General features: G+C 46.0%; 1 protein-coding gene and 1 long non-coding RNA gene across 2 annotated transcripts; one reads left to right on the top strand and one right to left on the bottom strand.

Moving 5' to 3' along the window:
• The first annotated feature begins 64,492 nt into the window (after positions 1-64,492).
• Positions 64,493-66,212, top strand: LOC138638827 (uncharacterized). The gene is made up of 3 exons (XR_011312556.1): positions 64,493-64,981; positions 65,087-65,237; positions 65,318-66,212. It is a non-coding gene; the product is annotated as an uncharacterized lncRNA (long non-coding RNA).
• Positions 66,213-66,321: 109 nt separating this feature from the next.
• Positions 66,322-113,857, bottom strand: LOC138637953 (uncharacterized). Its single transcript, XM_069726873.1, has 7 exons — positions 113,785-113,857; positions 113,309-113,387; positions 112,178-112,426; positions 104,515-104,629; positions 68,124-68,227; positions 67,884-68,030; positions 66,322-67,413 (listed from the first exon to the last, which is right to left on the bottom strand). Exons 1-7 carry the CDS (start codon positions 113,855-113,857, stop codon positions 66,492-66,494), a joined length of 1,689 nt encoding a protein of 562 aa, XP_069582974.1. The 3' UTR covers positions 66,322-66,491.
• Between the last annotated feature and the right edge of the window lie 30,322 nt (positions 113,858-144,179).

Raw genomic sequence — 144,179 nt, 5'->3', positions numbered from 1 at the left:
TGATTTATTTCTTTAGATGTCAGGCAGGCAGTTCTGTCCTATGTGGAAAGTACCCAAGATATGAGGCAGGACACCATCTTTTTCATTCAGTACAGAAGTAGAAATAGTTGGAAAAAAACATTAAAAGCCATAGCGAGATGGATAAGGTTAATGATATGTCTGGCCTGCTCAGCAGAGGGGACATCTCCTCTAGATGGCATTAAAGCGCATTAAAGCGCAGTTTCTACCTCATGGGCAGAAAGAGCGGAAGCTCTGGTAGATCAAATTTGGTGGGCAGCGACATGGTCCTAGCCTGAACACTTTCTGGAGGCACTGTAAAGTAGATGAGTTTTCGGGTCAGCAAGACTGCTTTGATAGGAAGCTTCTACAGTCAGTGATCCCACCCTGATACCTGGCTCTGATATACTCTAAGCTGCTGTCAGGAGGGACATCCTGGAAAAGAGCAATTAGTCCTACCGGTAATTAATTATCCATTAGTGCATCTTGATAGCATGGTTAGTTTCCTTCCATTAGAATCTCTTAATACTCATGTGATTGAATATTTTATATAGAAATATTCAATAAAATATTGTTGCATCCACAAAGGTGTGGTGCTTTGAAAAAACACTAAGCAATGAGGGTGAGATGGGACTTTTGAACATCTGTGTGTTTCCTGTCCCTATTAGGATAAGAAAGACAACCTCCATGGTGCTGTCAGGATGGACTCTTGGAAACATAATTACCGATAGGACTAATTGCCGTCTTCTGTTGAGGAAAATATTGAAATTCACGAAGAAGGATGTCAAGAGTTTCTGATAATTGCGTGGCACAATTTAGTCATTTTGGTTTATCATATTAGTCAATAATATTTATTTTTAGATATTTATTAAATATTTAGATATTAAGAAGATTTTTTTTGACTGAATTAGCTTTTTGATAAAGTAGCACCTGTGATGTCACATATATAGAACATGAACACTGCAGTCAATCACTAGGCTTTCTATCTTTTGTTATCCATATTGGCATAGCTACTGAGCCCAGTGATTGGCAGCAGTGTGCATATGATGTAAAGAGGATGTTAACACTGCATCCATGTCAACAAATACTAGACGGGAGAAGCAAGGAGGGGCTGATGGAAGAGCAGCCGCTAAGCAATGCCGAATTTACAAGCTAATTCAAGCCAATCATCTTTCCCCCATCTCACGCATCCCCCTACCTGACCTATCTATTATGGTAAATGGCATCACGCTCTCTCCCACACCTGAAATCTGCTGTCTCATAGTAACTCTTGACTCTGTCCAGTCCTTCAAACCGCACGTCCAAACTCCTGCCACCTCCTGTCGCCTCCATCTCGAAAATATTGCCAGAATCCGTTCCTTCCTCAGCCCACAATCTACTAAAACTCTTAAGCATGCCCTCATCATCTTCCGCCTCGATTACTGCAACACCCTCCTCTGTGGCCTACCCGTTAACTCTCTTGCACCACTCCAGTCTGTCCTCAACTCTGCTGCCCGGCTAATCCACCTCTCTTCTCGCAACTCCCCTATTTCTCCCCTCTGCAAATCCCTCCACTGGCTCCCAATTCCCCAACGAATCCAGTTCAAACTACTAACACTGATCTACAAAGCCATCCACAACCTGACCCCTCCCTATATCTCTGAAATAATCTCCCAATATCTTCCCTCACGTAATCTTCAATCCTCCCAAGACCTCCTACTCTCCTCCACACTTATTCGTTCCTCACACAACCACCTCCAAGATTTCTCCCGAATAGCCCTCGTCCTCTGGAATTCCATGCCTCAACACGTCCGATTATCCACCACCCTCAGATCATTCAGACGGAACCTGAAAATGCATCTCTTCAGGAAAGCCTGCAGCCTGCAATAACCATCCTGCTGCCTCACCACCACCCGAGCTGCCTCCTCACCACCACCCTAGCAGCCGCCTCAACACCACCCGAGCTGCTGCCTCACCACCACCAGAGCTGCCGCACCCCCGACCTTTTGTCTCTTCCCCATTACACCGTAGAATGTAAGTCCGCAAAGGCAAGGTCCTCTCCCCTCTGTACAAGTCTGTCATTGTAAATTTCTTTACTGTAAACGATATCTATAACTCTGTACATAACCCCTTTTTCATGTACAGCCCAATGGAATTAATGGTGCTACATAAATAAAAAATAATAATAATATTTTACAGGAGAGAGAGAACGACTCTGCTATACAAATTGTGCACATCTGAGAACTGCTGATCTGTTATTGCCCAAGTATTGACGACTAGGGTTGAGCGAAACGGATCGGTCATTTTCATAAGTCGGCGACTTTTGGCAAAGTCGGGTTTCATGAAACCCGACCAGATCCCTGTGTGGGGTCGGCCACGCGGTACGCGACTTTCGCGCCAAAGTCACGTTTCAATGACGTGAAAAGCACCATTTCTCAGCCAATGAAGGTAGACGCAGAGTGTGGGCAGCGTGATGACATAGGTCTCAGTCCCCACCATCTTAGAGAAGGGCATTACAGTGATTGGCTTGCTTTCTGCAGCGTCACAGGGGCTATAAAGGGGCGTTCCCGCCGACAGCCATCTTACTGCTGCTGAACTGAGCATAGGGAGAGGTTGCTGCCGCTTCGTCAGAAGCAGGGATAGCGTTAGGCAGGGTACATTAACCCCCAAACCGCTTGTGCTGTAGCGATTTCCACTGTCCAACACCACCTTTTGTTTGCAGGGACAGTGGAGGGTACATTTTTTCCCTCAGCACTGTAGCTCATTGGGCTGCCCTAGAAGGCTCCCTGATAGCTGCATTGCTGTTTGTACGCCGCTGTGCAAACCAACTGTTTTTTTCAAAGCACAAATCCTGTTGCTCCTTCCTTTCTGCACAGCTATCTTGTTTGTTTGTCCACACTTTTGACTTTTTTGTGCAGCAGTCCACTCCTTGTTATTGCTGCCTGCCATACTTTGCTGAGATTACTGCAGGGAGATAGTAATTGTAGGACAGTCCCTTTTTTTTTTTTTCGTTATATCTCTGCCACTTTCTGCCACAGAAAATATACTCTAATACAGTGGCCCAGATTTATTCACTAGCCTCCCTGAAAAAAAAAAAAAAAAGGGTGCAGATTAAAATTGGCAAATCTGCATCAGTTGCAGTCCTGTGTGTGGCATCTGTGTCTCATTTTCTGGCACAGAAAACATACAGTCTAACAGTGGGCCTGATTTCTTGCCAATTCTCCCATAAATAAAAAAAACAGTGTTTAATGTGTGTGTGTGGCATCTCTCTTTAATTTTGTGCCACAGAAAACCTAGTGTGTAATACTGGGCCAGATTTTTTTTAAATTCTCCCAGAAAAAAAAAATAGTGGGAGATTAAGATTGGAGATTAAGATTGGCAATTCTGCCTCAGTGCCAGTCGTGTGTGTGGCATCTGTCTTTAATTTTGTGCCACAGAACAACTAGTGTGTAATACTGGGCCAGATTTTTTAAAAATTCTCCCAGAAAAAAAAAATAGTGGGAGATTAAGATTGGCAATTCTGCCTCAGTGTCAGTCGTGTGTGTGGCATCTGTCTTTAATTTTGTGCCACAGAAAACCTAGTGTGTAATACTGGGCCAGATTTTTTTTAAATTCTCCCAGAAAAAAAAAATAGTGGGAGATTAAGATTGGAGATTAAGATTGGCAATTCTGCCTCAGTACCAGTCGTGTGTGTGGCATCTGTCTTTAATTTTGTGCCACAGAAAAACTAGTGTGTAATACTGGGCCAGATTTTTTAAAAATTCTCACAGAAAAAAAAATAGTGGGAGATTAAGATTGGCAATTCTGCCTCAGTGTCAGTCGTGTGTGTGGCATCTGTCTTTAATTTTGTGCCACAAAAAACCTAGTGTGTAATACTGGGCCAGATTTTTTTTTAATTCTCCAAGAAAAAAAAAATAGTGGGAGATTAAGATTGGCAATTCTGCCTCAGTGCCAGTCGTGTGTGTGGCATCTGTCTTTAATTTTGTGCCACAGAAAACCTAGTGTGTAATACTGGGCCAGATTTTTTAAAAATTCTCCCAGAAAAAAAAAATTGTGGGAGATTAAGATTGGCAATTCTGCCTCAGTGTCAGTCGTGTGTGTGGCATCTGTCTTTAATTTTGTGCCACAGAAAACCTAGTGTATAATACTGGGCCAGATTTTTTTTTAAATTCTCCCAGAAAAAAAAAATAGTGGGAGATTAAGATTGGCAATTCTGTTTCAGTGCCAGTCGTGTGTGTGGCATCTGTCTTTAATTTTGTGCCACAGAAAACCTAATGTGTAACACTGGGCCTGATTTCTTGACAATTCTCCCACAATAAAGTTACAAAAAAAGTGGGAGATTAAGATTGGCATTTTTGCCTCAGTGCCAGTCGTGTGTGTGGCATCTGTCTTGTAATTTTGTGCCACAGAAAACCTAGTGTGTAATACTGGGCCAGATGTTTTAAAAATTCTCCCAGAAAAAAAAATAGTGGGAGATTAAGATTGGCAATTCTGCCTCAGTGCCAGTCCTGTGTGTGGCATCTGTCTTTAATTTTGTGCCACAGAAAACCTAGTGTTTAAGACTGGGCCTGATTTCTTGACAATTCTCCCACAATAAAGTTACAAAAGAAGTGGGAGATAAAGATTGGCATTTCAGCCTCAGTGCCAATCGTGTGTGTGGCATCTGTCTTTAATTTTATGCCACAGAAAACCTAGTGTGTAATACTGGGCCAGATTTTTTTAAAATTCTCCCAGAAAAAAAAATAGTGGGAGATTAAGATTGGCAATTCTGCCTCAGTGCCAGTCATGTGTGTGGCATCTGTCTTTAATTTTGTGCCACCCAAACCGAGTGTGCAATACTGGGCCAGATTTTTTTTAAATTCTCCCAAAAAAAAAATAGTGGGAGATTAAGATTGCCAATTCTGCTTCAATGCCAGTCGTGTGTGTGGCATCTCTCTTTAATTTTGTGCCACAGAAAACCTAGTGTGTAACACTGTGCCTGATTTCTTGAAAATTCTCCCACAATAAAGTTACAAAAAAGTGGGAGATTAAGATTGGCATTTCTGCCTTAGTGTCAGACGTGTGTGTGGCATCTGTCTTTAATTTTTTGCCACAGAAAACTTAGTGTATAATACTGGGCCAGATTTTTTAAAAATTCTCCCAGAAAAAAAAAATAGTGGGAGATTAAGATTGGCAATTCTGCCTCAGTACCAGTCGTGTGTGTGGCATCTGTCTTTAATTTTGTGCCACAGAAAACCTAGTTTGTAATACTGGGCCAGATTTTTTTAAAATTCTCCCTGAAAAAAAAAATAGTGGGAGATTAAGATTGGCAATTCTGCCTCAGTGTCAGTTGTGTGTGTGGCATCTGTCTTCAATTTTGTGCCACAGAAAACCTAGTGTGTAATAGTGGGCCAGATTTTTTTTAAATTCTCCCAGAAAAAAAAAATAGTAGGAGATTAAGATTGGCAATTCTGCCTCAGTGCCAGTCCTGTGTGTGGCATCTGTCTTTAATTATGTGCCACAGAAAACCTAGTGTGTAACACTGAGCCTGATTTCTTGACAATTCTCCCACAAATAAAGTTACAAAAAAATGGGAGATTAAGATTGGCATTTCTGCCTCAGTGCCAGTCGTGTGTGTGCCATCTGTCTTTAATTTTGTGCCACAGAAAACATACAGTCTAACAGTGGGCCTGATTTTTTGCCAATTCTCCCATAAATAAAAAAAAAATAGTGGGAGATTAAGATTGGAAATTCTGCCTCAGTGCCAGTCCTTCGTGTGGCATCTGTCTTTAATTTTGTGCCACAGAAAACCTAGTGTGTAATACTGGGCCATATTTTTTTTTAAATTCTGCCATAAAAAAAAATAGTGTGAGATTAAGATTGGCAATTCTGCCTCAGTGCCAGTCGTGTATGTGGCATCTGTCTTTAATTTTGTGCCACAGAAAACCTAGCGTGTAACACTGGGCTTGATTTCTTGACAATTCTCCCACAATAAAGTTACAAAAAAAGTGGGAGATTAAGATTGGCATTTCTGCCTCAGTGCCAGTCGTGTGTGTGGCATCTGTCTTTAACTTTGTGCCACAGAAAACCTAGTGTGTAATACTGGGCCAGATTTTTTTTAAATTATCCCAGGAAAAAAAAATAGTGGGAGATTAAGATTGGCCATTCTGCCTCAGTGCCAGTCGTGTGTGTGGCATCTGTCTTTAATTTTGTGCCACAGAAAACCTAGTGTGTAATACTGGGCCAGATTTTCTTAAAATTCTCCCAGAAAAAAAATGGTGGAAGATTAAGATTGGCAATTCTGCCTCAGTGCCAGTTGTGTGTGTGGCATCTGTCTTTTATTTTGTGCCACAGAAAACCTAGTGTGTAACACTGGGCCTGATTTCTTGACAATTCTCCCACAATAAAGTTACAAAAAAAGTGGGAGATTAAGATTGGCATTTCTGCCTCAGTGCCAGTCCTGTGTGTGGCATCTGTCTTTAATTTTGTGCAACAGAAAACCTAGTGTGTAATACTGGGCCAGATTTTTTTTAAATTCTCCCAGAAAAAAAAATAGTGTGAGATTAAGATTGGCAATTCTGCCTCAGTGCCAGTCGTGTATGTGGCATCTGTCTTTAATTTTGTGCCACAGAAAACCTAGTGTGTAACACTGGGCTTGATTTCTTGACAATTCTCCCACAATAAAGTTGCAAAAAAAGTGGGAGATTAAGATTGGCATTTCTGCCTCAGTGCCAGTCGTGTGTGTGGCATCTGTCTTTAACTTTGTGCCACAGAAAACCTAGTGTGTAATACTGGGCCAGATTTTTTTTAAATTATCCCAGGAAAAAAAAATAGTGGGAGATTAAGATTGGCCATTCTGCCTCAGTGCCAGTCGTGTGTGTGGCATCTGTCTTTAATTTTGTGCCACAGAAAACCTAGTGTGTAATACTGGGCCAGATTTTTTTTAAATTCTCCCAGAAAAAAAAAATAGTGGGAGATTAAGATTGGCATTTCTGCCTCAGTGCCAGTCCTGTGTGTGCCATCTGTCTCTAATTTTGTGCCACATTAAACCTTGTGTGTAACACTGGGCCAGATTTTTTGACAATTCTCCCAGAAAAAAAAAGTGGGAGATTAAGATTAGCAATTCTGCCTCAGTGCCAGTCCTGTGTGTGGCATCTGTCTCTCATTTTGTGCCACAGAAAACATAGAGTCTAACAGTGGGCCTGATTTCTTGCCAATTCTCCCATAAATAAAAAAAAATAGTGGGAGATTAAGATTGGCAATTCTGCCTCAGTGGCAGTGCTGTGTGTGACATCTGTCTCTAATTTTGTGCCACAGAAAACCTAGTGTGTAATACTGGGCCAGTTTTTTTTTTAAATTCTCCCAGGAAAAAAAAAATAGTGGGAGATTAAGATTGGCATTTCTGCCTCAGTGCCAGTCCTGTGTGTGGCATCTGTCTCTCATTTTGTGCCACAGAAAACATAGAGTCTAACAGTGGGCCTGATTTCTTGCCAATTCTCCAATAAATAAATAAAAAATAGTGGGAGATTAAGATTGGCAATTCTGCCTCAGTGCCAGTCGTGTGTGTGGCATCTGTCTTTCATTTTATGCCACAGAACATATACTGTATAAGAGTGGGCCACATTTCTTCAATATTCTCCCAGAAAAAATAAAAAGGGGGAGATTTTTATTGGTAGTGTCTGCATCTGCGTCAGTCCTGTTAGTGGCATATCTGTCTGCCACTGAAGCTGTGTACTGTTATACATTGGGCCTGATTTTCCCTGCAGTCTCACCCACCTATAAAGGGATATATAAATACAACAGAAGTTTGAGTCCACCTTGTAACTGGTTTTACAGTAACAAATACCGTTAGTTTGGTTACGTTTTTCAAACAATGAGGAAGTCTGGTGGAAGAGGTCGTGGCCGTGGGCGGTCATTGCCAGCTGGTAATGATGGTATTGGTGGTGGAGCATCAGGTGGTCGTGGGAAAAGCAATATAGCACCTAAGTCTCGAGTTGTTGAGCCAGGTTCGTCGTCTGGCTACACAAGGCCTCGAACGCTCCCTTTTCTGGGAGTAGGAAAACCGCTTTTAAAGCCGGAGCAGCAAGAACAAGTTTTGGCTTTCCTTGCTGACTCAGCCTCTAGCTCTTTCGCCTCCTCTTCTGAAACTGCTAAATGTAAAAGCAGCGCGTCGTTAGTGGATGTTCACGGTCAGGGACAAGTCGCTTCCTTGTCTTCTTCACCAAGAACAACAGAGAAGGATGCGTCAGGCGACACAATGGGTTACTCCATGGAGCTATTTACACATACCGTTCCTGGGTTAGAAAGTGAAATAGTTAACAGGCCATGCCCATTACAAGTTGAATCGGACATGGAGTGCACAGATGCACAGCCACAGCCAGATTACTATGCTGTTCCTTTGACTCAGACCAGAACATTGCCCTCGCAGTGTACTGATCCAGAATCAGACACTGATGAGACTATGGTGCCCCGTCACGAACGCTAAACCACCGGCTTACACGGTGACACAGACGAAGTTGCACACGAGATAGAAGAGGAGGTCATAGACGACCCAATTGTTGACCCCGATTGGCAGCCATTGGGGGAACAGGGTGCAGGCGGCAGTAGCTCTGAAGCGGAGGAGGAGCCGCAGCAGGCATCAACATCGCAACAGGTTCCATCTGCCGGGCCCGTATCTGGCTAAAACGCGTGGCAAAACCAGTTGTAGGACAGCGTGGCCATCCGGTTAAGGAAGCTCAGTCTGCAATGCCTGAAAAGGTATCCGATAGTAGAAAGTGCAGTCTGGCATTTTTTTAAACAACATCCAAATGATCAGCGCAAAGTCATCTGTCAAAAATGTTCAACTACCTTAAGCAGAGGTCAGAATCTTAAAAGTCTAATTACAAGTTGCATGCGTAGACATTTAACCACCATGCATTTGCAAGCCTGCACTAACTACTAGGGTTGAGCGACTTTTCTTTTTATAGGATCGGGTCAGGTTTCATGAAACCCGACTTTTTCAAAAGTCGGGTCGAGTGAAATCGGCCGATCCTATAGAAAAGTCGGGGTCGGGGTCGGCCGAAACACGAAACCCAATGCAGTGCATTGGGTTTCTAATGGTTCCCAGGGTCTGAAGGAGAGGAATCTCTCCTTCAGGCCCTGGGATCCATATTTAAGTGTAAAATAAAGAATCAAAATAAAAAATATTGATATACTTACCCTCGGACGCGCCCTGGTTCTCACCGGCAGCCTTCCTTCCTAAGAATGAGCATCTGAAGGACCTTCGATGACGTCGCGGCTTGTGATTGGTCGCGTGAGCGGTCACATGGGCGTCATGCGACCAATCACAAGCCGCGACGTCATCTAAGGTCCTTCAGGTGCTGATTCTTAGGAAGGAAGGCTGCGGGTTAGAACCAGGGCGCGTCCGAGGGTGAGTATATACCTATTAGGAATATTCTCTCCCTCGGACGCGCCCTCGGACGCTTCCTTCTTAAGAATTAGGGCCTGAAGGACCTTAAATGACGTCGCGGCTTGTGATTGGTCGTGTGACGCCCATGTGACCGCTCACGCGACCAATCACAAGCCGCGACGTCATCGAAGGCCCTTCAGGCGCTCATTCTTAGGAAGGAAGGCTGCCGGTGAAAACCAGGGCGCGTCCGAGGGTAAGGATATCAATATTTTTTTATTTTTATTCTTTATTTTACACTTAAATATGAATTCCGATACCGATTCCCGATATCTTAAACATATCGGAACTCGGTATCGGAATTCCGATTCCAGATTCAGAAGATGGCCGACCTCATGGCCGACCCCACACAGGGGTTGGGTCCTGTTTCATGAAACCCGACTTTGCCAAAAGTCGGTGACTTCTGAATCTGGCCGACCCGTTTCACTCAACCCTACTAACTACCAAACGTCCCTTAACCCCTTTCTGACCTCGGACGGGATAGTACGTCCGAGGTCAGAAGCCCCGCTTTGATGCGGGCTCCGGCGGTGAGCCCACACCAAAGCCGGGACATGTCAGCTGTTTTGAACAGCTGACATGTGCCCATAATAGGCGCAAGCAGAATCGCGATCTGCCCGTGCCTATTAACTAGTTAAATGCCGCTGTCAAACGCAGACAGCGGCATTTAACTACCGCATCCGGCCGGGCGGCCGGAAATGACGTAATCGCCGACCCCCGTCACATGATCGGAGGTCAGCGATGCTTCTCCATTGTAACCATAGAGGTCATTGAGACCTCTATGGTTACTGATTGCCGGTAGCTGTGAGCACCACCCTGTGGTCGGCGCTCACAGCACACCTGCAATTCTGCTACATAGCAGCGAACAGCAGATCGCTGCTATGTAGCAGAGGCGATCGTGCTGTGCCTGCTTCTAGCCTCCCATGGAGGCTATTGAAGCATGCCAAAGGTAAAAAAAAAGAAGAAGTTAAAAAAATGTGAAAAAAATAAAAAAATATAAAAGTTTAACCCCTTTACCCCCAAGGGTGGTTTGCACGTCAATGACCAGGCCAATTTTTACAATTCTGACCACTGTCCCTTTATGAGGTTATAACTCCAAAACGCTTCAACGGATCCTGGTGATTCTGACATTTTTTTCTCGTGACATATTGTACTTCATGATAGTGGTAAAATTTCTTTGATAGTACCTGCGTTTATTTGTGAAAAAAACGGAAATTTGGCGAAAATTTTGAAAATTTCGCAATTTTCAAACTTTGAATTTTTATGCAATTAAATCACAGAGATATGTCACACAAAATACTTAATAAGTAACATTTCCCACATGTCTCCTTTACATCAGCATAATTTTGGAACCAATTTTTTTTTTTGTTAGGGAGTTATAAGGGTTAAAAGTTGACCAGCAATTTCTCATTTTTACAACACCATTTTTTTTTAGGGACCACGTCTCATTTGAAGTCATTTTGAGGGGTCTATATGATAGAAAATGCCCAAGTGTGACACCATTCTAAAAACTACACCCCGCAAGGTGCTCAAAACCACATTCAAGAAGTTTATTAACCCTTCAGGTGTTTAATAGGAATTTTTGGAATGTTTAAATAAAAATGAACATTTAACTTTTTTACACAAAAAATTTACTTCAGCTCCAATTTGTTTTATTTTACCAAGGGTAACAGGAGAAAATGGACACCAAAAGTTGTTGTCCAATTTGTCCTGAGTACGCCAATACCCCACATGTGGCAGTAAACCACTGTTTGGGCGCATGGGAGAGCTCGGAAGGGAAGGAGCGCCGTTTGACTTTTCAATGCAAAATTGACAGGAATTGAGATGGGACGCCATGTTGCGTTTGGAGAGCCACTGATGTGCCTAAACATTGAAACCCCCCACAAGTGACACCATTTTGGAAAGTAGACCCCCTAAGGAACTTATCTGGATGTGTGGTGAGCACTTTGACCCACCAAGTGCTTCACAGAAGTTTATAATGCAGAACCGTAAAAATAAAAAATAATATTTTTTCACAAAAATTATATTTTTGCCCCCAATTTTTTAATTTTTCCAAGGGTAAGAGAAGAAATTGGACCTCAAAAGTTGTTGTCCAATTTGTCCTGAGTACGCTGATACCCCATATGTGGCAGTAAACCACTGTTTGGGCGCATGGGAGAGCTCGGAAGGGAAGGAGCGCCGTTTGATTTTTCAATGCAAAATTGACAGAAATTGAGATGGGACGCCATGTTGCGTTTGGAGAGCCACTGATGTGCCTAAACATTGAAACCCCACACAAGTGACACCATTTTGGAAAGTAGACCCCCTAAGGAACTTATCTGGATGTGTGGTGAGCACTTTGACCCACCAAGGGCTTCACAGAAGTTTATAATGCAGAGCCATAAAAATAAAACAAAATTTTTTTCCCACAAAAATTATTTTTTAGCCCCCAGTTTTGTATTTTCCCTAGGGTAACAGGAGAAATTGGACCCCAAAGGTTGTTGTCCAATTTGTCCTGAGTACGCTGATACCCCATATGTGGGGGGGAACCACCGTTTGGGCGCATGGGAGGGCTCGGAAGAGAAGGAGCACCATTTGGAATGCAGACTTAGATGGAATGGTCTGCAGGCGTCACATTGCGTTTGCAGAGCCCCTAATGTACCTAAACAGTAGAAACCCCCCACAAGTGACACCATTTTGGAAAGAAGACCCCCTAAGGAACTCATCTTGATGTGTTGTGAGAGCTTTGAACCCCCAAGTATTTCACTACAGTTTATAACGCAGAGCCGTGCAAATAAAAAATATTTTTTTTCCACAAAAATTATATTTTAGCCCCCAGTTTTGTATTTTTCCAAGGTTAGCAGGACAAATTGGACCCTAAATGTTGTTGTCCAATTTGTCCTGAGTACGCTGATACCCGATATGTGGGGGGGAACCACCGTTTGGGCGCATGGGAGGGCTCGGAAGGGAAGGAGCATCATTTGGAATGCAGACTTAGATGGATTGGTCTGCAGGCGTCACATTGCGTTTGCAGAGCCCCTAATGTACCTAAACAGTAGAAACCCCCCACAAGTGACCCCATATTGGAAACTAGACCCCTCAATGAACTTATCTAGATGTGTTGTGAGAACTTTGAACCCCCAAGTGTTTCACTACAGTTTATAATGCAGAGCCATAAAAATAAAACAAAATTTTTTTCCCACAAAAATTATTTTTTAGCCCCCAGTTTTGTATTTTCCCAAGGGTAACAGGAGAAATTGGTCCACAAAAGTTGTTGTCCAATTTGTCCTGAGTACGCTGATACCCCATATGTGAGGGTAAACCCCTGTTTGGGCACACAGGAGAGCTCGGAAGGGAAGGAGCACTGTTTTACTTTTTCAACGCAGAATTGGCTGGAATTGAGATTGGACGCCATGTCGTGTTTGGAGAGCCCCTGATGTGCCGAAACAGTGGAAACCCCCCAATTATAACTGAAACCCTAATCTAAACACACCCCTAACCCTAATTCCAACGGTAACCCTAACCACACCTCTAACCCTGACACACCCCTAACCCTAATCCCAACCCTATTCCCAACTGTAAATGTAATCTAAACCCTAACCCTAACTTTAGCCCCAACCCTAACTGTAGCCCCAACCCTAACCCTAGCCCTAACCCTAACCCTAGCTCTAACCCTAGCCCTAACACTAGCCCTAACCCTAGCCCTAACCCTAGCCCTAACCCTAGCCCTAACCCTAGCCCTAACCCTAACCCTAGCCCTAACCCTAACCCTAGCCCTAACCCTAGCCCTAACCCTAGCCCTAGCCCTAACCCTAGCCCTAACCCTAGCCCTAGCCCTAACCCTAGCCCTAACCCTAGCCCTAACCCTAGCCCTAATGGGAAAATGGAAATAAATACATTTTTTTTTATTTTTCCCTAACTAAGGGGGTGATGAAGGGGGGTTTGATTTACTTTTATAGCGAGTTTTTTAGCGGATTTTTATGATTGGCAACCGTCACACACTGAAAGACCCTTTTTATTGCAAAAAATATTTCTTGCAATTCCACATTTTGAGAGCTATAATTTTTCCATATTTTGGTCCACAGAGTCATGTGAGGTCTTGTTTTTTGCGGGACGAGTTGATGTTTTTATTGAAAACATTTTCGGGCACGTGACATTTTTTGATCGCTTTTTATTCCGATTTTTGTGAGGAAGAATGACCAAAAACCAGCTATTCATGAATTTCTATTGGGGGAGGCGTTTATACCGTTCCGCGTTTGGTAAAATTGATAAATCAGTTTTATTCTTCGGGTCAGTACGATTACAGCGACACCTCATTTATATCATTTTTTTATGTTTTGGCGCTTTTATACGATAAAAACTATTTTACAGAAAAAATAATTATTTTTGCATCGCTTTATTCTCAGGACTATAACTTTTTTATTTTTTTGCTGATGATGCTGTGTGGCAGCTCGTTTTTTGCGGGACAATATGACGTTTTCAGCGGTACCATGGTTATTTATATGTGTCCTTTTGATCGCGTGTTATTCCACTTTTTGTTCGGTGGTATGATAATAAAGCGTTGTTTTTTGCCTCGTTTTTTTTTTTTTTTTTCTTACGGTGTTTACTGAAGGGGTTAACTAGTGGGACAGTTTTATAGGTCGGGTCGTTACGGACGCGGCTATACTAAATATGTGTACTTTTATTGGGTTTTTCTTTTTATTTAGATGAAGAAATGTATTTATGGGAATAATATTTTTTTTTTTTTTCATTATTTTGGAATATTTTTTTTTTATTTTTTTTACACATTTGGAAATTTTTTTTTTTACTTTTTTACTTTGTCCCAGGGGGGGACATCACAGATCAGTGATCTGACAGTGTGCACAGCAGTCTGTCAGATCACTGATCTGACATGCAGCGCTGCAGCCTTCACAGTGCCTGCTCTAAGCAGGCTCTGTGAAGCCACCTCCCTCCCTGCAGGACCCGGATCCGTGGCCATCTTGGATCCGGGGCTGGAGGGAGCAGGGAGGGAGGTGAGACCCTCGCAGCAACACGATCACATCGCGTTGCTGCGGGGGGCTCAGGGAAGCCCGCAGGGAGCCCCCTCCCTGCGCGGTGCTTCCCTGCACCGCCGGCACATCGCGATCATCTTTGATCGCGGTGTGCCAGGGGTTAATGTGCCGGGGGCGGTCCGTGACCGCTCCTGGCACATAGTGCCGGATGTCAGCTGCGATAAGCAGCTGACACCCGGCCGCGATCGGCCGCGCTCCCCCCGAGAGCGCGGCCGATCGGCTATGACGTACTATCCCGTCCAGGGTCAGATAAGCCCAGGGCACCTCGACGGGATAGTACGTCTAAGGTCACAGAGGGGTTAAATCACCCCCTTTCGCCCCAATCAAAATAAATCAATAAAAAAAATTCAAATCTACACATATTTGATGTCGCCGCGCTCAGAATTGCCCGATCTATCAAATAAAAAAAGCATTAACCTGATCGCTAAACAGCGTAGCGAGAAAAAAATTCAAAACGCCAGAATTACGTTTTTTTGGTCGCCGCGATATTGAATTAAAATGCAATAACGGGCGATCAAAAGAACGTATCTGAACTAAAATGCTATCATTAAAAACGTCATCTTGGCACGCAAAAGATAAGCCCTCAACGGTCCTCAGATCATGAAAAATAGTGACGCTACGAGTATCGGAAAATGCCGCAATTTTTTTTTTTTTTTTTAGCAAAGTTTGGAATTTTTTTTCACCACTTAGGTAAAAAATAACCTAGTCATGTTAGGTGTCTATGAACTCGTAATGACCTAGAGAAACAAAAAACAAGTGTGGGATTGCACTTTTTTTGCAATTTCACCGCACTTGGAATTTTTTTCCTGTTTTCTAGTACACAACATGCTAAAACCAATGATGTCGTTCAAAAGTACAGCTCATCCCGCAAAAAATAAGCCCTCACGTGGCCAAATTGATGGAAAAATAAAAAAGTTATGGCTCTGGGAAGGAGGGGAGTGAAAATCGAACACGGAAAAACGAAAAATCCCAAGGTCATGAAGGGGTTAAGGTTGTAGCACCCTCGGCCAATGAAGCTAGTCAACAACGCTACATCCCTTCCCTCACTGTAAGCCCACCATTTCCCGCACCACCTGCTGTAAATGTGCAGATTTCGTCGCCAGGCCAAAGCAGTCAGGGAACCACCAGGTTCGTGGTAGGAAAAACTGCATGTAGGGCACCAACAAGAATACCATCTCCGACCCTTTCTCAGTCTGCCATGTCCACCGGCACCCCCGCTAGTTCCACGATCTCCAGCTCTCCAGTCCAGCTCACCCTACATGAGACTCTCGTTAGTAAAAGGAAGTACTCATCCTCGCATCCGCGTACACAGGGTTTGAACGCCCACATTGCTAGACTAATCTCGTTAGAGATGATGCCCTACCGGTTAGTTGAAAGCGAAGCTTTCAAAGCCCTGATGGACTATGTTGTACCACGCTACGAGCTACCCAGTCGACACTTCTTTTCGAGAAAAGCCATCCCAGCCCTCCACCAGCATGTAAAAGACCGCATCGTCCATGCACTCAGGCAATCTGTGAGTACAAACGTGCACCTGACAACAGATGCATGGACCAGTAGGCATGGCGAGGGACGTTACGTGTCCATCACGGCACACTGGGTTAATGTGGTGGATGCAGGGTCCACAGGGGACAGCAATATTGGGACAGTTCTGCCTAGCCCACGGTCTAGGAAACAGTTGTCTGTAGGCGTTCGCCCCCTCTCCTCCTCCTCCTCGTCCTCCTGCAGAAGCAAGAGCTCGTCCACAGACCGCAGTCGCACGACCACTCCATCCGCAGCTGCCACTGTTGCACACGAGGTGTCCCATTATGAGACAGCTAGTGGCAAGCGTCAGCAGGCTGTATTGGCAATGAAGTGTTTGGGTGACAACATACATACCGCGGTAGTTCTGTCCGAGTTCTTGCAGCAAGAAACTCAGTCATGGCTGGGCACTGTACATCTTGAGGCAGGCAAGGTAGTGAGTGATAACGGAAGGAATTTTATGGCTGCCATAGCCCTTTCACAACTGAAACACATTCCATGCCTGGCTCACACCTTAAACCTGTTGGTGCAGTGCTTCCTGAAAAGTTATCCGGGGTTATCCGACCTGCTCCTCAAAGTGCGTGGACTTTGCTCGCATATCCGCCGTTCGCCCGTACACTCCAGCCGTATGCAGAACCATCAGCGGTCTTTGAACCTTCCCCAGCATCGCCTAATCATCGACATTGCAACAAGGTGGAACTCCACACTGCACATGCTTCAGAGACTGTGCGAACAGAGGCGTGCTGTTATGTATTTGTGGGAGGATACACATACACGGGCAGGCAGTAGGATGGCAGACATGGAGTTGTCAGGTGTGCAGTGGTCGAAGATTCAAGACCTGTGTCAAGTCCTTCAGTGTTTTGAGGAATGCACACGGCTGGTTAGTGCAGACAACGCCATAATAAGCATGAGCATCCCCCTAATGCGTCTGCTGATGCAAAGTTTGACGCACATAAAGGATCAGGCGTCTGCAGCCGAGGAAGAGGGAAGCCTTGATGACAGTCAGCCATATTCTGGTCAGGGCAGTCTACAGGATGAGGTAGCGGGCGAAGAGGAGGAGGACGAGGAGGATGAGGAGGATGATGAGGATGAGTATTTTTTGAATGAGGAAGCTTCTCCGAGGCCAATAGAAACTGGTGGCGTTGCAAGGCCGGTTTCAGGTTTTTTGAGGGAGACAAGTGACGTAGATTTGCCTGAAACTGCCCCTCAACCCAGCACAACCGCAGATTTGACAACTGGAACTTTGGCCCACATGGTGGATTATGCCTTACGTATCCTCAAAAGGGACCCACGCATTATTAAAATGATGACCGATGACGATTACTGGTTGGCCTGCCTCCTTGATCCTCGCTATAAAGCAAATTGCAAAATATCATGCCACATGAGAACCTCGAACAAATATTAGCAACCAAACAAGCAAATCTTGTAGACCGTTTGATTCAGGCATTCCCAGCACACAGCGCCGGTGATGGTTCTCACATGAGCTGCAGGGGGCAACATGGCAGAGGTGTTAGAGGTGCACAAATCAGAAGTGGCGTTGGACAGAGGGGTTTTCTGACCAGGTTGTGGAGTGATTTTGCTATGACCGCAGACAGGACAGGTACTGCAGCATCAATTCAAAGTGACAGGAGGCAACATTTTTCCAGTATGGTTACTAACTATTTTTCATCCCTTATCGATGTTCTCCCTCAACCGTCATTCCCATTTGATTACTGGGCATCCAAAATAGACACCTGGCCTGAATTGGCAGAATATGCATTGCAGGAGCTTGCTTGCCCAGCAGCTAGTGTCCTATCAGAAAGAGTATTCAGTGCTGCAGGTTCAATATTAACTGAAAAAAGGACTCATCTGGCTACCCAAAATGTTGATGATCTAACCTTCATTAAAATGAACCACTCATGGATTTCGAATTATTTTGCCCCACCTTTCCCGGCTGACACCTAGCTTTCCTATAAAAAGGTCTTGCTTGTGGACTGGTCTTACTGACTGTTCCAATCTCTTAATTTGCAGCAGCTGTTTGTCCAGCATACGACATGTTTACACCTCCCTAAATGGGCTAACTCCCCCCACGGGGCCGTGGTCTCGCCACTTGGCGCAAGCACCCGTGAGAGTGCCGTTTGTCTGAAGAGGTGGGTGTGCCCGCTTTTGGTTGACGGCACTGCCACTGGGTCCCTCATAGTACAATAAAGTGTCTCTGGCGGTGGTGGCGCGCACCCAACGTCAGACACACCATTGTAACATGAGGGGCCCTGGGCCTGTACTGCCGGCCACAAGAGAGTTCCCCCCTAGCTCAAACAGTGCTCTACCACTTGCAAAATTATCTCTCACAGCTCCACCAATGTTTAGTCTATGGGCTGACATCCTTCAATGCCTGGCACTGACAATACCAATTTGTTGACATGTATGATGCTAGTTAAAATAGTCAGGGTCAGTGTCCTATATTGACACCAGTAAATACTTAGTGCTAAATTACTATGTCTGAAACTCAGCAGAGGAGCCCACCCCAGTACCTAAGTATGCCACCCTTTTTTTTGGGTTTTGTTGTTTTGTGAGACATTAACATCTATTTCTTTTTTTTGGATTACTAACTGTGTCAGACACTCCTTCCAATCGTCCTCCGCTGACCACACCAATGCTGCCTGTGTACCCCTGCAAGATAATTCAAACAGCTTTTAGCCTATTTTTTTAAAATTTTAGGCCTACTAAGTCTGTCTGCGGTCTCTCCTTCCATTTGTCCTCCGCTGAGCACACCAATGCCGACCGTGTAACTTTTTTTCAACCTGCAGTGAGCCTACTTTGTGGTGTAAGGCCTACTAGCAGTGTCTGTCTGTGCCACTTAATACAGCTGTCCTCCTCTAAAAAAAAAAAAAAAAAAAAGAAAGGCTGTTTTTCAGTCTGTCAGAATTATAAAACTGCATTGGGGCCAAAAGTTTCGTGTGGTCTTCAAACTAAGTCTTCCGCTCCAAGGTGTTCTCTCTGTTGCCTCTCCCTCGCTTCTATCTTGAAGCTCTTGTTAAGTAGTTGTTGAAACTACACTGCATTAGGCCTACAAGTTGGGTCTGGGTTCTACAAATGGTGTCTTCCGCTCCAAGGTGTTCTCCAGGTTGCCACATAATCGAAGCTGCATAGAGCCTATTTTGTTATTTTAGGCCTACTAAGTCTGTCTGTAGTCCCTCCTTCCAATAGTCCTCCACTGACCACACCAATGCTGCCTTTGTATCCCTGGAACCTATTTAAAAGTGCATAGAGCCTACTTTTTTTATTTTAGGCCTACTAAGTGTTTCTGCGGTCCCTCCTTCCAATTGTCCTCCACTGAGCACACCAATGCAGACCGTGTACCCATGTAACCTTTTTTAAACCTGCGTCGAGCCAACTTTGTGGTGTAAGGCCTACTAACAGTGTCTGGCAGCGCCACTCAATACAGCTGTCCTCTTTAAAATAATTACCTGTAATTATCAGGTTTTCAGCCTATCAGAAATTAACAACTGCAGTGGGGCTACTAGTTTGGTTGGGGCCTACTAACAGTGTCTGCCGCTCCAAGGTGTTCTCCTGGTTGCCTTTCCTGAGCTTCTATCTTCAGGCTCTTGTTAAATAGTTGTTAAATGGAACAACTGCATTTGGCCTAGTAGTTGGGTTGGGGCCTACTAACGGTGTCTGCCGCTTCTTGCTGTTCTCCTGGTTTCCTGTCCTGATCTTCCATTTTCAGGCTCTCGTTAAGTAGTTGTTAATATTACACTGCATTTGGCCTACTAGTGTGGTTGGGGCCTACTAACGGTGTATGCTGCTCCGTGCTGTTCTCCTGGTTTCTTGTCCTGAAATTCCATTTTCAGGCTCTCGTTAAGTAGTTGTTGAAACAACACTGCATTAGGCCTACAAGTTGGGTCTGGGTTGTAGAGACGGTGTCTGCCGCTCCAAGGTTTTCTCCAGGTTGCCTCTCCCTAGCTTCTATCTTGAAGCTCTTGTTAAGTAGTTGTTGAAACAACACTGCATTAGGCCTACAAGTTGGGTCTGGGTTCTACAAATGGTGTCTTCCACTCCAATGTGTTCTCCACGTTGCCACATCATCAAAGCTGCATAGAGCCTATTTTGTTATTTTAGGCCTACTAAGTCTGTCTGTTTTCCCTCCTTCCAATAGTCCTCCACTGACCACACCAATGCTGCCTGTGTACCCCTGGAACCTATTTAAAAGTGCATAGAGCCTACTTTTTTATTTTAGGCCTACTAAGTGTTTCTGCGGTCCCTCCTTCCAATTGTCCTCCACTGAGCACACCAATGCAGACCGTGTACCCATGTAACCTTTTTTAAACCTGCGTCGAGCCAACTTTGTGGTGTAAGGCCTACTAACAGTGTCTGGCAGTGCCACTCAATACAGCTGTCCTCTTCAAAAAAATTACCTGCAATTATCAGGTTTTCAGCCTATCGGAATTTAACAACTGCAGTGGGGCTACTAGTTTGGTTGGGGCCTACTAACAGTGTCTGTCGCTCCAAAGTGTTCTCCTGGTTGCCTTTCCTGAGCTTCTATCTTCAGGCTCTTGTTAAATAGTTGTTAAATGGAACAACTGCATTTGTCCTAATATTTGGGTTGGGGCCTACTAACGGTGTATGCCGCTCCGTGCTGTTCTCCTGGTTTCCTGTCCTGAAATTACATTTTGAGGCTCTCGTTAAGTAGTTGTTGAAACAACACTGCATTAGGCCTACAAGTTGGGTGTTGGTTGTAGAGACGATGTCTGCCACTCCAAGGTGTTCTCCAGGTTGCCTCTCCCTAGCTTCTATCTTCAAGCTCTGATTAAGTAGTTGTTGAAACAACACTGCATTAGGCCTACAAGTTGGGTCTGGGTTGTAGAGACGGTGTCTGCCACTCCAAGGTGTTCTCCAGGTTGCCTCTCCCTAGCTTCTATCTTCAAGCTCTCGTTAAGTAGTTGTTGAAACAACACTGCATTAGGCCTACAAGTTGGGTCTGGGTTGTAGAGACGGTGTCTGTCGCTTAAAGGTGTTCTATAGGTTGCCTCTCCCTAGCTTCTATCTTCAAGCTCTCGTTAAGTAGTTGTTGAAACAACACTGCATTAGGTCTACAAGTTGGGTCTGGGTTGTAGAGACGGTGTCTGTCGCTCCAGGGTGTTCTCCAGGTTGCCTCTCCCTAGCTTCTATCTTCAAGCTCTCATTAAGGAGTTGTTAAAACAACACTGCATTAGGCCTACAAGTTGGGTCTGGATTGTAGAGACGGTGTCTGTCGCTTAAAGGTGTTCTCCAGGTTGCCTCTCCCTAGCTTCTATCTTCAAGCTCTCATTAAGTAGTTGTTGAAACAACACTGCATTAGGCCTACAAGTTGGGTCTGGGTTCTACAAACGGTGTCTTCTGCTCCAAGGTGTTCTCCAGGTTGCCTTTCCCTAGCTTCTATCTTCAGGCTCTCGTTAAATTGTTTTTAATATAAAACTGCATTTGGCCTACTTGTTTTGTTGGCCCTACTAACGGTGTCTGCCGCTCCTTGATGTTCTCCTACACTGAACAAACCAGTGCCGCCTGTTTATTCTGTTACCAATTTTGAACTGCATTTAGCCTACTTACTGATTTGGGCCTACTCACTGTGTCAGCCTCTCAATACAGTTGTACTCCACTGAACAAAGCAATGCCCCTGGTTAGTCCTGTTACCAATTTTGAACTGCATTTAACCCACTTTATTCTTTGGGCCTATATCTGTGTTTCCTCCTCATCCTGCCCATTGCCCAGCCAGTGATAGATGAATCTGCTGGTACATTGACCCAGAACGCTACATTCCCCGTGCACGCTAAACAGCAAGAATGTGACCCTGCTGAAAGTCAGGTTCCCCTTCCCGCATACCATACCACCTTACACGGGGACAAAGAGGAAGGTGCAGATGAAAGTGCAGGTTCCTTCATCATGTGGGGGGGGGGAAACTCGTTGGCGACGTCACTGGCACAGGGCCCCTCATAGTACGCAAAAATGTCGCTGCCGGCGGGAGGTGCCCCCGCCGTGCAAACACACCGCCGTACTTTGAGGAGCCCTGTGCCAGTGCCAATGCCAATGAGTGGGCCCCCCCTGCTTGCTCAGGATCACAGCACTTGCAAAGTTTAAATACTTACCTCTCCCTGCTCCACTGCCGTGACGTGGTCCAGATTTCCTGGGCCCACTAAATACTTGAACCAGCCTTACCCCCTACAACTAGCCAAATGACCCCCAATTTCCAATGCCTTACTATTATTATAAGGTAAATTAAGATTGACAAGCTTCAGTAAAAAGAATGGATGTTTTTGCCATTAAAAAGGGCACTGTAGGTGTTTTCCTGGCCTCCACTCACTGCCGACTATGCTTCCCCATTGACTTGGATTGGGTTTCGTGTTTCGGTCGATCCCCAACTTTTCGCGATAATCGGCCGATTTCACTCGACTCGACTTTTGAGATAGTCGGGTTTCGCGAAACCCGACTCGACCCTAAAAAACTAAAAGTCGCTCAACCCTATTGACGACCACTAGGGTTGAGCGAAACGGGTCGAACATTTTCAAAAGTCGCCGACTTTTGGCTAAGTCGGGGTTTCATGAAACCCGATCCGACCCCTGTGCGGGGTCGGCCATGCGGTACGCGACTTTCGTGCCAAAGTCGCGTTTCAATGACGCGAAAAGCGCCATTTCTCAGCCAATGAAGGTAAACGCAGAGTGTGGGCAGCGTGATGACATAGGTCCTGGTCCCCACCATCTTAGAGAAGGGCATTGCAGTGATTGGCTTGCTGTCTGCGACGTCACAGGGGCTATAAAGAGGCGTTCCCGCCGACCGCCATCTTACTGCTGCTGATCTGAGCTTAGGGAGAGGTTGCTGCCGCTTCGTCAGAAGCAGGGATAGCGTTAGGCAGGGTCCATTAACCACAAAACCGCTTGTGCTGCAGCGATTTGCACTGTCCAACACCACCTTCGGTGTGCAGGGACAGTGGAAGTTAATTTTTTTTTTTTTTTCCTCAGCGCTGTAGCTCATTGGGCTGCCCTAGAAGGCTCCCTGATAGCTGCATTGGTGTGTGTACGCCGCTGTGCAAACCAACTGCTTTTTTCAAAGCACAAATCCTCTTGTTCCTTCCTTTCTGCACAGCTATCTTTTTTGTTTGTCCACACTTTTTATTTCATTTGTGCATCAGTCCACTCCTTATTGCTGCCTGCCATACCTGGCTGAGATTACTGCAGGCAGGGAGATAGTAGCTGCCTGCCATACCTGGCTGAGATTACTGCAGGCAGGGAGATAGTAATTGTAGGACAGTCCCTGTTTTTTTTTTTTTTTTTTTTTGGTGGGAGATTAAGATTGGCAATTTGGCATTTCTGCTAGAGTGCCATCCCTGTGTGTGCCATCTCTCTCACATAGTGGGCCATAGAAAGCCTTTTCATTTTTCTGTATTTTTTTTTTGTGGGGTGTATAAATTCTCCCTGATAAAAATACAGTGGGAGATCAATATTGGCCTCTGGGCTTGTGTGCCAGTTGTGAGCGTGCCATCTGTGCCAGTCCTGAGCGTGCCATCTCTCTCACAAATAGTGGGCCATAGAAAGCCTATTTAATTTTTTTTTGGGTTTTCTAAATTCTCCCTGAAAAAAAGGGAGATTGATATTGGCCTCTGGGCTTGTGTGCCAGTCCTGAGCGTGCCATCTGTGCCAGCCCTGAGCGTGCCATCTCTCTCACAAATAGTGGGCCATAGAAAGCCAATTTTTTTTTTTTTTTGGTTTTAGAAATTCTCCCTGAAAAAAAGGGAGATTAATATTGGCCTCTGGGCTTGTGTGCCAGTTGTGAGCGTGCCATCTGTGCCAGTCCTGAGCGTGCCATCTGTGCCAGCCCTGAGCGTGCCATCTCTCTCACAAATAGTGGGCCATAGAAAGCCAATTTTTTTTTTTTTGGTTTTAGAAATTCTCCCTGAAAAAAAGGGAGATTAATATTGGCCTCTGGGCTTGTGTGCCAGTTGTGAGCGTGCCATCTGTGCCAGTCCTGAGCGTGCCATCTCTCTCACAAATAGTGGGCCATAGAAAGCCTATTTAATTTTTTTTTGGGTTTTATAAATTCTCCCAGAAAAAAAGGGAAATTTATATTGGCCTCTGGGCTTCTGTGCCAGTCCTGAGCGTGCCATCTGTGCCAGTCCTGAGCGTGCCATCTCTCTCTCTCAGTCAGTGGGCCATAGAAAGCCTATTTTTGGTTTTATTTGTTTTCTAAATTCTCCCTGAAAAAATCATTTTATTTTATTTGGTTTCTAAATTCTTCCTGATAAAATCATATTTTTTTTATTATTTTTTTTTTCTAAAGTCTCCCTGAAAAAAAAAAAAAAAAAAAAAAAAAAAACAGTGGGAGATTAATATTGGCCTTTCTGCTTGTGTGCCAGTCTTGACTCCTGGGTGTGCCATCTCTCTCTCTCTCTCTCCAATTGTGGTCCATAGAAAGCCTATATTTTTTTTCCCTTGATTTGGGTTCCAAAATCTACCAGAGAAAATAACTACATCAATCATTGGTAGAAAAATATTGGCCTCTGGGCTTGTGTGCCACTCCTGACTCCTGTGTGCGTCATCTCTCACTCAGTGGGCCATAGAAAGCCTATTTTTGGTTTTATTTGTTTTCTAAATTCTCCCTGAAAAAATCTTTTTATTTTATTTGGTTTCTAAATTCTTCCTGATAAAATCATATTTTTTTTATTATTTTTTTTTCTAAAGTCTCCCTGAAAAAAAAAAAAAAAAAAAAAACAAAACAGTGGGAGATTAATATTGGCCTTTCTGCTTGTGTGCCAGTCTTGACTCCTGGGTGTGCCATCTCTCTCTCTCTCTCCAATTGTGGTCCATAGAAAGCCTATATTTTTTTTCCCTTCATTTGGGTTCCAAAATCTACCAGAGAAAATAACTACATCAATCATTGGTAGAAAAATATTGGCCTCTGGGCTTGTGTGCCACTCCTGACCCCTGTGTGCGTCATCTCTCACTCAGTGGGCCATAGAAAGCCTATTTTTGGTTTTATTTGTTTTCTAAATTCTCCCTGAAAAAATCATTTTATTTTATTTGGTTTCTAAATTCTTCCTGATAAAATCATATTTTTTTTAAATTTTTTTTTTTCTAAAGTCTCCCTGAAAAAAAAAAAAACAAACAAACAAAAAAAAAACCGTGGGAGATTAATATTGGCCTTTATGCTTGTGTGCCAGTCTTGACTCCTGGGTGTGCCATCTCTCTCTCTCTCTCTCTCTCTCTCTCTCTCTCTCTCTGTCTCTCTCTCCAATTGTGGTCCATAGAAAGCCTATTTTTTTTTTTCTTGATTTGTGTTCCAAAATCTACCAGAGAAAATAACTACATCAATCATTGGTAGAAAAATATTGGCCTCTGGGCTTCTGTGCCACTCCTGATTCCTGTGTGCGTCATCTCTCACTCAGTGGGCCATAGAAAGCCTATAGTTTGTTACATTTGTTTTCTAAATTCTCCCTGCAAAAATCTTTTTTTTTTTTTTTTGGTTTCTAAAGTCTTCCTGAAAAAAAAATAAATAAAAAAAATAAATAGTGGGACATTAATATTAACATTTGTGCTTCAGTGACAGTCCTGCGTGTGTGGCATCTCTCTCATTTGCAGCCACCAAAAACAGAGTGTGTAACATTGGGCCTGATTTTCGCTGTGGTCTCACCAACCTGTAAAGGGGTAGCTAAATCATACTGAAGTTATAGCTCACCGTGTAAGTTGTGTGACTGCAACAAATACCGTTAGTTTGGTTACGTTTTTAAAACAATGAGGAAGTCTAGTGGAAGAGGTCGTGGCCGGGGGCGTTCATTGTCAGCTGGTAATGAGGGTAGTGGTAGTGGTGGAGCATCAGGTGGTCGTGGGAAAAAAAATATTGCACCTAAGTCTGGAGCTGTGGAGCCAGGTTCGTCGTCTGGCTACACAAGGCCTCGAACGCTCCCTTTTCTGGGATTAGGAAAACCGCTTTTAAAGCCGGAGCAGCAAGAGCAAGTTTTGGCTTATCTTGCTGACTCAGCCTCTAGCTCTTTTGCATCCTCTCGTGAAACTGGTAAATGTAAAAGCAGCGCGTCGTTAGTGGATATTCACGGTCAGGGACAAGTCGCTTCCTTGTCCTCTTCAGCAAAAAGAACTACAGAGAAAAATGCAGCAGGCGACACAACGGGTTACTCCATGGAGCTCTTTACACATACCGTCCCTGGCTTAGAAAGTGAAACAGTTAACAGGCCATGCCCATTACAAGTAGATTCTGACATGGAGTGCACTGATGCACAGCCACAGCCAGACTACTATGCTTGTCCTTTGACTAAGACCACAACCTTGCCCTCGCAGGGTAATGATCAAGAATCAGACCCTGATGAGACTGTGTTGCCCCATCACGAACGCTATACCACCGAACGACACGGTGACACAGACGAAGTTGCGCAGGAGCTACAAGAAGAGTTATTAGATGACCCAGTTCTTGACCCAGATTGGCAGCCATTGGGGGAACAGGGTGCAGGCGGCAGCAGTTCTGAAGCAGAGGAGGAGGAGGGGCCGCAGCAGGCATCAACATCGCCACTGGTTCCATCTGCCGGGCCCGTATCTTGCCCAAAACGCGTGGCAAAGCCAAAACCTGTTGGAGGACAGCGTGGCCATCCGGTTAAAGCTCAGTCTGCAATGCCTGAAAAGGTATCCGATGCTAGAAAGAGTGCAGTCTGGCATTTTTTTAAACAACATCCAATTGATCAGCGCAAAGTCATCTGTCAAAAATGTTCTACTTCCTTAAGCAGAGGTCAGAATCTGAAAAGTCTCAATACAAGTTGCATGCATAGACATTTAACCACCATGCATTTGCAAGCTTGGACTAACTACCAAACGTCCCTTAAGGTTGTTGCACCCTCGGCCAATGAAGCTAGTCATCAACGCAACATCCCTTCCGGCAGTGTAGGGCCACCATTTAGCGCACCACCTGCTGTATCTGTGCAGGTTTCTTTGCCAGGCCAAAGCAGTCAGGGTCAGGGAATCACCAGTTTCGTAGTAGGAAGAACTGCATGTAGGGCACCGGCGGCAACAATACCATCTCCCACCGTCTCTCAGTCTGCCATGTCCACCGGCACCCCCGCTAGTTCCACGATCTCCAGCTCTCCAGTCCAGCTCACCCTACATGAGACTATGGTTAGAAAAAGGAAGTACTTAGCCTCGCATCCGCGTACACAGGGTTTGAACGCCCACATAGCTAGACTAATCTCGTTAGAGATGATGCCCTACCGGTTAGTTGAAAGCGAAGCTTTCAAAGACCTGATGGACTACGCTGTACCACGCTACGAGCTACCCAGTCGACACTTTTTTTCCAGAAAAGCCATCCCAGCCCTCCACCAGCATGTTAAAGAGCGCATCGTCCATGCACTCAGGCAATCTGTGAGCACAAACGTGCACCTGACAACAGATGCATGGACCAGTAGGCATGGCCAGGGACGTTACGTGTCCATCACGGCACACTGGGTAAATGTTGTGGATTCAGGGTCCACAGGGGACAGCAAGTTTGGGACAGTTCTGCCTAGCCCACGGTCTAGGAAACAGTTGGCTGTAGCCGTTCGCACCCCCTCCTCCTCCTCCTCCTCCTCGTCCTCCTGCAGAAGCAAGAGCTCGTCCACAGACCGCAGTCGCACAACCACTCCATCCGCACCTGCCACTGTTGCACACCAGGTCTCCCATTATGGGGCAGCTACTGGCAAACGTCAGCAGGCTGTATTGGCTATGAAGTGTTTGGGCGACAACAGACACACCGCGGAAGTTCTGTCCGAGTTCTTGCAGCAAGAAACGCAGTCGTGGCTGGGCACTGTAGATCTTGAGGCAGGCAAGGTAGTGAGTGATAACGGAAGGAATTTCATGGCTGCCATCTCCCTTTCCCAACTGAAACACATTCCTTGCCTGGCTCACACCTTAAACCTGGTGGTGCAGTGCTTCCTGAGAAGTTATCCGGGGTTATCCGACCTGCTCCTCAAAGTGCGTGGACTTTGCGCACATATCCGCCGTTCGCCTGTACACTCCAGCCGTATGCAGACCTATCAGCGTTCTTTGAACCTTCCCCAGCATCGCCTAATCATAGACGTTGCAACAAGGTGGAACTCAACACTGCACATGCTTCAGAGACTGTGCGAACAGAGGCGGGCTGTTATGTTTTTGTGGGAGGATACACATACACGGGCAGGCAGTAGGATGGCAGACATGGAGTTGTCAGGTGTGCAGTGGTCGAAGATTCAAGACATGTGTCAAGTCCTTCAGTGTTTTGAGGAATGCACACGGCTGGTTAGTGCAGACAACGCCATAATAAGCATGAGCATCCCCCTAATGCGTCTGCTGATGCAAAGTTTGACGCACATAAAGGATCAGGCGTCTGCACCAGAGGAAGAGGAAAGCCTTGATGACAGTCAGCGATTGTCTGGTCAGGGCAGTGTACATGACGAGGTACCGGGCGAAGAGGAGGTGGAGGATGAGGAGGATGATGGGGATGAGTATATTTTTAATGAGGAAGCTTTCACGGGGGCACTGGAAATTGGTGGCGTGGCAAGGCCGGGTTCTGGTTTTTTGAGGGACACAAGTGACGTAGATTTGCCTGCAACTGCCCCTCAACCAAGCACAACCGCAGATTTGACAACTGGAACTTTGGCCCACATGGCGGATTATGCCTTGCGTATCCTCAAAAGGGACACACGCATTACAAAAATGATGAACGATGACGATTACTGGTTGGCCTGCCTCCTTGATCCTCGCTATAAAGGCAAATTGCAAAATATTATGCCACATGAGAACTTGGAACTAATATTAGCAACAAAACAATCAACTCTTGTTGACCGTTTGCTTCTGGCATTCCCTGCACACAGCGCCCATGATCGTTCTCACACGAGCTCCAGGGGCCAGCAGACCAGAGGTGTTAGAGGGGCAGAAATCAGAAGTGGCGTTGGCCAGAGGGGTTTTCTGACCAGGTTGTGGAGTGATTTTGCTATGACCGCAGACAGGACAGGTACTGCAGCATCAATTCAAAGTGACAGGAGACAACATTTGTCCAGTATGGTTACAAACTATTTTTCATCCCTTATCAACGTTCTCCCTCAACCGTCATTCCCATTTGATTACTGGGCATCCAAATTAGACACCTGGCCAGAATTGGCAGAATATGCATTGCAGGAGCTTGCTTGCCCGGCAGCTAGTGTCCTATCAGAAAGAGTATTCAGTGCTGCAGGTTCAATACTAACAGAAAAAAGGACTCGTCTGGCTACCCAAAATGTAGATGATCTAACCTTCATTAAAATGAACCACAACTGGATTTCAAAATCTTTTGCCCCACCCTGCCCGGCTGACACCTAGCTTTCCTATGAAAAGGTCTTGCCTGTGGACTTTTCTGAATGACTTTTCCAATCTCGTAATTTTCTGCACCTGATTGTCCAGCATACGACATGTTTCCACCTCACTAAATGGCCAAACTCCCCACACGGGGCCGTGGTATCGCCACTTTGCGCTTGGACCCTTGAGAGTGCTGTTTGTCTGAAGAGGTGGGTGTGGCCGCTTTTGGTCGACGGCACTGCCACTGGGTCCCTCATAGTACAATAAAGTGTCTCTGGCGGTGGTGGTGCGCACCCAACGTCAGACACACCGTTGTAATATGAGGGGCCCTGTGCCTGTACCGCCGGCCACAAGACAGTTCCCCCCCAGCTCAAATAGTGCTCTACCACTAGCAAAATTATCTCTCACAGCTTCACCAATGTGTAGTCTATGCGCTGACATCCTTCAATGCCTGGCACTGACAATACCATTGTTTAGACATTTTTCTTATGTTAGGCCTTCGAAGCCTGTCTGCGGTCCGCTCTTTCTACAACTACTACACTGACCAGGCCACTGCTGGCCGTGTTACCCTGGAACCAATTTAAAAGTGCCTACAGCCAGCCCAATTTTGTTATGTTAGGCCTTCGAAGCCTGTCTGCCGTCACTCCTTTCAACTACTACTACACTGACCAGACCACTGCTGCCCATGTACCCCTGGAACCAATTGAAAAGTGCCTACAGCCTGCCCAATTTTGTAATGTTAGGCCTTCGAAGCCTGTCTGCCGTCACTCCTTCCACTAGACTTCCACTGACCAGACCACTGCTGCCCGTGTAACCCTGGAACCAATTGAAAAGTGCCTACAGCCAGCCCAAATTTGTTATGTTAGGCCTTCGAAGCCTGTCTGCGGTCACTCCTTTCAACTACTACTACACTGACCAGACCACTGCTGCCCGTGTACCCCTGGAACCAATTGAAAAGTGCCTACAGCCAGCCCAATTTTGTTATGTTAGGCCTTCGAAGCCTGTCTGCCGTCACTCCTTCCACTAGACTTCCACTGACCAGACCACTGCTGCCCGTGTTCCCCTGGAACCAATTTTAACTTGCCTACAGCAAGCCCAATGTTATTATGTTAGGCCTTCGAAGCCTGTCTGCCGTCACTCCTTCCACTAGACTTCCACTGACCATACACTGCTGCCCATGTACCCCTGGAACCAATTGAAAAGTGCCTACAGCCAGCCCAATTTTGTTATGTTAGGCCTTCGAAGCCTGTCTGCCGTCACTCCTTCCACTAGACTTCCACTGACCAGACCACTGCTGCCCGTGTACCCCTGGAACCAATTGAAAAGTGCCTACAGCCAGCCCAATTTTGTTATGTTAGGCCTTCGAAGCCTGTCTGCCGTCACTCCTTCCACTAGACTTCCACTGACCAGACCACTGCTGCCCGTGTACCCCTGGAACGAATTGAAAAGTGCCTACAGCCAGCCCAATTTTGTTATGTTAGGCCTTCGAAGCCTGTCTGCCGTCACTCCTTCCACTAGACTTCCACTGACCATACACTGCTGCCCATGTACCCCTGGAACCAATTGAAAAGTGCCTACAGCCAGCCCAATTTTGTTATGTTAGGCCTTCGAAGCCTGTCTGCCGTCACTCCTTCCACTAGACTTCCACTGACCAGACCACTGCTGCCCGTGTACCCCTGGAACCAATTGAAAAGTGCCTACAGCCAGCCCAATTTTGTTATGTTAGGCCTTCGAAGCCTGTCTGCCGTCACTCCTTCCACTAGACTTCCACTGACCAGACCACTGCTGCCCGTGTTCCCCTGGAACCAATTTTAACTTGCCTACAGCAAGCCCAATGTTATTATGTTAGGCCTTCGAAGCCTGTCTGCCGTCACTCCTTCCACTAGACTTCCACTGACCATACACTGCTGCCCATGTACCCCTGGAACCAATTGAAAAGTGCCTACAGCCAGCCCAATTTTGTTATGTTAGGCCTTCGAAGCCTGTCTGCCGTCACTCCTTCCACTAGACTTCCACTGACCAGACCATTGCTGCCCGTGTAACCCTGGAACCAATTGAAAAGTGCCTACAGCCAGCCCAATTTTGTTATGTTAGGCCTTCGAAGCCTGTCTGCGGTCACTCCTTTCAACTACTACTACACTGACCAGACCACTGCTGCCCGTGTACCCCTGGAACCAATTGAAAAGTGCCTACAGCCAGCCCAATTTTGTTATGTTAGGCCTTCGAAGCCTGTCTGCGGTCACTCCTTTCAACTACTACTACACTGACCAGACCACTGCTGCCCGTGTACCCCTGGAACCAATTGAAAAGTGCCTACAGCCAGCCCAATTTTGTTATGTTAGGCCTTCGAAGCCTGTCTGCGGTCACTCCTTTCAACTACTACTACACTGACCAGACCACTGCTGCCCGTGTACCCCTGGAACCAATTGAAAAGTGCCTACAGCCGGCCCAATTTTGTTATGTTAGGCCTTCGAAGCCTGTCTGCCGTCACTCCTTCCACTAGACTTCCACTGACCAGACCACTGCTGCCCGTGTAACCCTGGAACCAATTGAAAAGTGCCTACAGCCAGCCCAATTTTGTTATGTTAGGCCTTCGAAGCCTGTCTGCCGTCACTCCTTTCAACTACTACTACACTGACCAGACCACTGCTGCCCGTGTACCCCTGGAACCAATTGAAAAGTGCCTACAGCCAGCCCAATTTTGTTATGTTAGGCCTTCGAAGCCTGTCTGCCGTCACTCCTTCCACTAGACTTCCACTGACCAGACCACTGCTGCCCGTGTAACCCTGGAACCAATTGAAAAGTGCCTACAGCCAGCCCAATTTTGTTATGTTAGGCCTTCGAAGCCTGTCTGCGGTCACTCCTTTCAACTACTACTACACTGACCAGACCACTGCTGCCCGTGTACCCCTGGAACCAATTGAAAAGTGCCTACAGCCAGCCCAATTTTGTTATGTTAGGCCTTCGAAGCCTGTCTGCCGTCACTCCTTCCACTAGACTTCCACTGACCAGACCACTGCTGCCCGTGTTCCCCTGGAACCAATTTTAACTTGCCTACAGCAAGCCCAATGTTATTATGTTAGGCCTTCGAAGCCTGTCTGCCGTCACTCCTTCCACTAGACTTCCACTGACCATACACTGCTGCCCATGTACCCCTGGAACGAATTTTTACTTGCCTACAGCCAGCCCAATGTTATTATGGTAGGCCTTCGAAGCCTGTCTGCGTCCCGTTCTTTCAACTACAACTACACTGACCAGGCCACTGATGGCCGTGTTCCCCTGGAACCAATTTTAACTTGCCTACAGCCAGCCCAATGTTAGGCCTTTGATGCCTGTCTGCCGTCACTCATTCCACTAGGCCTCCACTGACCTGTCTACTGCTGCCCGTGTACCCCTTGAACCAACATCTTAAAATAAAAAAATAATTATTTTGATTATAAAAAAGAAGATACTGGTGAGATCTCAAATGCAGACATTTTAACATTAAAAACACACACACAACAAAAATCTGGAACTGTACTAAAAAGGTCCACCAGCTACAATTACTTTCTCCTGCAAGAAGTTAACTGAAAGGTTTTTTTAATTGAAAACACAGATATGGCATCCACCGACTGTTGTCCTGTCGCGTCTTCTTTATATTATTGCCAAGAAGATGTTAAACAATGAAATTAATAAAATCATTAATTACCAAAATAATCGAGTAAGTCAAAAGCACATTGCAAATAAACATTCATTACAAATAAAGAAGCAGGGCGCGTCCGAGGGTGAGTATATACCTACTAAGAATATAATCACCCTCGGACGCGCAATGCTTATTTCCAACAGCCTTCCTTCCTAAGAATCAGCCCTTCCGTGGTGTAGAGAGAGGTTGTGTTACACTCCAAGGTGTTCCCCAGGTTGCCTTTCCTGAGCTTCGATCTTCCGGCTCTCGTTTAGTAGTTGTTGGAAACTACGCTGCATTAGGCCTACAAATTTGGTATGGGGTGTAGAGAGAGGTTGTGTTACACTCCAAGGTGTTCACCAGGTTGCCTTTCCTGAGCTTCGATCTTCCGGCTCTCGTTTAGTAGTTGTTGGAAACTACACTGCATTATGCCTACAAATTGGGTATGGGGTGGAGAGAGATGGTGTGTTACACTCCAAGGTGTTCCCCAGGTTTCCTTGCCATTGCTTCGGTCTTCCGACTCTCGTTTAGTAGTTGTAGAAAAGTACACTGCATTAGGCCTAAAAAATGGGTATGGGGTGGAGAGAGATGGTGTGTTACACTCCAAGGTTTTCCCCAGGTTGCCTTTCCTGAGCTTCGATCTTCATGCTCTCGTTTAGTAGGTGTCGGAAAGTAGGCTGCATTAGGCCTACAAATTGGGTATGGGGTGGAGAGAGATGGTGTGTTACACTCCAAGGTGTTCCCCAGGTTTCCTTGCCATTGCTTCGGTCTTCCGACTCTCCTTTAGTAGTTGTAGAAAAGTACACTGCATTAGGCCTACAAAATGGGTATGGGGTGGAGAGAGATGGTGTGTTACACTCCAAGGTGTTCCCCAGGTTGCCTTTCCTGAGCTTCTATCTTCAGGCTCTCATTAAATTGTGGTTAAATGGAACAACTGCATTTGGCGTACTAGTTGGTTTGGGGCCTACTATCGGTGTCTGCCACTCCTTGCTGTTCTCCTGGTTTCCTGTCCTGAAATTCCATTTTCAGGCTCTCGTTAAGTAGTTGTTAATGTTAGACTGCATTTGGCCTACTAGTTGGGTTGGGGCCTACTATCGGTGTCTGCCACTCCTTGCTGTTCTCCTCCACTGAACAAAGCTGTGCCGCCTGTTTACTACGGTTGCCAATTTTGAACTGCATTTCGACTACTTACTGATTTGGCCCTACTCTCTGTGTCAGCCTCTCATTCCAGTTGTCCTCCACTGCAATGCCCCCTGGTTATTCCTGTGTTACCAATTTTGAACTGCATTTAGCCCACTTTCTTCTTTGGGCCTATATCTGTGTTTCCACTTCATCGTGCCCATTGCCCAGCCAGTGATAGATGAGTCTGCTGGTACATTGACCCATAACGCAACATTCCCCGTGCACGCTACACAACAACATTGTGACCCTGCTGAAAGTCAGGTTGCTCTTCCCGCATACCATACCACCTTACACGGGGACAAAGAGGAAGGTGCAGATGAAAGTGCAGGTTCCTTCATCAGGTGGGGGGAGGAATACTAGTTGGCGACGTCACTGGCACAGGGCCTCTCATAGTACGCAAAAGTGTTGCTGCCGGTGGGAGGCGCCCCCGCCGTGCAAACACACCGCTGTACTTTGAGGGGCCCTGTGCCAGTGCCAATGCCAACGAGTGGGCCCCCCCTGCTTGCTCAGGTTCACAGCACTTGCAAAGTTGAAATACTTACCTCTCCCTGCTCCACTGCCGTGACGTGGTCCAGATTTCCTGGGCCCACTAATTACTTGAACCAGCCCTACCCCCCACAACTTTAGCCAAATGACCCCCAATTTCAAATGCCTTCCAATTATTATAAGGTTAATTACGCTTGACAAGCTTCATTAAGAAGAATGGATGGTTTTGACATTAAAATGGGCACTCTAGGTGTTTTCCTGGCCCCCACTCACTGCCGACTATGCTGCCCCATTGACTTGCATTGGGTTTCGTGTTTCGGTCGATCCCGACTTTACGTCATAATCGGCCGATTTCACTCGACCCGACTTTGGAGATAGTCGGGTTTCGCAAAACCCGGCTCGACTCTAAAAAGGTCAAGGTCGCTCAACTCTAACAACCACTGTACAAGGAATGATAATCTGCTAGATGTCATACCTGCAGGGCATAATAGGGAGGCCGCATCGCAACATAAAATCATGTTTGCCCGCTATGCAATGCTTCATTATTGTGGCAAACTTTTTTTGTGAACCATTAATCGATTATCGAAGTGTTTGAATTTGCATGAAGCTACAAATTTCAACAAATATGATTGAAATTTGATCATCCTCAAATTCTACTATTAAACGTTGTTCAATCATACCAGGAGTACAACTCTGGCCTGAAAAATGTTTGACCCAACACAATAGAAGGTGAAGAAACACTGGAGTTACAATTCATCGCAGCACAATGGTAAATGCATTCAGAGCAAAAAGTGCCAACAATATGGGCATCAACCAGGAAAAGGCAATCACTATCTTTTTAATTCTTCATGTTGAGTGGTGGCAGCTGTAAAATGATATCTATATGTTACGTGATCTTCTTTGCCTTTGTGCACCTGCTCCAGCTTGTATTCCATGTGATATACTTTGCATTCACTTAGTTATATTGCAACATTTGAATATATCGAAAAAGATCGTCCTTAAACCGTTTATAAAGACTGGCGGTGTTATCAGAGTTCTCACAGTAAAGGTGAGATGTCTGAGTCCATGGAGGGTGATACTTACGTCTTGAACCTGATTCTCATGACCACAGCAGCAATTGCTCCAATACCTGGACTGGTGACACATTTATTCATCTTAGGCGTCCATGTTAAGGACTGGTTGAAGAAAAGACCTCTGGCTTCAGTTGACCATATTGTATCTTCTCTTGGTGTTTCAAGAATATGTGTCCATTGTGCTATTACATCATATGTGTTTGTGGATATATTTTTATCGAGCAGCCTGCACTATGATGTAACTCTGCTTATTATTGATGGGGCTTATATTTTCTTTACTTTTGCCAATCTTTGGTTAACATCTCTGCTCTCCATCTTCTTCTGTCTGAAGACCTCCATCCTCCACACCAGACTGTTCCTGTATCTGAGGAGGGTGATATTACCCAGGACTGGTCGTTTCATTGTAGCCTCAGGACTTCTCGCTGCTTTGAATGGTTTGATTCACATATCGACAACTCAAACTACGGTGACCAATGGTGGAAAGTACAATACAACCATGGATTGCCTTTACCAAAATGCGGCGTTTGGTTTTTATATCGGAGCCCTCATCCCTCTTCTTGTTTTCTTCACCTCCTCCGTCATCCTCTTAATGTCATTGTATCATCACACAGTAAAGATGAAGATGAGCAGTAATTTATCCATCAATTTAGAGACTTATTACTCAGCGATGAAATTCGTATCGTTCACCTTCATGTTTAACACTACATATCTTTTCGGTCATTTTGCTTGTATTTTTTATTACTTTTTAAACTGTGTGAGCCTTCAATGGCTTTATATTGTTTTGGACTTTCTACTGGTTCACCATTCATTCTTATTGATTTATAGCACAACCAAACTCCGGGTTCATATTACCAATGTTTTTCAGAATGTAATAGATTTTTTTATCAATAGGAAAGATACAGGTATCTGAGAGAATATAGAAAAATAAATATTTCTCAAATTAACCCTGTAGAGATTAGGCCAAATTTTTCAAACTGGATGTGTCACTTGATGTAGTAATAATTCTGGAATGTTTCAACATATCCCAGTGATTTTGAGACTGTGACACATTGTACTTTATGTTAATGGTAAAATTATGTTGATAAGTTTTGTGTCTATTTATGAAATAACAAAAAAAGTTCCAACATTGGCAAAACAATGTGCAGTTTTTAAACTTTGAATGATTATCCATTTAATTCAGGTTGTCATAGCACACAAAACAATTAATAAATAACCTTTGCCTCATTTCTGCTGTACATCAGAATCATTTGTAAAATTTTCATTTTTTTCCATATATTTGAAGGTTTAAAAATGTAGCAGCAATTATTCATTTTTCAAAACTTCTTGATTTTCCTATGAAGTGACTTTGGACCTATGTATATACTGGTGTTAGGTGTCGAGTTCCCGCCGCTGCACAGAGGGAATCTCAAACCACCTCCGCTGCGGTCTCCCATTCTTCTCCAGCCGCAGTGGAGTCTGCTCAGCGGAGACGTCGGTCCCAGCATCTGGCTAAAGCAGATACACTGCGCTTGGTTGCTGCTGCTCTTCCAGGCTCAGCCATTGTAGCCTGTACTGGTCAGCGGCGAGCAGACGCCTCTGGGATTAAGTCCTGCTTTTCCCCTTCTGAGCATGCCCAAAGGAAGACTTCTCATTGAAGGTTGGGGGGTCACATGCTCAGGTCCTGTAGCAATTCCCATTGGTCCTCTAGGAAGGTCCTGAAGTTGCTGCAACTATAAAAGGTTTGCATGGCCACACGGCCATGCGCTAGTATAATTTGTGTATGTCCTTGTCGCCAGTTGATACACTACCAATCTCTCTACATGTGGTGTGTGTTCGTCTAGCTTTGGGAATACTCTCAGGCAGGCAGTTAGCGTCAGTGGGGGAAATTAGCTGCTTGGCTTAGCATCAGGTTCCTTCCTGTGTGCGGTTAGCACGGAAGAGTTCCCGAGCAAGCACAACCCTAGTTAGGGTATTATTCCCACATGGAATCTTACAACTCTGTGTAGCAAAACGGGTTAGTTCATATTCAGACCGAGTGATAGAACTTGTGTCTATACCGCCATATAGTGCCGTCATCTATTATCAGCAGCTCTCAGTCCTGCACGGTGGACCCTGGGCTGCAAACGCACCTATGCTACTCTACTAATTATTCAGTGAGTTCCGCCAGCCCTAACAACTGGAAACATTGTGATTTTATTTTAGAGACAGCACACCTCAACATATTAAAAACTGCTGTCAGGTAGTTAATTAACCTTTCAGGTACTTTTCAGGAATTAATGCAAAGTATCATTACAGGAATGAATAATTTTATTTTTACTAGACTTGAGTGAACGTGTTCGGAAAATATTTGCCAATCTCCAATTCGGCACAAACGTAGCAGATTCGGATTCGTGTTCAGCAAAAGTCGATCACAGTTCAGTAAATCATTGCATTTCCACTAATGCTTTTGTTATTACTTTGTCTATGTTAGTGGTGCTGTATCATAAGCGGGAGGGCGAGGGGATGAATTTGATGATGGGAGGGCTTGTGTCTAGGCCAGATGAGAAAATGGAGAGGTTACAGCAGAGGTGCACACTTTTTTTTTCTTCCCTCAATTTTATGTCTGTTGATTAGTGTTGAGCGATACCTTCCGATATTTGAAAGTATTGGTATCGGATGGTATCGGCCAATATCCGAAAAATATCGGATCTCGCCGATACCGAGTTCCGATACCAATACAAGTCAATGGGACACAAATATCGGAAGGTATTCCTCGGAAACTTCAGGCCCTGGTATCCATATTAATGTAAAAAATAAAGAATAAAAATAAAAAATATGAATATACTCACCCCTCCGAAGGACCCTGGCTGTCACCGCTGCGAGCAACCGCCTCCGTTCATGAGAATTGCAGAGAGTGAAGGACCTTCGATGACGTCACGGTCACCTGACCGCTCACGTGACCGCTCACGTGACCGCGACGTCATCAAAGGTCCTTCACTCACTACAGTCTCAGGAACGGAGGCGGACGCTTGCAGCGGTGACAGCCAGGGTTCTTCAGAGGGGTGAGTATAGCCATATTTTTTATTTTTATTCTTTATTTTTTACATTAATATGGATCACAGGGCCTGAAGGAGAGTTTCCTCTCCTCGAGACCCTTGGAACCATACGCACCGCACACTCCGATACCGATTTCCGATATCACAAAAATATCGGATCTCGGTATCGGAATTCCGATACAGCAAATATCGGCCGATACCCGATACTTGCAGTATCGGAATGCTCAACACTACTGTTGATTCTGACAGCCAATCAAGGCTCAGAGACCATCCACAACGTCAAGACACAAGGTCTTCTGTGGTTGGCAAAGTCAAATATCTCTGGCCATATAAAAAGTGGACATCTTCTTTTGCTGGTGCCATTTGCTCACTGTTACAGTGCAGAGAGGTCGCTCCTGCGCTAGAGCTCATGCTGAAAGTGAACTTGTCCTGTTTGAAATCGATCTTCCAGCATCATAGATTGTGCAAAAACTATATGGCAGTCTCCGGAAGCCCCATAAGCTACTCCAAGTCAATTTCCACATAACATTCATTAGGCCTACTGTTGTGAATTCTGTTGTCGAACTCCCTCCTGTGGTCATGAATGGTACTTCGGCGAGTTCTGTCCATGGACTCCCTCTGATGGCTGTGAGTGGAGCTGCTGCTTCTGAGGTTCCTTACACAGGTGACGTGGTTTATCCTTTGGTTGGCTGCTCTATTTAACTCCACTCAGATCGTTACCCCATGCCAGCTGTCAATGTTCCTGCATTTGTTCAGTTCGCTCTTGGATCTTTCTGGTGACCTGTCTACTCCAGCAGAAGCTAAGTTCCTGCTAGTTATTATTTGTTCATTGTTTCCTTGTCCAGCTGGTTATCATGATTTTGCCTTGCTAGCTGGAAGCTCTGGGATGCAGAGTGGCATCTCTGCACCGTTAGTCGGTGCGGAGGTCTTTTTTCACACTCTGCGTGGTCTTTTGTAGTTTTTTGTGCTGACCGCAAAGATACCTTTCCTATCCTCTGTCTGTTTAGTAAGTCTGGCCTCCCTTTGCTGAAACTTGTTTCATTTCTGCGTTTGTGACTTTCATCTTTACTCACAGTCAATATATGTGGGGGGCTGCCTTTTCCTTTGGGGAATTTCTCTGAGGCAAGGTAGGCTTTATTTTCTATCTCTAGGGCTAGCTAACTCTTAGGCTGTGAAGAGGCGTCTAGGGAGAGTCAGGTACGCTCCACGGCTATTTTTAGTTGTGGTGATAGGATTAGGGATTGCGGTCAGCAGAGCTCCCACATCCCAGAGCTTGTCCTGTGTGAGTTTAACTATCAGGTCTTGCCGGGTGCTCCTAACCACCAGGTCCATAACAGCCTACTACACTGGTTCAGCCGCGAGGCCCAATTAGCTACTCCTAATCATTTGTGCTACAATTTTGTTTCAGTGGAAAATCTGAAGGTGACAGGTGTCTGACAGCTCTGGCACTAAGGTTGGAAAACAGCAGGGTACAAGAGGGGAAAGCTACTTACAGCATGAGAGTGAAAAAGCAAGGTCGTGATGGAAAGGTGAATAGGTTTGGTGTTCTACGTATACGTGGGTTAGGTTTTAATGTGAATGAAAGCTCAACTGCACAAACACCTATCCAAAGACCACTGACAACATCTGTTACTGGCCAGCCTACTTGACTCCCTTTCTTTGGCAGATGCACAGTGATGTACGGTAGATGAGGCACAGAGAGATTATGTGCTCCAGTAGTTGGCAAGCACTGCATCAACTGGCTTCTCCTTCTTTTTCTTCACCTTAACATCATACACAGTACAATCTTCAGATTTGGCACCTCCATCAATCACCCTTGCCTCCCACAGCGTCAAAAATTGTCAAAACGTCCATCTGACTGGTGAGGAAATTCAGATGGGGACATTCTGTAGAGGGGGCATGGTTCACAGCATAGTGATTGGGAGTGAGGATCAGTCTGAGGAGATCTGCTCTGGAGGCATCAGGGGGCAGGAAGGCAGAGGAAGGGGGGGGGGGGAAGCGGGGGGGAAAGCATCTGCACCGATGCCCAAACTGTTTTCATGTTGGATCCAGGGCCAGTCAAAGTAGGGTCAAAGCAGAATCTAGACCCTCATCACCAGACGTTAACCACCATGGGTGGAGGTCATACTGATGAGACTCAGATACCAGAGGTGCACACGGACTGTACTGTGGTGTTAGGGCAGGAAGAAGAGAAGGGAGACTCTCAGGGTAAGGAGTGTGAGAACAAAGAGGATGATGATGAAGTTGTAGATCACATTTGGAGTGAGCAGAAGAGGTGTAGGAGGAAGATGAGAAGGTTATGTTGTGACTTCCCACACAGACACAAAGTGACACAAGCATGACAAGCACGGCATCCTCAGCCACAAATCTGCCTTTTGCCAGCACCAGTCGCAAGTGTGCAGTTTGCAAGGTTGGCAAGGGTTGTCTAGCCTGGGCATTTTTTGAGACCGCAAATGATGACCAAACATATGTTTTCTGTAGTGATAGGACAGCACTAAAATGCTCGGGTCAAGCAAATTGGAATGCTTGGGTGCTCGACCAGAGCAAAGAGCCCAATGTAACTCTATGGGAAACTCGAGCATTTTTCCGGTGGTCTGCAGAGGGACTAGAAATCAATGGGAGCTCAAATGACATCGGAATAGCATGGGGAAGACCCCTGGAAGCATTTCTTACTCCCAGATCTTTGCTGTGAACAATGTTGTCAGAGTCTTACGCCACTTTTAAAGACTCACAATAAAACATACAAAAACGAAACCAAAATGCATTTTCCTGGGAAATATGTTAAGGAGTATCCTTTCTAGGGTATTGACTTGTATATAAGGCTAAATAAATAACCAAAAACAAAAATGCTCCTTCACACCTTGGGCTATGTTCACATATAGCTGTTTTGATGCGTTTTGGAGCTTTAGCATTGCTTTCAATCAAGACAAATGCATTCACTGGGATTGTCATATTAGTCAATAATATTTAATTTTAGATATTTATTAAATATATAGTTATTAAGAAGATTTTTCTTTTAACTAAATTAGATTTTTGATAATGTAGCACCTATGATGTCAAATATACGTAACGCAAACACTGCAGTCAGTCACTAGGCTTTTCAGTCTTTTGTTATCCATGCTGGCATATCTACTGAGCCTAGTGATTGGCTGCAGTTTTCATATGATGTAAACACTTGTTAGGTTTATAACATAATCATAATACAGCCGCATATAATTTGATTGAATAGTCAGTGGTATTTACCTAGAAAAATTGTGCAGAGTGCGCAGCTCCTGGTACTGATTCAGAGGGGTGTGTGTGCCCGCCCCAGCATACGTTTTGGTTCTGCCTTAGTTAGGAGGCAGACAAAACCCATCTCTTGGTGCCATTTTTATACTAAAGGCAGCAAATGCCGCCAGTCCGAAAGCAACATCATGTGACTGGAATTGACATTCCGGGCCGAGAGTGACGGGCACATCACTACGCCAACTGCGACGCCACCCAGGGTTGGCATTACACGATGGGAGGCGCCGACTGCCACACACAGCACCAAGATGTCTAGAGCTAGGAGAGTCCTAGACGCAGAGAAGACATGCATGTACCGGCAGGGGGCGCACCGCTGGCACATGATAACAACTAATGTGTAATGGATAGCCAAAACCCGAGAAATAATCACTCCATCCTTATAAGACAATCAATCACAGTATCAGCATGCCTAGGGAGAAAATAGACAACCCGTGTGTTGTGAATTATGCTCTTGGGCTCCCTCCGGTGGTTGTAAGTGGCATTTTTGTGAGTTCTGCTCTTGGGCTCCCTCCTATGGTTTTGAGTGGTATGGCTGCTTCTTTGATTTAGCTTCTGCAGCTGTTTTCACTGATCGTCTTTCGGGCTCGGCTATATTATTCTGGCCTTAGCCCTCATTCAATGCCAGTTGTCAATTGTTCCAGCCTGGAGTCATTGCTCTTTGGATTTCCCTGACACTCTGACCAGTTCAGCAAAGCTAAGTCCTTGCTTGTTCTTTTGCAGTTCACTTTTTGTGGACTTTGTTGTTCAGTACTGTCTTTGTTTTTGCTCATTTGTCCAGCTTATCAGTATGGATCTATTCAGCTAAGCTGGAAGCTCTGGGCAGCAGAGTTTGCCCTCCACACCTTTAGTTAGGTGTGGAGATTTTTACATTTCTCTGAGGTGAACTTTTTCTAGTTTTTATTACTGACCGCACAGTGCTCTTTCCTGTACTATTCCTATCTAGCTAGAAGTGGCCTCCTGTGCTAAATCTTATTTCATACTACGTATGTCATTTCCTTCTCCTCTCACAGTCATTACATGTGGGGGGCTATCTATCCTTTGGGGATTTTCTCTGAGGCAAGATAGTTTTCCTGCTTCTGTCTTTAGGGGTAGTTAGCTCTTAGGCTGTGACGAGGTGCCTAAGCAGAGTTAGGAGCATTCCACGGCTACTTCTAGTGTTGTGTTGAGCTTAGGGACTGCGGTCAGTATAGTTACCTCCTGCTCAGAGCTAGTCACATGTCGCTCCTTAATCACCAGACCATAACAGTACAACTGGCCAAAAATGAGCTGAATGCATCTCAAAAGAAGGAAAAGAAAAGGAGTTCTGAGCCATTTTTTTTTCTTTGGTTTGTTTTGTCTTTTTTTCTTCCTCTTGATCTCTGGGTGATTCAGGATTTGGATGCAGTCATGGATGTACAGGGGTTATTTTCTCGTGTGGATCAGCTGGCTGCAAGAGTACAGAGCATTCAAGATTATGTTGTTCAGACGCCAGCCTTAGAGCCTAGAATTCCTACTCCGGATTTGTTTTACGGGGATAGATCTAAGTTTTTGAACTTTAACCCCTTAGTGACAGAGTCAATTTGGTACTTAATGACCGAGCCAATGTTTGCAATTCTGATCACTGTCACTTTATGAGGTTATAACTCTGGAACGCTTCAATGGATCCCGCTGCTTCTGAGATTGTTTTTTCGTGACATATTGTACTTCATGTTAGTGGTAACATTTCTTCGATATTACTTGCGACTATTTATGAAAAAAACGGAAATATGGCGAAATTTTTTAAAATTTTGCAATTTTCAAACTTTGTATTTTTATGCCCTTAAATCAGAGAGATATGTCACAAAAAATAGTTAATAAATAACATTTCCCACATGTCTACTTTACATCAGCACAATTTTGGAAACAAATTTTTTTTTTGTTAGGGAGTTATAAGGGTTAAAAGTTGACCAGCAATTTCTCATTTTTAAAACACCATTTTTTTTTAGGGACCACATCACATTTGAAGTCATTTTGAGGGGTCTATATGATAGAAAATAACAAAGTGTGACACCATTCTAAAAACTGCTCAAGGTTCTCAAAACCACATTCAAGAAGTTTATTAACCCTTTACGTGCTTCACAGGAACTGAAACAATGTGGAAAGAAAAAATGAACATTTAACTTTTTTTTGCAAACATCTTAATTCAGAACCATTTTTTTTATTTTCACATGTGTAAAAACAGAAATGTAACCATAAATTTTGTTATGCAATTTCTCCTAAATACGCCAATACCCCATATGTGGGGGTAAACCACTTTTTGGACGCACCGCAGAACTTAGAAGTGAAGGAGCGCCGTTTGACTTTTTCAATGCAGAATTGGCTGGAATTGAGATTAGACGCCATGTCGCGTTTGGAGAGCCCCTAATGTGCCTAAACAGTGGAAACTCCCCACAAGTGACACCATTTTGGAAACTAGACCCCTTAAGGAACTTATCTAGATGTGTGGTGAGCACTTTGAACCCCCAAGTGCTTCAAAGAAGTTTATAACGTAGAGCTGTGAAAATAAAAAATCGCTTTTGTTTACACAAAAATGATCTTTTCGCCCACAAATTCTTATTTTCACAAGGATAACAGGAGAAATTAGACCACAAAAGTTGTTGTGCGATTTCTCCTGAATACGTCGATACCCCATATGTGAGGGTAAACCACTGTTTGGGCGCACCGCAGAGCTTGGAAGGGACGGAGCGCCGTTTTACTTTTTCAATGTAGAATTGGCTGGAAATGAGATTGGACGCCATGTCGCGTTTGGAGAGCCCCTGATGTGCCTAAACAGTGGAAACCCCCCACAAGTGACACCATTTTGGAAACTAGACCCCATAAGGAACCTATCTAGATGTGTGGTGAGCACCTTGAACCCCCATGTGCTTCACAGAAGTTTATAACGTAGAGCCGTGAAAAAAAAAATCGCATTTTTTCTACAAAAATTATATTTTTGCCCACAAATTTTTATTTTCACAAGGGTAACAGGAGAAATTAGACCACAAAAGTTGTTGTGCAATTTCTCCTGAGTACGTCGATACCCAATATGTGGGGGTAAACCACTGTTTGGGCGCACCGCAGAGCTTGGAAGAGAAAGAGTGCCGTTTTACTTTTTCAATGTAGAATTGGCTGGAATTGAGATCGGACGCCATGTCGCGTTTGGAGAGTAGAGTTGAGCGACCTTGACCTTTTTAGAGTCGTGCCGGGTTTTGCGAAACCCGACTATCTCAAAAGTCGGGTCGAGTGAAATCGGCCGATTATGACGTAAAGTCGGGATCGACCGAAACACGAAACCCAATGCAAGTCAATGGGGCAGCATAGTCGGCAGTGAGTGGGGGCCAGGAAAACACCTAGAGTGCCCATTTTAATGTCAAAACCATCCATTCTTCTTAATGAAGCTTGTCAAGCGTAATTAACCTTATAATAATTGGAAGGCATTTGAAATTGGGGGTCATTTGGCTAAAGTTGTGGTGGGTAGGGCTGGTTCTAGTAATTAGTGGGCCCAGGAAATCTGGACCACGTCACGCCAGTGGAGCAGGGAGAGGTAAGTATTTCAACTTTGCAAGTGCTGTGAACCTGAGCAAGCAGGGGGAGCCCACTCGTTGGCATTGGCACTGGCACAGGGCCCCTCAAAGTACAGCGGTGTGTTTGCACGGCGGGGGCGCCTCCCACCGGCAGCAACACTTTTGCGTACTATGAGAGGCCCTGTGCCAGTGACGTCGCCAACTAGTATTCCTCCCCCCACCTGATGAAGGAACCTGCACTTTCATCTGCACCTTCCTCTTTGTCCCCGTGTAAGGTGGTATGGTATGCGGGAAGAGGAACCTGACTTTCAGCAGGGTCACAATCTTGCTGTGTAGCGTGCACGGGGAATTTTGCGTTATGGGTCAATGTACCAGCAGACTCATCTATCACTGGCTGGGCAATGGGCAGGATGAGGAGGAAACACAGATATAGGCCCAAAGAATAAAGTTGGCTAAATGCAGTTCAAAATTGGTAACACAGGACTAACCAGGGGGCATTGCAGTGGAGGACAACTGGAATGAGAGACTGACACAGAGAGTAGGCCCAAATCAGTAAGTAGTCGAAATGCAGTTCAAAATTGGCAACCGTAGTAAACAGGCGGCACAGCTTTGTTCAGTGGAGGAGAACAGCAAGGAGTGGCAGACACCGATAGTAGGCCCCAACCCAACTAGTAGGCCAAATGCAGTCTAACATTAACAACTACTTAACGAGCGCCTGAAAACGGAATTTCAGGACAGGAAACCAGGAGAACAGCAAGGAGCGGCAGACACTGTTAGTAGGCCCCAAACCAACTAGTACGCCAAATGCAGTTGTTCCATTTAACCACAATTTAACGAGAGCCTGAAGATAGAAGCTCAGGAAAGGCAACCTGGGGAACACCTTGGAGTGTAACACACCATCTGTCTCCACCCCATACCCATTTTGTAGGCCTAATGCAGTGTAGTTTTCTACAACTACTAAACGAGAGTCGGAATATCGAAGCAATGGCGAGGAAACCTGGGGAACACCTTGGAGTGTAACACACCATCTCTCTCCACCCCATACCCAATTTGTAGGCCTAATGCAGTGTAGTTTTCTACAACTACTAAACGAGAGTCTGAAGACCGAAGCAATGGCAAGGAAACCTGGGGGAACACCTTGGAGTGTAACACCCCATCTCTCTCCACCCCATACCCAATTTGTAGGCCTAATGCAGTGTAGTTTTCTACAACTACTAAACGAGAGTCGGAATATCGAAGCAATGGCGAGGAAACCTGGGGAACACCTTGGAGTGTAACACACCATCTCTCTCCACCCCATACCCAATTTGTAGGCCTAATGCACTGTAGTTTTCTACAACTACTAAACGAGAGTCGGAAGATCGAAGCAATGGCGAGGAAACCTGGGGAACACCTTGGAGTGTAACACACCATCTCTCTCCACCCCATACCCAAGTTGTAGGCCTAATGCAGCGTAGTTTCCAACAACTACTAAACGATAGCCGGAAGATCGAAGCTCAGGAAAGGCAACCTGGAGAACACCTTGGAGTGTAACACACCCTCTCTCTACACCCCATACCCAATTTGTAGGCCTAATGCAGCCTACTTTCCGACAACTACTAAACGAGAGCCGGAAGATCGAAGCTCAGGAAAGGCAACCTGGAGAACACCTTGGAGTGTAACACACCCTCTCTCTACACCCCATACCCAATTTGTAGGCCTAATGCAGCCTACTTTCCGACAACTACTAAACGAGAGCATGAAGATCGAAGCTCAGGAAAGGCAACCTGGGGAACACCTTGGAGTGTAACACACCCTCTCTCTACACCACGGAAGGGCTGATTCTTAGGAAGGAAGGCTGTCGGAAAGAAGCAGGGCGCGTCCGAGGGTGATTATATTCTTATTAGGTATATACTCACCCTCGGACGCGCCCTGCTTCTTTATTTGTAATGAATGTTTATTTGCAATGTGCTTTTGACTTACTCTATTTTTTTGGTAAATAATGATTTTATTATTTTCATTGTTTTGCATCTTCTTGGCAATAATATAAAGAAGACGCGACAGGACAACACTCGGTGGATGCCATATCTGTGTTTTAAATTTAAAAAAACTTTCAGTTAACTACTTGCAGGAGAAAGTTATTGTAGCTGGTGGCCATTTTTAGTACTGTACCAGATTTTTGTTGTATGTGTTTGTTTTTAATTTTAAAATGTCTGCAATTGATATCTCTCCACTATTTTCTTTTTTATAAGCAAAAAACTTATTTTTTTATTTTCTGATGTTGGTTCAAGGGGTACACGGGCAGCAGTAGACAGGTCAGTGGAGGCCTAGTGGAAGGAGGGACCGCAGACAGGCTTCGAAGGCCTAACATAATAAATTGGGCTGGCTGTAGGCAATTAAAAATTGGATCCAGGGGAACACGGGCAGCAGTGGCCTGGTCAGTGTAGTATTAGTGGAAAGAATGGGCCGCAGACAGGCTTCAAAGGCCTAACATAAAAAAAATTGGGATGTTGGCAATTTACAATTGGTTCCAGGGGAACACGGACAGCAGTAGACAGGTCAGTGGAGGCCTAGTGGAAGGAGGGACCGCAGATGCGCCAATGTTTCCCCCATACCCAATTTGTAGGCCTAATGCAGCGTAGTTTCCAACAACTACTAAACGAGAGCCGGAAGATCGAAGCTCAGGAAAGGCAACCTGGAGAACACCTTGGAGTGTAACACACCCTCTCTCTACACCCCATACCCAATTTGTAGGCCTAATGCAGCGTAGTTTCCAACAACTACTAAACGAGAGCCGGAAGATCGAAGCAATGGAGAGGAAACCTGGGGAACACCTTGGAGTGTAACACACCATCTCTCTACACCCCATACCCAATTTGTAGGCCTAATGCAGCGTAGTTTCCAACAACTACTAAACGAGAGCCGGAAGATCGAAGCTCAGGAAAGGCAACCTGGAGAACACCTTGGATTGTAACACAACCTCTCTCTACACCACGGAAGGGCTGATTCTTAGGAAGGAAGGCTGTCGGAAAGAAGCAGGGCGCGTCTGAGGGTGATTATATTTTTATTAGGTATATACTCACCCTCGGACGCGCCCTGCTTCTTTATTTGTAATGAATGTTTATTTGCAATGTGCTTTTGACTTACTCTATTTTTTTGGTAAATAATGATTTTATTATTTTCATTGTTTTGCATCTTCTTGGCAATAATATAAAGAAGACGCGACAGGACAACACTCGGTGGATGCCATATCTGTGTTTTAAATTTAAAAAAACTTTCAGTTAACTACTTGCAGGAGAAAGTTATTGTAGCTGGTGGCCATTTTTAGTACTGTACCAGATTTTTGTTGTATGTGTTTGTTTTTAATGTTAAAATGTCTGCATTTGATATCTCTCCAGTAGGGTTGAGCGAAACGGGTCGAACATTTTCAAAAGTCGCCGACTTTTGGCTAAGTCGGGGTTTCATGAAACCCGATCCGACCCCTGTGCGGGGTCGGCCATGCGGTACGCGACTTTCGCGCCAAAGTCGCGTTTCAATGACGCGAAAAGCGCCATTTCTCAGCCAATGAAGGTAAACGCAGAGTGTGGGCAGCGTGATGACATAGGTCCTGGTCCCCACCATCTTAGAGAAGGGCATTGCAGTGATTGGCTTGCTGTCTGCGACGTCACAGGGGCTATAAAGGGGCGTTCCCGCCGACCGCCATCTTACTGCTGCTGATCTGAGCTTAGGGAGAGGTTGCTGCCGCTTCGTCAGAAGCAGGGATAGCGTTAGGCAGGGTCCATTAACTACAAAACCGCTTGTGCTGCAGCGATTTGCACTGTCCAACACCACCTTCGGTGTGCAGGGACAGTGGAAGTTAATTTTTTTTTTTTTTCCTCAGCGCTGTAGCTCATTGGGCTGCCCTAGAAGGCTCCCTGATAGCTGCATTGGTGTGTGTACGCCGCTGTGCAAACCAACTGCTTTTTTCAAAGCACAAATCCTCTTGTTCCTTCCTTTCTGCACAGCTATCTTTTTTGTTTGTCCACACTTTTTATTTCATTTGTGCATCAGTCCACTCCTTATTGCTGCCTGCCATACCTGGCTGAGATTACTGCAGGCAGGGAGATAGTAGCTGCCTGCCATACCTGGCTGAGATTACTGCAGGCAGGGAGATAGTAATTGTAGGACAGTCCCTGTTTTTTTTTTTTTTGGTGGGAGATTAAGATTGGCAATTTGGCATTTCTGCTAGAGTGCCATCCCTGTGTGTGCCATCTCTCTCACATAGTGGGCCATAGAAAGCCTTTTCATTTTTCTGTATTTTTTTTTTGTGGGGTGTATAAATTCTCCCTGATAAAAATACAGTGGGAGATTAATATTGGCCTTTGGGCTTGTGTGCCAGTCCTGAGTGTGCCATCTCTCTCTCAAAAAGTGGGCCATAGAAAGCCTATTTTATTTTTTTTGTTGTTTTATAAATTCTCCCTGAAAAAAAAGGGAGATTAATATTGGCCTCTGGGCTTGTGTGCCAGTTGTGAGCGTGCCATCTGTGGCAGTCCTGAGCGTGCCATCTCTCTCACAAATAGTGGGCCATAGAAAGCCTATTTATTTTTTTTTGGGGTTTTCTAAATTCTCCCTGAAAAAAAGGGAGATTGATATTGGCCTCTGGGCTTGTGTGCCAGTCCTGAGCGTGCCATCTGTGCCAGCCCTGAGCGTGCCATCTCTCTCACAAATAGTGGGCCATAGAAAGCCAATTTTTTTTTTTTTTTGGTTTTAGAAATTCTCCCTGAAAAAAAGGGAGATTAATATTGGCCTCTGGGCTTGTGTGCCAGTTGTGAGCGTGCCATCTGTGCCAGTCCTGAGCGTGCCATCTCTCTCACAAATAGTGGGCCATAGAAAGCCTATTTAATTTTTTTTGGGGTTTTATAAATTCTCCCAGAAAAAAAGGGAGATTAATATTGGCCTCTGGGCTTCTGTGCCAGTCCTGAGCGTGCCATCTGTGCCAGTCCTGAGCGTGCCATCTCTCTCTCTCAGTCAGTGGGCCATAGAAAGCCTATTTTTGGTTTTATTTGTTTTCTAAATTCTCCCTGAAAAAATCATTTTATTTTATTTGGTTTCTAAATTCTTCCTGATAAAATCATATTTTTTTTATTATTTTTTTTTCTAAAGTCTCCCTGAAAAAAAAAAAAAAAAAAAAAAAACAGTGGGAGATTAATATTGGCCTTTCTGCTTGTGTGCCAGTCTTGACTCCTGGGTGTGCCATCTCTCTCTCTCTCTCTGTCTCTCTCTCCAATTGTGGTCCATAGAAAGCCTATTTTTTTTTTTCTTGATTAGTGTTCCAAAATCTACCAGAGAAAATAACTACATCAATCATTGGTAGAAAAATATTGGCCTCTGGGCTTCTGTGCCACTCCTGATTCCTGTGTGCGTCATCTCTCACTCAGTGGGCCATAGAAAGCCTATAGTTTGTTACATTTGTTTTCTAAATTCTCCCTGCAAAAATCTTTTTTTTTTTTTTTTGGTTTCTAAAGTCTTCCTGAAAAAAAAATAAATAAAAAAAATAAATAGTGGGACATTAATATTAACATTTGTGCTTCAGTGACAGTCCTGCGTTTGTGGCATCTCTCTCATTTGCAGCCACCAAAAACAGAGTGTGTAACATTGGGCCTGATTTTCGCTGTGGTCTCACCAACCTGTAAAGGGGTAGCTAAATCATACTGAAGTTATAGCTCACCGTGTAAGTTGTGTGACTGCAACAAATACCGTTAGTTTGGTTACGTTTTTAAAACAATGAGGAAGTCTAGTGGAAGAGGTCATGGCCGGGGGCGTTCATTGTCAGCTGGTAATGAGGGTAGTGGTGGAGCATCAGGTGGTCGTGGGAAAAAAAATATTGCACCTAAGTCTGGAGCTGTGGAGCCAGGTTCGTCTGGCTACACAAGGCCTCGAACGCTCCCTTTTCTGGGATTAGGAAAACCGCTTTTAAAGCCGGAGCAGCAAGAGCAAGTTTTGGCTTATCTTGCTGACTCAGCCTCTAGCTCTTTTGCATCCTCTCGTGAAACTGGTAAATGTAAAAGCAGCGCGTCGTTAGTGGATGTTCACGGTCAGGGACAAGTCGCTTCCTTGTCCTCTTCAGCAAAAACAACTACAGAGAAAAATGCAGCAGGCGACACAACGGGTTACTCCATGGAGCTCTTTACACATACCGTCCCTGGCTTAGAAAGTGAAACAGTTAACAGGCCATGCCCATTACAAGTAGATTCTGACATGGAGTACACTGATGCACAGCCACAGCCAGACTACTATGCTTGTCCTTTGACTAAGACCACAACCTTGCCCTCGCAGGGTAATGATCAAGAATCAGACCCTGATGAGACTATGTTGCCCCATCACGAACGCTATACCACCGAACGACACGGTGACACAGACGAAGTTGCGCAGGAGCTACAAGAAGAGTTATTAGATGACCCAGTTCTTGACCCAGATTGGCAGCCATTGGGGGAACAGGGTGCAGGCGGCAGCAGTTCTGAAGCTGAGGAGGAGGAGGGGCCGCAGCAGGCATCAACATCGCCACTGGTTCCATCTGCCGGGCCCGTATCTTGCCCAAAACGCGTGGCAAAGCCAAAACCTGTTGGAGGACAGCGTGGCCATCCGGTTAAAGCTCAGTCTGCAATGCCTGAAAAGGTATCCGATGCTAGAAAGAGTGCAGTCTGGCATTTTTTTAAACAACATCCAATTGATCAGCGCAAAGTCATCTGTCAAAAATGTTCTACTTCCTTAAGCAGAGGTCAGAATCTGAAAAGTCTCAATACAAGTTGCATGCATAGACATTTAACCACCATGCATTTGCAAGCTTGGACTAACTACCAAACGTCCCTTAAGGTTGTTGCACCCTCGGCCAATGAAGCTAGTCATCAACGCAACATCCCTTCCGGCAGTGTAGGGCCACCATTTAGCGCACCACCTGCTGTATCTGTGCAGGTTTCTTTGCCAGGCCAAAGCAGTCAGGGTCAGGGAATCACCAGTTTCGTAGTAGGAAACACTGCATGTAGGGCACCGGCGGCAACAATACCATCTCCCACCGTCTCTCAGTCTGCCATGTCCACCGGCACCCCCGCTAGTTCCACGATCTCCAGCTCTCCAGTCCAGCTCACCCTACATGAGACTATGGTTAGAAAAAGGAAGTACTTAGCCTCGCATCCGCGTACACAGGGTTTGAACGCCCACATAGCTAGACTAATCTCGTTAGAGATGATGCCCTACCGGTTAGTTGAAAGCGAAGCTTTCAAAGACCTGATGGACTACGCTGTACCACGCTACGAGCTACCCAGTCGACACTTTTTTTCCAGAAAAGCCATCCCAGCCCTCCACCAGCATGTTAAAGAGCGCATCGTCCATGCACTCAGGCAATCTGTGAGCACAAACGTGCACCTGACAACAGATGCATGGACCAGTAGGCATGGCCAGGGACGTTACGTGTCCATCACGGCACACTGGGTAAATGTTGTGGATTCAGGGTCCACAGGGGACAGCAAGTTTGGGACAGTTCTGCCTAGCCCACGGTCTAGGAAACAGTTGGCTGTAGCCGTTCGCACCCCCTCCTCCTCCTCCTCCTCCTCGTCCTCCTGCAGAAGCAAGAGCTCGTCCACAGACCGCAGTCGCACAACCACTCCATCCGCACCTGCCACTGTTGCACACCAGGTCTCCCATTATGGGGCAGCTACTGGCAAACGTCAGCAGGCTGTATTGGCTATGAAGTGTTTGGGCGACAACAGACACACCGCGGAAGTTCTGTCCGAGTTCTTGCAGCAAGAAACGCAGTCGTGGCTGGGCACTGTAGATCTTGAGGCAGGCAAGGTAGTGAGTGATAACGGAAGGAATTTCATGGCTGCCATCTCCCTTTCCCAACTGAAACACATTCCTTGCCTGGCTCACACCTTAAACCTGGTGGTGCAGTGCTTCCTGAGAAGTTATCCGGGGTTATCCGACCTGCTCCTCAAAGTGCGTGGACTTTGCGCACATATCCGCCGTTCGCCTGTACACTCCAGCCGTATGCAGACCTATCAGCGTTCTTTGAACCTTCCCCAGCATCGCCTAATCATAGACGTTGCAACAAGGTGGAACTCAACACTGCACATGCTTCAGAGACTGTGCGAACAGAGGCGGGCTGTTATGTTTTTGTGGGAGGATACACATACACGGGCAGGCAGTAGGATGGCAGACATGGAGTTGTCAGGTGTGCAGTGGTCGAAGATTCAAGACATGTGTCAAGTCCTTCAGTGTTTTGAGGAATGCACACGGCTGGTTAGTGCAGACAACGCCATAATAAGCATGAGCATCCCCCTAATGCGTCTGCTGATGCAAAGTTTGACGCACATAAAGGATCAGGCGTCTGCACCAGAGGAAGAGGAAAGCCTTGATGACAGTCAGCGATTGTCTGGTCAGGGCAGTGTACATGACGAGGTACCGGGCGAAGAGGAGGTGGAGGATGAGGAGGATGATGGGGATGAGTATATTTTTAATGAGGAAGCTTTCACGGGGGCACTGGAAATTGGTGGCGTGGCAAGGCCGGGTTCTGGTTTTTTGAGGGACACAAGTGACGTAGATTTGCCTGCAACTGCCCCTCAACCAAGCACAACCGCAGATTTGACAACTGGAACTTTGGCCCACATGGCGGATTATGCCTTGCGTATCCTCAAAAGGGACACACGCATTACAAAAATGATGAACGATGACGATTACTGGTTGGCCTGCCTCCTTGATCCTCGCTATAAAGGCAAATTGCAAAATATTATGCCACATGAGAACTTGGAACTAATATTAGCAACAAAACAATCAACTCTTGTTGACCGTTTGCTTCTGGCATTCCCTGCACACAGCGCCCGTGATCGTTCTCACACGAGCTCCAGGGGCCAGCAGACCAGAGGTGTTAGAGGGGCAGAAATCAGAAGTGGCGTTGGCCAGAGGGGTTTTCTGACCAGGTTGTGGAGTGATTTTGCTATGACCGCAGACAGGACAGGTACTGCAGCATCAATTCAAAGTGACAGGAGACAACATTTGTCCAGTATGGTTACAAACTATTTTTCATCCCTTATCGACGTTCTCCCTCAACCGTCATTCCCATTTGATTACTGGGCATCCAAATTAGACACCTGGCCAGAATTGGCAGAATATGCATTGCAGGAGCTTGCTTGCCCGGCAGCTAGTGTCCTATCAGAAAGAGTATTCAGTGCTGCAGGTTCAATACTAACAGAAAAAAGGACTCGTCTGGCTACCCAAAATGTAGATGATCTAACCTTCATTAAAATGAACCACAACTGGATTTCAAAATCTTTTGCCCCACCCTGCCCGGCTGACACCTAGCTTTCCTATGAAAAGGTCTTGCCTGTGGACTTTTCTGAATGACTTTTCCAATCTCGTAATTTTCTGCACCTGATTGTCCAGCATACGACATGTTTCCACCTCACTAAATGGCCAAACTCCCCACACGGGGCCGTGGTATCGCCACTTTGCGCTTGGACCCTTGAGAGTGCTGTTTGTCTGAAGAGGTGGGTGTGGCCGCTTTTGGTCGACGGCACTGCCACTGGGTCCCTCATAGTACAATAAAGTGTCTCTGGCGGTGGTGGTGCGCACCCAACGTCAGACACACCTTTGTAATATTAGGGGCCCTGTGCCTGTACCGCCGGCCACAAGACAGTTCCCCCCCCAGCTCAAATAGTGCTCTACCACTAGCAAAATTATCTCTCACAGCTTCACCAATGTGTAGTCTATGCGCTGACATCCTTCAATGCCTGGCACTGACAATACCATTGTTTAGACATTTTTCTTATGTTAGGCCTTCGAAGCCTGTCTGCGGTCCGCTCTTTCTACAACTACTACACTCACCAGGCCACTGCTGGCCGTGTTACCCTGGAACCAATTTAAAAGTGCCTACAGCCAGCCCAATTTTGTTATGTTAGGCCTTCGAAGCCTGTCTGCCGTCACTCCTTTCAACTACTACTACACTGACCAGACCACTGCTGCCCGTGTACCCCTGGAACCAATTGAAAAGTGCCTACAGCCAGCCCAATTTTGTTATGTTAGGCCTTCGAAGCCTGTCTGCCGTCACTCCTTCCACTAGACTTCCACTGCCCAGACCACTGCTGCCCGTGTTCCCCTGGAACCAATTTTAACTTGCCTACAGCAAGCCCAATGTTATTATGTTAGGCCTTCGAAGCCTGTCTGCCGTCACTCCTTCCACTAGACTTCCACTGACCAGACCACTGCTGCCCGTGTTCCCCTGGAACCAATTTTAACTTGCCTACAGCCAGCCCAATGTTATTATGGTAGGCCTTCGAAGCCTGTCTGCGTCCCGTTCTTTCAACTACAACTACACTGACCAGGCCACTGATGGCCAAGTTCCCCTGGAACCAATTTTAACTTGCCTACAGCAAGCCCAATGTTATTATGTTAGGCCTTCGAAGCCTGTCTGCCGTCACTCCTTCCACTAGACTTCCACTGACCATACACTGCTGCCCATGTACCCCTGGAACGAATTTTTACTTGCCTACAGCCAGCCCAATGTTATTATGGTAGGCCTTCGAAGCCTGTCTGCCGTCACTCCTTCCACTAGACTTCCACTGACCAGACCACTGCTGCCCGTGTAACCCTGGAACCAATTGAAAAGTGCCTACAGCCAGCCCAATTTTGTTATGTTAGACCTTCGAAGCCTGTCTGCCGTCACTCCTTCCACTAGACTTCCACTGACCAGACCACTGCTGCCCGTGTACCCCTGGAACCAATTGAAAAGTGCCTACAGCCAGCCCAATTTTGTTATGTTAGGCCTTCGAAGCCTGTCTGCCGTCACTCCTTCCACTAGACTTCCACTGACCAGACCACTGCTGCCCGTGTAACCCTGGAACCAATTGAAAAGTGCCTACAGCCAGCCCAATTTTGTTATGTTAGGCCTTCGAAGCCTGTCTGCCGTCACTCCTTCCACTAGACTTCCACTGACCAGACCACTGCTGCCCGTGTACCCCTGGAACCAATTGAAAAGTGCCTACAGCCAGCCCAATTTTGTTATGTTAGGCCTTCGAAGCCTGTCTGCCGTCACTCCTTCCACTAGACTTCCACTGACCAGACCACTGCTGCCCGTGTTCCCCTGGAACCAATTTTAACTTGCCTACAGCAAGCCCAATGTTATTATGTTAGGCCTTCGAAGCCTGTCTGCCGTCACTCCTTTCAACTACTACTACACTGACCAGACCACTGCTGCCCGTGTTCCCCTGGAACCAATTGAAAAGTGCCTACAGCCAGCCCAATTTTGTTATGTTAGGCCTTCGAAGCCTGTCTGCCGTCACTCCTTCCACTAGACTTCCACTGACCATACACTGCTGCCCATGTACCCCTGGAACGAATTTTTACTTGCCTACAGCCATCCCAATGTTATTATGGTAGGCCTTCGAAGCCTGTCTGCGGTCACTCCTTTCAACTACTACTACACTGACCAGACCACTGCTGCCCGTGTACCCCTGGAACAAATTGAAAAGTGCCTACAGCCAGCCCAATTTTGTTATGTTAGGCCTTCGAAGCCTGTCTGCCGTCACTCCTTCCACTAGACTTCCACTGACCAGACCACTGCTGCCCGTGTAACCCTGGAACCAATTGAAAAGTGCCTACAGCCAGCCCAATTTTGTTATGTTAGGCCTTCGAAGCCTGTCTGCCGTCACTCCTTCCACTAGACTTCCACTGACCAGACCACTGCTGCCCGTGTACCCCTGGAACCAATTGAAAAGTGCCTACAGCCAGCCCAATTTTGTTATGTTAGGCCTTCGAAGCCTGTCTGCCGTCACTCCTTCCACTAGACTTCCACAGACCAGACCACTGCTGCCCGTGTAACCCTGGAACCAATTTAAAAGTGCCTACAGCCAGCCCAATTTTGTTATGTTAGGCCTTCGAAGCCTGTCTGCCGTCACTTCTTCCACTAGACTTCCACAGACCAGACCACTGCTGCCCGTGTAACCCTGGAACCAATTTAAAAGTGCCTACAGCCAGCCCAATTTTGTTATGTTAGGCCTTCGAAGCCTGTCTGCGGTCACTCCTTTCAACTACTACTACACTGACCAGACCACTGCTGCCCGTGTACTCCTGGAACCAATTGAAAAGTGCCTACAGCCAGCCCAATTTTGTTATGTTAGGCCTTCGAAGCCTGTCTGCCGTCACTCCTTCCACTAGACTTCCACTGACCAGACCACTGCTGCCCGTGTAACCCTGGAACCAATTGAAAAGTGCCTACAGCCAGCCCAATTTTGTTATGTTAGGCCTTCGAAGCCTGTCTGCCGTCACTCCTTCCACTAGACTTCCGCAGACCAGACCACTGCTGCCCGTGTAACCCTGGAACCAATTTAAAAGTGCCTACAGCCAGCCCAATTTTGTTATGTTAGGCCTTCGAAGCCTGTCTGCGGTCACTCCTTCCACTAGACTTCCACTGACCAGACCACTGCTGCCCGTGTAACCCTGGAACCAATTGAAAAGTGCCTACAGCCAGCCCAATTTTGTTATGTTAGGCCTTCGAAGCCTGTCTGCCGTCACTCCTTCCACTAGACTTCCACAGACCAGACCACTGCTGCCCGTGTAACCCTGGAACCAATTTAAAAGTGCCTACAGCCAGCCCAATTTTGTTATGTTAGGCCTTCGAAGCCTGTCTGCGGTCACTCCTTTCAACTACTACTATAACACTGACCATACACTGCTGCCCATGTACCCCTGGAACGAATTTTTACTTGCCTACAGCCAGCCCAATGTTATTATGGTAGGCCTTCGAAGCCTGTCTGCGGTCACTCCTTTCAACTACTACTACACTGACCAGACCACTGCTGCCCGTGTACCCCTGGAACCAATTGAAAAGTGCCTACAGCCAGCCCAATTTTGTTATGTTAGGCCTTCGAAGCCTGTCTGCCGTCACTCCTTCCACTAGACTTCCACAGACCAGACCACTGCTGCCCGTGTAACCCTGGAACCAATTTAAAAGTGCCTACAGCCAGCCCAATTTTGTTATGTTAGGCCTTCGAAGCCTGTCTGCCGTCACTCCTTCCACTAGACTTCCACAGACCAGACCACTGCTGCCCGTGTAACCCTGGAAACAATTTAAAATTGCCTACAGCCAGCCCAATTTTGTTATGTTAGGCCTTCGAAGCCTGTCTGCGGTCACTCCTTTCAACTACTACTACACTGACCAGACCACTGCTGCCCGTGTACCCCTGGAACCAATTGAAAAGTGCCTACAGCCAGCCCAATTTTGTTATGTTAGGCCTTCGAAGCCTGTCTGCCGTCACTCCTTCCACTAGACTTCCACTGACCAGACCACTGCTGCCCTTGTACCCCTGGAACCAATTGAAAAGTGCCTACAGCCAGCCCAATTTTGTTATGTTAGGCCTTCGAAGCCTGTCTGCCGTCACTCCTTCCACTAGACTTCCACAGACCAGACCACTGCTGCCCGTGTAACCCTGGAACCAATTTAAAAGTGCCTACAGCCAGCCCAATTTTGTTATGTTAGGCCTTCGAAGCCTGTCTGCGGTCACTCCTTCCACTAGACTTCCACTGACCAGACCACTGCTGCCCGTGTAACCCTGGAACCAATTGAAAAGTGCCTACAGCCAGCCCAATTTTGTTATGTTAGGCCTTCGAAGCCTGTCTGCCGTCACTCCTTCCACTAGACTTCCACAGACCAGACCACTGCTGCCCGTGTAACCCTGGAACCAATTTAAAAGTGCCTACAGCCAGCCCAATTTTGTTATGTTAGGCCTTCGAAGCCTGTCTGCGGTCACTCCTTCCACTAGACTTCCACTGACCAGACCACTGCTGCCCGTGTAACCCTGGAACCAATTTAAAAGTGCCTACAGCCAGCCCAATTTTGTTATGTTAGGCCTTCGAAGCCTGTCTGCGGTCACTCCTTTCAACTACTACTACACTGACCATACACTGCTGCCCATGTACCCCTGGAACGAATTTTTACTTGCCTACAGCCAGCCCAATGTTATTATGGTAGGCCTTCGAAGCCTGTCTGCGGTCACTCCTTTCAACTACTACTACACTGACCAGACCACTGCTGCCCGTGTACCCCTGGAACCAATTGAAAAGTGCCTACAGCCAGCCCAATTTTGTTATGTTAGGCCTTCGAAGCCTGTCTGCCGTCACTCCTTCCACTAGACTTCCACAGACCAGACCACTGCTGCCCGTGTAACCCTGGAACCAATTTAAAAGTGCCTACAGCCAGCCCAATTTTGTTATGTTAGGCCTTCGAAGCCTGTCTGCCGTCACTCCTTCCACTAGACTTCCACAGACCAGACCACTGCTGCCCGTGTAACCCTGGAACCAATTTAAAAGTGCCTACAGCCAGCCCAATTTTGTTATGTTAGGCCTTCGAAGCCTGTCTGCGGTCACTCCTTTCAACTACTACTACACTGACCAGACCACTGCTGCCCGTGTACCCCTGGAACCAATTGAAAAGTGCCTACAGCCAGCCCAATTTTGTTATGTTAGGCCTTCGAAGCCTGTCTGCCGTCACTCCTTCCACTAGACTTCCACTGACCAGACCACTGCTGCCCGTGTAACCCTGGAACCAATTGAAAAGTGCCTACAGCCAGCCCAATTTTGTTATGTTAGGCCTTCGAAGCCTGTCTGCCGTCACTCCTTCCACTAGACTTCCACTGACCAGACCACTGCTGCCCGTGTACCCCTGGAACCAATTGAAAAGTGCCTACAGCCAGCCCAATTTTGTTATGTTAGGCCTTCGAAGCCTGTCTGCCGTCACTCCTTCCACTAGACTTCCACTGACCAGACCACTGCTGCCCGTGTTCCCCTGGAACCAATTTTAACTTGCCTACAGCAAGCCCAATGTTATTATGTTAGGCCTTCGAAGCCTGTCTGCGGTCACTCCTTTCAACTACTACTACACTGACCAGACCACTGCTGCCCGTGTACCCCTGGAACCAATTGAAAAGTGCCTACAGCCAGCCCAATTTTGTTATGTTAGGCCTTCGAAGCCTGTCTGCCGTCACTCCTTCCACTAGACTTCCACTGACCATACACTGCTGCCCATGTACCCCTGGAACGATTTTTTACTTGCCTACAGCCAGCCCAATGTTATTATGGTAGGTCTTCGAAGCCTGTCTGCGGTCACTCCTTTCAACTACTACTACACTGACCAGACCACTGCTGCCCGTGTACCCCTGGAGCCAATTGAAAAGTGCCTACAGCCAGCCCAATTTTGTTATGTTAGGCCTTCGAAGCCTGTCTGCCGTCACTCCTTCCACTAGACTTCCACAGACCAGACCACTGCTGCCCGTGTAACCCTGGAACCAATTTAAAAGTGCCTACAGCCAGCCCAATTTTGTTATGTTAGGCCTTCGAAGCCTGTCTGCGGTCACTCCTTTCAACTACTACTACACTGACCAGACCACTGCTGCCCGTGTACCCCTGGAACCAATTGAAAAGTGCCTACAGCCAGCCCAATTTTGTTATGTTAGGCCTTCGAAGCCTGTCTGCCGTCACTCCTTCCACTAGACTTCCACTGACCAGACCACTGCTGCCCGTGTACCCCTGGAACCAATTGAAAAGTGCCTACAGCCAGCCCAATTTTGTTATGTTAGGCCTTCGAAGCCTGTCTGCCGTCACTCCTTCCACTAGACTTCCACTGACCATACACTGCTGCCCATGTACCCCTGGAACGAATTTTTACTTGCCCACAGCCAGCCCAATGTTATTATGGTAGGCCTTCGAAGCCTGTCTGCGTCCCGTTCTTTCAACTACAACTACACTGACCAGGCCACTGATGGCCGTGTTCCCCTGGAACCAATTTTAACTTGCCTACAGCCAGCCCAATGTTAGGCCTTTGATGCCTGTCTGCCGTCACTCATTCCACTAGGCCTCCACTGACCTGTCTACTGCTGCCCGTGTACCCCTTGAACCAACATCTTAAAATAAAAAAATAATTATTTTGATTATAAAAAAGAAGATACTGGTGAGATCTCAAATGCAGACATTTTAACATTAAAAACAAACACACAACAAAAATCTGGAACTGTACTAAAAGGCCATGTTCACACAGTGCGTTTTTTACCGCGGAACCGCGGCGGTTTTGCCGCTGCGGTTCCGCAGCTGTTTTCCATGCAGGGTACAGTACACTGTACCCTATGGAAAACAGGACACACTGTGCACATGGTCCGGAAATTGTAAAAAAAAAGCCGCGCTGAATAGCTCCCGGAAAAAAGAAGGAGCATGTCAATTCTTCTTCCTGAACCGCAGCGGTTCTGCACCCATAGACCTCCATTGTGAGGTCAAAATCGCAGTAAAACACGCAGATCAAAAATATATCTGCGTGTTTTACTGCGGTTTGATGTGCAGAACCGCTGCTGCAGGAAGTTCGGGGAAGCGGGCGGAAGTGCGTGGGCGGAAGTCCGTGGGCGGCGTGTGTGGTCCCGACTGTATCACGAAGAGACTGTCACTATGGAGGCATACCGTCGCATGGGGATCGATGTCGGGCGTCTGATTGATTTGGTAAGTCTGTGTGTCCGTCCCCATGCGACGATATGCCTCTATTGTGCTAAGTCGCCGTATCGGACTACTACTCCCATCCGGTATTTAGGATGGGAGAGTTGTCCCTGTGTCCGGCGACTTAGCACAATACTAAAGTTCACACCAAACACAAACACACAATACACAAACATGACACACAGTACAGTACATACAACACATAACATAGAGTATATACTCACCATACACCACACTTGTAGGCGAAGCCCTCGATCCTCAATGAAAAAATCCCAAAATAATAAAGCAAATCCATACTCCCTGTCCGCAGAATCCATAACCGAGTGTCCCACGCTGATCTCCTGCTCTCCGGTGATACACTGCCAGGAGCGAAGCTCCTAGCAGTGTATCGCGTACTGTCCCGGAGCTCAATGGCGCCGGCGTCTCGGTTAACGGCAGTACAGCTGCGTTGAACTTTCCCACGCAGCACTGCCGTTAAGCGAGAGTACCGGGGTCAATGACCGCCGGTAAACTCGCTCGCGCATGCGCAGTGACACACCGACAGGAACTATGGCTCCTGTCAGTGTGTTGCTGCAGCCGTGGAGAGCAGACACATCTCTGGATGTGTCTGTTCTCCATGGAAGATCTTCGTGGGACCCTCGATGGATTTCTGCGGACAGGGCCAGGGAGTATGAATTTGTTTTTTTGTTTTGCCTTTTTTTCAGGTCGAGGGTCTTCAGGATGGATTGAGCGTGCAATAAAAGAATTGTCAAAAAGTGTGTGTCTTTATTTCATTAAAATATTTTTTCTAGTGTTTGTGTTTTTTTTTTTAACCCTTTCATTGGCTTAATAATGGATAGGCGTCTCATTGACGCCTCTCCATTATTAACCGGGCTTAATGCCACCTTACAATAGCAAGGTGGCATTAACCCCTCATTACCCCATATCCCACCACTACACGGGAGTGGGAAGAGAGGGGCTAAGTGCCGGAATTGGCGCATCTTTTTGATGCGCCTTTTCCGGGGTGGCTGCGGGCTTATATTTGTAGCCAGGGGGGGGGCAAATATCCATGGCCCCTTTCCTAGGCTATGAATATAAGCCCACGGCTGTCTGCGTAGCCTTTCTGGCCTAAAAATATAGGGGGACCCCAACACGTTTTTTTTTCAGGGCCCCCTATATTTTAGTGCCAGAAAGGCTACGCAGACAGCCGTGGGCTTATATTCATAGCCTGGGAACAGCCATGAGTATTTTAACCCCTTCCCGGGCGTCAAATATTGGCCCACAGCTGTCTGCTTAGCCTTTCTGGCCTAAAAATATAGGGGGACCCCAACACGTTTTTTTTTTCGGGTCACCCTATATTTTAGTGCCAGAAAGGCTACGCAGACAGCTGTGGGTTAATATTCATAGCCTGGGAACAGCCATGGGTATTTTAACCCCTTCCCGGGCGTCAAATATTGGCCCACAGCTGTCTGCTTAGCCTTTCTGGCCTAAAAATATAGGGGGACCCCAACACATTTTTTTTTTTTAGGGGGGTCCACATATATTATAGTAAACCTTATTAGGATTAATAATTGATCGGCGTCTTATTGACGCCTCGCCATTACTAACCGTGCTTAATGCCACCTTACAATAGCTTTAGGGGTAGGGTTAGGATCCCTGTAGGGTTAGGGTTAGGATCCCTGTAGGGTTAGGGTTAGGATCCCTGTAGGGTTAGGGTTAGGATCCCTTTAGGGTTAGGGTTAAGGTTAGGATCCCTGTAGGGTTAGGGTTAGGATCCCTTTAGGGTTAGGGTTAGGGTTAGGATCCCTTTAGGGTTAGGGTTAGGGTTAGGATCCCTTTAGGGTTAGGGTTAGGGTTAGGATCCCTGTAGGGTTAGGGTTAGGGTTAGGATCCCTGTAGGGTTAGGGTTAGGGTTAGTATCCCTGTAGGGTTAGGGTTAGGGTTAGGATCCCTGTAGGGTTAGGGTTAGGGTTAGTATCCCTGTAGGGTTAGGGTTAGGGTTAGGATCCCTTTAGGGTTAGGGTTAGGGTTAGGATCCCTGTAGGGTTAGGGTTAGGGTTAGGATCCCTTTAGGGTTAGGGTTAGGATCCCTGCAGGGTTAGGGTTAGGATCCCTTTAGGGTTAGGGTTAGGGTTAGGATCCCTGTAGGGTTAGGGTTAGGATCCCTGTAGGGTTAGGGTTAGGATCCCTGTAGGGTTAGGGTTAGGATCCCTGTAGGGTTAGGGTTAGGGTTAGGATCCCTGTAGGGTTAGGGTTAGGGTTAGTATCCCTGTAGGGTTAGGGTTAGGATCCCTTTAGGGTTAGGGTTAGGGTTAGGATCCCTGTAGGGTTAGGGTTAGGGTTAGGATCCCTTTAGGGTTAGGGTTAGGGTTAGGATCCCTGTAGGGTTAGGGTTAGGGTTAGGATCCCTTTAGGGTTAGGGTTAGGGTTAGGATCCCTGTAGGGTTAGGGTTAGGATCCCTGTAGGGTTAGGGTTAGGGTTAGGATCCCTTTAGGGTTAGGGTTAGGATCCCTGTAGGGTTAGGGTTAGGATCCCTTTAGGGTTAGGGTTAGGGTTAGGATCCCTGTAGGGTTAGGGTTAGGATCCCTGTAGGGTTAGGATCCCTTTTGTGGTTGTGTTATGTTTAGGATCCCTTTTGGGGTAGAGTGCTTAGGGTTATGAGCCCTAACCCTACCCTAACTATTTCACTTTATAGTGTGTTTTTTAATGAATGTTGTTGATTGTCGCACGAACCACTCAGGATTGACGGCGACAGAGCTAGTGGTAAAACAACTGCACACAAGCGTTTTTATTGGTGTTTGTGTTTTCAGTTTGTGCTTGTGTTCAGTTATTAGGGGTTACTGTGAAATATTTCCAGCAATTGTGTAACATTACTTGGTCGCGCTATAGATTATGAGATGACACTATTGTATTTATTGTAGGTTCGGGATTATCCGGCCTTGTGGGACCCAGCCGATGAATCCTACAAGGATAAATATTTCCGGGAACTAGCCTGGACCAAAATTGTACGAGACCTTATCCCAGATTGGGACAAGTATCCAGGGAGTACACAGCAGCAAATTGGTAATTTTAATTAAATTTATTTAGTAAACCTTGAGTATATTAAAAATATAATTTGTTTAGATCTCACAAAAAATGTTGTTGTATTTTGTAACCTTTTTTTGGTAGATAACGATGTGAGGAAACGGTGGCGCTCAATCAGAGACCGTTTCACGAAGTTCCTGAACGAATGTTCTAAGAGTGGCTCTTCGCCGAGCAAAAGTAAATTTCCATTTAGCGAAGAGCTGCAGTTTCTTGTGTCCAGTAGGACATTGAGAAAGTAAGTTAAAATCCACTCCACATGATTATTTAAATATAATATGTTGTGCGAAAAATTGATGTTTTTTTTTTCTCCAACAGGACGGAAGGAAACATGTCGGTAGCTGATTTGGAGGACAGCGACAAAGAGGATGGAGCAGGCAGTTCCTCTGGAGTGGGAGGGACCATCTCTACCTCCACTCCCACAGCTTCTGCTGAATCAGCATCCACTTCAGCAGCTGCTGCATCAACATCTAGTTCAGCAGCTGCTGAAGCATCTGATTCCGCAGAAGCTGTGAGAGTGGAGAAGAGAGCTGTCTATCCGGTGGCAGCAGAGAAAAAAAAAAAAAAAAACAAAGAAAAACCAAGATGACCAAACTGTCCAAATCGCTTGCGACACGTTAGATCTATTAAAAAAATCTAGTTCTGATGACCACTGCGACTCCTTCGCACTAACTGTGGCAAGAAAAACACGCTCCCTGCCACCGGATAGACAATCTCTTTTCATGTCCATGGTCCAGATGTCCCTCACTGCTCTGGAGGACCCTGCTCCGATATCTCCATACAATGAAGTTCTGATGGGGGTGTTGGGACTTTTCAGGCCCCGACACCGAACACCGGAAACACAAGCTACCAGACCCCAGTATTTGGCCCACAGCCAAGTTACTTCTGGAGATAGAGGAAGTTCGCAGCATATGGGGGGAGCACCATATCAATCAGAGGGATCAAATTTCCTCTATTCTCCAGAATATACTTTTCTGAATTGAACATGGGCAAAAATTTTCAGTGGCACCGATTTTTTTTTGGTTTGTTTTTTAGCTCCAGTTGCCGGTTGGCTTTGAAAGGGGCTTTTTTTTTGTTTTTTCTAATTGAAAAATCTTTTGTAAATATTGCAAAGAATTTGTGTTCTTTTAAATATATTATATTTCAAACATACTATTCTCTTCTTTATTACAATGCGGTCAAGGCCGCTATCCTGGGTTTATGGGCTATCAATTAGTGGTTTATATGTTGATGTGTTAACAATTGTATACGTCATACTGCTATTATTTTCATAAAACACCAAAATTTTTGTAGCCAAAAAAAACAAAAAAAAAATAATTACACCCAAATAGATTTTTTATTGATATTACAATCAATTATTTAACACAGTTTTTTTGGTAACATGAAACAAAAAAATTTTTTTTCAAACTTTTGTGTTGGTTGCTGGCGTTTCTCATTCTTCGGGATGTTGTCAAAACTGTTATCAGCGATGTCGGCAACATTTCTGGGGGGGTCAGTGTAGATGCATCCTTCTCTGCTGGTCAGGCTGCTCAACACCAGCACAGGAGTATTGCCAGTGCACAGCACCTTCAGGACTCATAAAGTAGTCAGTGAAGGATTCTCTCACACGCACACCAGAGTTGGACGGCCTACCCAGACCCCCGTTGTCAACTGGATTAAATACTGGCTGCTGGTACTCCACATCAACGTCAGTGTTGTATTCACGAGCATAGTTGTGGAGTACACAGCAAGCCTTTATCACAGCATCAACGGTGTCTGTGTCCAACTGAATGGCAGTGTGAAAGATCCTCCACTGACTAGTCATGATCCCAAAGGTGCATTCCACATATCTGCGTGCACGACTCAGCCGATAATTAAAAATCCTCCGTCGGGCATCCAGTCCCCTTCGTGGGTATGGGCGCAGCAGGGTTGTCGTTAAGGGAAACGCCTCATCCGATACCATCACGAACGGCACTGGATGTGTGGAACCCGGCAAAGGTCGTGGGGCTGGGAGCGTGCCGCCATCTCGAAGAATTTGCATCCCAATCTGTGACGTTCGCAACACCCGAGAATCCCCAGTACTACCATAGGCACCAACGTCAATGGCAACAAATTTGTAATGGGCATCAGCCACCGCCATCAGGACCACTGAAAAATACTTCTTATAATTAAAGAAGCGTGATCCTGATCGTGGTGGCTGCTGAACCCGAACATGTTTACCATCGACTGCACCTATGCAGTTTGGGAAATTGGCCACAGACTGAAAGCCTGCTGCAACCTGCAGCCAAGTCTCCTCGGTTGGGGAAGGCATCACCATGGGCTGCAACTTCTGCCAGATGACGGTACATGTACACCTCACAATGTTAGAGATGGTAGATTTACCAACTCTAAATTGGAGGTGCAGGGATGTATAGCTCTCTCCTGTGGCCAAAAATCTGAAAAGAAACAAAAAAGAAAATTAGAAATGTCACACAAAAAGGTAATTACAACATGTCACAAGTTAAGGCCGCTATTATATGCGTCCAGCACCATTCAATAATGCTGGCATTAACACCCAGCACAACACAAAGGGTGTAAAAAACATTAATAAAAGGCCTGATGGGACTTGTGCACACACGCATGCGAGATATGACCAAATGTTGCATGGTAATCCCCGGACCTGCTGCATGCACTCCGTTGTGGAGCGTGCGGCTCCATGTATTGGTATGTGGGTGCAGACTCCGCTCCAGAGTGCAGGCGGCAGAGCCGGGGTTTACCATGCAACACTCGCCCGTATCTCACGTGTGTGTGTGTATGTGTGCCCCCTGTCCAAAAAGAGGACTGGGTGGGTTTAATCACACATACTGGACACACACACAAGTAAAATAGAGACCTAACAACATTCCCCCAAAAAATTGTTACTTACCGCAAGGTGATGAGCAGCCTTTCTTCAGCAGAGATGGACTTCCTCATCACTGTGTCTTGCAGTGTTAAATGGGGTGCCAGGATGGTGAGCAGTCTGTCAAAGGCAATAATTGGTAACCGACAAAACGATATAAATTTTTCAGGATATCTGAAAATTGCAAAAGAACAACAAAAAAGGGTTACTTCACAAGTATTGCTAGCCAAAAAAGGTAAATTAGTCATTCTATATATTTCTACTTACCTCCTCAAATCATTGTACAGCACATGAAAGTGCCCCTTCTCAGTTCGGTCTTCTACAAGCGGGTGCACCCACAATCGTTTCTGCACACGTCTTCTATGCCGCCGCTAAATAGAAAAATAAAAAAATATTTCGTAAACACAACAATTAGAAAAATATATCAAACATGCAAGGAAAACAATGTCGATTATGTAAGGATACGTGTCCACATTCAGGAAGGCCCACCCCATTCTAGTACGCAATGATGCCAGATGTGTTCATTGTACAAATCCAGCATCATCACACCCGACGTATAGGGTCCTCTTTTATTCATTGCGGAGCCGCAGTTTCACAACAAGGAACACAGACATGCTGTGATCATAAAAGACGCGCAGCATGTCCGGAGTCGCAGGGCTGACGGATGACACACAGTGGACACGTGATTTCATGACATCACCTCCAGTATGCTGACATGTGGACGCTGCATGTTTGGCGCTGCGGCCACACGCAGCGCCAAACATACAACGTTTCCAGAATGTGGACAAGTACCCATAACCCAATATATAAAACAAACAGACATCTGCTTACCTGACATGCATGTCGATTCAAAATTAGAAGCATCAACCCCAGGATCGCAATCCGGTGTGGCGTGCGGAGCTGGATCCGTGGGCTGTCATCTGGACGACGCTCTGCACGTCCACTCATTTTGATGTGTAAGTTCCAAAATGGAGGATGGAAGAAGAAAAGGGTTGGACAAGGAAATGACATCATTTTTTTTTTTTCTTCCCCCCACTGCAGTAAACTTTATTTCTGTCAAACACAGACAATCTGCAGACAAAACTGCATCAAAAAACGCACTAAAAAACGCACTAAAAAACGCACCAAAAAACGCACCAAAAACGCACCAAAAACGCACCAAAAAACGCACCTGCGTTTTCTGCAGAGACCTGCGGTTTCAGTCAGGAAAAAAAAAGGATGGAAATCCTGAACGTGTGAACATACCCAAAAGGTCCACCAGCTACAATTACTTTCTCCTGCAAGAAGTTAACTGAAAGGTTTTTTTAATTGAAAACACAGATATGGCATCCACCGACTGTTGTCCTGTCGCGTCTTCTTTATATTATTGCCAAGAAGATGTTAAACAATGAAATTAATAAAATCATTAATTACAAAAATAATCGAGTAAGTCAAAAGCACATTGCAAATAAACATTCATTACAAATAAAGAAGCAGGGCGCGTCCGAGGGTGAGTATATACCTACTAAGAATATAATCACCCTCGGACGCGCAATGCTTATTTCCAACAGCCTTCCTTCCTAAGAATCAGCCCTTCCGTGGTGTAGAGAGAGGTTGTGTTACACTCCAAGGTGTTCCCCAGGTTGCCTTTCCTGAGCTTCGATCTTCCGGCTCTCGTTTAGTAGTTGGAAACTACGCTGCATTAGGCCTACAAATTTGGTATGGGGTGTAGAGAGAGGTTGTGTTACACTCCAAGGTGTTCACCAGGTTGCCTTTCCTGAGCTTCGATCTTCCGGCTCTCGTTTAGTAGTTGTTGGAAACTACACTGCATTAGGCCTACAAATTGGGTATGGGGTGGAGAGAGATGGTGTGTTACACTCCAAGGTGTTCCCCAGGTTTCCTTGCCATTGCTTCGGTCTTCCGACTCTCGTTTAGTAGTTGTAGAAAAGTACACTGCATTAGGCCTAAAAAATGGGTATGGGGTGGAGAGAGATGGTGTGTTACACTCCAAGGTGTTCCCCAGGTTGCCTTTCCTGAGCTTCGATCTTCATGCTCTCGTTTAGTAGGTGTCGGAAAGTAGGCTGCATTAGGCCTACAAATTGGGTATGGGGTGGAGAGAGATGGTGTGTTACACTCCAAGGTGTTCCCCAGGTTTCCTTGCCATTGCTTCGGTCTTCCGACTCTCCTTTAGTAGTTGTAGAAAAGTACACTGCATTAGGCCTACAAAATGGGTATGGGGTGGAGAGAGATGGTGTGTTACACTCCAAGGTGTTCCCCAGGTTGCCTTTCCTGAGCTTCTATCTTCAGGCTCTCATTAAATTGTGGTTAAATGGAACAACTGCATTTGGCGTACTAGTTGGTTTGGGGCCTACTATCGGTGTCTGCCACTCCTAGCTGTTCTCCTGGTTTCCTGTCCTGAAATTCCATTTTCAGGCTCTCGTTAAGTAGTTGTTAATGTTAGACTGCATTTGGCCTACTAGTTGGGTTGGGGCCTACTATCGGTGTCTGCCACTCCTTGCTGTTCTCCTCCACTGAACAAAGCTGTGCCGCCTGTTTACTACGGTTGCCAATTTTGAACTGCATTTCGACTACTTACTGATTTGGCCCTACTCTCTGTGTCAGCCTCTCATTCCAGTTGTCCTCCACTGCAATGCCCCCTGGTTATTCCTGTGTTACCAATTTTGAACTGCATTTAGTCCACTTTCTTCTTTGGCCCTATATCTGTGTTTCCACTTCATCGTGCCCATTGCCCAGCCAGTGATAGATGAGTCTGCTGGTACATTGACCCATAATGCAACATTCCCCGTGCACGCTACACAACAACATTGTGACCCTGCTGAAAGTCAGGTTGCTCTTCCTGCATACCATACCACCTTACACGGGGACAAAGAGGAAGGTGCAGATGAAAGTGCAGGTTCCTTCATCAGGTGGGGGGAGGAATACTAGTTGGCGACGTCACTGGCACAGGGCCTCTCATAGTACGCAAAAGTGTTGCTGCCGGTGGGAGGCGCCCCCGCCGTGCAAACACACCGCTGTACTTTGAGGGGCCCTGTGCCAGTGCCAATGCCAACGAGTGGGCCCCCCCTGCTTGCTCAGGTTCACAGCACTTGCAAAGTTGAAATACTTACCTCTCCCTGCTCCACTGCTGTGATGTGGTCCAGATTTCCTGGGCCCACTAATTACTTGAACCAGCCCTACCCACCACAACTTTAGCCAAATGACCCCCAATTTCAAATGCCTTCCAATTATTATAAGGTAAATTACGCTTGACAAGCTTCATTAAGAAGAATGGATGGTTTTGACATTAAAATGGGCACTCTAGGTGTTTTCCTGGCCCCCACTCACTGCCGACTATGCTGCCCCATTGACTTGCATTGGGTTTCGTGTTTCGGTCGATCCCGACATTACGTCATAATCGGCCGATTTCACTCGACCCGACTTTGGAGATAGTCGGGTTTCGCAAAACCCGGCTCGACTCTAAAAAGGTCAAGGTCGCTCAACTCTACTCTCCAGTATTTTCTTTTTTATAAGCAAAATACTTATTTTTATATTTTCAGATGTTGGTTCAAGGGGTACACGGGCAGCAGTAGACAGGTCAGTGGAGGCCTAGTGGAAGGAGGGACCGCAGACAGGCTTCGAAGGCCTAACATAATAAATTGGGCTGGCTATAGGCAATTTAAAATTGGTTCCAGGGGAACACGGGCAGCAGTGGCCTGGTCAGTGTAGTAGTAGTGGAAAGAACGGGCCGCAGACAGGCTTCGAAGGCCTAACATAACAAAAATTAGGATGTTGGCAATTTACAATTGGTTCCAGGGGAACACGGACAGCAGTAGACAGGTCAGTGGAGGCCTAGTGGAAGGAGGGACCGCAGACAGGCTTCGAAGCCCTAACATAATAAATTGGGCTGGCTGCAGGCAATGTAAAATTGTTTCCAGGGGAACACGGACAGCAGTGGTCTGGTCAGTGGAGGCCTAGTGGAAGGAGTGACCGCAGACAGGCATCAAAGGCCTAACATAATAACATTGGGCTGGCTGTAGGCACTTTTAAATAGGTTCCAGGGGTACACGGGCAGCAGTTGCCTGGTCAGTGGAAGTCTAGTGGAAGGAGTGACGGCAGACAGGCATCAAAGGCCTAACATAATAACATTGGGCTGGCTGTAGGCAAGTTAAAATTGGTTCCAGGGGAACACGGCCATCAGTGGCCTGGTCAGTGTAGTAGTTGTAGAAAGAACGGACCGCAGACAGGCTTCGAAGGCCTAACATAACAAAATTGGGCTGGCTGTAGGCACTTTTAAATAGGTTCCAGGGGTACACGGGCAGCAGTGGCCTGGTCAGTGGAAGTCTAGTGGAAGGAGTGACGGCAGACAGGCATCAAAGGCCTAACATAATAACATTGGGCTGGCTGTAGGCAAGTTAAAATTGGTTCCAGGGGAACACGGCCATCAGTGGCCTGGTCAGTGTAGTAGTTGTAGAAAGAACGGACCGCAGACAGGCTTTGAAGGCCTAACATAACAAAATTGGGCTGGCTGTAGGCACTTTTAAATAGGTTCCAGGGGTACACGGGCAGCAGTGGCCTGGTCAGTGGAAGTCTAGTGGAAGGAGTGACGGCAGACAGGCATCAAAGGCCTAACATAATAACATTGGGCTGGCTGTAGGCAAGTTAAAATTGGTTCCAGGGGAACACGGCCATCAGTGGCCTGGTCAGTGTAGTAGTTGTAGAAAGAACGGACCGCAGACAGGCTTCGAAGGCCTAACATAACAAAATTGGGCTGGCTGTAGGCACTTTTAAATAGGTTCCAGGGGTACACGGGCAGCAGTGGCCTGGTCAGTGGAAGTCTAGTGGAAGGAGTGACGGCAGACAGGCATCAAAGGCCTAGCATAATAACATTGGGCTGGCTGTAGGCAAGTTAAAATTGGTTCCAGGGGAACACGGCCATCAGTGGCCTGGTCAGTGTAGTAGTTGTAGAAAGAACGGACCGCAGACAGGCTTCGAAGGCCTAACATAACAAAATTGGGCTGGCTGTAGGCACTTTTAAATAGGTTCCAAGGGTACACGGGCAGCAGTGGCCTGGTCAGTGGAAGTCTAGTGGAAGGAGTGACGGCAGACAGGCATCAAAGGCCTAACATAATAACATTGGGCTGGCTGTAGGCAAGTTAAAATTGGTTCCAGGGGAACACGGCCATCAGTGGCCTGGTCAGTGTAGTAGTTGTAGAAAGAACGGACCGCAGACAGGCTTCGAAGGCCTAACATAACAAAATTGGGCTGGCTGTAGGCACTTTTAAATAGGTTCCAGGGGTACACGGGCAGCAGTGGCCTGGTCAGTGGAAGTCTAGTGGAAGGAGTGACGGCAGACAGGCATCAAAGGCCTAACATAATAACATTGGGCTGGCTGTAGGCAAGTTAAAATTGGTTCCAGGGGAACACGGCCATCAGTGGCCTGGTCAGTGTAGTAGTTGTAGAAAGAACGGACCGCAGACAGGCTTCGAAGGCCTAACATAACAAAATTGGGCTGGCTGTAGGCACTTTTAAATAGGTTCCAGGGGTACACGGGCAGCAGTGGCCTGGTCAGTGGAAGTCTAGTGGAAGGAGTGACGGCAGACAGGCATCAAAGGCCTAACATAATAACATTGGGCTGGCTGTAGGCAAGTTAAAATTGGTTCCAGGGGAACACGGCCATCAGTGGCCTGGTCAGTGTAGTAGTTGTAGAAAGAACGGACCGCAGACAGGCTTCGAAGGCCTAACATAACAAAATTGGGCTGGCTGTAGGCACTTTTAAATAGGTTCCAGGGGTACACGGGCAGCAGTGGCCTGGTCAGTGGAAGTCTAGTGGAAGGAGTGACGGCAGACAGGCATCAAAGGCCTAGCATAATAACATTGGGCTGGCTGTAGGCAAGTTAAAATTGGTTCCAGGGGAACACGGCCATCAGTGGCCTGGTCAGTGTAGTAGTTGTAGAAAGAACGGACCGCAGACAGGCTTCGAAGGCCTAACATAACAAAATTGGGCTGGCTGTAGGCACTTTTAAATAGGTTCCAGGGGTACACGGGCAGCAGTGGCCTGGTCAGTGGAAGTCTAGTGGAAGGATTGACGGCAGACAGGCATCAAAGTCCTAACATAATAACATTGGGCTGGCTGTAGGCAAGTTAAAATTGGTTCCAGGGGAACACGGCCATCAGTGGCCTGGTCAGTGTAGTAGTTGTAGAAAGAACGGACCGCAGACAGGCTTCGAAGGCCTAACATAACAAAATTGGGCTGGCTGTAGGCACTTTTAAATAGGTTCCAGGGGTACACGGGCAGCAGTGGCCTGGTCAGTGGAAGTCTAGTGGAAGGAGTGACGGCAGACAGGCATCAAAGGCCTAACATAATAACATTGGGCTGGCTGTAGGCAAGTTAAAATTGGTTCCAGGGGAACACGGCCATCAGTGGCCTGGTCAGTGTAGTAGTTGTAGAAAGAACGGACCGCAGACAGGCTTCAAAGGCCTAACATAACAAAAATGTCAATACAATGGTATTGTCAGTGCCAGACATTGAAGGATGTCAGCGCATAGACTAAACATTGGTGAAGCTGTGAGAGATAATTTTGCTAGTGGTAGAGCACTGTTTGAGCTGGGGGGGGGGGACTGTCTTGTGGCCGGCGGTACAGGCCCCGGGCCCCTCATATTACAACGGTGTGTCTGACGTTGGGTGCGCACCACCACCGCCAGAGACACTTTATTGTACTATGAGGGACCCAGTGGCAGTGCCGTCGACCAAAAGCGGGCACACCCACCTCTTCAGACAAACAGCACTCTCACGGGTCCTGGCGCAAAGTGGCGATACCACGGCCCCGTGTGGGGAGTTTGGCCATTTAGTGAGTTGTAAACATGTCGTATGCTGGACAATCAGGTGCAGAAAATTACGAGATTGGAAAAGTCATTCAGAATAGTCCACAGGCAAGACCTTTTCATAGGAAAGCTAGGTGTCAGCCGGGCAAGGTGGGGCAAAAGATTTTGAAATCCAGTTGTGGTTCATTTTAATGAAGGTTAGATCATCTACATTTTGGGTAGCCAGACGAGTCCTTTTTTCTGTTAGTATTGAACCTGCAGCACTGAATACTCTTTCTGATAGGACACTAGCTGCCGGGCAAGCAAGCTCCTGCAATGCATATTCTGCCAATTCTGGCCAGGTGTCTAATTTGGATGCCCAGTAATCAAATGGTTGAGGGAGAACGTCGATAAGGGATGAAAAATAGTTTGTAACCATACTGGACAAATGTTGTCTCCTGTCACTTTGAATTGATGCTGCAGTACCTGTCCTGTCTGCGGTCATAGCAAAATCACTCCACAACCTGGTCAGAAAACCCCTCTGGCCAACGCCACTTCTGATTTCTGCCCCTCTAACACCTCTGGTCTGCTGGCCCCTGGAGCTCGTGTGAGAACGATCACGGGCGCTGTGTGCAGGGAATGCCAGAAGCAAACGGTCAACAAGAGTTGATTGTTTTGTTGCTAATATTAGTTCCAAGTTCTCATGTGGCATAATATTTTGCAATTTGCCTTTATAGCGAGGATCAAGGAGGCAGGCCAACCAGTAATCGTCATCGTTCATCATTTTTGTAATGCGTGTGTCCCTTTTGAGGATACGCAAGGCATAATCCGCCATGTGGGCCAAAGTTCCAGTTGTCAAATCTGCGGTTGTGCTTGGTTGAGGGGCAGTTGCAGGCAAATCTACGTCACTTGTGTCCCTCAAAAAACCAGAACCCGGCCTTGCCACGCCACCAATTTCCAGTGCCCCCGGGAAAGCTTCCTCATTAAAAATATACTCATCCCCATCATCCTCCTCATCCTCCACCTCCTCTTCGCCCGCTACCTCGTCATGTACACTGCCCTGACCAGACAATGGCTGACTGTCATCAAGGCTTTCCTCTTCCTCTGGTGCAGACGCCTGATCTTTTATGTGCGTCAAACTTTGCATCAGCAGACACATTAGGGGGATGCTCATGCTTATTATGGCGTTGTCTGCACTAACCAGCCGTGTGCATTCCTCAAAACACTGAAGGACTTGACACATGTCTTGAATCTTCGACCACTGCACACCTGACAACTCCATGTCTGCCATCCTACTGCCTGCCCGTGTATGTGTATCCTCCCACAAAAACATAACAGCCCGCCTCTGTTTGCACAGTCTCTGAAGCATGTGAAGTGTTGAGTTCCACCTTGTTACAACGTCTATGATTAGGCGATGCTGGGGAAGGTTCAAAGAATGCTGATAGGTCTGCATACGGCTGGAGTGTACAGGCGAACGGCGGATATGTGCGCAAAGTCCACGCACTTTGAGGAGCAGGTCGGATAACCCCGGATAACTTTTCAGGAAGCACTGCACCACCAGGTTTAAGGTGTGAGCCAGGCAAGGAATGTGTTTCAGTTGGGAAAGGGAGATGGCAGCCATGAAATTCCTTCCGTTATCACTCACTACCTTGCCTGCCTCAAGATCTACAGTGCCCAGCCACGACTGCGTTTCTTGCTGCAAGAACTCGGACAGAACTTCCGCGGTGTGTCTGTTGTCGCCCAAACACTTCATAGCCAATACAGCCTGCTGACGTTTGCCAGTAGCTGCCCCATAATGGGAGACCTGGTGTGCAACAGTGGCAGGTGCGGATGGAGTGGTTGTGCGACTGCGGTCTGTGGACGAGCTCTCGCTTCTGCAGGAGGACGAGGAGGAGGAGGAGGAGGGGGTGCGAACGGCTACAGCCAACTGTTTACTAGACCGTGGGCTAAGCAGAACTGTCCCAAACTTGCTGTCCCCTGTGGACCCTGAATCCACAACATTTACCCAGTGTGCCGTGATGGACACGTAACGTCCCTGGCCATGCCTACTGGTCCATGCATCTGTTGTCAGGTGCACCTTTGTGCTCACAGATTGCCTGAGTGCATGGACGATGCGCTCTTTAACATGCTGGTGGAGGGCTGAGATGGCTTTTCTGGAAAAAAAGTGTCGACTGGGTAGCTCGTAGCGTGGTACAGCGTAGTCCATCAGGTCTTTGAAAGCTTCGCTTTCAACTAACCGGTAGGGCACTATCTCTAACGAGATTAGTCTAGCTATGTGGGCGTTCAAACCCTGTGTACGCGGATGCGAGGCTAAGTACTTCCTTTTTCTAACCATAGTCTCATGTAGGGTGAGCTGGACTGGAGAGCTGGAGATCGTGGAACTAGCGGGGGTGCCGGTGGACATGGCAGACTGAGAGACGGTGGGAGATGGTATTGTTGCCGCCGGTGCCCTAGATGCAGTGTTTCCTACTACGAAACTGGTGATTCCCTGACCCTGACTGCTTTGGCCTGGCAAAGAAACCTGCACAGATACTGCAGGTGGTGCGCAAACTGGTGGCCCTACACTGCCGGAAGGGATGTTGCGTTGATGACTAGCTTCATTGGCCGAGGGTGCTACATCCTTAAGGGACGTTTGGTAGTTAGTCCAAGCTTGCAAATGCATGGTGGTTAAATGTCTATGTATGCAACTTGTATTGAGACTTTTCAGATTCTGACCTCTGCTTAAGGAAGTTGAACATTTTTGACAGATGACTTTCCGCTGATCAATTGGATGTTGTTTAAAAAAATGCCAGACTGCACTCTTTCTAGCATCGGATACCTTTTCAGGCATTGCAGACTGAGCTTTAACCGGATGGCCACGCTGTCCTCCAACAGGTTTTGGCTTTGCCACGCGTTTTGTGCAAGATACGGGCCCGGCAGATGGAACCTGTTGCGATGTTGATGCCTGCTGCGGCCCCTCCTCCTCCTCTGCTGCAGAACTGCTGCCGCCTGCACCCTGTTCCCCCAATGGCTGCCAATCGGGGTCAAGAACTGGGTCATCTAATAACTCTTCTTGTAGCTCGTGCGCAACCTTGTCTGTGTCACCGTGTTGTTCGGTGGTATAGCGTTCGTGATGGGGCAACATAGTCTCATCAGGGTCTGATTCTTGATCATTACCCTGCGAGGGCAAGGTTGTGGTCTTAGTCAAAGGACAAGCATAGTATTCTGGCTGTGGCTGTGCATCAGTGCACTCCATGTCAGAATCTACTTGTAATGGGCATGGCCTGTTAACTGTTTCACTTTCTAAGCCAGGGACGGTATGTGTAAAGAGCTCCATGGAGTAACCCGTTGTGTCGCCTGCTGCATTTTTCTCTGTAGTTGTTTTTGCTGAAGAGGACAAGGAAGTGACTTGTCCCTGACCGTGAACATCCACTAACGACGCGCTGCTTTTACATTTACCAGTTTCACGAGAGGAGGCAAAAGAGCTAGAGGCTGAGTCAGCCAGATAAGCCAAAACTTGCTCTTGCTGCTCCGGCTTTAAAAGCGGTTTTCCTAATCCCAGAAAAGGGAGCGTTCGAGGCCTTGTGTAGCCAGACGACGAACCTGGCTCCACAGCTCCAGACTTAGGTGCAATATTTTTTTTCCCACAACCACCTGATGCTCCACCACTACCACTACCATCATTACCAGCTGACAATGAACGCCCCCGGCCACGACCTCTTCCACTAGACTTCCTCATTGTTTTAAAAACGTAACCAAACTAACGGTATTTGTTGCAGTCACACAACTTACACGGTGAGCTATAACTTCAGTATGATTTAGCTACCCCTTTACAGGTTGGTGAGGCCACAGCGAAAATCAGGCCCAATGTTACACACTCTGTTTTTGGTGGCTGCAAATGAGAGAGATGCCACACACGCAGGACTGTCACTGAAGCACAAATGTTAATATTAATGTCCCACTGTTTATTTTTTATTATTTTTTTTTTTTTCAGGGAGACTTTAGAAACCAAATAAAATAAAATGATTTTTTCAGGAAGAATTTAGAAACCAAATAACATAAAATGATTTTTGCAGGGAGAATTTAGAAAACAAATTTAACAAACTATAGGCTTTCTATGGCCCACTGAGTGAGAGATGACGCACACAGGAGTCAGGAGTGGCACACAAGCCCAGAGGCCAATATTTTTCTCCCAATGATTGATGTAGTGATTTTCTCTGGTAGATTTTGGAACCCAAATCAAGGAAAAAAAATTATAGGCTTTCTATGGACCACAATTGGAGAGAGAGAGAGAGAGAGATGGCACACCCAGGAGTCAAGACTGGCACACAAGCAGAAAGGCCAATATTAATCTCCCACAGATTTTTTTGGTTTTTTTTTTGTTTTTTTTTTCAGGGAGACTTTAGAAAAAAAAATAAGAAGAAAATATGATTTTATCAGGAAGAATTTAGAAACCAAATAAAATAAAATGATTTTTGCAGGGAGAATTTAGAAAACAAATTTAACAAACTATAGGCTTTCTATGGCCCACTGAGTGAGAGATGACGCACACAGGAGTCAGGAGTGGCACACAAGCCCAGAGGCCAATATTTTTCTCCCAATGATTGATGTAGTGATTTTCTCTGGTAGATTTTGGAACCCAAATCAAGGAAAAAAAAATATAGGCTTTCTATGGACCACAATTGGAGAGAGAGAGAGAGAGAGAGATGGCACACCCAGGAGTCAAGACTGGCACACAAGCAGAAAGGCCAATATTAATCTCCCACTGTTTTTTGGGGGGTTTTTTTTGTTTTTTTTTTCAGGGAGACTTTAGAAAAAAAAATAATAAAAAAAATATGATTTTATCAGGAAGAATTTAGAAACCAAATAAAATAAAATGATTTTTGCAGGGAGAATTTAGAAAACAAATTTAACAAACTATAGGCTTTCTATGGCCCACTGAGTGAGAGATGACGCACACAGGAGTCAGGAGTGGCACACAAGCCCAGAGGCCAATATTTTTCTCCCAATGATTGATGTAGTGATTTTCTCTGGTACATTTTGGAACCCAAATCAAGGAAAAAAAATTATAGGCTTTCTATGGACCACAATTGGAGAGAGAGAGAGAGATGGCACACCCAGGAGTCAAGACTGGCACACAAGCAGAAAGGCCAATATTAATCTCCCACTGTTTTTTTTGTTTTTTTTTTTTGTTTTTTTTTTCAGGGAGACTTTAGAAAAAAAATAATAAAAAAAATATGATTTTATCAGGAAGAATTTAGAAACCAAATAAAATAAAATGATTTTTGCAGGGAGAATTTAGAAAACAAATTTAACAAACTATAGGCTTTCTATGGCCCACTGAGTGAGAGATGACGCACACAGGAGTCAGGAGTGGCACACAAGCCCAGAGGCCAATATTTTTCTCCCAATGATTGATGTAGTGATTTTCTCTGGTACATTTTGGAACCCAAATCAAGGAAAAAAAATTATAGGCTTTCTATCGACCACAATTGGAGAGAGAGAGAGAGAGAGATGGCACACCCAGGAGTCAAGACTGGCACACAAGCAGAAAGGCCAATATTAATCTCCCACTGTTTTTTTTGTTTTTTTTTTCAGGGAGACTTTAGAAAAAAAAATAATAAAAAAAATATGATTTTATCAGGAAGAATTTAGAAACCAAATAAAATAAAATGATTTTTGCAGGGAGAATTTAGAAAACAAATTTAACAAACTATAGGCTTTCTATGGCCCACTGAGTGAGAGATGACGCACACAGGAGTCAGGAGTGGCACACAAGCCCAGAGGCCAATATTTTTCTCCCAATGATTGATGTAGTGATTTTCTCTGGTACATTTTGGAACCCAAATCAAGGAAAAAAAATTATAGGCTTTCTATGGACCACAATTGGAGAGAGAGAGAGAGATGGCACACCCAGGAGTCAAGACTGGCACACAAGCAGAAAGGCCAATATTAATCTCCCACTGTTTTTTTTGTTTTTTTTTTTTGTTTTTTTTTTCAGGGAGACTTTAGAAAAAAAATAATAAAAAAAATATGATTTTATCAGGAAGAATTTAGAAACCAAATAAAATAAAATGATTTTTGCAGGGAGAATTTAGAAAACAAATTTAACAAACTATAGGCTTTCTATGGCCCACTGAGTGAGAGATGACGCACACAGGAGTCAGGAGTGGCACACAAGCCCAGAGGCCAATATTTTTCTCCCAATGATTGATGTAGTGATTTTCTCTGGTAGATTTTGGAACCCAAATCAAGGAAAAAAAATTATAGGCTTTCTATCGACCACAATTGGAGAGAGAGAGAGAGAGAGATGGCACACCCAGGAGTCAAGACTGGCACACAAGCAGAAAGGCCAATATTAATCTCCCACTGTTTTTTTTGGGTTTTTTTTCAGGGAGACTTTAGAAAAAAAAATAATAAAAAAAATATGATTTTATCAGGAAGAATTTAGAAACCAAATAAAATAAAATGATTTTTTCAGGGAGAATTTAGAAAACAAAGAAAACAAAAAATAGGCTTTCTATGGCCCACTATCTGAGAGAGAGAGATGGCACGCTTAGGACTGGCACAGATGGCACGCTCAGGACTGGCACACAAGCCCAGAGGCCAATATTAATCTCCCTTTTTTTTTCAGGGAGAATTTCTAAAACCAAAAAAAAAATAAAATAGGCTTTCTATGGACCACTATTTGTGAGAGAGATGGCACGCTCAGGACTGGCACAGATGGCACGCTCAGGACTGGCACACAAGCCCAGAGGCCAATATTAATCTCCCTTTTTTTCAGGGAGAATTTATAAAACCAAAAAAAAAAAAATAGGCTTTCTATGGCCCACTATTTGTGAGAGAGATGGCACGCTCAGGACTGGCACAGATGGCACGCTCAGGACTGGCACACAAGCCCAGAGGCCAATATTAATCTCCCTTTTTTTTCAGGGAGAATTTATAAAACCAAAAAAAAATAAAATAGGCTTTCTATGGCCCACTATTTGTGAGAGAGATGGCACGCTCAGGACTGGCACAGATGGCACGCTCAGGACTGGCACACAAGCCCAGAGGCCAATATTAATCTCCCTTTTTTTCAGGGAGAATTTATAAAACCAAAAAAAAAATAAAATAGGCTTTCTATGGCCCACTATTTGTGAGAGAGATGGCACGCTCAGGACTGGCACAGATGGCACGCTCAGGACTGGCACACAAGCCCAGAGGCCAATATTAATCTCCCTTTTTTTTCAGGGAGAATTTATAAAACCAAAAAAAAAATAAAATAGGCTTTCTATGGCCCACTATTTGTGAGAGAGATGGCACGCTCAGGACTGGCACAGATGGCACGCTCAGGACTGGCACACAAGCCCAGAGGCCAATATTAATCTCCCTTTTTTTCAGGGAGAATTTATAAAACAAAAAAAAAAAATAGGCTTTCTATGGCCCACTATTTGTGAGAGAGATGGCACGCTCAGGACTGGCACAGATGGCACGCTCAGGACTGGCACACAAGCCCAGAGGCCAATATTAATCTCCCTTTTTTTTCAGGGAGAATTTATAAAACCAAAAAAAAAATAAAATAGGCTTTCTTTGGCCCACTATTTGTGAGAGAGATGGCACGCTCAGGACTGGCACAGATGGCACGCTCAGGACTGGTACACAAGCCCAGAGGCCAATATTAATCTCCCTTTTTTTCAGGGAGAATTTATAAAACCAAAAAAAAAATAAAATAGGCTTTCTATGGCCCACTATTTGTGAGAGAGATGGCACGCTCAGGACTGGCACAGATGGCACGCTCAGGACTGGCACACAAGCCCAGAGGCCAATATTAATCTCCCACTTTTTTTTTTTTTTTTTTTAAGTGAAAATTTATAAACCCAATAAAAAAAATAATAAATAGGCTTTCTATGGCCCACTATCTGAGAGAGAGAGATGGCACGCTTAGGACTGGCACACAAGCCCAAAGGCCAATATTAATCTCCCACTGATTGATTTATTGATTTTTAAGGTAGAATTTAGAACCCAAATAAAGCAAAAAAAAAAAAATAGGCTTTCTATGGCCCACTGAGTGAGTGATGATGCAAACAGGAGTCAGGAGTGGCACACAAGCCCTGAGGCCAATATTTCTCTCCCACTGATTGATGTATTGATTTTTTCATGTAGATTTTAGAACCCAAATCAAGCAAAAGAAATAAATAGGCTTTCTATGGCCCACTGAGTGAGAGATGGCACACACAGGGATGGCACTCTAGCAGAAATGTCAATCTTAATCTCCCACAAAAAAAAAAGGAACTGTCCTTCAATTACTATCTCCCTGCACTAATCTCAGCCAGGTATGGCAGGCAGCAATAAGGACTGGACTGATGCACAAATGAAATAAAAAGTGTGGACAAACAAAAAAGATAGCTGTGCAGAAAGGAAGGAACAAGAGGATTTGTGCTTTGAAAAAAGCAGTTGGTTTGCACAGCGGTGTACACACAGCAATGCAGCTATCAGGGAGCCTTCTAGGGCAGCCCAATGAGCTACAGCGCTGAGGGGAAAAAAAAAAAAATTAACTTCCACTGTCCCTGCACACCGAAGGTGGTGTTGGACAGTGCAAATCGCTGCAGCACAAGCGGTTTTGTGGTTAATGTACCCTGCCTAACGCTATCCCTGCTTCTGACGAAGCGGCAGCAACCTCTCCCTAAGCTCAGATCAGCAGCAGTAAGATGGCGGTCGGCGGGAACGCCTCTTTATAGCCCCTGTGACGCCGCAGACAGCAAGCCAATCACTGCAATGCCCTTCTCTAAGATGGTGGGGACCAGGACCTATGTCATCACGCTGCCCACACTCTGCGTTTACCTTCATTGGCTGAGAAATGGCGCTTTTCGCGTCATTGAAACGCAACTTTGGCACGAAAGTCGCGTACCGCATGGCCGACCCCGCACAGGGGTCGGATCGGGTTTCATGAAACCCGACTTTGCCAAAAGTCGGCGACTTTTGAAAATGAACGACCCGTTTCGCTCAACCCTATTGGAGAGCCCTTGATGTGCCTAAACAGTAGAAATCCCCCACAAGTGACCCCATTTTGGAAACTAGACCCCCCATGGACCTTATCTAGATGTGTGGTGAGAACTTTGAATGCCCAAGTGCTTCACAGAAGTTTAGAATGCAGAGTCGTGAAAATAAAAAATATTTTTTTTTTCCACAAAAAAGATTTTTTAGCCCCCAAGTTTTTATTTTCACAAAGGGGTAACAAGAGAAATTGGACCCCAAAAGTTGTTGTCCAATTTGTGCTGAGTATGCTGGTACCCCATATGTGGGGGTAAACCACTGTTTAGGCGCACGGCAGAGCTCGGAAGGAAGGAGCGCCGTTTTGGAATGCAGACTTTGATAGAATGGTCTGCGAGCATTATGTTGCGTTTGCAGAGCCCCTGATGTACCTAACCAGTAGAAACCCTCCACAAGTGACCCCATTTTGGAAACTAGACCCCCCAAGTAACTTATCTAGATGTGTGGTGAGAACTTTGAATGCTCAAGTGCTTCACAGAAGTTTAGAATGCAGAGTCGTGAAAATAAAAATAAAAAATTTTCCACAAAAAATATATTGTAGCCCCCAAGTTTTTATTTTGGCAAGGGTAACAGGAGAAATTGGACTGCAATAGTTGTTGTCCAATTTATCCCGAGTACGCTGATGCACCATATGTGGGGGTAAACCACTGTTTGGGTGCACGGCAGAGCTTGGAAGGGAAGGAGCGCCGTTTTGGAATGCAGACTTAGATAGAATGGTCTGTGGGCGTTATGTTGCCTTTGCAGAGCCCCTGATGTACCTAAACAGTAGTAACCCCCCACAAGTGACCCCGTTTTGGAAACTAGACCCCCCAAGGAACTTATATAGATGTGTGGTGAGAACTTTGAATGCCCAAGTGCTTCACAGAAGTTTATAATGCAGAGTCATAAAAAAATAAATAAAAATAAAAATAAAAATAATTTCCACAAAAAAGACTTTGTAGCCCCCAAGTTTTTATTTTCACAAGGGTAACAAGAGAAATTGGACCCCAGAAGTTGTTGTCCAATTTATCCCGAGTACGCTGATGCCCCATATGTGGGGGTAACCCACTGTTTAGGCACACAGCAGAGCTCAGAAGGGAGGGAGCACCATTTGACTTTTTGAGCGCAAAATTGGCTGTCGTGTTTGGAGACCCCCTGATGTATCTAAACAGTGGAAACCCCCCAATTCTAGCTTTAACCCAACTCCAACACACCCCTAACCCTAATCCCAACCTGATCCATAATCCTAATCACTAACCCTAACCATAATCACAACCCTTACCCCAAAACAACCCTAATGTCAACCCTAACCATAACCCTAATCAAAACCCTAAATCCAACACACCCCTAATCCTAATCTCAACCCTAACCTCAAACCTAACCCTAATCCCAATACACCCCTAATCACAACCCTAACCTTAACCCTAATCCCAAACCTAACCCTAATCCCAAGCGTAACCCTAATGCCAACCCTAACCCTAATACCAACCCTAATCCAAACCCTAACCCTAATCCCAACTCTAACCCTAAATTTAGCCCCAGTCCTAACCCTAGCTCTAACCATAGCCCTAACCCTAACCCTAGCCCTAACCCTAGCCCTAACCCTAGCCCTAACCCTACCCCTAACCCTATTCCTACCCCTAACCCTACCCCTAACCCTACTCCTAACCCTAACCCTACCCCTAACCCTACCCCTAACCCTACCCTTAACCCTACCCATAACCCTACCCCTAACCCTACCCCTAACCCTTACCCTAACCCTACCCCTAACCCTACCCCTAACCCTAACCCTACCCCTAATTTTAGCCCCAACTGCTGTTCTCCTGCCGGCCAGCAGATGGAGACAGATGGCGGGCGCACTGCGCATGCGCCCGCCATTTTCTTATCCCCGGCGGCCAGGAGGAGCAGTTGGAGGATCCAGGGACACAGGTGAGTATAATAGGGTCCCCGAATCCCCCTATTTCTCTGTCCTCTGATGTGCGATCACATCAGAGGACAGAGAATTACACTTAACTTTTTTTTTTGCGATCGCCGGTAAACAGTTAATTACCAGCGATCGCAAAACAGGGATCGGTAAAACCGACCCCGATCATGTTCTTTGGGGTCTCGGCTACCCCCGGCAGCCGAGACCCCAAAGATTCTCCCGGCGCCGGCCGGCGGGCGCACTGCGCATGCGCCCGCCATTTTAAAGATGGCGGCGCCCACCGGGAGACACAAGGAGCACCGGGGAGCAAGGTGAGTATTGGGGGGCCACCTGGGACCCCTTTTCTCTGTCCTCCGGTGTGCGATCACATCGGAGGACAGAGAAATTAAAAAGAGATCGCGTTTTTGCTTTTTTTTGCGATCGCCGGTAAACGGTCAATTACCGGCGATCGCAAATGCGGGGTGGGTAAAAAAAACCCCGAATTATGTTCTCTGGGGTCTCGGCTACCCCCGGCAGCCGAGACCCCGGAGAAAATCCGACTCTGGGGGGCGCTATTCACTTTTTCCACAGCGCCGGTAATTAACGGCGCTGTGGTTTAAGTACCCTTTGCGGCCGCCATTAAAAGGCGTATCGGCGGTCGCTAAGGGGTTAAAAATAACTGCAAATTGTTTTTTGCTCTGAAACCCCGTTCCTCTGGTGATCCCATTCAGCAAGTAAAGATAGTTATTTCTCTGCTGCGTGGCGACCCTCAGGACTGGGCATTCTCTCTTGAGTCAGGGAATCTTGCATTGCTTAATGTAGATGCATTTTTTCAATCGCTTGGATTATTGTATGATGAACCTAACTCTGTAGAGCATGCTGCCAGAAATTTAGAAAATGGTCTGTGCTCACTAGATGGAATGAGGATGCTCTGGCAGCCATTTTCAGAAAGGGTCTTTCTGAAGCCCTTAAAGATGTTATGGTGGGGTTTCCCACGCCTGTTGGTTTCAGCGAATCTATGTCTCTGGCCATTCAGATTGATCGGCGCCTGCGCGAACGCAAAGTGGTGCACCATATGGCAGTGTCCTCTGAGCAGAGTCATGAGCCCATGCAATATGATAGGATTTTGACTAGAGCGGAACAGAGGGGATACAGACGTCACAATGGGCTGTGTTTTTACTGTGGTGATTCTGCTCATGCTATTTCTGATTGCCCTAAGCGTATTAAGAGGGTCGCTAGATCTGTTACCATTAGTACTGTGCAGCCTAAGTTTCTCCTGTCTGTGACCCTGATTTGCTCATTGTCATCTTTTTCTGTCATGGCATTTGTGGATTCAGGCGCTGCTCTAAACTTAATGGACTAAGAATTCACTAGGCGCTGTGGTTTTTCTTTGCAGCCTTTGCAGAGTCCCATACCCTTGAGGGGTATTGATGCTACACCATTGGCCAAGAATAAACCTCAGTATTGGACTCAGCTGACTATGTGCATGGCTCCTGCACATCAGGAAGATTGCCGTTTTCTGGTGTTGCATAATTTACATGATGTTGTTGTACTGGGTTTTCCATGGTTACAAGTACACAATCCAGTGCTGGATTGGAAATCAATGTCTGTGACTAGTTGGTGGTGTCAAGGGGTACATAGTGACGTTCCTTTAATGTCAATTTCCTCTTCCCCCTCTTCTGATGTTCCTGAATTTTTGTCAGATTTCCAGGATGTATTCGATGAGCCCAAGTCCAGTTCCCTTCCTCCACATAGGGACTGTGATTGTGCTATTGACTTGATTCCTGGCTGTAAGTTCCCTAAGGGCCGACTTTTCAATCTGTCTGTGCCAGAGCATGCCGCCATGCGGAGCTATGTTAAGGAGTCTTTAGAGGAGGGGCATATTCGGCCATCTTCGTCACCATTGGGAGCGGGATTCTTTTTTGTTGCCAAGAAGGATGGCTCCTTGAGACTATGTATTGATTATCGCCTTCTTAATAAGATCACGGTCAAATTCCAATACCCTTTACCTTTGCTCTCTGATTTGTTTGCTAGGATTAAGGGGGCTAGTTGGTTTACCAAGATTGACCTTCGAGGGGCATATAATCTTGTTCGTATTAAACAGGGTGACGAATGGAAAACTGCATTTAATACGCCCAAAGGCCATTTTGAATACCTGGTGATGCCTTTCGGGCTTTCTAATGCTCCTTCTGTATTTCAGTCCTTAATGCATGATATTTTCCGCAATTATCTTGACAAATTCTTGATTGTGTATTTGGATGATATTTTGATTTTTTCCAGTGATTGGGAGTCTCATGTGAAGCAGGTCAGGATGGTATTCCAGATCCTTCGTGATAACGCTCTATTTGTGAAGGGGTCGAAGTGCCCATTTGGAGTTCAGAAGGTCTCTTTTTTGGGGTTTATTTTTTCTCCTTCGTCTATAGAAATGGATCCTGTTAAGGTCCAAGCCATTCATGACTGGATTCAACCCACATCTGTGAAGAGCCTTCAGAAATTTTTGGGCTTTGCTAATTTTTATCGCCGTTTCATTGCCAACTTCTCTAGTGTGGTTAAACCCCTGACCGATTTGACGAAGAAAGGCGCTGATGTGACAAATTGGTCCTCTGAGGCTGTTGAGGCCTTTCAGGAACTTAAACGCCGATTTACTTCTGCCCCTGTCTTGCGTCAGCCGGATGTTTCTCTTCCTTTTCAGGTTGAGGTTGACGCTTCTGAGATTGGGGCAGGGGCCGTTTTGTCACAGAGGAATTCTGATGGTTCCTTGATGAAGCCATGTGCCATCTTTTCCCGAAAGTTTTCGCCTGCGAAACGCAATTATGATGTCGACAATCGGGAGTTGTTGGCTATGAAGTGGGCATTTGAGGAGTGGCGACATTGGCTTGAGGAAGCCAAGCACCGCATTGTGGTCTTGACCGATCATAAGAATCTGATTTACCTTGAGTCGGCAAAGCGGCTGAACCCTAGACAGGCTCGGTGGTCCCTGTTTTTCTCTAGTTTTGATTTTGTGGTCTCATATCTTCCAGGATCTAAGAATGTTAAGGCGGATGCCCTCTCTAGGAGTTTTTTGCCTGATTCCCCTGGAGTCCTTGAGCCGGTTGGCATTCTTAGGGAAGGGATGATTCTGTCTGCCATCTCCCCTGATTTGCGGCGGGCGCTTCAGGAATTTCAGGCTGATAAACCTGACCGCTGTCCTGTAGGGAAGCTGTTTGTTCCTGATAGATGGACAAGTAAGGTAATTTCTGAGGTCCATTGTTCTGTGTTGGCCGGTCATCCTGGGATTTTTGGTACCAGAGATTTCGTTGCTAGGTCCTTTTGGTGGCCTTCCTTGTCGCGGGATGTGCGTTCTTTTGTGCAGTCCTGTGGGACTTGTGCTAGTGGGTTGCTTTTGCCTTTGCCCATTCCGGAGAGGCCTTGGACGCATATTTCCATGGATTTTATTTCGGATCTTCCTGTGTCCCAGAGGATGTCTGTTATCTGGGTCGTTTGTGACCGGTTCTCTAAAATGGTCCATTTGGTACCTTTGCCTAAATTGCCTTCCTCCTCTGATTTGGTTCCATTGTTTTTTCAACATGTGGTTCGTTTGCATGGCATTCCGGAGAATATTGTGTCTGATAGAGGTTCCCAGTTTGTTTCCAGGTTTTGGCGGGCCTTTTGTGCTAGGATGGGTATTGATTTGTCTTTTTCTTCGGCGTTCCATCCTCAGACAAATGGCCAAACTGAGCGAACTAATCAAACCTTGGAAACCTATTTGAGATGCTTTGTGTCTGCTGATCAGGATGATTGGGTGACTTTTTTGCCGTTGGCCGAGTTTGCCCTTAATAATCGGGCCAGTTCGGCTACTTTGGTTTCGCCTTTCTTTTGTAATTTTGGTTTCCATCCTCGTTTTTCTTCAGGGCAGGTTGAGCCTTCTGATTGTCCTGGTGTGGATTCTGTGATGGACAGGTTACAGCAGATTTGGACTCATGTGGTGGACAATTTGACGTTGTCCCAGGAAAAGGCTCAGCGTTTTGCTAACCGCCGTCGGTGTGTTGGTCCTCGGCTTCGTGTGGGGGATTTGGTCTGGTTGTCCTCTCGTCATGTCCCTATGAAGGTTTCTTCCCCTAAGTTCAAGCCTCGGTTTATTGGTCCTTATAAGATTTCTGAGATTATCAATCCTGTGTCTTTTCGTTTGGCCCTTCCAGCCTCTTTTTGCCATCCACAATGTTTTCCATAGATCTTTGTTGCGGAGATATGTGGTGCCCGTTGTTCCATCTGTTGATCCTCCTGCCCCGGTGTTGGTTGAGGGGGAGTTGGAATTTGTGGTTGAGAAAATTTTGGATTCTCGTTTTTCAAGGCGGAAGCTTCAGTATCTTGTCAAGTGGAAGGGTTATGGCCAGGAGGATAATTCTTGGGTTGTTGCCTCCGATGGCTCGTCCTGATCGGCCTGGGGGCTCTGGTGAGGGTTCGGTGACCCCTCCTCAAGGAAGGGGTACTGTTGTGAATTCTGCTCTTGGGCTCCCTCCGGTGGTTGTAAGTGGCATTTTTGTGAGTTCTGCTCTTGGGCTCCCTCCTGTGGTTTTGAGTGGTATGGCTGCTTCTTGGATTTAGCTTCTGCAGCTGTTTTCACTGATCGTCTTTCGGGCTCGGCTATATTAGTCTGGCCTTAGCCCTCATTCAATGCCAGTTGTCAATTGTTCCAGCCTGGAGTCTTTGCTCTTTGGATTTCCCTGACACTCTGACCAGTTCAGCAAAGCTAAGTCCTTGCTTGTTCTTTTGCAGTTCACTTTTTGTGGACTTTGTTGTTCAGTACTGTCTTTGTTTTTGCTCATTTGTCCAGCTTATCAGTATGGATCTATTCAGCTAAGCTGGAAGCTCTGGGCAGCAGAGTTTGCCCTCCACACCTATAGTTAGGTGTGGAGATTTTTGCATTTCTCTGCGGTGGACTTTTTCTAATTTTTATTACTGACCGCACAGTGCTCTTTCCTGTACTATTCCTATCTAGCTAGAAGTGGCCTCCTGTGCTAAATCTTGTTTCATACTACGTATGTCATTTCCTTCTCCTCTCACAGTCATTACATGTGGGGGGCTATCTATCCTTTGGGGATTTTCTCTGAGGCAATATAGTTTTCCTGCTTCTGTCTTTAGGGGTAGTTAGCTCTTAGGCTGTGACGAGGTGCCTAGGCAGAGTTAGGAGCATCCCACGGCTACTTCTAGTGTTGTGTTGAGCTTAGGGACTGCGGTCAGTATAGTTACCACCTGCTCAGAGCTAGTCACATGCCGCTCCTTAATCACCAGACCATAACACCCGTGTATGAAAAAACATATCCACACCATGGCATAAACTATACATAGATAAGAAAGGTAAATAAGAAACATATATAATATGTCATATTATTTCAAATATCCACAAGCAGAGACTTCATCACTCGTCATGGGAGCTATCTATCCTGTCCAATCTTTTATAGAGAAGCCATAGAGAGAAAATTGTAGTGGAAAAACATCTGCGACAACTGGAAGTACTACACTAGACAGACATAATTAGTATAAAGTTTTAAAACCAAAACACAACCTAACAGCATATAAGTGTAAATAATATGTGGTATATACCCCGACAAGCGATCACAAAAAGGAGGCATAGCTTACATTCTCATTGAGTCCAGGTCGATGTAATGTACCTAATGTCCAAATCCATCTGGACTCTATTTGACCACCACCACCACCACCCCAAATAATGATATCAAGCATATCGATCCCTCTCACCCTCACGGGGTAACACGTAATGGTGTCTCCGTGGTGTTGGATGTTTTTGATCTCCCCGAGGTCATTCATCCTTATGTATATAGTCCTTTTACTAGGCACTGCTCCTAATAGCCAGTTTCCTACTCCACACTGATGAGGGGGAAATACCCTGAAACAGCTGTGTGTGGATGGATACCATGTTTTGACATAGGTGGTTTTCCTTTTTGAATGCTGCCCTTCCCGTGGTTGATATACTCACCCTCGGACGTGCCCTGGTTGAAACCGCTGCAACCGCCATGCTTCCCTTCCTAAGAATGAGCGCGGGAAGGACCTGTGATGACGTCGCGGCTTGTGATTGGTCGCGTGAGCGGTCACATGAGCGGTCACGCGACCAATGACAAGCCGCGACGTCATCGAAGGTCCTTCACGCGCTCATTCTTAGGAAGGGAATCATGGCGGTTGCAGCGGTTACAACCAGGGCGCGTCCGAGGGTGAGTATATCAATATTTTTTATTTTTATTCTTTATTTTACACATGAACATGGATCCCAGGGCCTGAAGGAGAGTTTCCTCTCCTTCAGACCCTGGGATCCATTACAGGATACCTTCCAATATTTGTGTCCCATTGACTTGCATTGGTATCGGATATCGGTATCAGCGATATCCGATATTTTTCAGATATCGTCCGATACCGATACTTTCAAATATCAGAAGGTATCGCTCAACACTACTGTTTAGTAAAAATTCAGCATTCTTTTTGTATCTTTGGTTTATATGGCTGACAATTTCAGCGACCTCTTGATTTTTATCAGAGTCGGTATTTGACAATTGTTGCTGATCAGGATCAGGAGTGATATCGAGATTTAAAGCCGTTACTTCTTTTGAGCTGTGCCGCATATGTACCAAGTAGCGCTGTAGCACGGAGCTATACATTTTAATTTTCACATCATCGGGAATGTCACGACGTTGTAAAATGGCGCTAATTTCACCATCAAGGCGACGAATAACACTGTTGCGTATGTTATCTGTAGTACTGGGACTTAGTTTGTCTAGCTCCTGTTTGGGGACTAGATACATTTTCTCTGCATGCTCCATTATTTTCCTGCGAGCAGACTTGTTATCATTGGAATTGCAAAAGAGAGGCCCGATAAACCCGCCGGCCTGCTTTAGAAGACGCTTCTTTTTCTTTATGGGCTGATATCTGTCACTCAGGGTTCTTATAGCTTTTCGCCACTTCTTTAATATGCCTTTTTGGTGCTTTTTCAGCGGAATCCTGCCTTTTAAGATGTTTAAAGCAATCTCGCCTATGGCTGTAATTAAATCATTACTTGCTTTGCACAAAATAGACTTTCTGACAGCGGGGGTTGCTTTCACCAGGGTTTTTAAAGGTACCGTCACACATAACGATATCTTTGCTTTTTGTGACGTAGCAACGATATCGTTAAGGAAATTGTTATGTGTGACAGCGACCAACGATCAGGCCCCTGCTGGGAGATCGTTGGTCGCTGAGGAAAGTCCAGCACTTTATTTCGTCGCTGGACTCCTGCTGACATCGCTGTGTGTGTGACGCCGATCCAGCGATGTCTTCACTGGTAACCAGGGTAAACATCGGGTTACGCAGGGCCGCGCTTAGTAACCCGATGTTTATCCTGGTTACCAGCGTAAACGTTAAAAAAGCAAACACTACATACTTACCTTCCGTGTATGTCCCCGGCGCTGTGCTTCTCTGCACTGGCTGTGAGCGCCGGCCAGCCGGAAAGCACAGCGGTGACGTCACCGCTCTGCTTTCCGGCTGACCGGCGCTGACAGTGCAGAGGAAAGCACAGCGCCGGAGGACAGACACGGAAGGTAAGTATGTAGTGTTTGTTTTTTTAACGTGTACGCTGGTAACCAGGGTAAACATCGGGTTACTAAGCGCGGCCCTGCGCTTAGTAACCCGATGTTTACCCTGGTTACCGGGACCTCGGGATCGTTGGTCGCTGGAGAGCTGTCTGTGTGACAGCTCTCCAGCGACCAAACAGCGACGCTGCAGCGATCGACATCGTTGTCGGTATCGCTGCAGCGTCGCTTAGTGTGATGGTACCTTAAGAGAGAACAGGGTTAGGGGTCGAGTTCCTGCCTCTGCACAGGGGGAATCTCAGGTCATCTCCGCTGCGGTCTCCCATTCTTCTCCTGCCGCAGTGGAGCCTGATCAGCAGAGACGTCGATCCCAGCGTCTTGCTCAGGCTGACTCTGTGCAAAGCAGGGGTGTCAAACTGCATTCCTCAAGGGCTGCAAACAGGTCATGTTTTCAGGATTTCCTTGTACTGCACAGGTGATAATTTAATCACCTACACACATAATGGTTACAGCACCTTGTGCAAAGCTAAGGAAATCTTGAAAACACGCATGGTTTGCGGCCCTCGAGGAATGCAGTTTAACACCCCTGGTGCAAAGAGTTGCTGCTGTCTTTCCTGCTTCTGCCATTGAAGCCAGTGTTGGGCAGCGGCGAGCAGACACTTCTAGGACTAAGTCCTGCTTTCCTCGTTCTGAGCATACCCAGAGTGAGATCTCTCAGTGGAGATCGAGGGTCACATGTTCAGATACTGCAGTCAAATCTATTGGTCCTTCTAGGAAGGTCCTGTAGGTGCGCAGGCTCTGTAGCAGCCTCTCATTGGTCATTCTAGGAAGGTCCTGTACGTGCTGCAACTATTTAAGGCTCACATGGCCGCACGGCCATGTGCTAGTATCAAAGCATGTTATGAGTTTTGCGCCAATGTGGTCATGCTTGTGTGCTTTCAGGGACCCGGCTGAAATAAGCCACTTAGAATACCGGCTCCTCCGGTGAGGAGATTGTGTGTATGGTTTCAGGGCCCCGGCTGAAATAAGCCACCTAGAATACCGGCTCCACCAGTGAGGAGATTGTATGTTTGCCTCCTTGACTGCGTGACCACAAGCTGCTATCTGCTCAGCAGTTACTGTGTATTCCTGTGGAGTCTAACAGGACACAGCCCTTTCTTTTAGCGACTCTGTGAAGCAACAGAGATCGCTTCTACCACCATATAGTGCCACCGATTGCCAGCAGCAGGTTCTTTTCCTGCACGGTGGACCCTGGGCTGCGAACGCACCAAATATCAGCTCTATATTTACTCGGTGCGTTCCACCAACCCTAACACCCAGTTACGCCGGAGTCTCTCAGACATCTTTACATCACAACGCACACAGCGTAGAATGTCTGATTCCACGTAAAATTCACTTTTTAGAATTGTTTTTCTTTTGAACATAGACAGCAGGCAACGCTGGTGGAAACAATCCGGTCCTTAAGCGAAGATCCTCAGGGGTATTAGCTCTCAAATCTACCAGCAAATACCCCTAAGGCTCCCGGGTGGCATCCTCAAAAGCTTCTAGAAAAAAAACATGTTTTTCCAGGATACAACTGACGAGCTAGAATTAAAGATTGTAATTTATCTCAGGGATTATTAAAAAGCACCATGTACTTTGTGTTTAAATTTATTGTGCGGCTTTTCTTACCCTGACAAAATATGTTTTGTACTAGGTAGAAAATGCTGAGATTTCTGTGGTGCACATACTTGGTAAAGGCTTTTTCTATCTCACAATTTTCACTAGCACTCTCCATGAGATCATCAACAATAGCCAAATTCACCTTCTCCGGCGGGAATAATTCGTCATCTACGAATGTATTCGGCAGACCCTCCACAAATCTGGCGTGGGGAAAAGAGAGAGAGATTTCATCATATAGTTTTTGCCAACACGAATAAAACCAAACAATATTATCAGGTTTCTGAGAAAAATTAGTTTCAATATTATATAGCAGTTGTTTTACAAAATAGCTCTTTCCAGAATTAGACGGTCCTGCTAGAATGCATGAGAATGGGTGTTGCAGGCGCGTATCCATCACAATACTCGACTAATACCCAAAAGGTAATGTGGTGAAATCATTTAATAGTCTCCGCTTTGTATAAACGCACTTTTATGTTTTGCGTAATGGCCTTGTCTCAATATCCCAGTACTTTTTATTTCTCACAATGGACGCCTGCTGTACAACAATACGTTTCTGAGTTTCTGTGTCAGAATTATGTGGATAGTCCAGAACTAGATCTTTTAGAAATTAAGATTGAGAGTTACCAACATTTAGTGTTATCCCCTTAACTTTTAAGACCGTTTTACCGGTGTTGAGTTTGTATCCGTAAGTTTTGGGGCCCGCGGATACAAATTCTGTGATGTGTGTACCATCGGGTATTTCACTGGTCAGCTCCCCCGGGTAATCGCCTAAAGGCGGCTGCCACTCACCATCTCTCTGTACAAAAATAACTGAATCTGTGTCGTGATAAAGGCACCTCTCCTGCAGCCGGTCCAGCAGCGAGTAGAGCTCTAGCCGAGCATACGCTGTTGTAAAACACACTATAAAAATGTTTGTGTTTTTGTTCTGTTAAAATTATACAGCCACTGCCTCTTCTGTTTAATGATCTGACTGTTCGCTATAGATTTCAAGCACCTTTTTTTTACACCGCGACGATTTTTAATGATGGTGACAACTAGCTTTAACGAATTGGATGCTAGACATTCAACGTTACTTTGAAGTGTGCGGGTAACAGCATTTAAAAAAGATTCAGAGTTAAAATCTTCCCGGGTTTGTTTTGTAGTGAAAATAGGGTCTAAAGTATCACCACATTCAAGCCTTAACTGTACAAAGTCACCAGATTCAATGTCCCTGATGATTCTATCCAGTAATGACTGAATGCCGTCATGAACAATATTCACGGCCTCAACAAATGAGTGTACACGCTCCAAATTTACAAATCTAAAATGGTCTGTATGTATATGTGCGTTGAAATTGCGGAGCGGCCTTTGATGATGATATAAATGATGTAAAACGGCTGAATGATCTACGGCCATTTCATTATCATAAACATCATTACCTACAGAGCCTGCATCATGCGCATTTTCAGTATGTGTTTCAAGATGCCCACTGCTCTGAGCATCCGGATCCGCATTGCTGTTGACACCCCAGGATTGTCTTGGATGTGTAAAAGCGGAGTTGAATCATGTAACAGCCTCTGGGGGTATTGTGTAGTTATTGCGCTGCAAACTGTCTTTCGCCCCCTTCATGCTGCATGCGATCTTCTGGAACTAGCCAACATCTGTAGAGCCTTCTTAATGACTCTTGCTCTATAAGATCTTTGCGGCATTATTTTACTTAATTTTTTCAACCCATAGCCGACCAAGCTTAGTCAGGTGGATTTAGATCTATTTAAATTCACAGGGGGTGTATGTACACATGCATGATTTAGTTTAAAATCATATAGTTCCGCGATACTGTCAGGTGTTGGACATGCATTTATCAGTCTTTCATACGTATCACAGAAAGATTTTAGTTTGATCTGTGCAAGTTTGGTATGGGCGTACTGAGCCGACATAGCAATAAACATTTTGACATGTTCATCATCCCACACAGGACTCCCTGTGTACGATGAATGTTCAGAAACTTTCTGTTTTTTACTTACACGACGTCGTGATACTGATCGTTTCTTTAGAGGTAATACAATGGCGAAATCTCTAGAAGATCCTGCAAGAGCAATATCTGCAGATTGTACAGTTTGACACACCCGTATATTGTTCCGGTTATTAGTCTTCTCACCAGTGGAGAGCTGCACAATTTCTCTGTTTTCAAAACTAGCTTGTGGAATGGTGATTGAGCTATAGGCTTCCGGAGTTATGATGGGAGTATCGTTCTGCGATGCAAATCTCTCTCTTGAAACATTCTTATATTCTTGATGTGAAATCTTGGGGATTGGATTCCTGGTGTTTGGGTGCCGCATAGCTTTCTTCACGATCCACAACATAGATGGGTGAAAGAGGAGTTGTTCTCACAGCCGCATTAACTCTTTGGGGGGTATTCAGTGCAAATCCGTAATTACGCCGATGCAAAACTCGTGGTTGAAGATCCGATGTATCTAAAAGAAAAGGTACAAGTGTCAGTTATCCGCGAAACCGGTGTAAAATTAGAAAAGCTTCACGCCCTCAGTTATCCATGATCCCGCGTAATATTTGAAAAGTTATCTGTGACAGTTATCCATGAAATCATTGTAACAATGTTTGTATAAATTCAGTATAGCGCAGACTAAATATATACTTACAAGTATGAACCGGGAATTGCACTTCCGCAGCTCCTGGTTTAATGGACATCTCATTGTTTGAACTCGTTGAGACGGGAATATTCTCTTTTTCAAATTGAATTTTTCTGACCACTAGTTTAGCAGATGTAAATAAAGTGTAACTATTAGTTAACCCAGAATTGATTTTCTACACAAAACTGAGAATCGTATGTATTTCACGCGAACCGTTACCTTTTCTATTCTTGTGACACCTGCTTAATGAATTTCCACATCTTTCAGGAGCATCAGGTAGCGGGGGAGTTACAGACATTTTGACATCTATGATCTCGACATCTGAATCCTGATTTTCACATGGTTCGGGAGCATGCCAGTTTTCCGACATATACGCTGATTGATGCATGTCAGTATCTGTATGAGAAATTGCATTTAGTTTGTGTTTACATACAAAGGATTAAATCAGCTGATATATAAATAGGTTTCTTAGGAAAGATAAATATCTTGGTACCGTGTTACAGCGACATTTTTTTCCCTATCTAAATGCAAAAAGGGGAATCTAATTACCTGTGATAGACTGAGGAGCAGACTTATTTTCTTCTAATGGTTCCGCAGCTACAGATTCAAAGGCTTCAGAATTCTGTGTGTTGAAATTATTGCCAAATTCAGGAGACATAGACTCTTCTTAAATAAGATAGAATGAAAGAATACTGTATATAATTAATATACAAAACAATGACTTAATCAGAATGAGACAATACTCTGTATATTATATTCGGTATAATACCTAATGGTGTGCTTGTAAGAAGGGTACTGTATTGATCGCAGGAATATTGGGATTCCATCTAAATAAAAAGGGGTAAAGTTTTATCTATAACTATATCACAAATGTATACCATATAGGAATTAGTAAAGATTCAGTTTATAACTATATTACAAATATATACACTACAGACAATGATAATATTAGGGAGCAATTAAATCAGTAAACACTTACTTTTTTTCAAAGAGTACAGCAGAGCAGCTGTTCAGATTCGCAGAAAAACTGTCTTTAAGATTCTGCTTGTCAAGACTGGAGCAAGACTGTCCTGTACTTAAAGTGAAAATACCACCCAGAAGTTCTGACCATGTACAACTCTTCAGTAGTGTTGAGCATTCCGATACTGCATGTAGCGGTTATCGGCCGATATTTGCTGTATCGGAATTCCGATACCGAGTACCGATATTGTTGTGATATCGGAAATCGGTATCGGAGTGTGCGGTGCGTATGGTTCCAAAGGTCTGGAGGAGAGGAAACTCTCCTTCAGGCCCTGGGATCCATATTAATGTAAAAAATAAAGAATAAAAAAAAAAATATGGCTATACTCACCCCTCCGAAGGACCCTGGCTGTCACCGCTGCGAGCGTCCGCCTCCGTTCCTGCGAATGTAGTGAGTGAAGGACCTTCGATGACGTCGCGGTCAGGTGAGCGGTCACGTGAGCGGTCGAAGTTCCTTCACTCTCTGCAATTCTCAGGAATGGAGGCGGATGCTCGCAGCGATGACAGCCAGGGTCCTTCGGAGGGGTGAGTATAGCCATATTTTTTATTTTTATTCTTTATTTTTTACATTAATATGGATCCAAGGGCCTGAAGGAGAGTTTCCTCTCCTTCAGACCCTGGGAACCATCGAGGATACATTCCGATATTTGTGTCCCATTGACTTGTATTGGTATCGGAACTCGGTATCGGCGAGATCCGATATTTTGCCGGTATCGGCCGATACCATCCAATACCGATACTTTCAAATATCGAAAGGTATCCCTCAACACTACTCTTCAGTGATTTCAACCAATCAGTATAGGATTACGCTAATGAGTCACAGCTGTTGTGTTAAAATTAAATAACTTGTCTAGGACTGAAATATTTGGAATAAATACAGCATTTAATATGAAATTATTCAATTGAATTTCTGGAAGAGGCATGCGGTTGTTGATCACCACCACACAATCATTTATTCAATCATGGCTTCTAATTCCTATGAGGAAATATTGCAGAAACAATATTTCACACCTAAGGCACCAGGATCATTCAGTGGAATTGACAAATTATTTAGAGAGACAAGAGACCATGGAATTAAGAAATCTGATGTGGCTGATTGGTTGAATAAACAAGATACATACACGCTACACAGACCTGCTAGAAAACGCTTTTTGACAAATAAAATTTACGTCTCAGACATTGATTCGCAGTGGCAAGTGGATCTCTTGAGTTTGATTGACTATTCAAGGGAAAATGATAATGTCAAATACATCCTGACGGTGATCGATATTCTATCGAGATATGCATGGTGCTTGGCCTTATCAAACAAGACTGGAGCAGCTGTAGCCAGATCATTCAAATTAATATTTCAAAATGATAAGCGCATACCGGGGAAATTGCAGACAGATTGCGGCAAAGAATTTATAAATTCATCACTCAAGCAACTATGTAATATGCATATTATTCACCACTTTTTTACCAACAATGCCGTAAAGGCCGCTATGGTGGAGCGCTTTAATCGCACATTAAAAACCCGTATGTGGCGCTATCTTACGAAGCATAATACCTTTAGGTACATTGATATTTTACCGGATTTGGTGCATAGCTACAATCATACATACCACTCCGCTATTCGCTGCAGGCCTGCTGATGTGACCTCACAAAATTCGCTACAAATCTGGCAAAATATTTACAGTTCTAGTATTACTAATAAACCTATTAAATTTAAATCGACTTTAAAAATTGGTGATCATGTCAGAATTTCTCGGTATAAGGGAACTTTTTCGAAGGGTTATGAACAAGCATACAGCGAAGAGATTTTTTTAATTACCACCATTTCCAATAAATCTCATAAACCTCTTTATAAAATTAGTGTATTAGCAGGCGACGCTGTAGAGGGGTCATTTTATAAGAAAGAGCTGCAAAAAATACCTTTGGATGAGAATCGTGTCTACAGAGTAAAAAAGATTTTGAGAAAAAAACGTGTCAGGGGTCTAAGCCATTGCTTTGTCAAATGGCTGGGGTACCCCCAAAAATTCAATAGTTGGATCCCATCTTCAGAGTTGACAGATATATAGCCAGGGAAGCTGGCTCGTTCTTTATCACCCTCCCTTCCAACGCGTCTAGCGACATATTTCCCGAAAATACAATTGCCGAGTATACCACTAAATTATCGAAGCCGGTTCAACTTGGAGATCCGTACGAAGTTGCGCTAACGGAAATTCAATATCCGCATACATGGTACACATTCGAACAGAGTGATGGGAATTTCTAAAATGTGGCGATGTGCTAAAGGAATATTATGCAAAGTCGTGATTTTATTCAACAATCGCGGACCTCATATGCGCGATTAATGAGAGGATTGATATTTTGAAGATTTCCAGTGACGGGTTTAAGCTGCGCTATGAGAATATGAAGAGGTGCGTCACCCTAATGGATTCACCATCAATACATTTTGCCCCCGGCCACAAATTGGCGCACATTTTAGGCCTCCGACCACACATTGAGGCTTCTGTAGATAATAGCCTGGTTGATCGGAAGAAGATTTATGCAGATATAAAAGATGGGTTTTATACTTTGTTTGTGTACACAGATACAATACAGCATCAGCTTGTGGGGGACAGCTATGTCCAACTTCTGAGAACCGCTCAGGTAACCGGCAAGAGCGGTGAGATTATATCACCCTCCAGTACACAAGACCCGATTACGCACCCTTATGCAAGCAGCATTTTGATTCTGTGACAATCTCTATCTTATCAGACCAAGGCACACCAGTTAAATTCAAGTACGGAAAAAGTATTATGCGATTACATTTTAGACCGCGACAGTATTGACACGATAAAATGGTGTCTCAAAGGGTGTATGGAGACCCCGATGTTTATGCCCGCTACTATATTGCCCAGTCGGGGCACGGGCTAGAGGGGTTCAGCGGCAGTGAGTACATGTATGGCTCTTGCCTGGCCTGGATATTTAAAGGCTTATTTCGGCGCGCCGTACCACTTTTCAGAAAAGGCTTAGAATTAGTAAAACCACACGTGAAGACGGCTGTCAGAAACATTGCTAAAGATGCTGTCAGTAGTGTCTCATCAGCCCTTTAGAATCGGATAAATACACAACCTCAGCAAGATGGTTCTGGGATAATTTATGTCGCTAAAAAAGCACAAAAAAGAAAGAGACGTGCGTTCCCGCCTTTACCGCCGATACTCATGAATAAAAATGTCACCAAGAGACACCCCCGTCAGAAACTAGTAAGACGCTCTGTGGACGACATCTTCTAATCAATTATCATGGCTTTCCTGCATGATGCTTCTGTAGAGTGCGCAAAATCTGAACTGGATATTTTTTACATACCACCGACCCAAACAAGTATAGAGAAATCTCTATTTGTAGAAGTACAGCCGATTGCGGCACTGTAAGACAACGGGCCATTGGAATTTTTCATACCTGGGAGCGGCGATTATTATTATGATCTGAACAACACTGCTGTACATAAATTGCCGCATCATGGAGCAAGATAATACGGCTGTCGCTGATGGCGCGCGTGTGGCGCTCATAAACTACCCTCTAGTCACTCTTTTTAACCAGGTCGACATTACTCTGGGAGGCCGACTTATCTCACAATCGGACAATCTCTACAGCTATAGAGCGTACATAGAGACCCTTTTAAATTACAGCTCGTCATGTTACAATTTACAGCCGGTTTGTTCTATAAAGACACTGTGGGCCATCATAATGACTTAGATAATGGGCTTGAATGGTGCAAATGCAGGGTTTGTCAAAAGAGCCAATGCAACTTCTCACTCAAAGCCGATCGACCTCTTGGGGCCCATTTTTGGGGATATATTTAATAAACCAAAGTAAATATTGAATGGACTTGACCCTAAGGCTAAGTTAACAAGAAATAAGGATGCTTTCTGCCTCATGTTAACAGAAGCCGAACCGCTGAAGGTGCAGATCTCACAAGCGGCTCTCTATGTGAAAAGAGTGCAGTTATCTCCAGGAGTCCGAATCAGGCACAGTCAGGCCCTCTTATCCGCAACCGCCAAGTATGCTATTGACCGAACATGCATGAAAGTGTACAGCATAGACACAGGGACATGGATCATGAACCACCCTGACGAAGCCACTGAGTGTGGCGACACGCGTCGGGTCAGCGTACCCCCTGTCTCCACTCCCCAGGTGGTCCTGAGTGTGTCCAGCAGCCCTTGGCTTTATTTTACATGCCGTAATTGAGCTTTGGTCATCTAGCCCCAGAGGCTTTGGTAATTGTGTGTATGCCTCTTCAGCATGGGAGTTTCTGCAGCTTTGGCACATTGAGTCTCATACTTACTCTGCTAATAGATATACTAGTCTCTGAACCTGATTGTGCCCTCAGCTGGGCTGGCTATCTACATCTCCATATGTATCTTTATTTATTGGCAATTGGAGTTCATGTTTATATGACAACTTTTTTTTTTTTTTTTTTTGCGGATCTCCTTACAAGTTATTTTGATACATGCTGAATGCGCTAGTTATATGACTATATGTGTACTTACCATTTAGCTCTCTTTAATTAATATCTTCAATATTTTTTGTATGATAAAATAAGGTGCTGTTCACATAGACATCACACTCAGTAATAGTTAGGATTTTCTGTATATTTGTCATCTGTTGACACTGGGGAGTTGGCTCATACAGGGGGATGGCTCTATTTTGGGCCTAAGTGTACCATGTATAGGTCACATGGATGACCAATGTTTTAAATGTTTTTAATGTGTGCTCTATGTGGTTTTCTGTGTCCGTTTATACACTTTTGAATATAATAAAATTTGCTCTTCTTATTTGATCCGTGCCTCCGGTGATGCCCGATTTTTGGTCTATTTCTTTTTCTTCTTTTTTGAAATGGATCATGAACCACGAGAACCTCTTCCTAGGACAGTTACCAAAAAAGGTTATATTGGGCTTTGTAGATAATGAAGCATTTAGCGGGTTTTATGCTAAAAACCCTTTGCTGTTCTATCACTACCATGTCAGCAATGCGTCTTTATATCTGGATGGCCAACAGATACCCGCGAGACCTTATAATCCTAATTTTAATGTTGATTTATCCATCAGAGAGTATATGGCGCTTGCCCATATATCTGGTAAGCAAAAGGCTAATTGTGCCATGGCGATAGATCGTGAAGAATTTATGGCTGATTCACTCAATTTGCTTTTGATTTATCAACTGATTAAGAGCCTGGAGGGCATTTCTCACTCATTAAAACAGGTAACCTGCGTGCTGAAGACCGGTTTGCGCTACCCACACCCCACACGATAAATATGATTGTTTTTGCAGTCAACCACAACATTCTGGAAATTAATAATAGGAGAGTGATCTTGTACGATTTTAATTAAGTAACGATGGACAGTCTACAGCTTACAGCGGTACTGAAGGCCGATAATTATACAATCCGCATATTCGCTGGTGTGTTTCCATGTGATTTGTTTCCGGAAGAAAAAGTGACTCAGAGACCCGCAGCATATATCGTGAATACAGACCGGTTGAGTCAAGCTGGGCGCCACTGGGTATTGATCGTACTCTGCGATGAGAAGATGGGCATATTTTTGATAGCTATGGCTTTTGTCCGGACAATATTATCTTTCCTCACGAATTTGTGGCATTCCTGAACAAGAATTGTGAAACTTATTGTTACTGTATGTGGCCATTATTGCATATATGTATTACATCATTTAGCGTGCGGATTACCACTCAAAAAGCTTTTACAGTGTTTCACTTATGACTTGCGGAGAAATTATAGAATCGTATCAGATTTTGTGGCATCAAAATCAGCCACTTTAATAAAGATCTGTTCTAACAGGCGTTATCTATTTCAACATAAATTGTGGTTGTCTTTGTCAGTTTCGTTGATCTAGATGTCTGCCCAGGACATAGCCCCCATTGTTAGCTATCAGCTACTAGCAATTAGCTAAATTCCCTAATGCCCCATTTCATATGAAAGTTGATTGATTACATTCAAATGATGTTGTGTGTGTGGCATTGCTACCTTATAATGTGTTCCTTATTTTCATTTAGTTCTGGCAATAAACATTTTAAGCTGATCTGTGTGCTTCTGCATCATTGTTTCCTTCACATCTGTGACCCCAGAACTCATAACACTCACAGCTGTTTGTTGTGTATCCGGACATATCGCTGTCCCGCTGTGTTGATTGATCTGTTCAGGCTGTTTGGATGTATCTGCGACATTGAACTGTTTGTTGTGTTTTGTCTGTACGTATCTGTGCACCATATGTATCAAGTCTCACAACAAATAGATTATTGCTCTGTTCCTGCATGAGCACCTCTGGTTGCATTTAAGCATGGAAATAGCTCCAGAACACGACACCTAGTCTATGATACACCGAATGCCTTTCACATAACACGCTGCATAAACACGATCATTTTGCACTATGTGATCATTGGGAATAAAATACATTGCTCTGATTACAGCAGCAAACTCATATCAACTTCATATAAAATGAAAATCTACTATGATATAAAAGCTGTTAGGACTGGCGGAACGCACCAAGAAGGATGATATGAATGCGTTCGCAGTCCGGGGTCCACCGTGCAGGTAAAACCCACTGCTAGTAAATGGCAGACTATATGACGGTACACAAAAGCGTACACACGTGGGTTAACCTCACCCAGTGTGAAGAAAGCGATCCTGTTGCGTCACAGGACCGCGGTACCGCACATAGAGCGCGAGCAAGTGGTCAGCGAACTTAACCCCAACTGGGATTGAAGTCTGATTAGACCCTTGCTGGCACAACACCAAAACTAGGTGTGTAAAGAACCTAATTAATGCTCAATGAGCACAAGAGTGTGTGCGAAGCCGCCCTGACGGACGCCACTATCCACCCAGGCTTGGGTACGGAAAGCGCACGGCGCCGTACTGGCGGACACAGGCACAGGACGCTGAGAAGTGTGTAACGTGCAGATGGTTAGTCGGGCGCTAGAGAGCTACCATCATCCGCGAGCAGACAACAACACTAGGGAGGGATATTTAGGAGCTTTCATCCTTCGACATACATCCATCTACACACACACCATATAATTGTTTGACAATACTAGCGCATGGCCGTGCGGTCATGCGCAGTTTATATAGCAGCAGCACAGGAAGTGGCCACAGCACTTTTGCCCTTCTAGGACCTGCCAAGAGGACCAATGGAATGTGCTGCAGAGCCTGAGCACATGACCCTCGATCTCCAACGGGAGACCTTACGCTGGGCATGCTCAGTACGTGCAGACAAGGACTTAGTCCCAGAAAAGTCCGCTCGCTGCTGACCAGCACAGACTTTAATAGCAGAGACTGAAGAAGCAGCAGTAACTCTCAGAACAGAGTGAGGATGAGCAAGACGCTGGGACCGACGTCCTTGCTGAGCAGACTCCACTGCGGCTGGACAAGAATGGGAGACCGCAGCGGAGGTGGCTCGAGATTCCCTCTGTGCAGAAGCGGGAACTCGACCCCTAACATTACCCCCCCTCCTAGGGCCCCCCCCTCCCTGGGCCTCGCTACGTTCGAAGGCAGCAATGAGCTGCGGAGCCCGAATGTGCTCAGCGGGCTCCCAGGACCTATCCTCAGGGCCGTAACCCTTCCAGTCCACCAAAAAAAATTTTTTGCCCCGTACCACCTTGCACCCCAAGATAGCGTTCACCTCGAAATCGTCCGTAGACGAACCCGATGTCCCGGCAGAAGACTCAGAAAACCGAGACATGTATACGGGCTTAAGGAGGGACACATGAAAGGTGTCGGTGATACCAAGGCGTGGAGGAAGGGCCAGACGGTAGACCACAGGATTAACCTGTTCGAGGACCTTGAAGGGACCCAAGTAGCGAGGAGCAAACTTAGTGGACTCAACTCGCAGCCTGATGTTACGGGCGGAGAGCCACACCAAGTCGCCAGGAGCAAAGGACGGGGCGGGGCGCCGATGAGCATCGGCGGAGGACCTCATTCTCTCCTTAGAGGCCCGAATGGCATCCTGAGTGCGGTCCCAAATATCCCGTGCCTCCACAGCCCAGTCTGCCACCCTGGAGTCTGCGGAAGACACGGGCATAGGCACAGGTATCCGTGGATGCTGACCATAGTTGAGGAGGAATGGGGTTTGTCCAGTGGAGTCGGCTACGGCGTTGTTCAGCGCAAACTCTGCCCATGATAGCAAGGATGCCCAGTCATCCTGCCTGGCTGAAACAAAATGTCGCAGGTATGTGACCAAGGTCTGGTTGGCCCTCTCTACCAACCCATTCGTCTCGGGATGATAAGCGGAAGAGAGATTCAACTCAATACTGTGAAGACGACACAGCTCTCTCCAGAACCGAGACGCAAACTGGGGACCCCGGTCACTGACAATTTTGTCAGGCATACCATGTAGGCGGAAGATGTGCTTAATGAACAACGCAGCCAAGGCCCGTGCAGAAGGTAACCGTGGTAGCGGCACCAAATGCACCATTTTCGAGAAATGATCGGTGATGACCCAAATGATGGTACAGCCACGAGACTTGGGCAAACCCACGACAAAGTCCATCCCGACCATCTCCCAGGGCCTATCTGCCACCGGCAAGGGATAGAGCAACCCAGCTGGCCTTTGACGCGGAGATTTATTTTTGGCGCAGGAGACACACGCCAGAATATAATCCCTGACATCCCGGACCATATGCGGCCACCAGTACGTCCTCGCCAGTAGCTCAGATGTCCTCTTTGTCCCAAAGTGTCCACCCACTCTGGACGAATGAGCCCAAGAGAGAACCTCCGGTCGCAAATTAATGGGCACAAAAGTCTTGCCCGGAGGCACAGACTCAAGCGAAACCGGTGCTACGGTTCTCAGGCTCTCAGAGGGAACAATAAGCCGAGGCTCCTCTTCCTCCTCTTCAGTTGACATAAGGGAGCGAGAGAGAGCATCAGCACGAATATTCTTCTCCCCGGCGAGAAAATGAAGAGAAAAGTGGAACCGGGAAAAGAACAAGGACCATCTGGCTTGGCGAGAATTTAGCCGCTGGGCTGTCTGTAAGTAGACCAAATTTTTGTGGTCAGTGTAAACCTGGAAGGGAAACCGTGCACCTTCCAGAAGATGTCTCCACTCTGAAAAGGCCAACTTCATTGCTAGCAGCTCCCTATCCCCGATGGAGTAGTTTCTCTCCGCTGGCGAGAAAGTCTTAGAGAAGAAGAAGCATGGATGCTTCCGACCTTGAGCATCCTTCTGGTAGAGGACTGCTCCAGCACCAACGGACGAGGCATCCACCTCCATTAGGAATGACTTATCCACATCAGGACGATGTAAGATGGGAGCGCTAGCAAAGTGGGACTTAATAGAAGTGAAGGCCTTGGAGACCTCTTCCGACCACAATTTGGGATTCGCTCCCTTCTTGGTGAGGGCTACCAAGGGAGCTACCAGAGTTGAGAAGTGGGGAATGAACTGGCGGTAATAGTTAATGAACCCCATAAAGCGCTGCACCGCTTTAAGAGAATGGGGCTCTTGCCAGTCCATCACAGCCTGTAGTTTGGCAGGATCCATAGCCAATCCCTGGGCGGAGATGATATAGCCCAGGAACGGCAAAGACTCCTGCTCAAACATACACTTCTCCAACTTAGCGTAAAGAGAGTTTGCCCGCAGGAGGTCGAAGACTCTGCCAACATCTCTCCGGTGGGAGTCAATATCTGGAGAAAAGATGAGAATATCATCCAGATAGACTACAACAGAGGTGGAAAGCATATCCCGGAAGATGTCGTTGACAAAGTCTTGAAAAATGGCTGGGGCATTACAGAGCCCGAAGGGCATCACCAGATACTCATAGTGCCCATCTCTGGTGTTAAACGCCGTTTTCCATTCGTCCCCCTCACGGATGCGAATCAGGTTGTAAGCACCCCGCAGATCTAATTTAGTAAATACCCTTGCTCCCCGAAGCCTATCGAAGAGCTCAGATATCAAGGGCAAAGGATACTTGTTCTTAATGGTGATAGCGTTAAGACCCCTGTAGTCTATGCATGGACGTAGCTCCCCATTCTTCTTCTGGACGAAGAAGAACCCTGCCCCAGCAGGTGACACTGACTTCCTAATAAACCCTCTTGCCAGATTCTCTTGAATGTACTGAGACATGGCCTCCATCTCCGGGAGAGATAATGGATAAACTCGACCCCGGGGAGGCTCCGCACCAGGCAAGAGATCGATAGGACAGTCATAGGGGCGATGGGGCGGAAGGGTCTCCGCCGCCTTCTTGGAGAACACGTCTGCGTAAGACCAATATTGCTTGGGGAGAGAGGATAGATCTGCGGGTACCTCAGTAGTAGCAACCTGAACGCACTCTCGGTGACACCTACCCCCACATGATTCACCCCATCCCAGAATTCTGCCTGAGGACCACTCGATGTGAGGAGAGTGGTACCGTAGCCAAGGTATCCCCAACAGGACCTCATCAATACCCTCAGGAATGACGAGCAGAGAAATAATCTCCTGATGGGATGGCGACAGGGACAGAGTAACAGGGATGGTCTGATGTGTTATCTGTGCGGGGAGTGTCGACCCATTCACCACTCGTACCGTTACTGGTTGAGATAGCATAACCAGGGGTATTGCGTGACGTTGGGCGAAGGCAGAAGACATAAAATTGCCCTCTGCCCCAGAATCCACGCAAAGGTCTACCGAGTGGGAGGATGAGCCAAAGGTAATTGTCCCCTTAAAGGACAATTTGGAGGCAAACGTCGCAGTGTCTAGTGCACCTCCACCTACTACCACTAGACGCTGACGTTTCCTCGACCGCTGATGACATCTGGTGGCAAGATGTCCTGACTGTTGGCAAACATGGCAACCCTGGAGTGCACGAGCGGTCTGAGACTTAGATCCCGCTCGTGACACCACCTTAGGTTCCTGGAACTCAGGAGCCTGGACTGGAAATTCCAAAGGTTTGGCGAAGGTGGGAGCCAGCCGAAACCTCTGCCTACACTGGGCTCGCTCTAACCTCCGCTCGTGAAAACGGAGGTCAATGCGAGTAGATACTGCTATTAACTCCTCCAGTGTGGCGGGAATCTCCCTAGTGGCCAGAGCATCCTTAACGTGGTCAGCCAGCCCCCTCCAAAATATAGGGATAAGGGCTTTATCCGACCACTCCAGCTCAGATGCCAGAGTGCGGAAATGGACGGCAAAAAGGCTGACCAAGGATGAGCCCTGAGTCAGTGCCAACAGTTGGAGCGCCGTGTCATGGGTGACACGAGGTCCTAGAAAGACCTGTTTCAGAGTGCTTAAGAATAACGGAGCACTCTGCACCACATGATCGCCACGCTCCCACAGCGGCGTAGCCCACTGCAACGCCCTGTCTGACAATAAAGAAATTATAAAGCCCACCTTAGCCCGCTCTGTAGGGAAACGAGAGGCCAGAAGCTCGAGATGTATTGAGCACTGACTCACGAAACCCCTACAGGACTTACTGTCACCAGCAAATTTCTCTGGTAGCGGGAGGCGAGATAGCGTCGGTACAGGAGCGGCAGTGGACAAGGTAGCTGCAGCCACACTTGCAGCCTGAACAGCGGCAGCAGTAACATCCACAGCTGAGGTTGAACGCTCAAGAGCCGCCAACCTTCCCTCCAGCTGCTGGATGTACCGCTGTAAACGCTGGTCGTCCGCCATTTTACTAGCCAGACCCTGGCGCTAGTATTCTGTTAGGACTGGCGGAACGCACCAAGAAGGATGATATGAATGCGTTCGCAGTCCGGGGTCCACCGTGCAGGTAAAACCCACTGCTAGTAAATGGCAGACTATATGACGGTACACAAAAGCGTACACACGTGGGTTAACCTCACCCAGTGTGAAGAAAGCGATCCTGTTGCGTCACAGGACCGCGGTACCGCACATAGAGCGCGAGCAAGTGGTCAGCGAACTTAACCCCAACTGGGATTGAAGTCTGATTAGACCCTTGCTGGCACAACACCAAAACTAGGTGTGTAAAGAACCTAATTAATGCTCAATGAGCACAAGAGTGTGTGCGAAGCCGCCCTGACGGACGCCACTATCCACCCAGGCTTGGGTACGGAAAGCGCACGGCGCCGTACTGGCGGACACAGGCACAGGACGCTGAGAAGTGTGTAACATGCAGATGGTTAGTCGGGCGCTAGAGAGCTACCATCATCCGCGAGCAGACAACAACACTAGGGAGGGATATTTAGGAGCTTTCATCCTTCGACATACATCCATCTACACACACACCATATAATTGTTTGACAATACTAGCGCATGGCCGTGCGGTCATGCGCAGTTTATATAGCAGCAGCACAGGAAGTGGCCACAGCACTTTTGCCCTTCTAGGACCTGCCAAGAGGACCAATGGAATGTGCTGCAGAGCCTGAGCACATGACCCTCGATCTCCAACGGGAGACCTTACGCTGGGCATGCTCAGTACGTGCAGACAAGGACTTAGTCCCAGAAAAGTCCGCTCGCTGCTGACCAGCACAGACTTTAATAGCAGAGACTGGAGAAGCAGCAGTAACTCTCAGAACAGAGTGAGGATGAGCAAGACGCTGGGACCGACGTCCTTGCTGAGCAGACTCCACTGCGGCTGGACAAGAATGGGAGACCGCAGCAGAGGTGGCTCGAGATTCCCTCTGTGCAGAAGCGGGAACTCGACCCCTAACAAAAGCGATGTATCAAATACTGTGATAACAACATCAAACACTATCAAAAGGGGAAGCACCCAAATTACAATGACAGGGAGGGGAGGGGTTACACACTTTTCATACACTTTGATAGGGGCGGGGCAGCTGTCAAATTAAGTTTGACGAGTGATACCTCTCTCCTCCACTGTTGTAGTTGCGTTTCTCCCTATCAGGGCAGACAGCGCTAACATGTCCCACTTTGTTGCAGGAGAAGCACCGGCGTGCATCGCCTAGAGAATGTCTATTCCCCAGGGCCCAATAGAAGGTGGGCTTGGACAGCACTGGTGATTGGCAAGCAGAGGGAGAAGGGTCCCCATTTGGCTTACCTCCCCTCCAGCTGAATCCCAATGGCTTCCTCACCTCAGGCATCCTGTTAGCCACATAGCAGTCCGCAATCCTTGCAGGCTGATCCGCAGTTTGTGCCTCCCGATCACACACAAATTGTCGTACATCCGTGGGGCACATGTGAAGAAATTGATCCTTGACCATAAGATCAGTTAAGTCCTCAAAACTGTTAACAGTAAGTCCCCTGATCCATTGGTGGAACGTGGTCCTCAAGGTGCTCACAACATCTGCATAGCTGTCAGTTGATCCACGTTGTAGGTTCCGGAACTTTCGCCGATACACTTCTGGTGTCAGGTTGTATTTCCTGATCAGGGCCTCTTTTATGGCCTCATAGTTCCTATCTAGCTCTGGTGGGAGGCCAGCAAAAGCTTCAAGGGCTTTGCTTCTCAAACCTGGGGTTAGATACTGCGCCCACTGCTCACGGGGTAGATGGTATTGCCTGCAGGTTTTTTCAAACCCCTGAAGGAAAGTATCTAAGTCCGTATCCTTCTCCATCTCAGGGAAGTTTTCCAGACGTGGTCTCCTTGGATTTATGTCCTGGGAGGGGGTTATCTGGGGACTGATACCCCGCTCTATTTGAGCCATCTGAAGCTGGAAAGCTCTGTCCTCCCGGCGTTCTGCAGCCTCTCTCTCGGCCCGCTCCTGGCATTCTGGAGCCTCTCTCTCCTCCCCGTCCCGGCGTTCTGCAGCCTCTCTCTCAGCCTGGCGTTCTGCAGCCTGTTGTTACTGTAGAATAAGCTGCATGCGCAGATTGGGATCACTTGTTCCCAGCCGTTGTAAGTCCATTTGTAAAGTACAGTACATAGGCTCCTCAGCACTGGCATTTCCATCAGGTATCTCCGGTGCAAGAGCTGGCATTGCTGGGTCTCTGTGAGGTGAACTCTCTCCTTGGCAAGATGCTTCAGCACTTTGCTCCATGTCCTGCTCAACCAAGGCAAATATCAGCCGCTCTCTGGATCTGTCAGCTGTCTCTATTTCTCTCTGCTCACAGAGGCCAGTCAGAGCCTCTTTGCTCAGCTTCTTGTACTGGGCTGCCATATCTATGAACAGCCTTGGCCAGATAAAAGATAGAAAAGAAAAATGGGGAGGGGAAACTGTTTGCAAGTATGTCTAAGTAAGCACTGAGTTGAACCTTGTAGAACTGGTGCACTCCTCATAAGAAAACCAATTCTTTAGTACAGGGAATAATTGCTTAAACCATGCACTAATGCTCTAATAGAAATAATTCTATCCCACCGCTCTGCCCCCAGTTGTTACGGATCCCTTCTCCGTAGTGTCACTAATTTGTCACGTGCCCGCTCTCAGCACATGACTTGGGGTTGCGCCTGCAAGGGTTAATCTATCTCCAAGAAAAGAAAGGAATGTTCAGCTTCACCAAGTCCATAAAAAAGCGTTTTCTTTATTAACAAACTTTTAACATGGAGGATACAGACTTCAGCACAACCATATGGGTAAGAATCTCAACGCGTTTCTGGAGACTAGGCTCCCTTAATCATGACCATGTCATGATTAAGGGAGCCTAGTCTCCGGAAACGCATTGAGATTCTTACCCATATGGTTGTGCTGAAGTCTGTATCCTCCATGTTAAAAGTTTGTTAATAAAGAAAATGCTTTTTTATGGACTCGGTGAAGCTGGACATTCCTTTCTTTTCTTGGATCTTGTACGCCTGGACACAGCGGGTCCGTGCTCCCGAGGTTTGGTTGCAGTATCACGGGTGAGCTGGTTTATGTTCCTTCTTACAAAATTAATCTATCTCCTCACTCTCAGTCCAGCATTCAACCTCTGTCCTATGCTGTAATGGGAGCATAAATCACACACCGACCCAGGCCACACATTTGCTCATACATGCTGCCACCAGTCACCAAATACACGGGCGATGAGTCCCGGAAATAGTAATACTAATAATGTCTATCACTCATAAGGCTCACACACCTTAGGCTATGGATTCTTTTAGAACATTCAAGGTTCAACTTGTTAAAGTTTAATACTTTAATACGAAAAAGGTTCAGTGCTTACAATAAGAAAAGGTATAAAAATATGATAATAAAAAGACATACAACTTATGCAAAACAGTATAAAAATAAAGAGAAGAAACTTACAGAAGTCATCTAACTGGTAGTTTGCTTTCTGCTTCCTGAGAGTAGGACTAATGTAGATTGGATCACACCAGCTTCTCAGGCTGCCCCCATTATGTGAACATAATTCTCTGTATACAGCCTTAATTTATAGCTTCGTCAGGTTTCTAGATCGGCCCTCAGGTTAATATCATAATTGCTGGCTTTTTGATTGGGCCACGGCCGCACTACTAATGAAGATATTATTTTTCTCTTGAGACACCTTGTGTAAAGGTTCTCATCAGGCCGCAATTAACATCTCTCTTCCAAGACCTAGGGAGTGCCAAATGTTACCTTTTCTCTTGGCTTCCCGCAGGACTCCCTGGTGAGATTGGGGACAGAGTCTACTTGTCTCAGTGAAGTACATATTAACACCTAGGTTCGACTTGTAGCTTTTCAAGACAGCTGTTACATTATTGCCAGTGAGACAATAAATCTATACATAGTCCAATTTACACATATATACTGTGTATATATATATATATATATATATATATATATATATATTTACACACATATTTCACCACATAACGAGCAAAGGCAAATCACCGATAGCTACGGGCTGATATTAATAGGCTGAGAAGATCCATTGATCTTGCCCCTTCCCTGCCTAAAAATACCAGCTCAGCTCACAGCTGTCTGTTTTCCCTCAACTGATTTTAAAAATATGGGGGAGTACTAGTAATTTTTTTAATTTATTTAATAAGTTCAGTAAAATACACAAGCAACACACTGCGCCATTCCTCCACTTGAACCTCCGCCTCCTGGTTCAATATTATTTTTTATTTTTTCATTATATATTATTTAAACTTATTTCCCTATCCACGTTTGTTTACGGGGCAATTGTCCTGCTCTTACCCCCATTGTAGTTCCTTTTGCAGTCCCCTAGCCCTTACTATGACCATTTTATAGCCATTTTACAGCTCTGATTTTCAGGTCCCCATTGACTTATATGAGGCTCGGGGTCTGGGATCAAGTTTGTGTTAAGCTCACAACCCGAGTCGGACTTTAAAAAAAACTCTCATGAACCAGCTGAACATGGACATCCAATTATTCACTCATCTCTACTTCTCAGTAAGAATGAGTAACCGAACTTTTAACATTCGGCATTCATACCAGACAGTTCGTGCCTGGTGGTGAAATGCCGGACTTTTGCCAGAAGTCTGTTTATGGGTTCAGCATTCAGAGGTAAGTCGATGAGGCAGCTGTAAGAGTGTGACAGAAGCTGTCATGCGCATTTCCCTCTAGTGTTCATGTGCATACAATTAATGTGTGGTAATGTAAATGATGCTTACGTGTACCTCATGTATAATTATGTGGTTGTTATATTGTTTATGGGTTTTATATCTATTTTGCGTGCTTTGATATTGTGACAAATTTAAGGAAAGATGTAAAGTATAAGATAAGAGGGCAGCTATAAATTAGGATAGGATTGGGTTTAGTATAATGGGGTGCAATAGAGTCATGAAAACAAGAGCGCCAGTATAAGAATAGTTAAGGAAATAAGGGGATTTCCAAGTTGGGAGTGGTAAGAGTGAGTGAGTGAGTTTGTCACTGGGACACTTCCTGATTTTCAGTCAGTCAGTGGGAGCGGTGTACAGTAGTGTATTATAGTTGTAATGTTAAGAAAGTGCTGGAGAGTGATTTAGGAGAAGGCAGAACTGGCCAGAGGGCCACACAGTATGAAAAGGCACAGAACGCTTGGTAAAAACAGAATGCGGTCAGCCACCACTTGGTACAATGGTATCCTTTATAGAATCCGGGGCCTATGGCACGAATCAGGACAGATGAACCTTTCTCATTTCCCATTGAAAGGAAGCCTGAGTAGGAATCAGTATGGAAAAGTGAGTGCAGGAATATGGGGACTGCAGAACCAGGACGAGCATCTCAGTATTCTCAGTAATAAATCTCGGGATTTATTATGATGGAATATAGGCTGAACTGGATGGACAAATGTCTTTTTTCGGCCTTACTAACTATGTTACTATGTTACTATGTTACTAGTAGCTAAAGGAGTCAGCCTTGAGAAGGAAAGCTCAGGCTGAATATGGGACCACAGAGTCAGGAATAGCATCTCATAGGCTAGAGAAGTAAGTCTTGAGAAGGAAAGCTCAAGCTGAATATGGGACCACAGAGCCAAGAAGAGCATCTCAGAGGCTAGAGGAGCCAGCATTGAGAGGGACCGCTCAAGCTGAGTATGGGACTGCAGAGCCAGGAAGAGCATCTCAGAGGCTAGAGGAGCCAGCATTGAAAAGGAAAGCTCAGGCAGAATATGGGACCGCAGAGTCAGGAAGAGCATCTCAGAGGCTAGAGGAGCCAGCTTTAACAGGGAAAGATCAGTCTGAGTATGGGACCACAGAGCCAAGAAGAGCATCTCAGAGGCTAGAGGAGCCAGCATTGAGAGGGAACACTCAAGCTGAGGATGGGACCGCAGAGCCAGGAATATCATCTCAGAGGCTAGAGGAGCCAGCATTGAGAAGGAAAGCTCAGGCTGAGTATGGGACCTCAGAGCCAGGAAGATCATCTCAGAGGCTAGAGGAGCCAGCATTGAGAAGGAAAACTCAGGCTGAATATGGGACCACAGAGCCAAGAAGAGCATCTCAGAGGCTAGAGGAGCCAGCAATGAGAGGGAAGCTCAGGCTGAATATGGGATCGCAGGACCAGGAAAAGCATCTCAGAGGCTAAAGGAGCCAGCATTAAGAAGGAAAGCTCAGGCTGAGTATGGAACCAAAGAGCCAGGAAGAGCATCTCAGAGGCTAGAGGAGCCAGCATTGAGAGGGAAAGCTTAGGCTGAAAACATGAACTTGTGCTGTACTGAGACTGCCATGGATTGTTTGTTATCAAATAAAGTTACACTGTTCAAACAGAATACGATGTCTGCTCCTGAGTGTGTGATATCGTCTGGAGACAGAACTATTGGATCAGCAGGATCAGCGTGAGTTTTGTGTAATACTTCCACATCACACATCAGATGGGATATTATATTTTCTTTGCGGGGTGCCAGGGTGTGGGAACACACCAGTCCCTTACCATGACTACCACCCTGGCCACCTCACACTGCGTCGCCGGCGGGCGCACTCTAACGTACCCGAGAGAATGGTTGTTTTTTTCATTATCTCCGATGAATGGATCTTCTCCACTCCCTTTGTTTTCAATAGGGTTTGGGTTCTCATGGAAGTTTACATATTGTTCTGATGCCCGAACCAAACTTTGAAGTTAAGTTCGGTTGGGTACCAGGACCCATACTTCCACAGGTCTGCTCATCCCTATTTCTCAGCTATAATGCTATGTATTTTATAGACTTGCTCCTTTCCCAACAAGCAGGGCAGAAAGCTATTTTAACTGTCTGCTTTCCCGTGAGCAAATGTTCATTTTGCAAGGACATGGTTGTAGGGTGAGTAACTGAGCATGTGTGACCACCATGGCACAGCTCATATGGTGGACATGCACTTTTCTACGCACTTTACAAATTAAGTACATCAGATATAAGACAGAATGAAGATAAGAGATGCAAATATTTACTCAGTGACAGATCAGGGGAAAACAAATTTCAATGTCTTATCATATGTTGTCTCAGCTGTTAAATAAGGATTGTGCTGCATGTGATTTGATCTGTTATGCATTTACCAGCCTAGTTCTGGCTCCAAGTGCAAATTATATAGTTTGCATTTTTGTTATAAGTCCTGAACAATTTGCATGAATATAAAATATTGTGCGATGAAACCTTCTATAAAAACGGACTGTGTTATCAGGATCCACATAATACAGGGGAGATGGCTGAAGTCACAGAAGGTGATGCTTCCATCCTGCATCTGAATCTCCTTGTTCCGGCAATAATCGCTCTCATGCCCGGACTGATGATACATTCATTTATTATAGGCGTCAATGTCACCGACTGGTGGAAAGGACGATCGTTGACTTCCGTTGACCACATTGTAACGTCTCTTGGAATTTCAAGGTTGGGCACTCAGTTTGCTCTTACATTTTACTTTTTTCTGGCTACACTCTTCCAAAACAGCTTGGATTCAGTTGTAGTAAGAGGTATTTTAACCCCGATTTATGCTTTCTTTTATTATTGTAATATTTGGTTAACAACTCTGTTCTCCATTGTCTTCTGTCTGAAGATCTCCACCATCCGCACCAGACTGTTCTTGTATCTGAAGGGCGTGATTCTAAACAGGACTTTTCGTTTTATTGGAGCCTCAGGACTACTCTCTGCTTTCAATACATTAACACACATATCGAGCATTCGCAATAAGGTTCTCAATGTCGGAACATACAATATGACCATGGATTATAATCAACTCATGGATTACAAACACATATATTCAGCATATAATTTTATTATGGGCTCCATAATACCATTGCTTTTCTATTTTATACCCTCCATACTTCTCTTCATCACATTATATTATCACACAGTAAAGATGAAGAGGAGCAGTAATTTATCCATCAATTTGGAGATATATTACTCAGCGATGAAATTAGTATTTTTCACCATTATATATAACACTATGTACTCTATTGGTCATTTTGTTTTTGTTTTTTATTACTATTTTTACAATGTGTACCTTCCATGGCCTTATATAATCTTGGATTTTCTACCGGTTCTACATTCCTCCTATCTGATAAGCAGAACAGCCAAACTCCGGAGTCAGATGTCCAAGGTTCTGCAGAATGTCATGAATTTCTTTTTTCAAAGGAAAGATGCAAAAACTAGAGAGAGCATGGAAGACATTGAAGAAGTAGCTCTGTAAGGTCATCATATACAGTAGGTCATCTGGAGGACTTCAGCCCCTCGTTGTTTACTTAGGTGCTTTCCTGTACATATGATTGCGGCTGTGCTTTGTCCTGCAACTCAGCAAACTCAACTGGACAAAGCAATGTTTGGCTCTTTTGCATAATTATATGCATGCATAAATGACAATATTTGTGCCCCTTTACGCTGCCGATTGGTTGAAGTCCTAGAAGTTGCAGCCCTTTCCAAATTAACATTCAATTTTAATTTCAGTTACACAGAAGTGAAGTCATCAGATACTACATATAAAACAGCTAAAGCAATAAATTATTTATTGTAATTAATTAACGTGCATCTAAGTCTCAAGTCTTCATATCACAAATATCATGTGGACTCCACTGAAGGCTCAAAAAGCTCATGTTTAAGTTGTAAAAATCTTGAATCCACCTTCAATGTAGCAGCCAGGCTCATATATGTGCTAGCTGCGTCCTGATGCTTCTGCCACTCAATTTAATGGCTGTAGATCCACTACAGGTTTTGACATAAATGTATCATGATCACAAAGCTATCCAAAGTGCAGCACAACTATACATCCCCTCCCTCGCGCCTTTTTATCCCCCCATCCCTTCTCATCTCCTTTCTCTCTCAACTTTATTTCTCTCGTTAGTCCTTCTTATCTCCGCTCTCAACTGTCAACCACTCTGCCATCCTCTCCACTATGATGAACCGCCATTCTCTACTGTGTTGCATATCCCTGGATGTATTCCTCTTCTGTCTTCCTCCCTTCCTGTCCTCTTTACAGTGCTGCACTGTCCTACATCTCCTTCTCATCTCTGTGTACCACAGTACCTGTCCTCCGCACAGTGCTGCGACACCTCCACCGTCTCTTCATCTCTGTAGGCTATCCTCCTCACCTTCTCCACTGTGCTGCACTGTCCTACATCTCATCATCTTTGTCTATTATCCTCCTCACTCTCTCCACTGTGCTGCACTGTACTACATCCCCTCCTAATCTATGTCTACCGCCCTACCTGTCCTCTTCACAGTGTTGCACCACCCTACATCTCCTCCTCATCTATGTGTACCACCCTACCTGTCCTCTCCACAGTGCTGCCCTGCCCTACATTTCCTCATTTCTATCTATTACACTACCTGTCCTATCCACAATGTAGACAGCCTAAATCTCCTCATTATCTCTATCACCCTTCCTGTCCTCTCCACAGTGCAGCACTGCTCTGCCTTTCCTCATCATCTCTGTGTACCACCCTAACTGTTCTCTCCACATTGCTCTATTGTTCTACCTCTCCTCCTCATCTTTATCCTACTCTACACATCCTTTCCACAGTGCAGCACCGCCCTGCATCTCCTCATCTCTCTCTGCCACCCTACCTGTCCTCTCCACAGTCCTGCACTGCCCTACATCTCCTCCTCATCTCTCTCTGCCACCCTACATGTCCTCTCTACAGTACTGCACTGCCCTACATCGCCTCATCTCTCTCTGCCACCCTACCTGTCCTCTCCACAGTACTGCACTGCCCTACATCTCCTCCTCATCTCTCTCTGCCACCCTACCTGTCCTCTCCACAGTACTGCACTGCCCTACATCTCCTCCTCATCTCTCTCTACCACCCTACCTGTCCTCTCCACAGTACTGCACTGCCCTACATCTCCTCATCTCTCTCTGCCACCCTTCCAGTCCTCTTCACAGTACTGCACTGCCCTACATCTCCTCCTCATCTCTCTGCCACCCTACCTGTCCTCTCCACAGTACTGCACCGTCCTACATCGCCTCCTCTTCTCTCTCTCTGCCACCTTACCTGTCCTCTCCACAGCACTGCACTGCCCTACATCTCCTCCTCATCTCTCTCTGCCACCCTGCCTTTCCTCTCCACAGTACTGCACTGCCCTACATCTCCTCATCTCTGTCTGCCACCCTTCCAGTCCTCTTCACAGTACTGCACTGCCCTACATCTCCTCCTCATCTCTCTGCCACCCTACCTGTCCTCTCCACAGTACTGCACCGTCCTACATCGCCTCCTCTTCTCTCTCTGCCACCATACCTGTCCTCTCCACAGTCCTGCACTGCCCTACATCGCCTCCTCATCTCTCTCAGCCACCCTACCTGACCTCTCCACAGTACTGCACTGCCCTACATCCCCTCCTCATCTATCTCTGCCACCTTATCTGTCCTCTCCACAGTACTGCACTGCCCTACATCTCCTCCTCATCTCTCTCTGCCACCCTACCTGTCCTCTCCACAGTACTGCACTGCCTACATCTCCTCCTCATCTCTCTGCCACCCTACCTGTCCTCTCCACAGTACTGCACTGCCCTACATCTCCTCCTCATCTCTCTCTGACACCCTACCTGTCCCCTCCACAGTACTGCACTGCCCTACATCTCCTCCTCATCTCTCTGCCACCCTACCTGTCCTCTCCACAGTACTGCACTGCCCTACATCCCCTCCTCATCTATCTCTGCCACCCTACCTGTCCTCTCCACAGTACTGCACTGCCCTACATCTCCTCCTCATCTCTCTCTGTCACCCTACCTGTCCTCTCCACAGTACTGCACTGCCTACATCTCCTCCTCATCTCTCTCTGTCACCCTACCTGTCCTCTCCACAGTACTGCACTGCCCTACATCTCCTCCTCATCTCTCTCTGACACCTTACCTGTCCTCTCCACAGTACTGCACTGCCCTACATCTCCTCCTCTTCTCTCTCTGCCACCCTACCTGTCCTCTCCACAGGACTGCACTGCCCTACATCTCCTCCTCATCTCTTTCTGCCACCTTACCTGTCCTCTCCACAGTACTGCACTGCCCTACATCTCCTCCTCATCTCTCTCTGCCACCTTATCTGTCCTCTCCACAGTACTGCACCGTCCTACATCGCCTCCTCTTCTCTCTCTGCCACCTTATCTGTCCTCTCCACAGTACTGCACTGCCCTACATCTCCTCCTCATCTCTCTCTGCCACCCTACCTGTCCTCTCCACAGTACTGCACTGCCCTACATCTCCTCCTCATCTCTCTCTGCCACCCTACCTGTTCTCTCCACAGTACTGCACTGCCCTACATCTCCTCCTCATCTCTCTCTGCCACCTTATCTGTCCTCTCCACAGTACTGCACTGCCCTACATCTCCTCCTCATCTCTCTCTGCCACCTTACCTGTCCTCTCCACAGTACTGCACTGCCCTACATCTCCTCCTCATCTATCTCTGCCACCCTACCTGTCCTCTCCACAGTACTGCACTGCCCTACATCTCCTCCTCATCTCTCTCTGACACCTTACCTGTCCTCTCCACAGTACTGCACTGCCCTACATCTCCTCCTCATCTCTCTCTGCCACCTTACCTGTCCTCTCCACAGTACTGCACTGCCCTACATCTCCTCCTCATCTCTCTCTGCCACCTTATCTGTCCTCTCCACAGTACTGCACTGCCCTACATCTCCTCCTCATCTCTCTCTGCCACCTTACCTGTCCTCTCCACAGTACTGCACTGCCCTACATCTCCTCCTCATCTCTATCTGCCACCATACCTGTCCTCTCCACAGTACTGCACTGCCCTACATCTCCTCCTCATCTCTCTGCCACCTTATCTGTCCTCTCCACAGTACTGCACTGCCCTACATCTCCTCCTCATCTCTCTCTGCCACCCTACCTGTCCTCTCCACAGTACTGCACTGCCCTACATCTCCTCCTCATCTCTCTCTGACACCTTACCTGTCCTCCCCACAGTACTGCACTGCCCTACATCTCCTCCTCATCTGTCTCTGTCACCCTGCCTGTCCTCTCTACAGTACTGCACTGCCCTACATCTCCTCCTCATCTCTCTCTGCCACCTTACCTGTCCTCTCCACAGTACTGCACTGCCCTACATCTCCTCCTCATCTCTCTCTGACACCCTACCTGTCCTCTCCACAGTACTGCACCGCCCTACATCTCCTCCTCATCTCTCTCTGCCACCCTACCCGTCCTCTCCACAGTACTGCACTGCCCTACATCTCCTCCTCATCTCTCTCTGCCACCTTACCTGTCCTCTCCACAGTACTGCACTGCCCTACATCTCCTCCTCATCTCTATCTGCCACCATACCTGTCCTCTCCACAGTACTGCACTGCCCTACATCTCCTCCTCATCTGTCTCTGTCACCCTGCCTGTCCTCTCTACAGTACTGCACTGCCCTACATCTCCTCCTCATCTCTCTCTGCCACCTTACCTGTCCTCTCCACAGTACTGCACTGCCCTACATCTCCTCCTCATCTCTCTCTGACACCCTACCTGTCCTCTCCACAGTACTGCACCGCCCTACATCTCCTCCTCATCTATCTCTCTGCCACCCTACCCGTCCTCTCCACAGTACTGCACTGCCCTACATCTCCTCCTCATCTCTCTCTGCCACCTTACCTGTCCTCTCCACAGTACTGCACTGCCCTACATCTCCTCCTCATCTGTCTCTGACACCCTACCTGTCCTCTCTACAGTACTGCACTGCCCTACATCTCCTCCTCATCTCTCTCTGCCACCTTACCTGTCCTCTCCACAGTACTGCACCGCCCTACATCTCCTCCTCATCTCTCTGCCACCCTACCTGTCCTCTCCACAGTACTGCACTGCCCTACATCTCCTCCTCATCTCTCTCTGACACCCTACCTGTCCTCTCTACAGTACTGCACTGCCCTACATCTCCTCCTCATCTCTCTGCCACCCTACCTGTCCTCTCCACAGTACTGCACTGCCTACATCTCCTCCTCATCTCTCTCTGCCACCCTACCTGTCCTCTCCACAGTACTGCACTGCCCTACATCTCCTCCTCATCTCTCTGCCACCCTACCTGTCCTCTCCACAGTACTGCACTGCCTACATCTCCTCCTCATCTCTCTCTGTCACCCTACCTGTCCTCTCCACAGTACTGCACTGCCCTACATCTCCTCCTCATCTCTCTCTGACACCCTACCTGTCCTCTCTACAGTACTGCACTGCCCTACATCTCCTCCTCATCTCTCTCTGCCACCCTACCTGTCCTCTCCACAGTACTGCACCGCCCTACATCTCCTCCTCATCTCTCTCTGCCACCCTACCCGTCCTCTCCACAGTACTGCACTGCCCTACATCTCCTCCTCATCTCTCTCTGCCACCTTACCTGTCCTCTCCACAGTACTGCACTGCCCTACATCTCCTCCTCATCTGTCTCTGACACCCTACCTGTCCTCTCTACAGTACTGCACTGCCCTACATCTCCTCCTCATCTCTCTCTGCCACCTTACCTGTCCTCTCCACAGTACTGCACTGCCCTACATCTCCTCCTCATCTCTCTGCCACCCTACCTGTCCTCTCCACAGTACTGCACTGCCCTACATCTCCTCCTCATCTCTCTCTGACACCCTACCTGTCCTCTCTACAGTACTGCACTGCCCTACATCTCCTCCTCATCTCTCTCTGCCACCCTACCTGTCCTCTCCACAGTACTGCACCGCCCTACATCTCCTCCTCATCTCTCTCTGCCACCCTACCTGTCCTCTCCACAGTACTGCATCGCCCTACATCTCCTCCTCATCTCTCTCTGCCACCTTACCTGTCCTCTCCACAGTACTGCACTGCCCTACATCTCCTCCTCATCTCTCTCTGCCACCTTACCTGTCCTCTCTACAGTACTGCACTGCCCTACATCTCCTCCTCATCTCTCTCTGCCACCCTACCTGTCCTCTCCACAGTACTGCACTGCCCTACATCTCCTCCTCATCTCTCTCTGCCACCTTACCTGTCCTCTCTACAGTACTGCACTGCCCTACATCTCCTCCTCATCTCTCTCTGCCACCCTACCTGTCCTCTCCACAGTACTGCATCGCCCTACATCTCCTTCTCATCTCTCTCTGCCACCTTATCTGTCCTCTCCACAGTACTGCACCGCCCTACATCTCCTCCTCATCTCTCTTTGCCACCCTGCCTGTCCTCTCTACAGTACTTCACCACAATAAATTTCCTCACCATCTGTGTGTACCATCCTACAGGCTCTTTGTTCATCTCATGATCTAAAACTAGCATACATAATTCAAGCCTTCTAATTCCGTCTCCAAGAATTGTTTGTGTTGAACCAGATTTTTGGAACGTTAATAACAATTTAAGCATATATTACAAAAAAGCATAATTTTAGGCTGTCACCCCATCATGTTACCAAGCTAACTTTTTCAACTCCACTTTTGCACATTGTCCTTATGATCCTTTCTTTCATCTGTTTCCCCCATACTCCAGTCATCTAGTAGCACTTTGTATCCGGCCATAAACAAATACTCTCTCGTTATTATGGACCTATTTCATTATTGCAGTTTCTTTTACGTCCCTTTCCTTTTTTTTCTTCTGCTATTAGGTAACGCTTTTCTGTTCCAAATTCATCAAAATAGCGCACATGGGTCATGAATTTTGCACAAATTAAAGCATCGTATATTTTCCTGTTACTTTTGCAACTTTATAGAGGAAAAAAATGCAAATGTAGTAAAATGGAAGAAAATTGCTTACTATATTTGAAGGTTCATTTATAAAAGTATTTACATAAAAAAATTAGATCTCAGCTGTAGGGAAGCAAACAAAGTGCACCAGACCATAGGCTGAAATCATTATAAAAAGATATAATAATAATAATAATAATAATAATCTTTATTTATATATCGCCAACATATTCCGCAGCGCTTTACAGTTTAACAGTTTCAAACACAAAAGTCATAAGTAACAACGTTAACAATACAATAATTAAAGCGAAATAAGCCGCCCCTGCTGGTGAGAGCTTACAATCTACACTGAGGTGGGGGAGATACAAAGCACAGGTGTGTAGTTACAATTATGTATTTACAATGATGGTCCAGCCATCTTCAGGTGGTGGGGGATAGATGGAAATAATGAATGGGCTACACACACAAACATAACATAACTTTGATTAGTGAACGTGATAGGCCGCTCTGAACAAATGTGTTTTGAGCGAGCGCCTAAAACTATGCAAATTATGGATGGTCCTAATTTCTTGGGGTAGAGCATTCCAGAGGATTGGCGCAGCACGGGAGAAGTCTTGGAGTCGGGAGTGGGACGTACGGATTAGTGCAGAGGTTAATCGAAAGTCATTTGCAGAGCGCTGTGGTCTGTTAGGCCGATAGACAGAAATGAGGGAGGAGATGTATGGGGGCCGCACTGTGGAGAGCTTTGTGGGTGAGAACAAGTACTTTGAATTGTATCCTGTAATGAATGGGCAGCGAGTGTAACGACTGGCTAAGAGCGGACGCGTCCGAGTAACGATTAGCCAGATGGACGAACCTGGCTGCTGCATTAAGGATGGACTGGAGAGGGGAAAGTCGAGTGAGGGGGAGGCCAATTAATAGAGCATTACAGTAGTCCAGGCGGGAGTGGATCAGGGTGACAGTGAGGGTTTTTGTTGTTTCCATGGTGAGAAAAGGGCGGATTCTAGAGATGTTCTTTAGGTGTAAGCGGCACGAGCGGGCAAGAGATTGTATATGGGAGGTGAAGGAGAGATCGGAGTCAAACATAACACCCAGACAGCGCGCCTGCTGCCGGGGTGTTATTATGGTGCCACCCACGGAGAGGGAAATGTCAGATTTAGGGAGGTTAGTAGATGGCGGGAGCAGAAGAAGTTCAGTTTTGGAGAGGTTGAGTTTCAGATAGAGAGCGGACATGATGCTGGAGACTGCAGACAGACAGTCTGGTAGTATGCTCACCTGAGTTAGTTGTGTAGGCCCACTTCCTGTGAAAGCTCTAAAATGGTTGGTTTATACACTTGAGAAAGACAACAGTCCGACATGGAAACACGTTGTGGAATAAAAACCAGATATTATATTATTGGATCAAGAACCTTCATTTTGATGAGCACAGCCCAAAACTGTGAATCATCTCTTACGACGGTAAACTGGCATAAAAAAACTTTTAAAAGCAGCAATATTTTTGAGCGACCGGTAGTTATGCAAATGTGTTTGACTTTTCTGCTTTCACGCCAGTTTGAAGGGTTTGTCCACTACTAGGACAAGACCTTCTTAAGCTAAATATTATGCCCCGACCAATAATAAAGTCTATACCCCCCTCCCGCGCCAGCACCGTTCCCACAATGTCAGCACTCGCGATCCCAGGGGCTGTGATGCGGTGTTGTGACACGTGACGCTGGTGCCCATTCAACGCCGGTGTCACTGTCTCTGCCTTCGGACAAACTGACCATGAATAGGAAGTCCAGGCTACAGCTTCTTCTTCATGTTCAGTTTGTCTGAAGGCGGAGACAGTAATGACAGCTCTAACTGGGAGGTGAGTATAGGCTTTATTAATTTATCAAGGTCAAAAATTTGGGTTAAGAAGAAGAGGGTTTAAGGAAGCTCCGCTGTTGTGAATTCTGTGGCAGAGCTCCCTCCTGTGGTCACAAGTGGTACTTCGGCTGGTTCTCTCTGTGAGCTTCCGTTGGTGGAGGAAAGTGGTACTGCGGCTTCTGAATTTCCTTCCTCAGGTGCTGTGGTGAGGTCGTTAGGTGCTTCTCTATTTAACTCCACCTAGTGCTTTGATCCTGGCCTCCAGTCAATGTTCTAGTGTTGGACCTGTTTCCTCCTGGATCGTTCCTGTGGCTTGCTGCTCTGCATAGCTAAGTTCCTCTTTGCTATTTGTTTGCTGTTTTTTTTTCTGTCCAGCTTGTCAATTTGTTTTTTCTGCTTGCTGGAAGCTCTGGGACGCAGAGGGTGTACCTCCGTGCCGTTAGTTCGGTACGGAGGGTCTTTTTGCCCCCTTTGCGTGGTATTTTTAGGGTTTTGTGTTGACCGCAAAGTTACCTTTCCTATCCTCGCTCTGTTCAGAAAGTTGGGCCTCACTTTGCTAAATCTATTTCATCTCTACGTTTGTCTTTTCATCTTTACTCACAGTCATTATATGTGGGGGCTGCCTTTTCCTTTGGGGTATTTCTCTGAGGCAAGGTAGGCTTATTTTCTATCTTCAGGCTAGTTAGTTTCTCAGGCTGTGCCGAGTTGCATAGGCAGCGTTAGGCGCAATCCACGGCTGCCTCTAGTGTGGTTGGTTAGGATCAGGGATTGCGGTCAACAGAGTTCCCACGTCTCAGAGCTCGTTCTTGTTTTTTGGGTTATTGTCAGTTCACTGTATGTGCGCTGACCTCTATGTCCATTGTGGTACTGAATTACCTTTCATAACAGTACTGGAGGCCAATGTACTAATGATTCTCAATAGAGGGAAAAAAGAAGTTCTGAGACCATTTTTTTTTCTTTGCACTGTGTTTTGCCTTTTTTTCCCCCTAGACATTTGGGTGGTTCAGGACACAGGTGTAGCAATGGACATTAAAGGTCTGTCTTCATGTGTGGATCAGCTCACGGCAAGAGTGCAAAGTATTCAAGACTTTGTGGTTCAGAATTCTATGTTAGAACCGAGAATCCCTATTCCTGATTTGTTTTTTGGAGATAGAACTAAATTTCTGAGTTTCAAAAATAATTGTAAACTATTTCTGGCTTTGAAACCTCGCTCCTCTGGTGACCCAGTTCAACAAGTTAGGATCGTTATTTCTTTTTTGCGTGGCGATCCTCAGGACTGGGCATTTTCCCTTGCGCCAGGGGATCCTGCATTAAGTAATATCGATGCATTTTTCCTGGCGCTCGGATTGCTGTACGATGAGCCTAATTCTGTGGATCAGGCAGAGAAGAATTTGCTGGCTCTGTGTCAGGGTCAGGATGAAATAGAGGTATATTGTCAGAAATTTAGAAAGTGGTCCGTACTCACTCAGTGGAATGAAGGAGCGCTCGCAGCTATTTTCAGAAAAGGTCTCTCTGAAGCCCTTAAGGATGTTATGGTGGGATTTCCTACGCCTGCTGGTCTGAATGAGTCTATGTCTTTGGCCATTCAGATCGGTCGACGCTTGCGCGAGCGTAAATCTGTGCACCATTTGGCGGTATTACCTGAGCTTAAACCTGAGCCTATGCAGTGCGATAGGACTTTGACCAGAGTTGAATGGCAAGAACACAGACGTCTGAACGGGCTGTGTTTCTACTGTGGTGATTCCACTCATGCTATCTCTGATTGTCCTAAGCGCACTAAGCGGTTCGCTAGGTCTGCTGTCATGATCCCAATGGCAGGGGATCACAAAAGGACAAGCACAAAAACAAAACAAGCTCTAGGGTGATGGAACCTGAGCTGACCGCGATCCTGAACCTAAACACACAACTAGCAATAGCCGGGGAACGTGCCTACGATGATTCCTAGACGTCTCGCGCCAGCCGAAGGACTAACTTCCCCTATTAGAAGAAACACAGACCTCTCTTGCCTCCAGAGAAACACCCCACAGAAATAGCAGCCCCCCACATGTAATAACGGTGAAATGAGAGGAAAGCACATACGTAGTTATGAAAACAGATTCAGCAAAATGAGGCCCGCTAAAGCTAGATAGCAGAGGATACAAAAGTGAACTGCGCGGTCAGCGAAAAACCCTTCAAAAAACCATCCTGAAATTACTTGAACTCATGTGCCAACTCAAGGAACATGAGGAGTAATTTCAGCCCACTAGAGCAACCAGCAGCAAGGAATCACATATCTGCAAGCTGGAATAAGACAAAAATTAAGCAAAACGTGGAACAGGAAAATCAAAACTTAGCTTGTCCTGAAGATAACAGAAGCGGGTAGCAGAGGTAAAAAGACACACTGATTACATTGATAGCCGGCGAGGAAATGACAAGAAAGCCAGGTTAAATAGGAAACTCCCATATCCTGATGGAACAGGTGGACACCAGAGACCGCAGAGAACACAAGTCACCCAGTACCACCAGTAACCACCAGAGGGAGCCCAAAAACAGAACTCACAACAGTACCCCCCCCTTGAGGAGGGGTCACCGAACCCTCACGAGAACCACCAGGGCGACCAGGATGAGCCCTATGAAATGCACGGACCAAATCGGCAGCATGAACATCAGAGGCAACCACCCAAGAATTATCCTCCTGACCATAACCCTTCCACTTGACCAAATACTGGAGTTTCCGTCTGGAAACACGAGAATCCAAGATCTTCTCCACAACATACTCCAACTCTCCCTCCACCAGCACCGGAGCAGGAGGCTCAAGCGAAGGAACAACAGGTACCTCATACTTCCGCAACAACGACCGATGGAACACATTATGAATAGCAAACGATGCCGGGGGATCCAAACGAAACGACACAGGGTTAAGAATTTCCAAGATCCTATAGGGACCGATGAACCGAGGCTTGAACTTAGGAGAAGAGACCTTCATAGGAACAAAACGAGAAGACAACCACACCAAGTCCCCAACACGAAGACGAGGACCCACGCGGCGACGGCGATTAGCAAACTGCTGAGCCCTCTCCTGGGACAACTTCAAATTATCCACCACATGACTCCAAATCTGATGCAACCTATCCACCACCATGTCCACTCCAGGACAATCAGAAGGCTCCACCTGACCAGAGGAAAAACGAGGATGAAACCCCGAATTACAAAAGAAAGAAGAAACCAATGTAGTAGAACTAGCCCGATTATTAAGGGAAAATTCGGCAAGCGGCAAAAAGGTAACCCAGTCATCTTGATCAGCAGAAACAAAACACCTTAAATAAGTTTCTAAGGTCTGATTAGTTCGTTCCGTCTGGCCATTCGTCTGGGGATGGAATGCAGACGAAAAGGACAAATCAATGCCCATCTTAGCACAGAACGTCCGCCAAAATCTAGACACAAACTGGGATCCCCTGTCAGAAACGATGTTCTCCGGAATCCCATGCAAACGAACCACGTTCTGAAAAAACAGAGGGACCAACTCAGAGGAGGAAGGTAACTTAGGCAAGGGTACCAGATGAACCATCTTAGAAAAGCGGTCACACACAACCCAGATGACGGACATCTTTTGAGAGACAGGGAGATCTGAAATAAAGTCCATGGAAATGTGTGTCCAAGGCCTCTTTGGGATAGGCAAAGGTGACAACAATCCACTGGCCCGAGAACAGCAAGGCTTAGCCCGAGCGCAAACTTCACAAGACTGCACAAAAGAACGCACATCCCTCGACAAGGAAGGCCACCAAAAAAAGACCTGGCCACCAAGTCTCTAGTACCAAATATTCCAGGATGACCTGCCAACGCAGAAGAATGGACCTCGGAGATGACTCTAATGGTCCAATTATCCGGAACAAACAGTCTTTCAGGCGGACAACGATCAGGTTTATCCGCCTGAAACTCCTGCAAAGCACGTCGCAAGTCTGGGGAGACAGCTGACAAAATCACCCCATCCCTAAGGATACCAGTAGGCTCAGAATTTCCAGGGGAGTCAGGCACAAAACTCCTAGAAAGAGCATCCGCCTTCACATTCTTTGAACCTGGCAGGTATGAAACCACAAAATTGAAACGGGAGAAAAACAGTGACCAACGAGCCTGTCTAGGATTCAGACGCTTGGCAGACTCAAGGTACATCAGATTTTTGTGATCAGTCAAGACCACCACACGATGTCTAGCACCCTCAAGCCAATGACGCCACTCCTCAAATGCCCACTTCATGGCCAAAAGCTCCCGATTACCAACATCATAATTCCGTTCAGCGGGCGAAAATTTTCTAGAAAAGAACGCACATGGCTTCATCACTGAGCCATCGGAACTTCTCTGCGACAAAACTGCCCCCGCTCCAATCTCGGAAGCATCAACCTCAACCTGAAAAGGAAGCGACGCATCTGGCTGACGCAACACAGGAGCAGAAGAAAACCGGCGCTTAAGCTCCTGAAAGGCCTCCACAGCCGCAGGAGACCAATCAGCAACATCAGCACCCTTCTTAGTCAAATCCGTCAAAGGCTTAACAACACTAGAAAAATTAGTTATGAAACGACGATAAAAATTAGCAAAGCCCAAGAACTTCTGTAGACTCTTAAGAGATGTAGGCTGCGTCCAGTCACAAATAGCCTGAACCTTGACGGGATCCATCTCAATAGTAGAAGGGGAAAAAATATACCCCAAAAAAGAAATCTTCTGGACTCCAAAGAGACACTTTGAACCTTTTACAAACAAAGAATTGGCCCGCAGGACCTGAAACACCTTCCTGACCTGCTGAACATGGGACTCCCAGTCATCAGAAAAAACCAAAACATCATCCAAATACACGATCATAAATTTATCCAGATATTCACGGAAAATATCGTGCATAAAGGACTGGAAGACAGAAGGAGCATTAGAAAGTCCAAAAGGCATCACCAAATACTCGAAATGGCCCTCAGGCATATTAAATGCGGTTTTCCACTCATCACCCTGCTTTATCCGCACAAGATTATACGCACCCCGAAGATCAATCTTAGTGAACCATTTAGCCCCCTTAATGCGAGCGAACAAATCAGTCAACAATGGCAAAGGATACTGATATTTGACTGTAATCTTATTCAAAAGACGATAATCTATACAAGGCCTCAAGGAACCATCTTTTTTGGCCACGAAAAAAAAACCTGCTCCCAAAGGGGACGAAGATGGACGGATATGTCCCTTTTCCAAGGACTCCTTAACATAATTCCGCATAGCAGTATGCTCTGGCACTGACAGATTGAACAAACGACCTTTAGGAAATTTACTGCCAGGAATCAAATCTATAGCACAATCGCAATCCCTGTGAGGAGGAAGCGAACTGAGCTTAGGCTCCTCAAAAACATCCCGATAATCAGACAAAAATACAGGAACCTCAGAAGGAGTAGATGAAGCGATAGTAATCGGAGGTGCATCATCATGAACCCCCTGACATCCCCAGCTTAACACAGACATTGTTTTCCAGTCCAGGACTCGGTTATGAGTTTGTAACCATGGCAGACCAAGCACTAAGACATCATGTAAATTATACAGTACCAGGAAGCGAATCACCTCCTGATGAACGGGAGTCATACGCATGGTCACTTGTGTCCAGTACTGAGGTTTATTCATAGCCAAAGGTGTAGAGTCAATTCCTTTCAAAGGGATAGGAACTTCCAGAGGCTCCAGACTAAACCCACAGCGATTGGCAAATGACCAATCCATAAGACTCAGGGCAGCGCCTGAATCCACATAGGCATCGACGGAAATGGATGATAATGAACAAATCAGAGTCACAGACAGAATGAACTTAGACTGTAAAGTACCAATGGCAACAGACTTATCAACCTTTTTTGTGCGTTTAGAGCATGCTGATATAACATGAGCTGAATCACCACAATAAAAACACAACCCATTTTTCCGCCTATAGTTTTGCCGTTCACTTCTGGACTGAATTCTATCACATTGCATTGTCTCAGGTGCCTGTTCAGAAGACACCGCCAAATGGTGCACAGGTTTGCACTCCCGTAAACGCCGATCAATCTGAATAGCCATAGTCATGGACTCATTCAGACCTGTAGGCGCCGGGAACCCCACCATAACATCTTTAATGGCCTCAGAAAGGCCATCTCTGAATTTTGCAGCCAGAGCGCACTCATTCCACTGAGTAAGCACCGACCATTTCCGAAATTTCTGACAACATATTTCTGCTTCATCTTGCCCCTGAGAGAGAGCCAATAAAGCTTTTTCAGCCTGAATCTCTAGGTTAGGTTCCTCATAGAGCAAACCCAATGCCAGAAAAAACGCATCCACATTAAGCAACGCAGGATCCCCTGGTGCCAATGCAAATGCCCAATTCTGAGGGTCACCCCGCAGGAAAGATATAACAATCTTGACCTGCTGAGCAGGGTCTCCAGAGGAGCGAGATTTCAAGGAAAGAAACAACTTGCAATTGTTCCTAAAATTCAGAAAACTAGATCTATCTCCAGAAAAAAACTCTGGGATAGGAATTCTAGGTTCAGACATAGGAGCATGTACAACAAAATCTTGTATATTTCGAACCTTAGCAGCAAGATTATTCAGGCTAGAAGCCAAACTCTGGACGTCCATGATAAACAGCTGAGGTCAGAACCATTCAAGGATTAAGAGGAGGAAAGAAGCAGCCAGGCTGCAAATAAGGCTAGGCAGCAACCTCTGAGGGGAAAAAAAAAAAAAAACTTCCTCAGACTACTTTTCCTCCTACTTCAGCCAATACGATTACCACTTTTGGGCCGGCTATACTGTCATGATCCCAATGGCAGGGGATCACAAAAGGACAAGCACAAAAACAAAACAAGCTCTAGGGTGATGGAACCTGAGCTGACCGCGATCCTGAACCTAAACACACAACTAGCAATAGCCGGGGAACGTGCCTACGATGATTCCCAGACGTCTCGCGCCAGCCGAAGGACTAACTTCCCCTATTAGAAGAAACACTGACCTCTCTTGCCTCCAGAGAAACACCCCACAGAAATAGCAGCCCCCCACATGTAATAACGGTGAAATGAGAGGAAAGCACATACGTAGTTATGAAAACAGATTCAGCAAAATGAGGCCCGCTAAAGCTAGATAGCAGAGGATACAAAAGTGAACTGCGCGGTCAGCGAAAAACCCTTCAAAAAACCATCCTGAAATTACTTGAACTCATGTGCCAACTCATGGAACATGAGGAGTAATTTCAGCCCACTAGAGCAACCAGCAGCAAAGAATCACATATCTGCAAGCTGGACTAAGACAAAAATTAAGCAAAACGTGGAACAGGAAAATCAAAACTTAGCTTGTCCTGAAGATAACAGAAGCGGGTAGCAGAGGTAAAAAGACACACTGATTACATTGATAGCCGGCGAGGAAATGACAAGAAAGCCAGGTTAAATAGGAAACTCCCATATCCTGATGGAACAGGTGGACACCAGAGACCGCAGAGAACACAAGTCACCCAGTACCACCAGTAACTACCAGAGGGAGCCCAAAAACAGAACTCACAACAGTCTGCCACCATTGGTATGGTACAGTCAAAATTTCTTCTGTCTGTTACCTTGATCTGCTCTTTGTCATCGTATTCTGTCATGGCATTTGTGGATTCAGGCGCTGCCCTGAATTTGATGGACTTGGAGTATGCTAGGCGATGTGGGTTTTTTTTGGAGCCCTTGCAGTGTCCTATTCCATTGAGAGGTATTGATGCTACGCCTTTGGCCAAGAATAAGCCTCAGTACTGGACCCAGCTGACCATGTGCATGGCTCCTGCACATCAGGAGGTTATTCGCTTTCTGGTGTTGCATAATCTGCATGATGTGGTCGTGTTGGGGTTGCCATGGCTACAAGTCCATAATCCAGTTTTAGATTGGAAATCCATGTCTGTGTCCAGCTGGGGTTGTCAGGGGGTACATGGTGATGTCCCATTTCTGACTATTTCGTCATCCACCCCTTCTGAGGTTCCTGAGTTCTTGTCTGATTACCGGGATTTATTTGATGAGCCCAAGTCCAATACCCTACCTCTGCATAGAGATTGTGATTGTGCTATCGATTTGATTCCTGGTAGTAAATTCCCTAAAGGTCGACTGTTTAATTTATCTGTGCCAGAGCACGCCGCTATGCGGAGTTATGTGAAGGAGTCTTTGGAGAAGGGGCATATTCGCCCGTCATCGTCGCCATTGGGAGCAGGGTTCTTTTTTGTAGCCAAGAAGGATGGTTCACTGAGACCTTGTATAGATTACCGCCTTTTAAATAAGATCACGGTTAAATTTCAGTACCCCTTGCCATTGTTATCTGATTTGTTTGCTCGGATTAAGGGGGCTAGCTGGTTCACTAAGATAGATCTTCGTGGTGCGTATAATCTTGTGCGTATTAAGCGAGGCGATGAGTGGAAAACTGCATTTAATACGCCCGAGGGCCATTTTGAGTATCTAGTAATGCCATTCGGACTAGCCAATGCTCCATCAGTGTTTCAGTCCTTTATGCATGACATCTTCCGAGAGTACCTGGATAAATTCCTGATTGTGTACTTAGATGACATTTTGATCTTCTCGGGTGATTGGGAGTCTCATGTGAAGCAGGTCAGAACGGTGTTTCAGGTCCTGCGTGCTAATTCTTTTTGTTTGTGAAGGGATCAAAGTGTCTCTTTGGTGTTCAGAAGGTTTCATTTTTGGGGTTCATCTTTTCCCCTTCTACTATCGAGATGGATCCTGTTAAGGTCCAAGCCATCCATAATTGGACTCAGCCGACATCTCTGAAAAGTCTGCAAAAGTTCCTGGGCTTTGCTAATTTTTATCGTCGCTTCATCTGCAATTTTTCTAGTATTGCTAAACCATTAACCGATTTGACCAAGAAGGGTGCTGATTTGGTCAATTGGTCTTCTGCTGCGGTGGAAGCTTTTCAAGAGTTGAAGCGTCGTTTTTCTTCTGCCCCTGTGTTGTGTCAACCAGATGTTTCGCTTCCGTTCCAGGTTGAGGTTGATGCTTCTGAGATTGGAGCAGGGGCTGTTTTGTCGTAGAGAAGTTCTGATTGCTCGGTGATGAAACCATGCGCCTTCTTTTCCAGGAAGTTTTCGCCTGCTGAGCGTAATTATGATGTGGGCAATCGAGAGTTGCTGGCCATGAAGTGGGCATTCGAGGAATGGCGTCATTGGCTTGAAGGAGCTAAGCATCGCGTGGTGGTCTTGACTGATCATAAGAACTTGACTTATCTCGAGTCCGCCAAGCGGTTGAACTCTAGACAAGCTCATTGGTCATTGTTTTTTGCCCATTTTGACTTTGTGATTTCATACCTTCCGGGCTCTAAAAATGTGAAGGCGGATGCTCTGTCTAGGAGTTTTGTGCCCGACTCTCCGGGTGTATCTGAGCCGGCGGGTATCCTCAAAGAGGGAGTAATTGTGTCTGCCATCTCCCCTGATTTGCGGCGGGTGCTGCAAAAATTTCAGGCTAATAAACCTGATCGTTGCCCAGCGGAGAAACTGTTTGTCCCTGATAGGTGGACGAATAAAGTTATCTCTGAGGTTCATTGTTCGGTGTTGGCTGGTCATCCTGGAATCTTTGGTACCAGAGAGTTAGTGGCTAGATCCTTCTGGTGGCCATCTCTGTCGCGTGATGTGCGCGCTTTTGTGCAGTCCTGTGGGATTTGTGCCCAGGCTAAGCCCTGCTGTTCTCGTGCCAGTGGGTTGCTTTTGCCCTTGCCGGTCCCGTAGAGGCCTTGGACACATATCTCTATGGATTTTATTTCAGATCTTCCCGTCTCTCAAGAGATGTCAGTCATTTGGGTGGTCTGTGATTGCTTCTCTAAGATGGTCCATTTGGTACCCTTGTCTAAATTGCCTTCCTCCTCTGATTTGGTGCCATTGTTTTTCCAGCATGTGGTTCGTTTACATGGCATTCCAGAGAATATCGTTTCTGACAGAGGTTCCCAGTTTGTTTCGAGGTTTTGGCGAGCCTTTTGTGGTAGGATGGGCATTGACTTGTCTTTTTCCTCGGCTTTCCATCCTCAGACTAATGGCCAGACCGAACGAACCAATCAGACCTTGGAAACATATCTGAGATGCTTTGTTTCTGCTGATCAGGATGACTGGGTGTCCTTTTTGCCTTTGGCTGAGTTTGCCCTTAATAATCGGGCCAGCTCGGCTACCTTAGTTTCACCGTTTTTCTGCAACTCTGGGTTCCATCCTCGTTTCTCTTCAGGGCAGGTTGAGTCTTCGGACTGTCCTGGTGTGGATACTGTGGTGGACAGGTTGCAGCAGATTTGGACTCATGTAGTGGACAATTTGACTTTGTCCCAGGAGAAGGCTCAATGTTTCGCTAATCGCAGACGCTGTGTGGGTCCCCGACTTCGGGTTGGGGACTTGGTTTGGTTATCTTCTCGTCATATTCCTATGAAGGTTTCCTCTCCTAAGTTTAAACCTCATTTTATTGGTCTGTATAGGATTTCTGAGGTTTTTAATCCTGTGTCTTTTCGTCTGACCCTTCCAGATTCATTTTCCATCCATAACGTATTCCATAGGTCATTGTTGCGGAGATACGTGGCACCTATGGTTCCATCTGTTGATCCTCCTGCCCCGGTTTTGGTGGAGGGGGAGTTGGAGTATATTGTGGAGAAGATTTTGGATTCTCGTGTTTCAAGACGGAAACTCCAGTATCTGGTTAAGTGGAAGGCTTTAACTACCCGGATATTAACTGGGAAACAGAAACCTGTGAAACCCATAAAGGCAACAGGTTTCTGCTAATAACCAAGAAAAATTATCTTTCACAATTGGTGCAGAATCCAACCAGAGGAGCAGCACTTTTAGACCTAATACTATCTAATAGACCTGACAGAATAACAAATCTGCAGGTGGTTGGGCATTTAGGAAATAGCGACCACAATATTGTGCAGTTTCACCTGTCTTTCACTAGGGGGACTTGTCAGGGAGTCACAAAAACATTGAACTTTAGGAAGGCAAAGTTTGAACAGCTTAGAGATGCCCTTAATCTGGTAGACTGGGACAATATCCTCAGAAATGAGAATACAGATAATAAATGGGAAATGTTTAAGAACATCCTAAATAGGCAGTGTAAGCGGTTTATACCTTGTGGGAATAAAAGGACTAGAAATAGGAAAAACCCAATGTGGCTAAACAAAGAAGTAAGACAGGCAATTAACAGTAAAAAGAAAGCATTTGCACTACTAAAGCAGGATGGCACCATTGAAGCTCTAAAAAACTATAGGGAGAAAAATACTTTATCTAAAAAACTAATTAAAGCTGCCAAAAAGGAAACAGAGAAGCACATTGCTAAGGAGAGTAAAACTAATCCCAAACTGTTCTTCAACTATATCAATAGTAAAAGAATAAAAACTGAAAATGTAGGCCCCTTAAAAAATAGTGAGGAAAGAATGGTTGTAGATGACGAGGAAAAAGCTAACATATTAAACACCTTCTTCTCCACGGTATTCACGGTGGAAAATGAAATGCTAGGTGAAATCCCAAGAAACAATGAAAACCCTATATTAAGGGTCACCAATAGTGTTGAGCGATACCGTCCGATACTTGAAAGTATCGGTATCGGATAGTATCGGCCGATACCCGAAAAATATCGGATATCGCCGATACCGATATCCGATACCAATACAAGTCAATGGGACATCAAGTATCGGAATGTATCCTCATGGATCCCAGGGTCTGAAGGAGAGGAAACTCTCCTTCAGGCCCTGGGATCCATATTAAAGTGTAAAATAAAGAATTAAAATAAAAAATATTGTTATATTCACCTCTCCGGCGGCCCCTGGACATCAGCGGGAGGATCCGGCGTCCGGCACGGCTTCTTTCTTCAAAATGCGCGCCTTCAGGACCTGTGGAATGACGTCCCGGCTTCTGATTGGTCGCGTGCCGCCCATGTGACCGCCACGCGACCAATCAGAAGCCGCGACGTCATTCCTCAGGTCCTAAAAGGCGCTTATTCTAGGACTTTAGCTGAGGAATGACGTCGCGGCTTCTGATTGGTCGCGTGGCGGTCACATGGGCGGCACGCGACCAATCAGAAGCCAGAACGTCATACCACAGGTCCTGAAGGCGCGCATTTTGAAGAAAGAAGCCGTGCCGGACGCCGGATCCTCCCGCTGATGTCCAGGGGCCGCCGGAGAGGTGAATATAACAATATTTTTTATTTTAATTCTTTATTTTACACTTCCGATACCGATACCCGATATCACAAAAATATCGGATCTCGGTATCGGAATTCCGATACCGCAAGTATCGGCCGATACCCGATACTTGCGGTATCGGAATGCTCAACACTAGTCACCAATCTAACCCAAGAAGAGGTGCGAAACCGGCTAAATAAGATTAAAATAGATAAATCTCCGGGTCCGGATGGCATACACCCACGAGTACTAAGAGAACTAAGTAATGTAATAGATAAACCATTATTTCTTATTTTTAGTGACTCTATAGCGACAGGGTCTGTTCCGCAGGACTGGCGCATAGCAAATGTGGTGCCAATATTCAAAAAGGGCTCTAAAAGTGAACCTGGAAATTATAGGCCAGTAAGTCTAACCTCTATTGTTGGTAAAATATTTGAAGGGTTTCTGAGGGATGTTATTCTGGATTATGTCAATGAGAATAACTGTTTAACTCCATATCAGCATGGGTTTATGAGAAATCGCTCCTGTCAAACCAATCTAATCAGTTTTTATGAAGAGGTAAGCTATAGGCTGGACCACGGTGAGTCATTGGACGTGGTATATCTCGATTTTTCCAAAGCGTTTGATACCGTGCCGCACAAGAGGTTGGTACACAAAATGAGAATGCTTGGTCTGGGGGAAAATGTGTGTAAATGGGTTAGTAACTGGCTTAGTGATAGAAAGCAGAGGGTGGTTATAAATGGTATAGTCTCTAACTGGGTCGCTGTGACCAGTGGGGTACCGCAGGGGTCAGTATTGGGACCTGTTCTCTTCAACATATTCATTAATGATCTGGTAGAAGGTTTACACAGTAAAATATCGATATTTGCAGATGATACAAAACTATGTAAAGCAGTTAATACAAGAGAAGATAGTATTCTGCTACAGATGGATCTGGATAAGTTGGAAACTTGGGCTGAAAGGTGGCAGATGAGGTTTAACAATGATAAATGTAAGGTTATACACATGGGAAGAGGGAATCAATATCACCATTACACACTGAACGGGAAACCACTGGGTAAATCTGACAGGGAGAAGGACTTGGGGATCCTAGTTAATGATAAACTTACCTGGAGCAGCCAGTGCCAGGCAGCAGCTGCCAAGGCAAACAGGATCATGGGGTGCATTAAAAGAGGTCTGGATACACATGATGAGAGCATTATACTGCCTCTGTACAAATCCCTAGTTAGACCGCACATGGAGTACTGTGTCCAGTTTTGGGCACCGGTGCTCAGGAAGGATATAATGGAACTAGAGAGAGTACAAAGGAGGGCAACAAAATTAATAAAGGGGATGGGAGAACTACAATACCCAGATAGATTAGCGAAATTAGGATTATTTAGTCTAGAAAAAAGACGACTGAGGGGCGATCTAATACCCATGTATAAGTATATAAGGGGACAATACAAATATCTCGCTGAGGATCTGTTTATACCAAGGAAGGTGATGGGCACAAGGGGGCATTCTTTGCGTCTGGAGGAGAGAAGGTTTTTCCACCAACATAGAAGAGGATTCTTTACTGTTAGGGCAGTGAGAATCTGGAATTGCTTGCCTGAGGAGGTGGTGATGGTGAACTCAGTCGAGGGGTTCAAGAGAGGCCTGGATGTCTTCCTGGAGCAGAACAATATTGTATCATACAATTATTAGGTTCTGTAGAAGGACGTAGATCTGGGTATTTATTATGATGGAATATAGGCTGAACTGGATGGACAAATGTCTTTTTTCGGCCTTAATAACTATGTTACTATGTATGTTACTTATGCTCAGGAAGATAATTCCTGGGTCTTTGCCTCTGATGTCCATGCTCCCGATCTTGTTCATGCCTTTCATATGGCTCATCCTGGTCGTCCTGGGAGCTCTGGTGAGGGTTCGGTGACCCCTCCTCAAGGGTTACTGTTGTGAATTCTGTGGCAGAGCTCCCTCCTGTGGTCACAAGTGGTACTTCGGCTGGTTCTCTCTGTGAGCTTCCGTTGGTGGAGGAAAGTGGTACTGCGGCTTCTGAATTTCCTTCCTCAGGTGCTGTGGTGAGGTCGTTAGGTGCTTCTCTATTTAACTCCACCTAGTGCCTTGATCCTGGCCTCCAGTCAATGTTCTAGTGTTGGACCTGTTTCCTCCTGGATCGTTCCTGTGGCTTGCTGCTCTGCATAGCTAAGTTCCTCTTTGCTATTTGTTTGCTGTTTTTTTTCTGTCCAGCTTGTCAATTTGTTTTTTCTGCTTGCTGGAAGCTCTGGGACGCAGAGGGTGTACCTCCGTGCCGTTAGTTCGGTACGGAGGGTCTTTTTGCCCCCTTTGCGTGGTATTTTTAGGGTTTTGTGTTGACCGCAAAGTTACCTTTCCTATCCTCGCTCTGTTCAGAAAGTTGGGCCTCACTTTGCTAAATCTATTTCATCTCTACGTTTGTCTTTTCATCTTTACTCACAGTCATTATATGTGGGGGCTGCCTTTTCCTTTGGGGTATTTCTCTGAGGCAAGGTAGGCTTATTTTCTATCTTCAGGCTAGTTAGTTTCTCAGGCTGTGCCGAGTTGCATAGGCAGCGTTAGGCGCAATCCACGGCTGCCTCTAGTGTGGTTGGTTAGGATCAGGGATTGTGGTCAACAGAGTTCCCACGTCTCAGAGCTCGTTCTTGTTTTTTGGGTTATTGTCAGTTCACTGTATGTGCGCTGACCTCTATGTCCATTGTGGTACTGAATTACCTTTCATAACAGTACTGGAGGCCAATGTACTAATGATTCTCAATAGAGGGAAAAAAGAAGTTCTGAGACCATTTTTTTTTCTTTGCACTGTGTTTTGCCTTTTTTTCCCCCTAGACATTTGGGTGGTTCAGGACACAGGTGTAGCAATGGACATTAAAGGTCTGTCTTCATGTGTGGATCAGCTCACGGCAAGAGTGCAAAGTATTCAAGACTTTGTGGTTCAGAATTCTATGTTAGAACCGAGAATCCCTATTCCTGATTTGTTTTTTGGAGATAGAACTAAATTTCTGAGTTTCAAAAATAATTGTAAACTATTTCTGGCTTTGAAACCTCGCTCCTCTGGTGACCCAGTTCAACAAGTTAGGATCGTTATTTCTTTTTTGCGTGGCGATCCTCAGGACTGGGCATTTTCCCTTGCGCCAGGGGATCCTGCATTAAGTAATATCGATGCATTTTTCCTGGCGCTCGGATTGCTGTACGATGAGCCTAATTCTGTGGATCAGGCAGAGAAGAATTTGCTGGCTCTGTGTCAGGGTCAGGATGAAATAGAGGTATATTGTCAGAAATTTAGAAAGTGGTCCGTACTCACTCAGTGGAATGAAGGAGCGCTCGCAGCTATTTTCAGAAAAGGTCTCTCTGAAGCCCTTAAGGATGTTATGGTGGGATTTCCTACGCCTGCTGGTCTGAATGAGTCTATGTCTTTGGCCATTCAGATCGGTCGACGCTTGCGCGAGCGTAAATCTGTGCACCATTTGGCGGTATTACCTGAGCTTAAACCTGAGCCTATGCAGTGCGATAGGACTTTGACCAGAGTTGAATGGCAAGAACACAGACGTCTGAACGGGCTGTGTTTCTACTGTGGTGATTCCACTCATGCTATCTCTGATTGTCCTAAGCGCACTAAGCGGTTCGCTAGGTCTGCTGTCATGATCCCAATGGCAGGGGATCACAAAAGGACAAGCACAAAAACAAAACAAGCTCTAGGGTGATGGAACCTGAGCTGACCGCAATCCTGAACCTAAACACACAACTAGCAATAGCCGGGGAACGTGCCTACGATGATTCCTAGACGTCTCGCGCCAGCCGAAGGACTAACTTCCCCTATTAGAAGAAACACAGACCTCTCTTGCCTCCAGAGAAACACCCCACAGAAATAGCAGCCCCCCACATGTAATAACGGTGAAATGAGAGGAAAGCACATACGTAGTTATGAAAACAGATTCAGCAAAATGAGGCCCGCTAAAGCTAGATAGCAGAGGATACAAAAGTGAACTGCGCGGTCAGCGAAAAACCCTTCAAAAAACCATCCTGAAATTACTTGAACTCATGTGCCAACTCAAGGAACATGAGGAGTAATTTCAGCCCACTAGAGCAACCAGCAGCAAGGAATCACATATCTGCAAGCTGGAATAAGACAAAAATTAAGCAAAACGTGGAACAGGAAAATCAAAACTTAGCTTGTCCTGAAGATAACAGAAGCGGGTAGCAGAGGTAAAAAGACACACTGATTACATTGATAGCCGGCGAGGAAATGACAAGAAAGCCAGGTTAAATAGGAAACTCCCATATCCTGATGGAACAGGTGGACACCAGAGACCGCAGAGAACACAAGTCACCCAGTACCACCAGTAACCACCAGAGGGAGCCCAAAAACAGAACTCACAACAGTACCCCCCCCTTGAGGAGGGGTCACCGAACCCTCACGAGAACCACCAGGGCGACCAGGATGAGCCCTATGAAATGCACGGACCAAATCGGCAGCATGAACATCAGAGGCAACCACCCAAGAATTATCCTCCTGACCATAACCCTTCCACTTGACCAAATACTGGAGTTTCCGTCTGGAAACACGAGAATCCAAGATCTTCTCCACAACATACTCCAACTCTCCCTCCACCAGCACCGGAGCAGGAGGCTCAAGCGAAGGAACAACAGGTACCTCATACTTCCGCAACAACGACCGATGGAACACATTATGAATAGCAAACGATGCCGGGGGATCCAAACGAAACGACACAGGGTTAAGAATTTCCAAGATCCTATAGGGACCGATGAACCGAGGCTTGAACTTAGGAGAAGAGACCTTCATAGGAACAAAACGAGAAGACAACCACACCAAGTCCCCAACACGAAGACGAGGACCCACGCGGCGACGGCGATTAGCAAACTGCTGAGCCCTCTCCTGGGACAACTTCAAATTATCCACCACATGACTCCAAATCTGATGCAACCTATCCACCACCATGTCCACTCCAGGACAATCAGAAGGCTCCACCTGACCAGAGGAAAAACGAGGATGAAACCCCGAATTACAAAAGAAAGGAGAAACCAATGTAGTAGAACTAGCCCGATTATTAAGGGAAAATTCGGCAAGCGGCAAAAAGGTAACCCAGTCATCTTGATCAGCAGAAACAAAACACCTTAAATAAGTTTCTAAGGTCTGATTAGTTCGTTCCGTCTGGCCATTCGTCTGGGGATGGAATGCAGACGAAAAGGACAAATCAATGCCCATCTTAGCACAGAACGTCCGCCAAAATCTAGACACAAACTGGGATCCCCTGTCAGAAACGATGTTCTCCGGAATCCCATGCAAACGAACCACGTTCTGAAAAAACAGAGGGACCAACTCAGAGGAGGAAGGTAACTTAGGCAAGGGTACCAGATGAACCATCTTAGAAAAGCGGTCACACACAACCCAGATGACGGACATCTTTTGAGAGACAGGGAGATCTGAAATAAAGTCCATGGAAATGTGTGTCCAAGGCCTCTTTGGGATAGGCAAA

The sequence above is a fragment of the Ranitomeya imitator genome, chromosome 5 (assembly GCF_032444005.1).
Source record: "Ranitomeya imitator isolate aRanImi1 chromosome 5, aRanImi1.pri, whole genome shotgun sequence".
In the NCBI taxonomy this organism is placed as follows: domain Eukaryota; kingdom Metazoa; phylum Chordata; class Amphibia; order Anura; family Dendrobatidae; genus Ranitomeya; species Ranitomeya imitator.
The sequence above is the reverse complement of the archived record's forward strand: the minus strand, read 5'-3'. Positions and strand labels throughout refer to the sequence as shown.

Coding starts and splice junctions, on each gene's coding strand:
- LOC138637953 (XM_069726873.1), bottom strand. CDS start 113,857: ATGTACTTCACTGAGACAAGTAGACTCTGTCCCCAATCTCACCAGGGA. Junction 104,630..112,177: donor GCCAGTGCTGAGGAGCCTAT/GTACTGTACTTT, acceptor TATGGTGCACAG/ATACGTACAGACAAAACACA. Junction 67,414..67,883: donor AGGCTGCTCATCACCTTGCG/GTAAGTAACAAT, acceptor GTTTCTTTTCAG/ATTTTTGGCCACAGGAGAGA.